Source organism: Perognathus longimembris, chromosome 12 (genome assembly GCF_023159225.1).
Source record: "Perognathus longimembris pacificus isolate PPM17 chromosome 12, ASM2315922v1, whole genome shotgun sequence".
NCBI classification, from domain to species: domain Eukaryota; kingdom Metazoa; phylum Chordata; class Mammalia; order Rodentia; family Heteromyidae; genus Perognathus; species Perognathus longimembris.
In genome coordinates, this window is record NC_063172.1 from 55,924,890 (window position 1) to 56,069,068 (window position 144,179).

The 144,179-nt window shown below is 40.4% G+C and overlaps 3 protein-coding genes and 1 long non-coding RNA gene across 5 annotated transcripts; 2 read left to right on the forward strand and 2 right to left on the reverse strand.

Annotated features, from left to right (window-relative positions):
- Positions 1 to 1,939: 1,939 nt before the first annotated feature.
- On the reverse strand, positions 1,940 to 33,143 carry Tcea1 (transcription elongation factor A1). 2 transcript variants are annotated; one of them, XM_048358431.1, is made up of 10 exons: positions 32,872 to 33,143; positions 25,531 to 25,593; positions 21,358 to 21,463; positions 18,256 to 18,343; positions 14,789 to 14,931; positions 13,687 to 13,743; positions 12,338 to 12,492; positions 9,717 to 9,863; positions 5,403 to 5,474; positions 1,940 to 3,392 (listed from the first exon to the last, which is right to left on the reverse strand). In XM_048358431.1, the coding sequence occupies exons 1-10, from the start codon at positions 32,932 to 32,934 to the stop codon at positions 3,384 to 3,386; spliced, it is 903 nt and encodes a 300-aa protein (XP_048214388.1). In that variant the 5' UTR covers positions 32,935 to 33,143; the 3' UTR covers positions 1,940 to 3,383. The 2 variants fall into 2 exon arrangements, with proteins under 2 accessions (XP_048214388.1, XP_048214387.1); XM_048358430.1 differs by having other exon boundaries at positions 14,789 to 14,934; positions 32,872 to 33,138.
- Positions 33,144 to 40,062: 6,919 nt separating this feature from the next.
- Positions 40,063 to 63,750, forward strand: LOC125360652. The gene is made up of 3 exons (XR_007212781.1): positions 40,063 to 40,310; positions 54,328 to 54,335; positions 62,917 to 63,750. It is a non-coding gene; the product is annotated as an uncharacterized LOC125360652 (long non-coding RNA).
- Positions 48,927 to 77,026, reverse strand: Lypla1 (lysophospholipase 1). The gene is made up of 9 exons (XM_048358681.1): positions 76,842 to 77,026; positions 75,859 to 75,890; positions 63,763 to 63,828; positions 61,343 to 61,390; positions 60,439 to 60,509; positions 58,468 to 58,541; positions 56,707 to 56,808; positions 53,458 to 53,634; positions 48,927 to 49,851 (listed from the first exon to the last, which is right to left on the reverse strand). The coding sequence occupies exons 1-9, from the start codon at positions 76,908 to 76,910 to the stop codon at positions 49,798 to 49,800; spliced, it is 693 nt and encodes a 230-aa protein (XP_048214638.1). The 5' UTR covers positions 76,911 to 77,026; the 3' UTR covers positions 48,927 to 49,797.
- A 23,097-nt stretch (positions 77,027 to 100,123) lies between these two features.
- On the forward strand, positions 100,124 to 112,781 carry Mrpl15 (mitochondrial ribosomal protein L15). Its single transcript, XM_048358786.1, has 5 exons — positions 100,124 to 100,289; positions 101,157 to 101,311; positions 102,098 to 102,263; positions 108,484 to 108,607; positions 111,368 to 112,781. Exons 1-5 carry the CDS (start codon positions 100,182 to 100,184, stop codon positions 111,703 to 111,705), a joined length of 891 nt encoding a protein of 296 aa, XP_048214743.1. The 5' UTR covers positions 100,124 to 100,181; the 3' UTR covers positions 111,706 to 112,781.
- Positions 112,782 to 144,179: the final 31,398 nt, after the last annotated feature.

Sequence of the window (144,179 nt, forward strand, 5' to 3'; positions counted from 1 at the left end):
GCCTGTCTGAACACCAAGTCAGTCGTCACCACTTACAACAGGCCAATAAAGAGAAGGGACAGCCAGACAATGAGAGAAATGCTAAAAGTACAAGTGGAGAATAACAAATATGAAGGGCTTAACATGTGTGTAGAAAATGGAGCAAATACTAGAGGACAGTCATTTACTCATTGAAAGGGGTTAAAGCATGCTTTTTAAACCAAGTATTGGAGCTACAGACAACCTGGACAGAATTCAGGAAACAAATGGAGTACCCACCACCATAGCCCCCAGCAGGGCCATCAGAGGCACCTGCAAGGTTATACTACTACAGCAACTGTGGACTGGATCCTGGGCTTCTCTTCAGCTTAAAAAAAAAAAAAAAAATCCCCTAGTGAGACATCACCTTCAAAACAAAACAAAACTACAAGACTGAGGTTTTGAAGATTTGGAGAAAAGAGCCAACCCAATGGCACAAACAGTAGCAGCCATTTTCAGGGGACCAGAAAAGCATTAAACAAAGCAACTCCTCACTGGCCACATAAGCTGCTCCATGTGTGGAATCCAAGAAAGGGATCATGCTGAAACCCATAATGGGTAACTAGCTTGCAAGTTCCACATGAGCAAGAAAGGCTACTGATTGTTCCTCTAGTGTGCCCCATGCCTAAGTCACAGGAACTCATGGACTCAGCAATTCCAGTGCCTACCATCACAATTCATGGATATAACCCACCTCCCAGGCACCAGTGCATACAAGGCAGCAGTACAATTGGTGATCATAGCCCAGGGCAACTAGAACCCACCTCCTAGGACTCCTGCCCACACTAACCAAGTGGTCCCAGTGTGCAAATTTAGAAGGGAATTCTAGCCAGTGGCAAAGGACCATACGCAAAGCCCCAAGGGGCAGGGGTGGCAGAAAAGGGCAATTGGGGGAACAAGAACAAAAATAAAAATTTAAAGAGCAGTTTCTTCTGAACACAAACATCAACTTTGGGGTCTTCCCTTACTTCAGTTTATCAAAGATAGCTTCCAGGACACACATCCTGAAAGAAATCTCAAGACAGTGTTCCTTCTCCCACTCGAGGGACTGGCAATGCATTCAAACCAAATTACTGAGGGGGATCAAGAGAGAACTCAGTGGACAACAAACTATATAACCTCCACAAAGACAGAACACTGACTCTTTGGGGGCTCTTTTTCTATGTGGGCATCATGTTTTGGATTGGTCTGTAGAGTGGTTTTCAGTTTGTCTTGAAGTTGAAGGTTACAACTTTTTAGTTTGAGTTGATACTTAATTTTTGTTTTCCCTCCCTCTTTTTCTTTTTTACTTTCATTATTTTTCCCTAGCTCTTTCTGGTAACCTACTCCACCTCATCCTTCCTTTACCCTAGAGCCCTCATCTTTTCTATTTATATTTATTCTACCGCCACTTCTCTGAACTGTGGTCATCATTGGTCAGATTTGCTATGATCTTATCAAGTGTATTAATAAAGAACCAATTTTTTTGTTCTTTGTATAATTCTAGTGTAATTCCTTGGTTCTAGTCTTAATTTCATTCCATTTATTGGTTTTGGCTTCTCCTTGTTTTCTAGGCTCTTGAGGTACTTTTAGTTACTTTAGAAATGGCCGATCACTTCTAGTATTGAGACTTACTATTCCATTATGTGCACATAGGAATTCACTCCTGTGTCCGCTGGGGAGCCACTGCTTCCCTCCCATCACCAGGGCTCCAAGCACAGAGGAAAGGAAAAAAAAAAAAGCTCTGAACTACTGCTCAATCCCAATTTATACTCAAGTATAACTTCTACTCAAGTAGTACTTCCCTTAAAACTATACTTTAAAAGTGTAGTAGGAAGAGAAAGAAACAGAGGCTATTTTACACAGATGATCAAACAAGATTCAATGTCTTAAGAAAATGACAAAATTGTGATACATGCATAACAACAACAAAAAGCTTTATTGAGTTACAAATTTTAAATGGATCACTTAATTTAAAAATGGGATTATTTTAACTTTATTATTGTACTCATTCTTTCAAAAATGTATTTTAAAATGATAGACCAACACTAACAAAGTAGATGTGTGGTACCATGGACCCAATCAACAACATGGACATTTCAGTGTTGTTTTCTGTATCTGTTAAAATGATGTGCAGTAGAAACAGAGGAAGGTAGTATGTGGGTACAAGGATCTCTCCACAGTTGTCTGAGAGGAAGTCTCAGCATGATAAATGGAGACTTTGCCTTTAAGAGAGCAACTATCCCAAGGAAGCATGTAAAACCATCATTTCTTATTCCTAACTGAGAACAAATGGTACAAACTTAAAAGCAAAACTTCATTGTAAGATCTATACTGTAAAACTACTTTCTATAGCCCATGTTTTCTGTTCATTCAACAATCTCATTCATCATATGACAGGAAAGTCAGCATGTAAAACTACCTTCTATCAATCTCCACTAGGAGACTACAGCTTTAATGACTTATATGGTCCTTATGCTTAATTTTTGGTCAGTATAGATTTCCAAGTCAAAATCAAGTCAAGAACTGTTTACAAAAGCTACATTATACTAAAATGTAACAGTTTCTTCCCAGTATTCTTCCTATGAGGAGAAAAAAAATCCATCAGAAGTTTTTGCCTGTGAGGAAATTCATGAAAAAGCCTACCAAACATGAACCCTTCTACAAAACTAAATATACTGCAAAGCCAGACAGGTAAATAAACAATAAAAACAAAATGATTTCAACAAAGTCGTTCTGAGAATAAAATCTATAAAGAACAGTTAATAAACATGTATGAGAGATATAAGAAATGATGATCATGGTTAGTTACAGATGCAAAATAATATTCAAGGATTGTGAACATTAAGTTCAAAAATCATATACTGGTTCAAATATGTACAGTTTTGATAAGCTGGTCAAGTACTATTTGAATACATACCATATTTGGTAAATCTAATATTATATTACCTTTTCTCCTCATAGGTATATACCAGTTATGAAAAACAATGTTCTTTCTATTTAAGTATTAACAATAACAGAATTTCTACTGTACATGTGTGCATGTTTTAGACTGTAAAAAAGTTAACATTTACTTTAGGAAGAAAAAAATAATATAATTGCCAAAAGTTTAGTTGATAAAAGTTTAATATCAATCTACTTACAAAAATGAAAAAAGAAGTTTGAAACCAACATACCAGTATTGGGACCTCCCTACTGATCTGAAATTACAGAAGGCATTTGAGGAAGGGAAGTTAGGTCACAAACAAAGACTAACCCAAGGGATGTAGGAAGTATGCTGCTTTAAAAATCCAACTTGCAGGAAAACTAGTTACTTGGTTTAGTTTTAAAGCTAATTACAAAATCCATTTTCTTAATGGTCCAGATATTTTGCCAATCCATCCAACTCAACAGAACTGTGGGGGGAAAAAAAATTTTTGTGAGACTTTTAAATACAAACAATAGAGCATGACTTCCCATTTAGCATTTTTTTGTTGTTGTTGTTCTCTGTTTACCAGTACTGGGAACTGGATTCAAGACCTTTGCTTGTTTGGCAGCCGTGTATCACCAAGCCATAGCACCAGCCCTTTTCTAATCTTGGTAGATGAGTACCTGGGCTGCAATCCACCTATCTGGTGTGTACCACTGTACCAATTCTCCATTGGGGTCTTGTAAACTTTTCTTTTTGTTGGCATCAAACTACAATCCTCACAACCTTAGCCTTCCAAATAGTTAAGATTACAGGTGTGAGCCACTAGTACCTGGCTTTTTAATCCATTTTATAAAAAGGTATTTTTGTAAGGAAGACTGGGGCCAAGTCTGGTGATACAAACCTGTAATTCTAACTACTTGGGAAGTAGAGACTGATCTGGAAGAGAAAGGTCTGAGGGCAAACCTAGAAAAAAACCAAAACCCTATCTGAAAAATAGCTAAAGCAAAAAAGTACCAGAATGAGGCTAAGTAGTAGAGTGCCTATCTAGCAATGGTGAGGCCCAGATTCCAGATCCCACCAAAAAAAAAAGCTACTGTAATTTTCACATACAATTTTCCCATCTTAAGTGTCTTACTTTTCAATTTAGAATTAGTAGTAAACTTAATACATGAGAACATTACAGTGCTGATGAGTAGCAAGTGAATTAAAATCAGGATGCACAACTTCAAAGACTTGCTGCTACCATAGCTGCTTCCCAACCCTGCACCCTTCTATGATTATAGTTGAGTGTTCTTGCAACTGATGTGTACTCCTTCTCCTAATGTTAAATTTCTTCTTCTTTTGGTGAGGAGGCAGTGTAAAATATAGTCACCAGGGATAACAGGCACACAATAGGTCCAACCATGTGTTTCCCTGCAACTTGGTTAACAGTTGTGTATAGTCATGTGAGATGGAGTCTCACAAATTTTTCTGCCCCAGCAGGCCTCAAATCATGATCTCCTGAACTTTGTTCCCCAAGTAGCTAGGCTTACAGGCTTCAGCCTCTATGGACAGTTTATTTTTTTTTGTAACTCTAAGCAATTATTAAAGAATAAATTAAATAACCTAGATATGTCTATGAGCCAAATTTAATAATACACAGGCAATGTAAATGCTTACTAAAAAAAAGTCTACCAAAGAATGGCAATATTCATCTGTAATTCCTAAAATCAACTTTAAGATTATTGGGTCCACTTCAATAAAGAAAATTCTCAAGAATCAAAATCTATTAAAACAAGTAATAAAATTTTCAGGAGGTACAACAGGAAAAACCAACTTATCAACACTAGTACAAATAGGGTTGCTATGGTAACTGTCCATTTAAGATTCTTGCTAGCAGGGTAGAATAACTGACACCACAATCCCAGTTACTGTGGAAGCGAAGATCAAGAGGACTGAAGCTCCCAGCCAGTCCAGGCAAAAAAATCAGAAACATTCCCATCTCAACTAATAAACCTGGGAATGATGGCATATACCTATTATCAAACTAAATGGAAGGCATAAGTAGAAGCATCACCAACTTGGGCAAAATTTTAGGAAAAAATAAACAGAAAATATCTATTAGAAAAAGAAAGCACAAAGGGTTTGAGGGTATGGTTCATATGGTAGAACTCCAAGTGTTCAGACCCTAGTACCATCAAAATATACATACAAGGAGGTAAAATCAAACTCACTATTTCTAGTAGATAATATATATATATATATACACACACACACACACAAGTGGTTATTCAGTCACTTGACATTGTTAAGACAATGTGAGCATGTGTCTAATTCATGTATGTGGAAAACAAGGTTAAATTAATATATTCCATACAGGTAGTTAAGTAGTCACTTGACAGTGCTGGGTGTTGTGAGTATATGTGTGTAATTCATATATAAAGAGAAACAAAAAGATCAGAGGAAATCATTCTATTATACATGAATACACTATGACTCCATGAGAATACTATACCTTCCATCGATTTCCACATTCGTTACAGACAACAAATGTTGTCATTGGTTCATCTGCACTACGAGTTTGCACCTGCAGCAAAACCAAGTGAAAATATTACTTTATAAAGCACCATAAAAAAACTAAATAAAAACAAACATCATAAAGGCATATAATCACAATGGTACCACAATAAAATGTATAAAAACCTAAAAAGTTCAGAAATACTAAATGTCAAAAAAAATTTACTGCTAGGTGCTTGCTTGTGGCTCATGTCTGTAATACTACCTAAGAGAGTGAGTTTCGAGGATTCTGGTTCAAAGCCAATCAGGGAAGGAAAGAAGGCCCATGAGATTCTAATTTCCAATTAACCAACAAAAAGCCAGAAGTGAAGCTGTGGCCTCAGTGGCAGAACTCCATTCTTTTTGTTGTTGGTGGTGGTGGTAGGGCTCAAACTCAGGAACTGGGCCCTGTCCTTGAGCTCTTTTTTTTTTTTTTGGGGGGGGGGGGCCAGTCCTGGGCCTTGGACTCAGGACCTGAGCACTGTCCCTGGCTTCTTTTTGCTCAAGGCTAGCACTCTGCCACTTGAGCCACAGTGCCACTTCTGGCCATTTTCTATACATCTGTGGTGCTGAGGAATTGAACCTAGGGCTTCATGTATACAAGGCAAGCATTCTTGGCACTAGGCCATATTCCCAGCCCTCCTTGAGCTCTTTCACTCAAGACTAGTGCTCTACCACTTTGAGCCACAGCACCACTTCCAGTTTGCTGCTGGTTAGAGATGCGTCTCATGGACTTTCCTGCCCAGACTAGCCTTGAACCAGGATCCTCAGGATTGCAGCTGCCTGCATAGCTAGGGTTACAGGCATGAGCCACCAATGCCTAGCAGAACTCCATCTTGGAGAGGAAAAAGTTAAAGGATAGCACACAGGCCCTGAGTTCAAGACCCAGCATCAATACATGCACACTAAAATTTATTTAGAAGCTTCAGTTCTCTAAATCTCTCCTTGTTTGTCATACTGAATTTATCTCAGGCAAGTAGGAAAATCATCTAGTCACCCATTATACTTTTTATGCTGGCTTTAATAAATAGGAAAAACATTAAGAAACAAATATACAAATACAACAGGTTAATATTCATTTACAAATTGTAATTCTACAAGGTAACAAATCAAATTCAGAGACAGAAAACAATGGTGGTTGCACAGGCAGAGGGAAAAGAACTATTATTTAATGAATAATTTTTCATTATGAGAAAAAGTGATCTGGAGGAAAAATGTACAATGCTATAAATATTTGAGACACTGTCTCAAAACACATATTATAAAAACAACTAAATAATAAAAACGAGTAACATAATTTTTATAAGTACAAACAGAACTATAGGTTTCTGAAGCTCTTCACTAAAGAAAATTAATAAAACAAAATGTCTCAAAGTCAGAAAAATTACTCCTCTAAACTATATATGTTCCTGAATAAGAAGAGTCTTAATGAAGTTAAGTTTTTCTTAAAAAGTCAACCATGGTGAAGTTCTCCTGAAATCCCAACACTTAAAAATCAAGCAAGAAGATGAGTTCAAGGCTGGCCTGGGATACTTATACTTAGCATGATCCAATCTTAAAAAATAAATAAAAGAGGCCTTCAGATAACAGTCCTTCTACTATTATTTTCAACAATTTAACAAACACTATTGGGAGCCCCAAAAGTAGGTAAAAGAACTTTATGCTCTCTGGGGAAAACTTTAACAACCTGGTAGCCAGAAGATAAATCAAGAATAACGTTTAATTCATTCGCTATTGTTTTTTAGTGGCAGCACTGGGGTTTGAATACTGGCCTCAGAGTCACTCTCTCTAGACTTCCTTGTTCAGTTGGTGCTCTACTACTTTATGTATGTATTTGTTTGTATGTTGATTATTTTAAAGATGGAATCTCATAGACTATTCTGCCCTGGCTGGGTTTTTATTGTAACCTTCTAGATCTCAGGCTCCTAAGCAGCTAGGATTACAGGTTCCCAACTACATTTAATTATTTTATGCTACATTCATGAGAACTTTGGAAGGTTTCTAAAGGAGTGTTTTATGGTTATTAAAAAAATCATTCCACAGGCCTGGGAATATGGCCTAGTGGTAAAGTGCTTGTCTCGTATACATGAAGCCCTGGGTTCGATTCCTCAGCACCACATATATAGAAAAGGCTGGAAGTGGCACTGTTACTCAAGTGGTAGAGGGCTAGCCTTGAGCAAAAAGAAGCCAGGAACAGTGCTCAGGCCCTGAGTCCAAGCCCCAGGACTGGGGGAAAAAAAAATCATTTCACTTCTAGACTAAATTCCATTAAAAGTAACAAATCTGAAGTTGGGTGACTTGACTCACACTCACAATTTTAGGAGGCCATCCTAGGCAAAAAGTTTGTGAGACTATCTCAACCAATAAAAAAGTTGGGCATGATGATGTACGTAATGCCTGCCATTCAAGCTATGTGGAAAACCCAAATAGAAGGATTGCCACCTAGGACAGCCCTGGAAAAAAGCAATATCCTATTTTAAAAGTAAAAAAAGTAAAAAGGGCTCGCTGTATGGCTCCAGTGCCAAGCAACCATGAGGCCCTAAATTAAAACCCAATATTAGCCAGGCACTGGTGGCTCATGCCTGTAATCCTAGCTGGTTCGAAGCCAGCCCAGGCAGAAAAGTCCCGGAGACTCTTATGTCCAATAAACTACTTTGCACAAGCTTGAAGTGGTGCTGTGGCTCAAGTGATAGAGCACTAGCCTTGAACACAAAGAGGCTCAAGGATATCATATCGTGCAGGCCATGAGTTCAAGCCCTAGGACCAGCAAAAAAAAAACTTAAAATTTTAAAAAGACAAGACACAAATTGGATATCTATGATTTTTTCTAGTTGTTAATATTAACTCTTTGTAATCTGATTTTATAAATATATCAGTTCTACTTTGCTAAAATTTCCCTAAATAAACCGAGTAATTCTGTATACAGGTTGTAGAAGCTAAATTATTTTTTCTAATGATATTCTGGCTTGAACTTAGTGCCTGGCTGCTGTTTTTTAATTGTTGTTGTTTTGAAATAAAGGTTAGTGCTCTACTACTTGAGTCACAGCTCCACTTCTGGCTTTCTGGTGGTTAACTGGAGGTAAGAGTCTCACAAACTTCTTGTGTGAGCTGGCCTCAAACCACAATCCTCAGATCTCAGCTTCCTCAGTTGCTACAAATACAGATGTAAACCACTGGCACCCAGCTAATTTCTTAGTGCTTAATTTTGTTAGAGAGAAATACTCTAAATCTATAACCTGAAACATAATAAGACCTTTAAGAGAGAATTCTGAAATTTGGCAAATTATAGCTATAGTATAAAACAAAGACAAATAAAAACCCTACCTGGAAAATCACTGAAATAGTGATAATCTATTTTCACATAGATACATATAACCACAAAAAAAAAAACATAGTCAAGAACAAAAAAGTCTGCTGGGAACCGGGGGCTTATGCAGGAGGCTGAGATTTGAGGATTGCAGTTTGAAGCCAGCCTGGGCAGGAAAATCCCTGAGACTTTCCAATTAACTACCAATAAGCAAAAGTAGAGCTGTGACTTAAGTGGTAGAGCACTAGCTTTGAGCACAAAAGCTCAGGAAAAGTACCCTGGCCCAGAGTTCAACCCCTAGGACTGGCAGACAGGCATACACACACATAAGTCATCAATATGTTTAAAAAAAAAAAGATATCCAGAAAGCAGTTATACCTGGCACATGAGAGTGAAGAACTTTCCTTACATTGATTGCACTTCCTTCTATTACATTTGCTGTTCTGCAAACTACAATTCTGACTTGTTTAAAATTTTTTATGAACTGTAAGAAATATGGTCAAAAGGTGACAATTGTCCAAAAACAAATGTACTCATTACCTGACTTATGTAACTATAACCCCTCTATATATAACCATTATAACAATAAAAAATAAAAATAAAAGAAAATAATGGCTGCTTTATTAAATCCTGCATTTCAACAATTTCATTTAATTGATAAAATTCTCACACTATGTCCATGAAGATATAAGTATACCAACTTAACTGTCAATTAAAATCAGTATTGAGAAAGTATTCTTTCACCAACATCTCCTTGTGAAAATGTCAAAGTAATAGTAAGCATCTTTGCTACCTGTATAAAGCAGGAGTTGAAAGCACTTTTTAAAAAAAGTTTTAGCCAAGATTTTAGTATAACAGCGTAAAAGGAGAAACAGAAAAAGAGAGACATTTCCTGTTCCCTGTTCAGGAAATGAGAATTAAAGATTATAGTGCAAACATTTTCAATAATAATCTAGAATCACAAACCTGTGTGTAAGTACAATTCTTCTTTTTACATTTGCCACATGTGAATAAGTCAGTCTGAGTTCCGCCTGTCTTGGCCATCTGATGCTCTCTGATGGCTTCTTTGGTCAAGTTTTTCCTCATCTCTTTTAGCTCATCACTAGCCATTTCCTATGAGTGAAGTGGAAATATCACACAGTTACACACACACATACTATATACATTTTATAGACTGAATGCTTTTATATCCAGTTAGCTTTATATTAATAAAATAAAATTAGCTTGTAAAGTTGTGGTGTTTTTTTGAAAGGGAAGTTTTACTAGAAAGCTAGTTTCTGCAGGTGGGCTCAAGTCCTAAAGAATCTGCCTTGCTTGTAAAGTTTTTTAAAAATATAATTCATATTTTTCCTTAGATAACTTTGCCTACTTTAAAAATACTCCTTTTAAATACTCCTAAATTTGTATATGAAAATTGGATTCAAGTTCTGTTTTCGAAGGTTATGTTTAAAAAAAAATCTATAAAAATGAGTACCTCTATAGTATGCAGATTGTGCTACCATTACCACACACACCCTCACCAATGACCTTTGTACATGTCTAGATTTGTTATTTTGTGCCAGAAAGCCCAGAAGTGACCAGAGAATCATTATTAAGGCAAAGGGACATAAGGATCAACATGAAGGAGTATCTAGTGGACAAAAACAGAACAGTATCTTCAGCTACTAAAATAAATTACTATGAGGAACCAATCACCACAAGATAAAAAGCTACAAGTCCATGGCAATATTTAGGAGGGCACCCATAGGCAAAAACTAGAAAAGGCTATCAGAGAGCCAATTCACTGCTCTGGTAATTGGTAACTAAGGAGAAAAAAATTACAAATTTATTCTGCCTTTAAGTTTTAACTAACAGCTTGAGTTAGTAAGAGAAAATGTTACATTATCCAAAAAAAAAATCAAGCTGCATGGGGGCTGGGGATATGGCCTAGTGGCAAGAGAGCTTGCCTCGCATACATGAGGCCCTGGGTTCGATTCCCCAGCACCACATATACAGAAAATGGCCAGAAGTGGCGCTGTGGCTCAAGTGGCAGAGTGCTAGCCTTGAGCAAAAGGAAGCCAGGGACAGTGCTCAGGCCCTGAGTCCAAGGCCCAGGACTGGCCAAAAAAAAAAAAAAAAATCAAGCTGCAAAAGGAATGACAAAATTACTCTCTTGAGTGGTTAAGCCTACTACACAGTCAACTAAAAATCATCAGTGAGTGAACTCACTGCAGAAGAGATCAATGGAAAAGTTTACAATGGAGAAACTTTGTTACTGTGTGAATCCTGATGAATCCCAGAAGACTATGAGGAGTTTTTATGTCTCCTGATGTAATGCAATGGAAGCGAAAAGCATAACCTATGAAGTATTTATGCAGAAATAAGGTTGAACTTGAATGTAATCAAGCCTACAGAATTAGTAGCTTTTAGGATACAGACAACAGAGTAGACAGAAAAATAATGTCCCTAGCAAGAAGCAGATAAAAATCACAATGTGAAATACTGAGCTAGTTTCTTCAAATAGGAAAACATCATAAAGGACAATAATCAAGAATAAGACATTGCTCTAGACTTAAACAAGACAATACATCAACCTTAATACACCAAACTATAGGTAGTGGGTAGACTTTAGATCCTGATAAAAAGTAAAGTGAGCCAACATTACATAATACTGAACACACGTTAAGCTTTGTTGGACATGAGGACAGGTAGTTTATCAGAAAAAATATTTTTAAGGATTCTTCCTAAGTATACAGAGAGAGGTGAGAGAATACAATGCCTGAATTTTCTTGAAAATTCATGAGAAAAGAAAAAAAAAGTTAGAAATGAAAAGGATGATAAATTCTCAATACGTAAAGCTTAAGTGATGAATTATATACACTATATTCTCTTCATTGTGAAGGTTTAAATTATTTAATAAGATTAAAAAATAATTATAAACACAGTAATTTTATTAGCTAAGTAGAAAGATATATCCATTTTAAGATATTTAACAGAGCTTAGTGCCACACTGTATATCTTTTTTTTTTTTTTTTTTTTTTTGGCCAGTCCTGGGGCTTGAACTCAGGGCCTGGGCACTGTCCCTGTGCTTCTTTTTGCTCAAGGCTAGTAGTCTACCTTGAGTCACACAGAGCCACTTCGGGCTTTTTCTGTTTATGTGGTATTGAGGAGTCAAACCCAGGGCTTCGTGCATGCTAGGTTAGTACTCCACCTCTAAGCCACATTCCCAGCCCTGTATCTATATCTATAAATAGCAAGTTTATCATTTTTTCCATAACTTCCCTACATAAATTTAAGAACAATAAACAAGATATAACCAATTACAGTATACTTGACCAGTATTTGCAAGTAAAGATTTCACTATTTTACATGAATTCATAGACAGTTTCAGAGTAACTGTTTATCACCCAAACAATATCACATAGCAATAATAAAAGGGGCAAAGCATTAACGTCAATACATTCAATAACCACAAGTATTTATATATCAGAATGGCTAACACCAATTTGTTATATATGCAATATTAACATAATACTTCAACATTTAAATAGGCTTTTCACTTGTTACCAGGGAATCATATCAAAGAAACTTTATATAGTTATGCTTACCTCTGCTGTCATTCTAGCAAATGAATCAGGAGAAATATTGCCACACAGTACGTTTTTCCTTAAATTTGGATTCTTTGCATCTTTCAGATTTGATATCCTACTTCGTACTCTATTCTTGTATTTCATGTCTGTATTCCTTATTTCTTGATATATAGGTATTTGGCCGTTAAGGAAAAATATATTAATTATATAAAAAGAAAAGAAAAAAATTACAAAGGTAAGAATACTGTTTTCTATTCTGCCATAATAAGAATTTTTGAAATTTCTAAGCAGTTCATAAAACTGCTTCCTAAATTTAAATAAAAATAAGGCTCTGGGTCTACCTAGTTCCTTGAGATCTAATTGGCCAACAAGATTGTTAGTACTTTTACACTTTAGATGAGTAATTTCTTTTTAATGCTTAATGTCAACAGCATGTAATAACAAAGTTTCAAAAAGTAACTCAGATACACTCAATTTAAGTGCGCAAATTTTTGGAAAGGAGCTAGAACTTATGCAAACTTTAACTTGCCCAAATATGAATCTCACTAAACACACTAAGTCTTAATGACCATGGCCACAGTAGTCTTCTGAGAAGAGACCATTCAAGGTGGCTCAGCAGGTTAATCTCTTCTTCTGAGCTCAAAGCCACTTAGTAAGTTCTTCAGCACAGAAGGCCAGGCCACAGCAGAAACTGGGCCATAGAAGAGCTCTCCCCAAACAAGGCCAAGATAGTCACTGCTCCCTTCACCAAATGGTATCCAGCATAAATATATTTCCTTTCATGATGGGAATTATGTATGCTTTGCTGAGGTCTCCAGCTTTACGTACACCTGTATATGTGTGCTTTCCCTAATGTTCTGCACAAGTAAAATTCAGATGCTACGTTTCCAACTCTCTAAGGCCGAAAACCAAAAATGCCTTCAATACTATGAGATTTACTTTGGGGGGGGTAGGGGAGGAAAAGAGGTTCTGGTCTTAGGGCTTGAACTCACGGCTTGGGTGCTCTCCCTGAACTTCTTGTTTTGTTTCTTTTTGCTCAAGGTTAGTGCTCTATGACTTGAGCCACACCTCCACTTCTGGCTTTTTGGTAGTTAATTGAGTATGACAGTCTCAGACTTTCCTGCTTTGCCTGGCTTCCAACTGTGATCCTCAGATTTGAAGCCTCCTGGCTTGAGGCTTACTTCTGAACAAGAGGGAAAGCAAATGGAATAACTTTCTTGGCAAAATAGAAAAAAAGATTCTTACCTTTATAATTTAATTTTTAACATTCTCTCCAGCCAAAATAATACAACCAGGAAATTGAATAAACTTTTAAAATTAACATAGCAGTTGCATAAAACAAGGATAAATGTACATGCAAAGGATATCTTCCTCAATCTGAGATCCTAGTTCTTCTTCATCAGCTCCAATAGCAACATAGTCATCTAAAACAGGTACAAAGAACTGTCAAGGTATTTTAACTTACATGCTAAAGAAAAAAACATTCCAGACCAGTAAGTACATATTTCCTTATTTCTTCAACCCCATTTGCCTCATATAAAGTCCTTTTAATTTAGTCTTGTTAGAATCTGCTTCTTACTACCCACTAGGCTCCTCCTCTGGGATTCACCTAATATCCATAGTGCTCCTGAATTAATGACTCCTTTTCCCTCAGGAGTGAGGAAGTAATTCATCTAGCAGGCAATTCCTCATTTCACAAATCCATAAATTCTGGTTGCTCCAGTAGAGCGTTATAGAAAGAACTGTCTTGTCTCCTGTGACTCAGGCTTCAAGGCAAAGAAACCATTTGTTTCATCTGCCAATCACATATACAGACACACTCAGAAGACTCCTATACAGATATTCAAAAGAATAGAAGGAAATAAAAAGAAAATAGGAAAGAAAAGGGAATATTTATATAGACGGTAAGAAAATCAAAGTTGGTGAAACAGCTATGGTTCAATATAATAAAAATAAGAAAAAGGATGAATTTGTAAAAGATGACAATTATACATTTCTATACTTAGGGAACATATTTCCACTGTATATGAAACTTAAAGGACAAAATTGTACATGTTAGGTCTAGAGATTACTTAAGTTCCTATATAAATGTCAAGATTGTTCTTCTAGTTTGAAAAGGGTAAACAGAATTATTAATACTTAAATTTATACATTATACTAATATTTTAGTATTGTTAAATCACAATCTAAGGGCAGTGTAATCAGGGAAATGAAAAAGGAGGGAGTTTAAATTGCTATGAAAAATCTATATAGTAACAAGAATGTATTTCTTGGAATTGTATAGTAAGTAGCAAAAAAATTACTATAAGGAATTACTTACAGTAATAAGTAGCAAAAAGCTTCTTTCTGAGCTAAACAGAGTGGACGACTATGCACAGGACAGCTTGTAAAACATCACTTATGGAGAGAGAGCCCACAGTAGTGGTATGCTAAAAGGCAGAGAAGCAAAACAACATACACTAAACTTACCTCCTGTTCGAAGAGCTGCAGCAAGCATCTCCCTACACTTTAATCGTACAGAATCAGAAGTGCTTGGTGCCCGAGGAAAAGATGAAACGTAAGTATCTCGAGCATTTGCCTCATCCTTTCTGCTGCTTATGTTGCCACTGGAACTACTAAAATACACATACATGCATACATACATATGCAAAAAAATCAAGAAAACTCTTAAATAACATTACCATCACTCTCAGAAAAACAAAAACTTTTAGCCTACATATAAATGAGATAGTATTTCAGTGATTTTTACATGAGGAAAAATGTTGCCTGTATATAGACTAAAGGAAATTAAAGAAACAAATCACATGTCTAATATTTAAAAGGGGGACACAGTGTTTACTATATGGTTTCTATACTATACCAGTTTCCATTCAGTACATAAAAAGCAAGGATCATGGTGTAATGGAAGAGATAATGGGATGAGAATATGGGGAAGAGAAGGAAAGCTTACACTGCAATAGAATGTCTATATGGCAGCTTGCCATTTAGAGGGAGAAAAAGAAACCATTTGAAAAATCCTATTCTAGTTATACACATAGTGATCCAATGAGTCAATATTCTCTTTACACATGTATACTGTGAAGTCTTAAAGGCTATATATAAAAAACAGGCTGGGCACCAGTGGCCGACTGTAATCCTAGCTACTTAGAATGCTGAGATCTGAGGGTTGAGGTTCAAAGCCAGCCCGGGCAGGAAAGTCCATGAGACTCTTATCCCAATTAACCCACAGAAAACCAGAGGTGGTGCTGTGACTCAGGTGGCAGAGCGCTAGCCTTGTGCTGAAGAGCTCAGGGACAGCGCCCAGGCCCAGAGAGTTCAAGCCTCACAACCTACTAGAAAAAAAAAGACTATAAAACAGCCTTGTAATTTTTTCCAAGAAACACTGACAACAGGAGTTACTTTCTAAGGCAACCCAATCACTGTAACTGCTTCTCATTAACTTCTTGTACTTCACTTTCAACAAAAAACAGGTTATTTCTGATTAGTTCCAACTGTATTGCACCAAGCTGAAGAATCTTGTGTTAAATATTTTAACAATCATAATACTCCTTTATTAGTGCCATCTCTTTTAAGTTGTGTTTTTTAACATGCTAAACAATTTAATATAAAAATGCCATTTTCATAAAATATTTATTTTTTAAAACTATGGTTAGTTTTGTAATAATCTGCTCTTAGCTGGAGATCCTGTTCTATTACATACCTATGAATGTAACAAGTGAAATTAAGAACAGTATAAGTAAGTCTTGTAGTACCTACACTTAGACAAAAACTATGTCTTAAGAAATTAACGTCAGTAGCTTAGCGGCAGAGTGCTTGCCTAGCATGCATGAATCCCTGGGTTCTTAGCACCACATAAACAGAAAAAGCCAGAAGTGGCGTCATGGCTCAGGAGGTAGAATGCTAGTCTTGAGCAAAAAGAAGCCAGGGATACTGCTCAGGCCCTGAGTTCAAGCCTCAGGACTGGCAAATAAATGAATGAATGAATGAATGAAATTAACTTCCCTGTTAAACTGAAACTATTGATTCAACATACTGATTCTTTAAAAGTTTCATATTTTCTACATTAGTTAAGGCTACTTTGCATAGAATTGCTTTGTAAAGTATGTTTCTGTATTTCACAGCACAGGAGGTTTTAGTGTAACAGTACAAAAAAAAAAAAAAACCAGAAAATTCACTAGCTCAGAAAAGATGGATCCAAGCCTAATTTTTTTTTTTTTTTTTAACATCTGGCTTCTGGGCGAGAAAGGCAATCTGGACTTTCTCTCCCGCTCCTATGAGCTGGGTTTTCTAGGACCTGGCTTTCCAGGCGGGATCGCACCCACCAGTTATGGGGCACAGAGGCGCCCTCAGAAGGCCGGACTGGGTGCAGGAGACCTCAGCTTCCCAAGAGCAGCCCCTTGTGTTAAATATTTTCAAACACTGATTAAAGTGTTCTTCCTCAATAGATGAAACTTGTTGCATTTTCTTTAAGGATACAACCCCTTTTGACTTTTCTCCAAAACAATGACTTTTAAAGCTCAAAGACAGACTACAATGGACAAAACAATCACTTGTGTCTAGTAACTATAGCCAAGACACTCTGAAGCCTTCTCTTATGACCCTGTGCATTCAAATCACAATTACTATCTACATATATATGGCTTTTCAAGTAAGTCTTCCCTAACAGATCTGAGTTTCTTAAGAGCAAAAGCTAGGATTTAAGACTCTTTTATGTTTTCAATATGCACAACATGTGACAGTGGTAAATAAATGAACAAATTAATATATTTAATTTAAAAAAAACTATCCATCCATCCTTCCATTCTGGTCCTGGGGCTTGAACTCAGGGCTTGCGCTCTGTCCCTGAGCCTCTCTGGGCTCAAGGCTAGCACTCTCCACTTAAGCCACAGCACCACTTCCGGCTTCTACTTACGTGGTACTGAGAAATCGAACCCAGGGTTTCATGCATGTTAGGCAAGCACTCTACCACTAAACTACATTCCCAGTCCTAGTTTCTTAAGTCTTTTAATTCAATGCTTTTGCTTTTCTTCCCAGCGCTGTCAATGAAAACTGCCTGAGTACACTGACAGCCTTTCCTCATTAGCATCACTATTACTGGCTTCAATCTGTACATTCTGCTGCTTCTTTCTAATCATTTAAGCACATGACTTCCTCAAACTCTTGCATCCCAAATGGACCCTCCCCCTCCCAGCTACTAACAAATATCACCTGCTTTGGATACTGTATAGTTCATGGTATATGACAGCAAAGAAAGAAATGTAAAGACCTCAAAGGAGCTGAGGAACAATTTGAGCCCATCATGGCTGAATTTCACATTTTAACCTTCTATGATAAAATGGCTAAATTTGGGAGGGGAAAAAAGTGGGGGGGGGGGGGGGAGCTGGGAATGTAGCTTAGTGGTAGGGTGCTTGCCTAGCATGCATGAAGCCCTGGATTACACTCCTCAGTACCACATGACCAGAAGTGGCACTGTGGCTCAAGAGGTAAAGTGCTAGCCTGGAGCAAAAGAAGCTCAGGACAGTGCCTAAACCCTGAGTTCAAGCCCCAGGTCTGGCAAAAAAAAAAAAAAAAAAAAAGAGAAAGAGAGAGAGAATTAGATTCAGAGCAAAATAAATCTAAAACAAGAAATATGGTCAACAGAGGAAGAAGCCATTTGAATCCCCTATCTGTACTTTCATTATCAGTCCTATCAGTACCTATCACACCAATGCTGAGCAATCAAATTGATGAGTATAATGTATATCATTTCTTTTATTATATAATCTTCTCTCTTCAAAACTTCTAGGAAATCTTGCTCAAAACCTTAGACTTACTGGCTATATAAATCTTCTAGTTACATTTGACTGGAAGGCAGAGAGAAGAGTGTAGGTCATGAATGAGTAATGGAGCAGGTAACACTATAAAACCACTAACATAAATTAATTTCCATGAAGTACCTTTCCTCTCTTGCTTCAGGGCTGTTCTGGGATGGAATCGCAGGTTCTTTTTTCTTTTCCTCGGAGTCTTTATCGGTGGGCGGTCCATCTGAAAAATATATGAAATCCCTAGCTTGCAATTATTAAAAATAAACACAACTGAAATACTGCATGTTAACATACTATATATAGAACCAAAGGAAGGAAAGAATATGGAAAACACATGAATACTAACATTTTTTAAATGATACTACAAACAATAGGTGGTGTTTTAGCAATTTTCCATGAAGTCATAAATTTATAGTAGTACTCAAAGTATAAATAAATAATCTCTAGGATAGTGAACAAAACATTTTCACACAACTGGAGGTATAGCTCAAGTGGTAGGAGCACAAGGTCAAGTTCAAGTCCCAGTTCCAGCACACATATACCAAATAAATAAGTAAATAAATCACAGAAAATACTGGAGTATTTAGTAAAACTTTTTTTCTTTTTCTGACAGTCCTGGGGCTTGAACTCAGGGCCTGGGCTCTGTCCCTGACAGTTGACAGCTCAAGGCTAGCACTCTACCACTTGAGCCACAGAGCAACTTCTGGCTGTGTGGTACTGAGGAATATAACCCAGGACTTCACACATACACATGCTCGGCAAGCACTCTACCACTAAGCAACCTTCCCAGGCCAGACTTCTTTTATTTTAAAGCAACAGAGCACATATCCTGTAAGACTGTAAATGGTAAGCAATTAAGACATTGTGAATAGACAGGATTTTAGCACTGATAAGGAGCATTTATGTCTAAATCATAACTATCTTAAAGTGAGATTTAGAATATGTTTGGATATACTGTAGCAATGACTTTACTTATCTACATTTTGCTCCTATGTAATGTAGAGCTACAAAAAACAAATTCAGTTTTCACCCCTCTCTGGACAGAAAGAATACAGAAGAATGAATGTTCAACTAGATTTGAAGATTAATAAGGAACTTTTAAACATCTTGGCCAAGCTTGAATCCAGACTCATTTTGTCCAAAGCTCTAGCAGGGGCATAATTTTTTTAAGTTCTTCAGACATTTTAATAAGTCATCTGAAAGAGAAACATTGCTGCAGAAAGGTACCTATCACAACTGCACAACTTATATAATTTAGCTTTATCAATTTGAAATTTCAATTCAGGTTCCCTTTGAATACACAAGTTTTACATAGTAATTTTATTACTCCCTGTAATAACCTACCAATACCTTAAAAGGCTCAAAACCTAAAGAAGCCATAGTATTGTGAGCAGAAAATAATAATAATAATAATAATAATAATAATAATAATAATGGCAAGGACTAAGGAATAGCCCAAAAGTAACAGGGTAGAAAGTACTTAAAAAGGAAAGGTGATAAAACAAAGTACAATCTAGCAAGAATCCAATGCTACCAAAAAGTACAGGAAAAAAAAAAAAAACTCATCTCCAACACCAATATTCACTGGTAACAGTGCAATCCTTTTTGAAGACAGAGCAGGAAAAGCCTTAGAACCATTTCTACTAGGATAGAGATGTAATTCAGTGGTACTGTGCTTACTTGCCTAGCATTTGCCCACCAACACCATATAAAAAAAATTCTACGATATAATACATTGCTGTAGGCAATACAGCACAGCTGGTGGGGATGGAAATGCTCCAACTCTGGATGTGGATTATCTGCTATCAGTCCAAGCTCAGCTATTCACCATGGTCTCAAGTGTATAAGACACTGAACTACTCAGTACCTTGGTTTACTCATTAAAAATGGGATTTTAACACCATCTTCCATAGTAGATTGTAGTGAGAATTAAAAACACTAATACAGGTCAATGATCAACACACCTTAAATATTCAAAATGTGCTACCTACAAGTAGTAGTAATCTTCTAGAAATTGAGCTAAAGATATAAAGGAAAAAGCTCATCAAGACATTAGCTATAAGAGCCATAAAAGTAAAAACAAATAATTTAGCAATAACAAATCTAGCAACAGGCAAGTAAGTGATCAGCTAAATCATGACAGTCATGGTTGTTTACTCTCAAGTTATGATGGAAAAAAACAAAATATTTTCACAAAAAGGTCATAAGTAAGTACACACACAGTATAGTAAAATTACAGTTGGAGTAAGATCTATAGAACTGAGGGGGAAAGAAACAAGTGTAAGCAAGGAATTAACTAATGGTTATATTGGAAGATTTTCACTTTTCCTACTTTAATTTTCCTAATTCTAGTTAACATGCAAATCTTTTATTTAACTTTTTTTTTTTTTGGCCTACTTGGGTTTGAACTTGGGATCTCTTCTTTGCTAGACAAGAGTGCATACCACTTGAACCACACCTCCATCCCTAACTTGCAAAATATCATTTTTACCTCTTGGCTGGATACCAATTGTTCAAGCCTATAATCCTAGCCATTCAGGAGGTTGAGATCTAAGGATGAAGGTTCAAAGCCTGCCCCAGAAGACAAATCTGAGAGTCTTACCTCTTACCAATTAACAAGAAAAAAAGCTGAAAATGGAAGCTTGTCTTAAGTGATAGAATACCAGTAGTAAGCAAAAAGGCCATGCAAGAGCCCAAGGGCCTGAGTATATGAGTTCAAGCCCCAGTACCATCACACAGAGTAAGTTTTCTAAAGAAGAACATAAACTCTAATAAATTTAAGGTCAAAACTTCTTTAAGTTCAAGATGAAATAGGCACAGCTGTAATGTTCATTCTTTTTTGCTCACAAAAAATCTTCTCTTCTTTCTCTTTTGAGACAACTTTCAAGGAAGTTAAACATCCCTCCCACATAAACGTATTCTGGGGGCTGGGGATATGGCCTAGTGGCAAGAGTGCTTGTCTCGTATACATGAGGCCCTGGGTTCAATTCCCCAGCACCACATATATAGAAAATGGCCAGAAGTGGCGCTGTGGCTCAAGTGGTAGGGTGCTAGCCTTGAGCAAAAAGAAGCCAGGGACGGTGCTCAGGCCCTGAGTCCAAGCCCCAGGACTGGCCAAAAACAAAAAACAAAAAACAAAAAAACGTATTCTGAGGCTTTGCTTTTAATACATCATACAGGAACAAACACAACAACCATTTTAACAAGCCAGAATAACATAAAGACCAACTATACCTAATAACTTTTTCCAGGATTTGATGAGCGACTTTGCTAAAGATGTAACTTCTTCATCTGTACTCTGCTTGCGAATAGCATTAACTGACATTCCAATTCTAGTGGACTGTAAGGAAAAAACCAAAAAAAATTGTACAGCAATTTTATTTCAAACCAATTAGTACATCATTCACACGTTCTTTTTCTGATTCCCATTTCTACTGTGAAATTCCCGGGCACCAACTGGACTCAAGAGGCTAAGATCTGAGTTTCATGTTTTGAAGACTGCCGGGGGCAGAGAAGTCTGTGAGACTCTTATCTCCAACTAACCACCAAAAAGCCAGAAGTGGAGCTGTGGCTCACTCATGTGGCAAAGCACTAGCCTTCAACAACAACAACAAGTTAGGGACAGAGTCTAGGCCTTGAATTCAAGCCCCAGGGCAGTGGCAGGCAGAGACACACACACACACACACACACACACACACACACACACACACACACACACTATATGATTTATCCTAGTGACTTAAGGTACATACACCTTCAGATCAAACACGTTATACACACACACACACACACACACACGTTATATCGCCAATGTCTGCAAACATACAATGTGTCATCACAGTAAAACTGGTTAGATGCAATCAGTATTTCCAGAGAGAAGGATAAAATATAAAATGTACTTGCATACAACTAATTATGCACATCTGTGTTCCATTTCATTTTTCTACATGCAAGATGTCACAGAGAGCTCAACTTAAAATGAAGGAATCCAAACAAAAACTACTATCTGCAGAGGTTTACATCCACTTTCAGGGAAATTAGGGAGTGTAACCTTGTAACTAGCATATAATCACAGATACTAAAACAGATTTCACAACATAAGGCAACCATATACTACCAAATTTGACATATGGCAGTAATAAACAAGTGGCCAGGACATCCCATTCATTTGTTCCTAATAACACTTCAAAGTTGAGACCATTATCCTATTTTTAAAGATGAAGAGATTGAAAGTACCAATATTAACCTGTCCAGCTTTACACTATTACTAATTTGCAAAGCTCAGGATTTTAATATAGATCTGTCTACCTCCAAACGCCATGCTCTTTCAATTCATCAATGATTTTCAAGCTGCACTGAAATAACACAAAAGCTCAACTATGGATGAGAAATAAAAAATGATAAATTACTTAGTAAATTCAGGTTATTAGCAGAGAATCTTTCAAAGCATACAGTTTAAGGAAGAAAAAAAATCAACACAAGAAATCCTTAGTGGTTAAAGAGAGAATTCCTGCTGTAAGCTTTAAGGTAGAAAAATAAATTGGTAGTTAAAGGTTTCCTTCTAAATTATTTAGTTCTCTGCAAAAAGACAGATCCAAGAAAGATTTTTTTTTTGTTGTTCAAGAACTGAATATATAATTGGCTGGAATATTCTATGATACATCTTGGAAAGCTGAGCAAAGCACAGATTCAATAGCAGAAAGATAAAGAGGACAACATAATTTTAAAGACTCCAAATGGTTTGGGCTTAACAGCAAGTTTTCTAGAAGAAACCCAATTTTTCTAGTGAGTGGAGAAAATAACTTCTTCTGAGCATAAGGGTAAGATACAAATTAACAAAGAAAATAGCATTTTAGGAGAAGCTTTCAGGAGATCAAAGATATAAGATGAATAAACTATTTTTGGAGGATTGCTTTTTAATTACAACACTTTAATTACAAAAGTCAATGGTTATCTTGCTTTACACCTAAAATATCCATTCTGAGCATAAAGTTGTCTATAATAAACATGTTTCAGGAAGATATTGTCCAATCACAAGAAGAAATGATGCTGTTGAGGTAGACTAAAAAGTAAAATTAGGGTATATACTTTTTTTGTCTTTAGAAAATATTCTGAGTAGAGTGGAATTAAGAGAGAGGGTTACTATGTTTATATTTGTCTTTAAAAATTCTTTAAACTAGCCGGGCTAGCTAACTAAGGAGGCTGACATCTGAGGATCACAGTTCAAAGCCAGCCTGGGCAGGAAAGTCCATGAGACTCTCAGAAAACCAGAAGTGGAGCTGTGGCTAAAAGTAGTAGAGTGCTAGCCTTGAGGAAAAAGAGCCAAGAGACAATGCTTAGGCCCTGAATTCAAGTTACACTACTGACAACAAAAAATAAAACAAAAATCTGAAAACTCTAGGGCCTGTTTCCAAAAAGATATAATAGGTGGACTATTAAAAACTATTCAGTGTGCAAAGCTGTTTGCACACTGGAGACTAGGTGGTTAAACAGTCGACCATATAAGCAATAAAAGTTTTTAAGATAAGCTATACACTATTGACACTATTGATGTACTAAACGAGAAGTCATGATCCTTGGCACAAAGTTTCTATGGAGCAACAGATGTTCAATTAGAAAGGCAATATACAATATACTTTGGCAAAGACAGAGAGCTATACCTGAGTCAAACTAAGGGAATCTGCTCCATACTGATATGGAAGCAAAAAAGAATGAGGACTAAACTTAATAGACACCTTAACATCACAGCAAACAATTTTCCAGAAGAAAAACCTCTTTCATGACCACTCAATTAGTTTTTGCCAAGGTGATTGAAAGGTTGCCACTTCATCAAGCAAAACTACCCCCTACTCAGTGCAGAGGACTGTCCCACTTGATCAGCAAGCACTCTACCCAATGGACTATGCTTCTAGTCAAGTCACTAAACCTTTAGTAGAAGTCTATACAGTATTTTTACTATACAGCTACTATAAAGCATATATAATATGCACACACATAAGAAACATATAGCTACTAAAAATATTGGGAGAAAAAAATCAAAGATGACCTAAATAAATAAAAAGACATCTATGTTGTACGATTGGAAGACTTAAATGTTAAGAGTAAATACTGGGCTGGGGATATAGCCTAGTGGCAAGAGTGCCTGCCTCGGATACACGAGGCCCTAGGTTCGATTCCCCAGCACCACATATACAGAAAACGGCCAGAAGCGGCGCTGTGGCTCAAGTGGCAGAGTGCTAGCCTTGAGCGGGAAGAAGCCAGGGACAGTGCTCAGGCCCTGAGTCCAAGGCCCAGGACTGGCCAAAAAAAAAAAAAAAAGAGTAAATACTAATGAAGTTCAAGGCAATGCCTATAGCAAAACTGCCTTTTGTGCATAAAAGCTTTTCCCCTAAAGTACAGAAATTCAAGGGACCCGAAGCAGCCAAAACAACCCTGGGAACAACATTGGACATTTCAAAATGCAATATACTAACATACTTGCTCCCTTATTAAAGTATGAAGTAAGAGCTAGTAAAGGTGTAATAGCCATACGAGCAAAAATGGACTTAATACATTTCCAACAACTATAAGTTAACTGGAGCAAAGTGTTTGCGATTTCTTCTAGTTACACCCATAAATGCTACTAATATAATTGCATTTTAGTGTCTTCAAAATTGAAATGTGTTCAATTTCAGTTAGACAATAGTGAAAATAAATAACCTACCATATCATACATTCCTGTGATTCCTAAATTCTGACTTAATGAAATAAGAAATATCAAGGAAGACACTCATTTATAATAAGACATGTATAACGGACAAATAGCAGAGTTGAGTTACTGACCAATTTATTGCTAGTGGTTTGGCTTTATGTTTTTAGTTTTAATAGAACATTAAAATAATTCAGGGGGCTGGAGGTATGGCATAGTTGGTAGAGCACTAGCCAATGAGCAAAAGCATTAAGTACTGAGATCAAGTCCTGGTCTCAGCCAAAAAAAAAAAAAAGAAGATGAAGAATTCAGTAATAAATCTATGTAATGTCTACTAAACATTCAAATGTCTTACATACTTGGCTGTGATACAAAGGGAAAAGACTAATAACCAACCATCCCACCCTGAGGCTAATGTCAGGCTGGCAGCAACTATTGAGGACAGACCAAGGAATCAAAATGTTGAAAGATCAAATCAAGGCCACAAGTACAACGCCATCTCATATTGAGATTTCCCTGTCAACCTTGGAGATTTACATTTTATTCTTCTTGAGAAAGTATTTTTTTATAATGGCAGTTTAGGAGTTCATTGATGTATGATGCCATCTTCAGAAAAAAATAGAAGTTAATGATCTACATCATAATAGAACTTGTACTAAAGATGTTTCAGTATTTTACAATTACCAACTTAAAAACTATTATTCATAGAAATACATACCTGTAGTAATTCCAGAGTCATGGGAATATTCTTAAGCTCTTTGAGCAAATCCAATGCTCCAGCCTATAAAACAAAATAAGTCCATATTGAATTCCTATGGCTCCGAAGATATTAGGAAGGCAAATAACTCATGTAAAAACAAAGATGAATATATGTACATACACACATACATAGTCTTTCAAACAGGGTTGATCACTAAGGATCATAAAAATCAACTTAATGAGTTATGACTAGCACTTGTTAATTAAATGGTGTATATTGTTCTGTGAAAGTTTCTTTTCAGTAGTGGTTTAATATGTATATTGAGAAGAAATGTAAGACTCCTCCTGGAGTGGTATAACATACTCAGGTTCCCATAGAGAATACCTGCCTAAGGAAGGAGTCAACTCTGAGAAAGTGGATCCCATAGATGTTGCAGTTCCTCTAGCATTCACTCAAGTAGAAGGAGAATGGAAAAGGGCATCTTTTTCTGAGAGGGGATGCAGAATTGACATTTGGTCTCTGTATCTTCCAGTCTATATTTTACAGTCTCACAAGAACACTGCTATCTACCTGGTTCTTGCATAGAAGTAAAGAACAAGTTCTGAAAGAAAATTCTTAATTAAGATCTGTGTTAAGCTCATATGCCTGTCTATTTCCAGTTCTTATTGGGATCAAAAGCTCCCATGTAATGATCAAGATAGAAGTACCAAGACCCATGGAAAAATTGTAGAAAGCACCTCGTTAAAAAAAAAAAAAAAAAGTTAGGTAAGAAGTAATAGCGCCACCTACACTTTTTGATCAAGCATTTCAATTTGATATTCATTTAATCTCATATTTCAACTAACACAATGTGCACTTAATGTACTATATTTGAACATATATTATTACAGATACCAAAAATAAAGAAAAACCTTAAATTATGACAATTTTTATTTTATCTTTTCAAACTGCAGGCCTTGTTTTCATTCACAGTTGGTGCTTTACCACTTAAGCTACACCTCCAGTTCTTGACAATGTTTTCTTGCAACTTTTTAAAAATATTGCTTATCAAAAAGACTCTTTTAGAATTGAAGTTATGTATCACCTTTTGCATATGCAAAATAGAAAGTATCAATAAAAAAGCTTAAGTGTTGCTGAAACTATTTCACATTCAGACAGAGGCTTATTTATGAAACATTTTGACTCAGATTCTACATTCTCTCTATTTACCCCACGATGCAAAACTGTTCTAAGAGAATTAGTGATAGACCAGGCATGGTGGTGCACAATAATCCTAGCACTTGGGAGGCTAAGCCAAGAAGATGGCAAGCTGGAGGCCAGCCTAAGCTACAAAGTAAGACTTTGACACGAAAAGGAAAAAATAAAAAACATAAGCACACACAAAAGAATCCATTAAAAAAGAGCTAACATGCTGCTTTGTGTTATGAGGAGCCATTCTTCACTGCACTCTGTTATTCAGTCATTCCTTGGGGTGAGTACTTCACTAATGTCTTTTAGATGTTCTTCTGAACCAAAGACATCAACTGCAAATTTGATGCTAGATCTGATGTTGTTTGTGAAAATACACCACTTACAAGCATTTGGCCAATGTATAAACTCATCTTCCTTTCCAAAAGACTAAAATATGAAAATCACACAAATCAATGAAACACTATGTATCCTAAAGAGCAAGGGAAGCAAGAACTTGCATGGTATTACATTTCATCAATGTAAAACCAAGAAAAATTTCCAGTTATGTGATTTTTTTTCTCATCTGAAGGCCTTCCAGATAGTATTAACTTTTCTTCTCCCAATAGTGTATCCCAGTACTTCATAAATAAAAATTTAAGTTCAAGAAGAATTATAAAACAGGTGGTAAGGGATTGTATTAATTCATAGCTTTTTGATCCTTCCTGATGTGAAATTCTATAAATTCTTCCTATTTAGAAGGAACTAAAAAACCATAAAATATTGTTATAGAAGAAAATGATGTTGACTTAGAAGTTATTAGTTAACAAAAATTTCCATTGCACTTTTTGTATGAGCAAATACAAACACATGTATATCCCCAAACCAAAATCTTCCCAAAAAAACCCAAAACCCAAGATAAATAGGCACATTTCTTACAGCTTTTTTGGTTTGCTTTTTTGGAGGTAGAGGCAGTACTAGGGTTGAACTCAGGGTCTCACTCTTGCTAGGCAAGTGTTCTATCACTTGAGCCGCATCTCCATCCTCTCTTAGATGTTTTAGTTTTGTTTTGTTCTGGTGATTTGTTGTTTGAACTCAAAGCCATAAGCTTGCTAAGCAGGTACTCTAGAACTTTAGTCATGCTTCCAGCTCTTTCATAGGTTTTTAATGAACTCACTGGGAAGCAAAACAACTTCAAGAGATGTAACTACTTATGTTCTACTTGTTCTACTATTTATCCCACCTAGAGTACAGTATTTCACTACAGAAACATTAATGTCTGTTTACAAGGAACTGCCTACATTCCAACCATGAGATTTACACAATATATGATAACATACTGCATCTTCTCGATAAAACCTGAAAATTTTGAAATACCAAATATATCAGACCCCCAAGGGTTTTGATTGACTACTTTGGTATCCTCTATCTACTAGGAACATTTTTTTCCTATCCACATCTCCATAGACTCTCAGATCTACTTCAAATCAGAAGACAAAGACCTAGATTTAAAGATGAACACAGGAAGGAAAAAATCAACACTTAAAGGCGTTCCTTAAAAAACAGGGTCTCTCCAAAGCGTATATAAATAATGCTGTCTGCCATATATGAAGTAGATTATTTTAAGACATGAAAAATGTGACATACAGCTTAAGTTACTAAGAGGAAATAGATTTGCAATATTTTTGTTACTTTCCCTGTTTACTCAAACATCTTTAATGAGATAGTGTTTAGAAATATAGGCTATATATAACAGGAAGGAAAAGCTATCAATCATAGGATAAAGCTACTATAACCTTCCCTCATAGTCATCATGTACTCTAGCCAGTTAAGATAAATATTTTACTCAAAGTTCTTTAAAAAAAAAAACAACTATGATTATCTGAGTGAGTAAAATTAGCAAAAAGCAGATGACTATACACTGATTTAGGGACAATCTATCTTTGAGTAGTGCTACTGTGCACACTTGGTTATGTTAAATACTTTACATGTATTCTCTCTTTCCAACCCTCAAAATAGACCCCAGAGACACAGGTTTGCAGGTAGAAAATCAAAACCAAGGTATGTCAGGAAACTTGAATATGATCACATGATTACTAACTAGAAAAGGTAAGGTCTACCCCCATTTCTATCAAATTACTGCGTCTCAACAACCATTCTTAATGCTACATACTAAGCTCTGTTCTGTGCTGAGGACAGAGCACAGACTAAGAAAGAAACCCTTCTGGCTTTAGGGAATTTAACTTAATTTTGGGGCTGGGGATATGGCCTAGTGGCAAGAGTGCTTGCCTTGTATACATGAGGCCCTGGGTTCGATTCCCCAGCACCACATATACAGAAAATGGCCAGAGGGGGCGCTGTGGCTCAGGTAGCAGAGTGCTAGCCTTGAGCAGAAGCCAGGGACAGTGCTCAGGCCCTGAGTCCAAGCCCCAGGACTGGCCAAAAAAAAAAATATATATTATATGTCAAATCATCAAGTATCCAAAGAAAGGAACTTCAACCAAGAAATTGCAACTGACCTGCACAAGTCATACCAGGAAGTATTAACAGCAAGGACAAGAAATATAGGGGTCAGGGATATGGCTTACTGGTACAATACTTTTCTAGCAAAGCCTGATGTCCAATTACCAGCACTATAAAAGAAAACAACCAAAAAACCTAACCCCAAACAAAATACTATAAGCCCCTGATTTTACACCATTGCCCTTTTTATCCAGTAGCTAACCAATGTCAGTCTGCTCTATGAACTCAAGCAAACAGCATTACCAAACAAGAAGCTGTATTCTATCTTCCCAATCACCTACCTCCAAATGTCAAGTCTACTAGATTGCAGCATTGACTATGGATAATGATGCAAGAGAAAGAAAAACTCAACTTCCAAAGCCATATTCCATTCACAGCACTGGCTGAAAAATGAACGACAGCTATCTTACAATTTTTATTACATTGTTGGTTGGTATCCATTAACAGATATAAGTGCTTTTATAAAATATAGTATTCAAACTTTTACTGAGAGCCCAGTATACACAAGACCAGCAGACAAACACTCCCATCTCAAGGAGATTTTTTTTTTTAAAGAGGAATAGAGGACTTACAATTGAGAGCTATATACATATAACAGATTGAGATTTAAATCCATGTTCTTGTCAATTCCTAATTATATATAAGAGCTTGTCAGTGTTCCTTGACCTTTTCAAGTTTCAGCTTCTTGTATACAGATAGGTAAGCATAAGAAATACACTGACTCAGAGGAGTAAGTGAAATGGTCAAACTCTGTAACACAAAGGAAAATCAAAACAGAGAAAGGAGCCAGGAATGGTACCTATAACCCTAACCCTAAGGAGTGTGAGGCAAGAGGATCTTAAGTTTGAAGCTGGCAAAGATAACATTAGACACTAGCTCAAAAACAAAATACGAAAAAAAATGGAGGGGGGTATGGCTCAAATGGTAGAACACTGCTTAACATTAGTGAGACACTACTTCAATCCTTAGTACTTAAATAAACAAAACAGAAGGCCTGCACAAGAGACAGGTGAAGTTTATTACAAGTATTTACTTCTACTGTAACAACATTCTCAAATACCCTTGAGAAAACATTTTAAGTAAGTGTATTTACATTCAATTCTTGGGGGAGTTTTCAGTTTCTCAATTCTCAGTTTTAGGGTAGGGATAATACTTACCTTGTAATGTTGTGAGCAACAAATGAGATAAAGTAGATAAGTACTATCCTTAGCAAAATACCTGGATCAGAGTAACAGCCCAATAGGTGGTAGCAGGTTTTGTTTGTGATATCTACAGCTTTATTAAAAACAAAACGACATCCTGTAACTGCATTCAAACTTGACAACCATTTCTGAATAGCAAATTTCATTTGTAATGTGTAAAAATACAAAAACATTTTTATAGCTCATGGCAACAGTGGCTCATACTTGTAACCCTAGCTACTTAGGAGGCTGAGATCTAAGCAGTGAGATTGTGAAGCAGTGCAGACAAATCTGAGACTCATCTCCAACTAACCAGGAAAAAAAAAAGGTTCATTTGTTTGGCAAGATGATTTACACAATCTCAGTTGAGCCAAGAGTATTCCACATGAGCTTTGGAGATCCTTGTACTACACCTAACTAGACACTGTATCACACACATACACACACACACACACACACAACTAGAAAGAAGAAAAAAGAACAAACCACAACACACCAACTCAAGAAAGAAAATCAGAAACCACAGATTTAAAAAGGGGACAGGACAAATCAATCTACCTACCTACCTATCTTCCCACACTAAAACAGCTTTTGTCAAATTACTCAACATTTAGAAGGGTTATGTACTTTGCGGAAGGGAAAAGAGAGTCATCCTGACCTTTCTCTATATTTCATCAGCCTGTCTGAGTTTGAAATATAAATGGGGGAGGGGAGGCGCGTCAATTTTACCTTTTTTTTTTTTTTTTAGCAAGTTTTCATATTGAAGTTTTGAACTATGAGAAAAACTTGGACTTGAGATGAAAAATAGAATTTGAGGATTACCTGGAGTTTATGCACTCCTTCTTTCCCACGCTGATTACAGGAAAAATCAAATACCCTTCTTTTCCCCTACAAACTTTATCTGTGGAAGTCTAAAGACCTTCAGGCAGAGAAGAAAACATTCCCAATTGAATCAAAGTAACAGCAAATCATTTAAAGTGGGGAATGAAAGGGCCAAATCAGTAAGAAAAAAATAAACAGCCTAGGTTCATATAAGGAACAGAAAACAAGCAGGAACTACTTTAAATGGCTAAAATTGCAAATACCGATTATAAGGGCATAAAATTAAATCCTGGGCAATGCACCTGTTGAAGGAAGAGGAACAGAGTACATGAGAAGCCCTAAGGATTTAGTATTAACACTAATTCCTAGTCTGGCAGTGACGATGTCCACTAGAAACCCTGGCTACTCCCTTAATGCACACTACACAGTACTTGTCATATACAAGGGAACTTAACCTCTGAATCAGTCTCAATCTGGAAAAGGGACACATTTTATATGTCCATGTCTGTGTTGTGAGTTACAAAAGCATTTTGCACAGATGGCTTAACTCTAAAGCGCTATGCCAACCAGAACAATTCTTTCACCTTTTTTCATATAGCATGGTATGGAACCATTTCATAGATGAGAGAATTATTTCAAATATTTGTGAGATGTGTTGGACGCAGAGGAGCAAGTTCAGGTGAAATTGTGCAAATTTAAACTGAAAACAAATTATTTTGGAGCAAGGGGCTTGCAAATGGCATTCACAGGTAGCCCCCCACCCCCCAAAAAAGTAGAAACTGGTGGTATGCGGATCGCGTATAAATCACAAAAGAACATGGTCACATAAGCACACACCCAGGGCAAGATGCCAGTACCCAGAAATGAAACTTGTCTGCATCTCGTTTACCGGCAGCATTACCGTGGTTAAACTACGCTCTTAATCAGAGGTCTTTGTAGTCTATCCCTGAAAGAGGCAAACAAACCAAAGTAACCAAAAAAAACTAACAAACAAAAAAACCGTTTAGCCACTTTCCAAGACCCTGCCAAATTTTATTTTTTATTTTCTTAAGTGATGAATGTGCCTGTGGCACAGCTGAGATAACCACGCGCAAGTTCAGCCTTTTTTCCACGAAGAAGACCCCGTGGATCCACACGTTAGCAATCTGCTGTCGGGTCGCAAATCCCCGGCGAAGGCGGCGCGCCTCCCCCCGACAGGCCTCCGGGCTCTCCCGTCTACCGGGCAGATGACATTGGCTAGCTTTTACTACGCTGCAAGTTAAGCTCGGAGGGGAACCGGCCCAATTCCTGACTCGAGGAAGCTCGGACGGGGAAGAGGAGGGCACCGGTCCGCGGGCCGACCCGGGAGCGCGGGGGCCGACCCGACGCCCCTCCACGGACGGCGGGGAAGAGGGCACCGGTCCGCGGGCCGACCCGGGAGCGCGAGGCCCGGCGGCCGGCGGCCGGCCCGACGCCCCCTCCGCGGACGGCAGCGAGGAGAGCACCGGTCCGCGGGCCGACCCGGGAGCGCGGGGCCCGGCCCGACGCCCCTCCGTTGACGCGGGCGCGGCCGGGGCGGGCTCGCGGTGAGAACCCGGGCCGGCGTCGTGGGGCCGACGCCGGGAAGATTCCGCAAGCGGCGGCCCGGCCCGCGCGGCCTCGCTCCCGGCCCGCCCGCCGCACTCACCGCGTTCTTCTTCTGCACCATCTTGTCCATCTTCTTGGCAATGCGAACCACCTCATCCTCCATGGCTCCGGCAGGCCTTCCCCGAGCCCTTCCAGGTGCAGACGGGAAGGAGGCGACACTGGCACAGAGGAGAGCGGGAAGCGGGCCTCAGCGGTGCGGTCCGGTCCGGTCGGCGACCCCGGCACCTCGGGCTCGGGCCTAGGCCCTTCCTCCCACAAACCAGCCCGCGGCCGCTGGGACCGAGACGAAGGCTCTGGCCGCAGGCACCGCCAGTCGCGCGCCGCGCGCCTCGAAAAGGAGCGACCAATCTACCGCCGATGGCTGGGAGAGGCGGGGCGAGCAGACTCCCGCCTGGCGCGCGACGCTCTCTGCTCCCGCCCACTGGACTGACGCGCGGCTCCCGCCCGCGGGAAGGGCGTGGGGCGGGGGAGGCTGCGTGCTCCCCTCGGCGCCCCGCGAGATTTCTCCTTCAGGTCTCTACCCCGCCGGCCGGAGAGGTGGAACCCGCCGCCACCCGCAACAGGCGTCACGTGGGCGCCTCGCGGGGCGAAGCTTTGGCGCGTTTTGAAACCCGTGGGAACCGAGCGCCTTCGCAGGGACGGACGCTATGGGAGCGCCCAGGGGAACCCCGTTCCCCATGGTGTCCCCACTGTGCCGCAGACTTGACCCTCAGCGCTCCCACGGAGGCAGAGACCGGAAAGAGCGTTTTGAATGTGGTCGGGTAATTCTCGAGAGAAACCTGATTCGACGCGGAGCGCGACGCCGCGCCTGCTCATGGACTGCGCGTGCGCGGAGGGCGGGCTCTCTCCCCCCTCCCCCCCCCCCCCAGGCCTGGGCTCTCACTGCGCGTGCGCGGAGAGTGCTTCCCTGGCCTCACTGCGAACGCTGGCGATGCACAGCAGCGACCCCACTCCAGACAATTCCCTTCGAGGACATTGACCTCCGAGTAAGATTCTTTGCACCCCCACCCCACCCAGTTCTCACTCTTTGGGTTGAAAGGATCATTTAGGCTGTTGCTCTTTTTCTTCATTTCTTTCGTTTCCAAATTACATTTTATTATTTTGAACTCATGTTGAGGTAAGACTATGGAAAATAAGAGATCCTAAGAGTTTTTTTCTTTGAAATTTGTCTTCTCCGTTTGCAGAAATACACTTCCTTCGGCCAAAAACCAAATTTAGCGTTTGTATAGGCCAGAAATTGTATTGTTCCAATATTCATTCTGGTTCTGGCTTACTCTCCTCTTGAGCATTAGTTAGCATTAATTAGTGAATACTAGAATTATACAATTGTGTCACTTTTGTGTTTTCTCCTACATAATCTTTTTTTTGGGGTCCATCTTGAGGCTTGAACTCCAGGACTGGACACCATCCATGAGCTCTTTGGCCCAAGGCTAGCACTCCACGGCTTTGAGCCACAGCACGAATTCCAATTTTCTGGTAGTTAAGTGAAGTTAAGAGTCTCAGGGACTTTTCTACCCAAGCTGGCCTTGAACCATGATTCTCATATCTCAGCCTCAGGAGGAGCAAGGATTACAGGTATGACCCACTGGTGCCCAGCACATCATATATATAATTTTTTTTTACTGTGGAACATACACCTAACATAAAACAGTTTTCACTGTTTTAAAGTACACAATTCAATGATATTTCGAATAACAGTGTTCGTACAACCATCACCATTAGATAATTCCCAAATTTTGCATCACCTCGAAAAGAAACTGGACCAAGTAAGGGCACACTCTTGATTCTCTCCTCCTAACCTTGGAACTTGAATACTCAACATTTTATATAAATGGAATCATACACTGCACCACCATTCATGAGGATGGCCTTTTTTCAGTTGGTGTAATGCGGTTTTCAAGGTTTACCTACACTGCAGCAAGCATCAGTATTTCAGTACTTCCTTTATTGCTAAATAATACCATGTTGCATCTACTGTAAGGTCCATCCCCAGGAGGGCTCCTTGCTTTCCCCCAGTAAACTCTTTTTCTGCCTGAACATTATGGTGGGTTTCCTTTCTGGCGAACCTTACATCTACTGTATTTTGTTTATTATTTCATCAACTGATAGACCTGTGAGTTGCTGCCACTCCCTTTCTCATCATATTTTTCACTCCTGTGAATAGTGCTGCTACCATTTCACATCTTTTGTAAGTACCTTGGAATGAAATTTCTGGACCATAGAGTAGTTTTGTATTTAAATTTGAAGAGTTCTTAAATCTATTTTCCGCATCTGCTTCATTACTTCATACTTTCTACCAGCAATATATTTGAGTACTACTCCACATCATTCTACAATGGTTTGTCCATTAAAATTCTATTCATTGTAGTTAGTGGTATTTCACTGAACATGCTTTTATGTAATGTGCTTTGAGAGCCCGAAAAGTTAAGCTTTGAGACCTGAAAGGATTGGGGGTTTGGAAGGCCTTCTCCCAGTGTACGCTTTGAACACCGAGTTTCCTGGAAAGGCCAGTCACTTCTGACTTAACAGGAGTTCAGTTCTGTCCTGAGTGTGGGCTAATTGTACCCTACTTTGGGGTAGACTAAGGTTTATGCAAATTGTAAGCTGTTTATTGTTTAGCTCTCATTTCCAAGAAAAGGAAGTTATCTACCACTTGTATACAAACTATTGTCTCATGTTGATGTTTATACCTTACTTTCTGCACATACTTCCCTATACAATAAACCAATAAAAATGTTGGTGAATGGAACCTTGGGATCTGACAGGTCCCATGGCACCCCAAACCTAAATTTCTGGGCACTATATTCTTAGATATATGATTTGTAAGCATTATTTCTTATTCTATGGATTGTCTTGTCATTGTCTTTATTGTGAGCTTTGATGCACAAATCTTTGAAGTTTTACTAAAGTCCAATTTATCTATTTTCTCTTGTTACCTGCCCTTTTAATATTAAATCTCAAAAACAATTGCCAAGTGAAGACTATGAAGATTAACCATTACCATTTTAACAATATTGTCTTCTAGCCAATCACAATGGCATGTCGTTCCATTACTGTAAATCTACTTTGATTTTTAATTTTGTAGTACATGAATTATTTATCTTAATTTACTTGAGTATCACGCATACATGACATATATATTGTTAGCTGTTATAGCACTTTTGTACCTTACAGAAATATAAATATGTAAGTACACACATTTATGAAGAAATTTAAAGTGCTAATGCTATTAAATTGTAAATGATTTTCCATCTCAAAGATGAATCCTTATTAAGAATGGCAACCAGTTCAGACTAAAATGCATTTTATCTACTTTAAATTCTTTTGGTAATATTTTATCCTTCAAATTTGTTGAATTAATTTATTAGCTTTAGTAGAGCCTTTTTTAATGGGGTCTGTTGATTTTTCTATATAAGGTTGCTTTATTTGTAAAACAGCTTATTTTTTTTTTCTTTTGTTTGCCAGTCCTGAGGCTTGAACTCAGGGCCTGGACATTCTCTCTGAGCTTCTAGTGCTCAGGGCTAGAATGCTGTCATTTGAATCACAACGCCATTTCTGGCTTTGTCTGTTGATGTGGTACTAGGAATCAAACCCAGGGCTTCATGCATGCCAGGCAAGCGCTCTACCACTAAGCTACATTCCCAGCCCTAAACAGCTTTTCTTAATTCTTTGCAGTTCCTTTTGCTTCTTCTTTCTTGCCAAATTTCTCTGTCAAGAATTTTCAGTATACTGTTGAATGAAATAAGTAAAAATAACTGGGGCTGGGGATATGGCCTAGTGGCAGGAGTGCCTGCCTCATATACATGAGGCCCTGGGTTCGATTCCCCAGTGCCACATATACAGAAAATGGCCAGAAGTGGCGCTGTGGCTCAAGTGGCAGAGTGCTGGCCTTGAGCAAAAAGAAGCCAGGGACAGTGCTCAGGCCCAGAGTCCAAGCCCCAGGACTGGCCAAGAAAAAAAAAAAAAAAAAGTAAAAATAACTATTTTTAGGAAGAAAGCCTTCTGTCTGTTACCATGAAGTATGATGTAGCTGTGAGTTTTCAGAGCCTTCATCATGTTAAGGAAGTTTTCTTCTCAGCATTTCTATAAGGACTGGGTATTGGATTTTGTCAAATGCTTTATGTGGATCAGTTGATATGATTAGATATCCATTCTTCTAGTAATGTATTATAAGAATTTTTATATATTAAACTATTTCATTCTTGATATTTTATCATGGTCTATAATCTGCAAGACTTTTACTAGAATGTCTCTGAAGAGTTTTATATCTATATGGATAAAAGACAGTGGTCTGGAGTTCTTTGGACGGTTTTCTAACAGGTGGTACTGGTCTCATGGAATGCATAAGGAGATAGTCTTTCCTTTTATTTTAAAATGGTTGAAAAATAGTGTCAAAAGACAAAATAACCATTTAGTTAAAATATCTCAATCTTCCTTATTTTCTACTATATTTTACTGTTATTTTTTATGAAGTAGAGTGTTATAATAGGTTGAGCAGGAGAGGTGACTTTTACAAGACCAAAAAGAAAAGAAAAGCTATAAGCTGGGCATCACTGGCTTATACCTGTAATGCTAGCTAGCTACTCAGAAGGCAGAGACTATGATTTGAAGCCTGCACAAGTAAAGAAATGAAAGCAGATTTTTCATTGAAAAGTTACTTCCTGGGGCTGGGAATGTGGCTTAGCAGTAGAGTGCTTACCTAGCAATGCATGGAGCCCTGGGTTCAATTCCTCAGCACCACATATATAGAAAAGGCCAGAAGTGGTGCTGTGCCTCAAGTGGTAGAGTGCTAGCCTTGAGCAAAAAGAAGCCAGGGCCAGTGCTCAAGACCCTGAGTTCAAGCCTCAGGACTAGCCAAAAAAAAACAGTTACTTTCTTATATGATGGAATGGAGTGACAGATTAATAAGTAAAAAATAAGTGGTTAATATGGATAACTTTTTGGTATAAGGATTAGGACAGAGAACTTCATTCTCATGCTAATTGAACTGGTCTATTTGGGAAATTTGGCTGATTTCTCCCTAGTCCCTATGTTTAGCAATGTGAAATAAACACTTTGATTTGGTAGCTAGAACTTTAGCATGAGCAAATCCATTTTGATTTTTGGCCTGGTCTGTTGGGGTCTAATGTTACGGTTTAATACAAAACAATGGTCTCCTGTAATTTTTTTTTGCCAATCCTGAAGCTTGAACTCAGGGCCTGAGCATTGTCTCTAGCTTCTTTTTGCTCAAAGCTAGCACTCTACCACTTGAGCCACAGCACCACTTCTAGCTTTCTTTTTCTGTTTATGTGGTTCTGAGGAATCGAACTCAGGGCTTCATGCATGCTAGGCAAGCACTCCACTGCTAAGCCATATTCCCATCCCCTCCTATAATTTTTATTAACTATTAATTATTCTTTATTTGATAGAATTCACCACTGAAACCCTTTGACTCTAGGCTTTTCTTTGTTGGAGGTTTTTATGGAGAATCCCCATTTAGGGAGACATGACAGAAATACCAGGGTCCAGGTGAAGTGCAAAAATAAATCCAGCCTTTGAAATAGGTCAGATGAAATACACATGTAAAAACTGAGCTCTCAAGATTATTATGAATGTGCCAAATTCAAACCATGGTCTGAATTCTGCCATGGAAATGTAGTTAGCCAATCAGCAAAGTCCCAGCTGTCCCCATAAAACATGCTCCCAAACCATAATGGCACTGCAACAGTAACAGCAATAACGGTGCTACCCTTCTTTATCTAGTTGTCCAGCATTTTTCTCTAATAGTGTCTTTTTTTTTGGGGGGGGGGGTTGTTTTTTGGCCAGTCCTGGGACTTGGACTCAGGGCCTGAGCACTGTCCCTGGCTTCTTCTTGCTCAAGGCTAGCACTCTGCCACTTGAGTCACAGCGCCACTTCTGGCTGTTTTTCTGTATATGTGGTGCTGGGGAATTGAACCCAGGGCCTCATGTATACGAGGCAAGCACTCTTGCCACTAGGCCATATCCCCAGCCCTCTAAAAGTGTCTTAATAAACCTTTCGTGTGCGTGTGTGTGGTTGTGCATGATCTTGGAGGAAGACTTGGAGGATTTTTTTTTGTATCAGGACCTTTGGTAATATCACACTTAGATGTGGAGGAAGCTTCAGGTCTCTGGACAGGATGATTCCATGGTGAGACCCAGACTTCCTCCTTTAAGGTTTTTGGAGCTAAATGCTCCTAGGAGTGAAGGACCTAAAATTTCTATAGACTCCTTGGTAGAATGACCTACTTCTGCAAATGCAGGTCTTTCGCTAGGGTCACTCTGGTGAAACAAAAACAATTAGCGCAAAAGGAGTTTCCCTGCCTGCAGTCTGTAAGAGTGAAGAGCCTGTCTGCCATCTCCTTTTCAAGTCCTCACTGCCAGCTCAAAAGCTGTTTTTACCTCTTTCATACTTTTACTTCCATATTCTGTCAACTCCAAGGACTTTAGCTCTGCCTTGCAGAAGGATGTTGCTGCCTTGTGTAAGAAATGTTGGTGCCAGAGGTGAGTAGTGGTTGTCCATTGTCCCTCCTCTCCTCTGGTCAGGGCTAGTTTAGACCCAGCACTATGACTTCAAATATTGGAGTCCTTCCAACCTTGAGAGTGACACTACAGGGGTCCACTCATCCTAGAGAATTTTCTCCTAATTTGGGGGTCCCTCTGATTAGAGGGGATACCCAATTGGAGGTAAAACCAAATTGTGTCCCCCATGTGCATCTATCTGGGCCTTTTCTACTGGTGGAATGCCCACTGACAATCCCTCTTCCAAAGTAGAATAAGCCACTTCCGCCCACTTAGACTCATCTTGGGGTACAATCTCCAAGAGCTAAATTTGATGCTTTTTTTTTTTTTTTGTACTTTGGCGTGGCTGACTTACACACTGCCAGATTGAGATGTCTGGCTTCAGAACTGCATTCTTAACTGTAGCACCATTTGACAGCTTGTCTGCCATAATTCCTGTGAGTGTTCTGAGATTCCTTCTGTCAAGGCCTCATTCTCTCAGGATCAGTACCTCCAGAGAGGATGTTAAATGTATCTGGGCAGAGTACCCCAAAGTGAAGAATCCCTTGATGTTCTAAATGATCCTAGCTCTCTTCTGCCCCATTTGTGTGATCCAAACTGTTTTGAACCCTCCCCCATCTTCTAATTCCTAAGATGCATCCACTCTTTAAAACTTTAACCTTTTTTTCAAATCCTTTGAGGCTTATGCAGGCTCTCTAAGCTCTGCCTTATGCAGGCTACTGAGCTTCTGTCCCCTTTACATACTAAGTCAGGACAACCATTCAATGCCCAAGTTTTCAAACTCCACAAAATCCAGTGGATCCTCTTTCAACTCTCTGATGTGTTCCCCATGGCCCCCAAAATTAAACATCTTTTTTTTTCCCCCTCTAGAAACTTTTCACTATTGCTCTAACCTTCTGGACAGACTTTGCATTTTGCCCTCTGCCCAATGGAGTCTTCTGCTCTCCTCAGATATTTTTTGTGTTGCTGGTTAAAATCCACATGAAAAAAGTTCCTTTTCGTCTTATCATGTTACCCAGGCTATCAGAAGTTAAATGAAATCAGACTGGAAGTGTGGCTTAAATGGTAGAGAGCCAGCAGGTAAAAAAGCAGAGCAAGAACACAAAGTCCTAAGTTCAAGCCCTAGTACTGGCACTAGAATACATAATATACAAATTTCATTTGAAAATATTAAAGGAAGTACTCTAGTTCAGAAGGAGAACTTGAATTGTTTTTTCACTTTTTCTTCTTGGAATTCCCCCCTCCCCAAATTCCCATTTGTATGTTCCACGCTTGATTTGGACTTTGCGGATAACATGGCTTATATTTCATCTGAAAGTCCTTTGGAAAAATCTTGTGGTTGCCTTCCCCAGTGGCCACCTTCCATAGAGACCATCTCTTCCATGATGACACTAGGATGCCATCTTATTGCCCCCTAGGGAGAACTGTAATTAACCTATGGCCAAAAGATCTGAGGATACACTAAATTAATATACTTGTTTATAGGTATTATTTTTGTGCAGTAGTCTATCATACATCAGGCAAAACTTCATTTGTCTCTGGAAATGCACAAACTATCTGGCTTGGTCTTGTGGCTGATTTTCATCTTTGAGGGCTTTTTCTAATGCATAGGTCACTCCTTGTGTGTGGTATGTATGTATGTGCAAATACCTTTAGAAATAATTCTTAAAGTACTATTATAAAGTTAATATATAAAATTTTTCTATGAAAAGTTGGGTATCTTATCTCACTCAGGTCTAGCTAAAATTTAGGCATTCAGAACGAAAAAAAAGTTGATCTTTTTAAGTGTCAAGTGGAAGCCGTGGCTATCTGCCATTAGGAATTAAATTTTAGCATATTGTTTGGAGAACACACAAAAATCATGTTCAAACTACAGCATGATCCATGAACATCAGTGATTGAGATAATGATTTCTTTACTATCTTGGTGTTTTTGTTTTTTCCTGTATTGAGGTTTAACCTAAGGTCTTCCTGCTCTACCACTTGAGCCATGCTTCCAGCCTTTAACTCTTCTGTGTTGGACTTTTGCTAGGGTCACCATCAGACCATAGAGGTTCTATCTTCACCTGCTGAGAATCTGGGGTTATAAGTAGTACCTCACCAGGTCCTAAGTATTTTTGTATATTGTTTTGCTTTTTACTAAATCTCAGAGATTTTGTTTATTCTGTTAGTAGTATCTTACTTCTGTTCTTCAAATGTTTTCTTACCTTTCAAGTCTAGAAATTTTTCAGGCATTTTACCATTATTGCTTTTCTTGTTTTCTCCTGCAATTTCCATTCCACTTTATATTGAATCTTTTATTTTTGTAGTCTGTTACCTTCCCTTCCCTTTGTTAGACTTGCTTTTGAGTAAATTCCTCAGAAATATCTCAGTTCTCCTGGATTTAATATAGTTTGTATCAATTTTTTTTTTGACGTAGGCACACATGGCTATCACTGTCCCTCTTAGAATTGCCTTTGTTGTATAGTATCTGTTCTGGTATGTTATGTTTTCATTTTGATTTGGTAGTTTTAAATTGCCGCCAATATCTAGTAACTTGCTGATTATTTACAAACCTGTGATAGGGGCTGAGAATGTGGCTCAGTGGTAGAGTGCTTGCCTAGCATGCATGAAGCCCTGGGTTTGATTCCTCAGTACCACATAAGCAGAAAAGGCTGGAAGTGGTGCTTTGGCTCAAGTGGTATAGTGCTAGCCTTGAGCAAAAGCAGCTCAGGGCAATGCCCAGTTCAAACCTCAGGACTGGCAAAAAAAAAAAAAAAAATCCTGTGTCCATGTAGCTTCTTTTAATTTTTGTTTTTTAATTATATTCTATTACAATCTGATAAAATACATGTTTTTTTTTGTTTTGTTTTGTTTTTTTGCCAGTCCTGGGCCTTGGACTCAGGGCCTGCGCACCATCCCTGGCTTCTTCCCGCTCAAGGCTAGCACTCTGCCACCTGAGCTACAGCGCCCCTTCTGGCCGTTTTCCATATATGTGGTGCTTCATGTGTAGGAGGCAAGCGCTCTTGCCACTAGGCCATATTCCCAGCCCCAATATTTGTTAAGACTTACTTAATGGCCAAAATGTGATCTATGTTGAGTTTCATGGGCTACTGTGAACATATATACCACCCCAGTTAGATGAATATTCTGTTAGTATCTGTGAAGTCAATTTGATCTCTCTGGTTTGTTGGGGTTTTTTTTTTGGATGACCATATGTTGATAAGACTAGGATAGGAAGGTTACCCACAACTGTCTTATCTGTATGCACTTGTCTGTGTCCAGTAGTAGTAGTGTTTATATCTCATGAATTGAATGTACCAACATTTTGTGTATATAAATTTCTAACTGGCATTTCATGATGGAAATACAATTCCTTCTACAACTACATAGTAACCCTGTTTATCATTTTCTCTTGGGTCTCTTTGGTATAGCTATTCCTGCTTCCTTTTAGCTTCCACTTACTTGGTATATTATTTCCCATTCTTTTCACATTCTGACTCTTAAGTGTCTTTGCTATTGAAGCATCTCTCTTGTAGACAGCAAATATTGAGATCTTGGTTTTTAATCCAATCAGCCAATCTGCATATTTTGATTAGTTAAGGCTATTTGTATTTAGGTTATATCGAGAAGTGTTTGCTAATTTCTATAATTTTGTTGGAATATTTTCCCTTGGTTGATATTATTGTTCACTTCTTTCATCCTTATTTGAGGTTGCTGGTTTACTGAGTTGAAAATAATTCTTCCTAATTCTCATGTGTCCACCTATTTCTGAAATTCCTTCCTGAGCTCCGATGTTTATGACTGTCTTCTTCACTCCTGTTTGAAAGATTCTTTAAATACCTTCTGCAATACTGGCTTAGTGGTTATGAGTAGCTTATTGTGCTCATCATGGAAGCCCTTATTTCTCCTTTGATGTTAAAGGATAACTAAGCTGGACATAAGATTCTTAGTGTTCTTTACTCTCAATCCAAGCTCAGAGAGAGAAACAACATATGTTTAATATGTGGAAGCTAGATCTAAAAATACAACTGGACATAAAAATGTATAGGGGGCCTTATTTATACACAAACTAAGAAGGACCACTTAAGGGTAGTAACCAAAAGGCAAAACTCCTCTGAAGATCTAAAGTACTATGTATCAAAACAAATTCCAGGAAATAAAAACATATTTTTTGTTTCTGGGGGCGGGGGGGCAAAAGGTAGGCACAGGAATGGAGGGAGGAAGGGTGAACAAATGTAGTCACTGCATTCAGTATACTCTATGAACTATACCGACACTGATGTCTCATGCCTGTAATCCTAGCTACTCAGGAGGCTGAGATCTGAGGATCATGGTTCAGAGCCAGCCTGGGCAGGAAAGTCCATGAGACTCTTATCTCCGAGTAAATACTGGAAAACTGGAAGTAGCGTTCTGGCTAAAAGTGGTAGAGTACTAGCCTTGAGCAGAAGAGCTCAGGGCCAGCAACACAAAAATTAACATCAAGAACCCCTGGGCCAGCTAGTGTTTAGTGCACATGGAAGAAACAATAGTTTATACTGTCTAGGCCCTGAGTTTCAAGCCTCATGGCCAGCAAAAATTAAAAAAAATATATGCAACTTGTAGGCAAGGATGGGAAAGGGGGAATGAGGGAAAGCTAAGAGGTGATGCTGTCCAAGAAACATTGTACTCATTATCTGATTATGGAATTGTAACTCCTTTGCTCCTCAACAGTTGTTTTTTTTAAGTTCTGAAGAGGTCTTAGGTAATTGTGATGATTTTGCCTTTGTAAGTTGGCACTTTTTTCTGATGGTTTTCAGTAACTTTTCCTTGGTTTCTAGGTTTGACATTTCAAGTGTAATGTGTAGTTTCTTTTCCAGTCCAGTCCATATGCTTCCTGTATCTGGAGGTACTTATTTTTCCCTAGATTTGGGCAGTTTTGTACAATATTGTCATGAATTGCTTTTGTATGCTTTGTGTATATCTCAGCTCCTTCTTTTTTTTGGCCAGTCCTGGGCCTTGGACTCAGGGCCTGAGCACTGTCCCTGGCTTCTTTTTTGCTCAAGGCTAGCACTCTGCCACTTGAGCCACAGTGCCGCTTCTGGCCGTTTTCTGTATATGTGGTGCTGGGGAATCGAACCTAGGGCCTCGTGTATCCGAGGCAGGCACTCTTGCCACTAGGCTATATTCCCCAGCCCCCTCTCAGCTCCTTCTTATCCCACAGATTAAGTTTGATCTCTTGATCATGCCCAGAATTCTTTTTTTTTAATCTTTTTTTTAATTGTCAAACTGATATACAGAGCGGTTACAATTTCATACTTTAGGCATTGGATACATTTCTTGTACTATTTGTTACCTCCTCCCTCATCCCCCCTCCCCCTTTTCCTTTCCCCCTATGAGTTGTTCAGTAGATTTACACTAAACAGTTTTGCAAGTATTGCTTTTGTAATCGTGTCTCTCGATTTTGGTGTTCCCTTACAGTTTCCTAGTTCTAATACCTGTATACACGGTTTCCAATGTACTCAGATAAGATACAGAGATAGTGAAGGTGCAACCACAGGAAGATGCCCAGAATTCTTACATTTTGGCAGTATTGTTTGAATTTAGGGCCTTGTGCTTACTAGGCAAGCATTCTACCACTTGAGCCATTTTGTTTGTCTCTTTCGGACTACCTGTTTTCAAGATAGGTCTTGATTTATATTCATACCAACCAATTGCAGTTCTCCTATTTGTACTTACCTTTGTAGCTGGGATGACAGGCATGTACCACTGGATCTGGCTATTAATTTCCCCATAGCTTGGTTAAAATGGTAAACGTTTAATACAATAAAAGTATCTAAAAAATGTATACCAAGGGCAGCTCTGCTCACTCCTCCTCTCATTTTCACCCTCATTACTTCCAGGCATATTAGTTGCCTTAGAGTTTCTTCTTAAATATGAATTCTAAGTCAGGTGTGGTCTTATTTCCTTCCACTCCTTTAACCTCTTTACACTATTTTCTTTCATCTGAGAATGTATCATGAATTCTTTACAAATGAAAACATGCATCATTCCTTTCTCATAATTGCACACCATTCCATTATATTTTGTATTTATTTAGCTGGCCCATTCTTATGTGATATGAGTTTTCCTCAAGATTTTTGTAGCTTCTCCACTAAAATTTTTCCATTGGAATAGGCAAATTTCATTTCTAGACCTCTATTTTTTCTATCCTCATTTTCATATTCTTTTTAGCCCTTCCTTTTATATTCTTACATCTAAGAATTATATTATTTAAAAGTTCTTAGGAGTCTAAGAAACCTTTCCTCTTTTGTCATCTGCTATTCATTTGTGGTGACAATTTCATTTGGCTTGCAATTTGGGGAGTGAAGCTCACTTTCAACTGGGATAATTTTTTTTGCCAGTCCTGGGACTTGAACTCAGGGCCTGAGCACTGTCCCTGGCACCTTTTTACTCAGGGCTAGTACTCTACCACTTGAGCCACAGCACCACTTCCGGCTTCTTCTACTTATGTGGTACTGAGAAATCAAACCCAGAGCTTGATGCATGCTGGGCAAGCACTCTACCACTAAGCCACATTCACAGCCCCAGGGATAATTATACAGCCCTTGAATGCAAACTCTTGACTCTCTATTGTGTCTTCCATGTGCACTAAGCAACGGGTCTAGTTCTTAATGTTAATTTTTGTGTTGCTAGCCCAGAGAAACAGTATATTCAAAATCTAAAGACATGTACATGCCTAACTAAAAACATTTCAGGAGGAAGATCCCTTTTCCTAATCCAGCACCCAGGCCAATACATAAACAAGCTGCTGGACACACGCGTGTGTGCGTGCGTGCGTGTGTGTGTGTGTGTGTGTGTGTATTGGTCTTAGGGCTTTAGGGCCTACATGCTGTCCTTGAGCTTTTGTGTTCAGCTTTTTTAGTGTTTAACTAGAGAAGAGTCTCATGAAAGCGGAGCTATGGCTCAAAGTGGTGGAGTGCTACATTTGAGTAAAAAAGTTCAAGGACAGCACCCAGGCTCAGAATTCAAGCCCCAACAACAACAAAGTCACATGGACTTTTCTGCCCAGAACTTGTGTTCCTCAGATCTCAGCCTCCTAGGTAGCCAGGATTACAAGGCACCTAGTAAACAAGCTTCCTTTTATTTTCCTGGGCTAGGGCCCAGACATTTTCCCTTGTTTACTTTGTATGCAACTCTTGGCTTTATCATGGTGAATTATTTCCACACCTTACCTCATCTGAGCCCAAAGCACACACCATGTAAATGTGTTTCATTTGTCTCTAGCCACTAGAGATTACAATTTCTCTGTGGTGTGATGACTTGCATCATAACATTACACAGCATTTCTAAGTGTTTTACATTATATCAAATAAATTTTGTGCAAAAACCTCTGATATTAGCCCAACTATGCACAGAACAAGGTTGTAAGGCACATTTGAATCTTAACAGCTATGTTATCATAGGCAAATTGTTTATATCCATTCTGTTTCCTATCCTATGAAACATCAAATTAACTAGAGGATCATATGAGTAAAGGATAAAATGTTTAGTACAGTATCTGGCATGTACTTACCTAATTTAATTTTAGTCTTCTGGGGTCTACAAAGTAAAAAGTGCTTCTTAGGAGGGTGGTAAATATGTCATATATCTAGTTTTAACAGTGGCAATAAGACTGACTACAAAAGTAGGGAAATTTCTCAATCATGTATATGTGTTTGTGCATATCCGTGAGCTCAGTAATCATTTATTAGGCAGTAATAACAACAAGCTCTGATAATTGTAACACAAAGTATTTTTCATAGTGATGAAAAAGAAACAAATGCATCAAATAAGATACTAATGTGGAAAGTAAATCTACAGAAAATACTAAACACAACATTTTTGGAATAGAACTCTCTTGCCATTAGGATTATACTAAAAGTAAACAAGCAAACTCACCTAAAGCTGGTCACTTTAAGTATTCAAAAACAAACTGAAAGACTGACAAAACAAATTTCTCCTATACTAGGAAAAGGCAGAAGTTAATACATGGAGAAAAACTTCTAGGATAACTGACTTTAGGACACTAATTAAAAAATTCCAGTGAATTTTATACTAAAAGAAGACAGAAGGAAAACACAAAATAAGATTCTTAAATAGGTTAAGGACACTGAAAACTAAAACTTTTTAAGCAGACTAACACTGAATAACATGAGATTCTCTCATGCTTTGTTCTATTCTAAGCTTATCACACCATCATCAAAACTCCTTTCCCAGGATTTGGGGATGTGGCTTAGTGGTAGAGTGCTCACCTAGAATGCATGAAACCCTGGATTTGATTCGTTAGTACCACATCAAGAGAAAAAGCTAGAAGTGGTGCTGTGGCTCAAGTAATAGAAATCTCCCAATGTATTTTCTCACGCTTACATTGTTTTTCTTTCTTTCATTGATGACACCCATTCAAAGTTAAACTCAAATGTTAAAACAGTTCAGCATGGTGGTGCATATCAGTACCTGAAGAATAGGTAGGAGGACCAAAGACTTTTAATGTAGCCTGGGCTATAGCAATACTCTGAAAACAAAGCAAAACAAAAATACTTGAAATTACAGCCACAGAAAAGTCAGAATTCAATTTTATTTCACATTGATAGAAACTGTGAAAAACATTTAAATATTCCCACATCACAACACATTTCACTGGAATATTTCTTGCCATAGAGACCTTACTGATTTGTGTAACTGAAATAACTATGTTCTTCAAGGCAAATGACTTAGTAAATGATTGTTTAAAATTTTCAAATCCAGACACAAACATATGGCTTCATTATTAACATCCTATGTAGTCCATTACTAAATTCCATGATCAACTAGCACCCATTTACAAAGATGCATTCTTAACATTGTTTTGGTCAGTTGGAATACAGAAGAAAAATTAACACTTCAGAAATATCAAGCATACACCTTTGCTACATATTAAATTGTGTGATAACTACACAGTAGTATAAGGTTCCGATCTTTATTACCCATAATTTGTTCTTAAATAATTTTTACTGGTAATCCAGACATTTTGACTACTTAAAAATCAAATGATTACTATTTGTATTGTTCAAAAGATCTTTTTATTGTGCTGGTACTAGGGATTGAATTTAGGGCCTGCATGCTGTCCTTTAGCTTTTCGGCAAAGCTGGCATTCTACCACTTAAGTTACAACTCCACTTATGACTTTGGGGTGTTTTTTTTTGGGGGGGGGGGTTAATTAAAGATAAGAATCTCAGGCTTTCCTACTCAGGCTGGCATCAAACAGTGATCCTCAGCTCAGCCTCCTGAGTAGCTAGGATTACAGGTATAAGCCATCAGTGCCCGGCTCAAAAGAAGTAATTTTTAAAACTCATTTGACTAAAGTGAACATTTCAAGTAAGTCTATTGGCAGATAAAAATAATGTAACATTTTCTAATGAAACACTCATTTTGTACAGTAATTGGTTTCAAAAAAAGAAAAAGTAAACTTAAACTCTATGCTACAGACACCTAGTCGTTTTACTAATTCGATTTTAAGATCCATCTTACATATCTGAATATACCAGAATATAATGTATCCCTTTTTTAACAAGAAAATAAAACCACAGAATTATTATTATTACCTAAAGATTCTAGTAATTAGGTCTAAATTTGGACTAAGGTGTAATTATTTGAAATATGTAGTACAGGAAGTTTAATGTTTGACTTCTTTTATAATGTACATAGATTTTAAATACCATGTATCTGCAATTCAGAATATAAAATTACAGCATGTCTTGAGAGTAGGTGTCTATGGCAGGGAGGCAATATTTGGTCTACTATGAAAGTCAAGAAAGAATCTATTTTTTGAGAGTACAGAAGAATATTAAATAGAAATGATATCTGGGAAAAAGCATAGTCCCTCAAATAAAAGGGCCATTCATTCAAGATAGCAGTATTACTCTTTTCTGACATTTAAAAGTATTATCCCTAGTATTAGGAATAACATAAAATACCATCTAATTCTTATGTATGACAATCATTACATATCTATGAATAAGATATAAAAATACAGACATTGCATGATGACTAAGCAATTGTGGAACAACTCCCTAGACTAAGCCCCATAGCACTAATACATCATTTATACCTTAACTGCTTATTAATATCTGAACAAATTTTCTCTAAGAATACTAGTTATTTTTAGTGATGTAATAAAAACTCTGATTGCAGTCTTTTATTTTGCTGAATTACATTTGAGAAAAAGAAGCTAATGGCTTCACTTATTTTAATACTAGTATATTCTGGATTATCTTATACAAATACATGTATAGAAACTTAAAAGATCATAAATTTCCCATGGGGAGACATTATTGAGTCTGAATCATTGTGTGTATTTGCAAAACATTTACCACTGCAAACATTATAAGTTTTAAGATCAGGCATGGGAGAAGGTTTATAATCAACTACAGTGATGCTGGTGTACTTCCATCCAAGGCCTCTTAGTGACATCAATCAATTGGAGGTAGGAGTTTATCAATGAATTGCTTGACATCCATCATTTCCTGTTTGGAAAAAGTAAATAAATAATGAGGTATAAGTCACAAATTAGGTCCTGAAAATGTCATTAAGTAAACCCATGTGGTGTGCGTAGGTAAGATGAAGCTGTAATTTTTTCAAATTACAATGAAAAGACCAAAGAAAAATAGAGGCCCAGGGTGTGGCTTAGTGGCCTGGCATATGCTAGGGCCTGGGTTTCACACCGAGCCAACAACAAGGTGGGAAGGGGATGGGGGTAGGGGGGGCGCACCTCTGATAGAAATTTTTTTGGGGGGGGGCTGGGGATATGGCCTAGTGGCAAGAGTGCTTGCCTTGTATACATGAGTCCCTGGGTTCGATTCCCCAGCACCACATATACAGAAAATGGCCAGAAGTGGCGCTGTGGCTCAAGTGGCAGAGTGCTAGCCTTGAGCAAGAAGAAGCCAGGGATAGTGCTCAGGCCCTGAGTCCAAGCCCCAGGACTGGCCAAAAAATAAAAATAAAAATAAAATAAAGCACTTGAGATTAGGAATAAAGCTTAAAAAATTTTTTTTTTTTTTTTTTTTTTTTTAGTCTCATGGAGTTTGAACTCAGGGACTTGCACTTACTAGGCAGGCACTCTACCCAAGCCATGTACCTTCAATAGAAATTTCAGAGCAGTCACTATAATGCTCATTTACACTGAAATGACAAGTCTCCCTATTATCTAATTATAGTTCCATCAAAATGGCATCTTCTGATTCCTAAAAGCAAACTAGGAGTAAGAAGTTTAAGAGACAATCTTTATACCAGAAATGTTAGTAACTATATAATTAGTAACAACTTGGATGAATAGAGAAGACTAGCTTTTACCATTTTTCTCATTAGAATGCAATGCTAAATCTATAACATGAACTATTTGTGCCTTTCATAAAGTATTGCATAGAATTACTAAACATTTAAAAGAAAGCATGTACCTATGATAGCCTGGAAAGATAGGAACATGAACATACCAAGGATTTATTAGAAAAGAAGCTCCAGGAAACCTCCAGTAGTCTGGTTTTTTTCTCCCACCTCCCTCAAACCCACTTCAAAGGCATCCATCTTACCAGATCAGAAAGTAGCTATGCAGAGAACTTGCAACTTTGTAGTTACTCCAATAGTGTTTTCACCATATCCTGAAGCCTCTGACACCTCATTTCATTCAATGTCCTCAAATGTGTTAACACAAGCACCTTGCTGGCCCATAGGTTATATAAGGTCCATTATGTAATGAAACATATATTCTCCCCTTTAAGTGATGTTATAAATATCCAAATGGCCACTGGTAGGCATGGGAGAAGCTTCCCTAACCCCCGTCCTAAATGAGTACTCAAGGTGCCAGCTCCTTACCCACTCCCTTTTATGGATGGAATACTTCATTTTGGTGGGAGAGCACTGAAGGATTCTCTTATCATTCTGTCCCTGAAGCAACTGACTTAGCCAAGGTGAGTGGTTTTGTTAGCTTGGACTACTTTACTCTTAGCAGCTAACCACTTTTTATTACAAGACTTCACAAGTTCCACACCTGTCCCGGTTTCCTTTATTCTTATCAAGTTATCTTACTTTACTGAAAAAGAGCATCTAGTGAAAGCTTGTCTGTTATACATCATCTGTCTCAATTCAAAAGTGTTTTCTTCTCGGGGCTGGGGATATGGCCTAGTGGCAAGAGCGCTAGCCTCGTATGCTTGAAGCCCTGGGTTCAATTCCCCAGCACCACATATACAGAAAATGGCCAGAAGTGGCGCTGTGGCTCAAGTGGCAGAGTGCTAGCCTTGAGCAAAAGGAAGCCAGGGACAGTGCTCAGGCCCTGAGTCCAAGGCTCAGGACTGGCAAAAAAAAAAACCAAAAACCAAAAGTGTTTTCTTCTCTTTGAAGGTAAGACAATCCATCTATGGTTTTAATTCTATCATATGATCTCTTAAGATTTCCTCCTTCCCTTCCTTCTCCTTTCAACTCCTTGCCCTTTCCCTTTTTCCTTTTCCTTTTGGACTGGGGATTGAGCCCAGAGACTCACACTTGCCACTTAAGTACTCTCTCTTCTTCAACCATGCTTTTCCTTTGTTTTTTTTTTTGCTAGCATAAATTAGTTGTACAAGGAGTAATGGTGGTTCACTGTAACATTTCCATACACATATACAATGTATGCCAATCAACCTTAGCCCCTCTGTCACTCCCTTACCCCATCTCCTCACTTCTAAAATATTTTGACAGATTTCATTGTTCTATTTTCTTTTTTGTTGGTTTTTGGGCTTGAACTCAGGGTCTGTGCACTGTCCCTGAGCTCTTTTGCTTAGGGCTAGTACTCTACTACTTTGAGACAAAGTGCCACTTCCAGTTTTCTGGTGGTTAATTGGAGAGAAGAGTTTCCTGGACTTTCCTGCCTAGGGTGGCTTTAACAATCCTCAGATCTCAGGCTCCTAGTTAGGATTACAGGTGTGAGCTACTGGTATCTAGGCCATTGTTCTATTTTCATGTATGCAAATAAATTACTTCAACCCATGTTCATCAAGTAGGTCTTGTTCCTTTTTGCCCAAGATGATCTCAGGCCTAGATCCTTCCACCTCTGCCTTATGAGTAGCTAAATTATGGGCATGTACCAAAAGGCCAGGCAATATCTCCATTCTGATAGTATTTTCCTACAATAATTGTTCAAAAACAGTGACACTTAATCCAAATCTCCATTGGTAGGCTTGAATTTCAGACAAGTATGTTCACCATTTCCTTTGATATCACAAGGTGTGTCAATCTCAATACAGTTACTAAACTTAATCTTAAGTGTCTAATACTTCCTTCTTTCCTAGCAATAGAATTAGCCTGTAAATCCTATTGGATTCTGCCTTACCTGGTTGTTCCAGAATGTAGATTAGATCAGAACTCACTTCAGTCAGAAACAGATGGTTTCTTGCTGACTAGAGAATAAGACTATCCTCAGTACAACATAAAAGCTTCTACAATAGAGCCCCTGCTTCTTCTCTCCTGCCTTAACATCTAGCTTTTCATTAAGACTCCAACCTAACTAGACAGTTCAATTTCCCTGCCCTGTAGTCCCTCCCTTACCTGCATAATTGCTATATACAGTCTAACTACTTATTCTTCCAAATCTAGCTCTCCTACTATAATCTCAGTGCTCCTAAAATTAATCTTACTCCTCTGTTTTCCAGGTCACTTGTCAAAAACAGCTAATCTATAGAACTCCAACCTGGCAAGCCATAAGTTCAAACCCCAGTACCACCAAAACAAAGCCTGCTAATATAATACACACGTATCACATTCTGCTTTCTATAAGGTTACTTAGATATACATCTTTCTCTCCTACTAAAAAACATTTCCCCCCCTGGTGCTGATGCTAGCTAGGACTTGAATTTAGGGTGTGGGTACTGTCTCTGAGCTGGTTTGTTTGTTCATTTTGCTCAAGGATAGCACTCTACCACTTGTGCCACAGTTCCACTTCCAGCTTTTTGGGGATTAACTGGAGATAAGTTTCATAGATTTTCCTACCTGGGCTGGCTTTGAACCACAATTCTCAGATCTCAATCTCCTAAGTAGCTAAGATTAAACTATTTTAAATGTTATGAATAAAATCATGTACAAAGCTAACTTCAGGCACCTACCTCTTGACATGAACTGTGCATCATGCCTTCATATGTTTTGAAAGTCACATTGGCTGGATTGACCAATGTTTTCAGTTTTTCAACAGTCAGAGAACCAAACATTAGGGGAACTAAAGGATCACAATCCCCATGGCACTGGAGAATAGAAATATCTCTATTAGCGCCACTTATAGGACCCTGCAAAAAAAACAAACATAAAATAGTGTTATTGACGCAAATATAAAAAGCATTATACATTTAAAACTGTAGATATGCCCATTATCAAAATTCCTTCTATTCCCTCATGTCTTTACTTAAACTTCTAAAAGATGCGTGATTATTTTGCCTTGGAAGCTAATTACATCTTAATTCACCTTTATATTCTCAGTGTCTTAATATGTCAGGTAGTCAATAATTACTAGCATACATAAAGCAAATAAATACATTAATAAACTATAGCTTATGTTTAATGCACCAGCAATGTTAAAACTCTAGATTTAAAAATGAACTGGTCAGGGGCTGGGGATATAGCCTAGTGGCAAGAGCGCTTGCCTTGTATACATGAAGCCCTGGGTTCAATTCCCCAGCACCACATATACAGAAAATGGCCAGAAGGGGCTCTGTGACTCAAGTGGCAGAGTGCTAGCCTTGAGCAAAAAGAAGCCAGGGACAGTGCTCAGGCCCTAAGTCCAAGGCCCAGGACTGGCAAAAAAAAAATGAACTGGTCATTGCTGCACTATTCACAATAGCCAAAGTATGGAAACAACCCTGATGCCCCACAATAGATGTGTGGATCCAAAAAATGTGGTACCTATATACAAAAGAATTTTATACAATCATTAGAAAGAATAAAATAATATATCATTTGCAGGAAAAAGGATGGAACTAGAGCAAATCATGTTAAGTGAGGAAAGCCCCTATCAGAGATACAACGCATGTTCTCTTTTTTTTTGGGGCCAGTCCTGGGGCTTGGACTCAGGGCCTCAGCACTGTCCCTGGCTTCCTTTTGCTCAAGGCTAGCACTCTGCCACTTGAGCCACAGCGCCACTTCTGGTCATTTTCTATATATGTGGTACTGGGGAATCGAACCCAGGGCTTCATGTATAGGAGGCAAGCAGTCTTGCCACTAGGCCATATTCCCAGCCCCGCATGTTGTCTCTGATGTGCAGGAAGATAGATCTAAAATACACTGGTATATGACAAATTACACAGGATCCTTGACACATACAGTGAGACCAAAAGATGATAGTCTTAGGAGAGAATCACAAAGGTACAATACCAAGCATGTCTTCCTATGTATATAAAATAATATACATACTGAAACAAACTCAAAAGATACAGAAACAAGACTTTTTTGTTTTTTTTTCTCATGAGTCTGTTTTCTTTACCACACACACACACACACACAGAGTATTCATATGCCTATCTGGGGGAGGGCACATATGAGGAAAAAGGATGAAAAAAGTACATCAGTGGAGCACATTGGACATTGATGAAAGTGAACCACACAACATGTAGGTGGAGATGGGGAGGGAGGGGGGATGGGAGAGAATGAGGAACAGATGACACTGTACAAAAGGAAATGTACTTATTACCAAATGCATGTAAATGTAAGCCCTCTATATTACCTCTATAATAACAAAATGAATTACAAAAAAAAACTGGAAGCTAGATTCTAGGGGCTCACACCTATAATCCTAGCTATTGGGCTGAAACCAAAAGGATCATCATTCAAAACCAGCCCAGGCAGAAAAATCCAAAAGACTCCATCCCAAATTAGCCAGCCAAAAAAAAAAAAAAAACCCATACAAAAATACAAAAAATCTCAACTAGAAGCACAGCTTAAGTGATAGGGCATTAACTACAAGCTGAGCAAGCCTTCCTCTGAGTTCAACCCCCAGTACTGGGATGCTTGTAATCTAATATTCAGGAAACTGAAGCAGGAGGATCTCCTAAGTTTGAGGACAGCCTAAGGTAAATAAGACTGGACTGGGGCGGGGGGGGGGGGGGGGGGGGAGGGGGAGACAGGCTTCAAGTAGAAATGAATGACTGGGGAGTAGCACACTCACCTAGCATGTGTAAGAGAAAAGGCCATAAGTTTAATCCCCAGTGCTGCAAGAAGAAAGGAATTCAAAAATAATGTCCACACCTGCCATATGTTCTATATATTGCTCCACTGTTTGAATATTTAGAAATTATATCTGACTGGGCACTGGTAGCTCACACCTATAATCCTAGTTATTCAGGAGGCAAAGATCTGAAGATCATGGTTCAAAGCCAGTGTAGGCAGGAAAGTCTATGTGATTCTTAATCATCAAAAATCTGGAAATGGAGGGGCTTGGAATATGGCCTGGTGGTAGAGTGCTCGCCTCATATACATGAAGCCCTAGGTTCAATTCTTCAGCACCACATATATAGAAAAAAGCCAGAAGTGTCGCTGTGGCTCAAGAGGTAGAGTTCTAGCCTTGAGCAAAAAGAAACCAGGGACAGTGCTCAGGCCCTGAGTCCAAGCCCCAGGACTGGCAAAAAATAATAATAATAATAAAATAAAATAAATAAAAAAGCTGGAAATGGAGACGTGCTTCAAGTAGTAGAGTGCTAGGCTTGAGCACAAAAGCTCAGGAACAGTGTCCAGGCCCTGAGTTCAAGCCTTAGGACAAACACACACACACACACAAGCACACACACACAGAAGAGAGGGAAAGGTAGGGAGAAAGAAGAGGAAAAGGGACAAAGGAAGGAAAGCAGGAAGGAAGGAAATTATATCTGATAGCAAACTCCTGCTACCAAATACTGAATATATTAAACATTAAAAATGTTCTATGTATTAAAAACAGCCCTATTTTATCATACTCTAAAATGTACCAAATCTTCTAACTTAAGATTTATAACAATAGTTATTTCTTACTGCATTTCATGTAATCCACAGTACAGACAGTATAGTATATAGATATAAAACCCAGTAATACAACAAAAAAATTTTAGGAAAATTTTCTTAAATGATAATGATTTATGTAACCCATGATGTGATGAGATTGGTGCGGGGTCACCAACTGTAACCAAAGTACTGCTGTGGTGTAGGATGTGGACAGTGGGAGAGGCTGTATTCCCAGGGTTGAAGGAACTCTGTACTTTCCACTCAATTTTTCTATAAGCATAAAACTACTCTTTAAAAACAATAGTTTATTAATTGAAAATAAAAGGATGAACTCCCCAACATTATTATCTCATAACTCTGCACTTGTATTTTATGCACATCAAACAAGCTACCTGTGGAAAGGAAGTCCGAAGTGGAAGCCAGCAACTCAGTGCAGTGACGCCTGCCAGTTTCTGCTGCATGGTGAGAGCAGTGTATAAAGATAAAGCTCCTCCCTGAAAAAAAGCAGGGAGTCACTGGAACGTGCATTCTGTCAGCAGCAGGAATAAATTTCTTTTTCTTAACGATGGTCATAACTAAACTGAGCCAGCACTGGTGCTCACACCTATAATCCTAGCTACACAAGAGGTTGAGATGTGAAGACAGAAGTTTTAAGCCACCCTGGGCAGAAAAGTCTGAGGCTCCATCTCCAATAAACCAGGGGGGAAAAAAAGCTACACTTGGGGTCTGGCCTAAGCATGAGTGCACCAGCCATGAATGAATGAAAATGCAGAGACTAAGAGTGTGAGGAGAGAAGGAGAGAGCATGAGTTCAAACATTCCAAGTAAGATATTCCTTATGAATATTCTGGATTTGTAGTCACCATTTTGTTCTCTGAAAATTCCTAGGCATAAAATCTAATGTACAAGGAAATTGGTATTGTTTTCTAAAACAGGAATTCAAGGTAATGAAGACTGTGTAGCAGTCCTATCTGCTACTCTTTAGCAGTTATGTGTGCCCACACCCTGTTTTGGGAACTACATTCTTACAGCCATCTTCAGTCCTTGTCATTCTGTCCATGCCCATGAGAGTCTTTCTCCCAGGACTGTAGACTACCAACCAGTCTCTGTGTGGCTGGAATGGTAACATGAAGAGGCTGGAAATGCTATGGGCTGCAGATGCTTAGATGGCCAACCAATGATGGAAAGGCAGAAGAAACAGTTGAGCTGAGAGACAGAGGAAGATAAGAAAGGAGAGTCCTCACAGCTTGCTGAAACCGAGCCACTTCCTGAAGCCTTGCTTTATTTTTATCTACAGTTCCCTTGATATGATGCCACAGACTCCTAACTTATTCTTTCTTCCTAACTATATAGGAAATGGTTTTCTGTAGGCTATAATCGATGAATCATAGTAATAAGATTCATAGGTCTCCATTTTAATCAAACATCACTAATCTCTGTCCCCATGTTTTGTCAAGATGTGTGATCATATTTTCACCACAAACACTAAATCAAAACCTTCTAACTATATTGTATCAACAGCATACTTTTCTACTGAATTTTATTCTTAAGTGATTTTAGAACTTTGAAATTTCCCTAAGTTATTGATTAAGGAGATTTATAGCATAGAAGCTACAGTATTTGGGGGATGAGTTACATGAGCAGAAGTACTGACATATTATTCTCAAGATAAAGGAATTGGCAGTGGAGAAAATATAAAAGGTTGGAGAAGTACAAGGAGTAAGACACCAAAGTAAACATCATATACTTTTATCTATACCTATTTTATAGACCAAAGAGGGAAAAAGGTTCTCTCTCACCTTCTTTCTTATGGTTGCCACTAGTAGCCTTCTCTAAGGACTATGCAATTAAAAGGGCACATGATATCAATTTAGAAACCTAACTACAATGTATTTTGATTATCTTTAAAAAGTACATTCCAGGTTCCAACCTATTATTTAATGAATAGATTTTGCAAGCAATCTGAAAGATATAAGACACTGTGAAACTAGGAAACTAGAAAAGCAAAAAGTATACTAGCAGAAGTTATTTCCACTCTAATCAAACTTAATTCCCACTAACAGAGTCTATAACAGCTAATTTTAAAAGGCTCTTCTATAGAAAAAAGAAACCATAGGTTTCTAGATAAATATACTGAAAGTACTGACATCTTACCTGAGAAAATCCTCCTAAAATAATTCTGTTAGAAGGAATGCCATTCTTTACCTCTTGCTCTATCAAAGCTTTTACTAAAAAAAACAAAAACAAGAAAGTTACCAAAATACTTGTCTACTTATACAATTTAAAGTAGGAAAAAAATAACAAGAACAACGTACATTCAATATGGAAATGGGAATATGGTCCTCACTCTAATTCACTTTGGGGAAGAAATAAATAAAAAGTCTTTTGTAGGCCAACTCTACTGTGAGGACAAACCTTTTCATTCTAGAATTCACTAGATATAGAAGGGCCAGGCGTCTTCCTGTCTTCACAGAGAAGACATTCCATCCTCCCACACTTGAGGTCATACTTTTACCATCTTTTATTTTTAGGCAAAATCTTAGCTCTAAGATTCTGTCTTTGAGAGCTGGTTGCTGGTGGCTCATGCCTGTAATGGTAGCTACTACTCAGGAAGCTGAGATTAGTTTGAGGCCAGCTGTGATTGTGTTGGCTGTGATTCTATTATCTCCAAGTAACCAACAAAAACCTAGAAGAGGAGGAGGACTCAAGTGATAGAATGCCAGCCATTCTAAGCAAAGCAAGAATATAAGGTCCAGAGTTCAAGTCCCAATACTGGCACCAAAAAAACCCACTAGCTTTAGTCTATGTTTTGATGAGTCTGAAAGTCATTCTTCATGGTATGACATTCCCAATTACCCAATGTCTCTTGAATGTAGTTTCTTTATCTCAAAGATCTCTAAATTCTGTTTTTCTCTCATTTTGTGCCAGTACTAGGGCTTGAACTCAGGGCCTGGCGCTGGCCCTGAGCTTTTGTGCCCAAGGCTACCATTCTACCACTTGAGCTATAGCTCCACTTATGACTTTTTGATGGTTAACTGTAGATAAGAGTCTTATTGACTTTCCTGCCTAGGCTGGCTTTGAACTAAGATCCCCTTAGTAGCTGGAATTATATAAGGGTGAGCCACTGACACCTAGCTTTCTAAATTCTTCTTAAAGATATTTTAAAAAAAGGCTTTCACTGAGTTTTGGATTTTAATCTATTTCAGAAAATTTCAAACATTCAAAAGTAAAAACAGCAGTGTTATGATCCTCCATCTACACAGCATGTGGGTCAATTCCCAGCCAAGTTCTTTCACCAATGCTGCCCACACTCAGGAATCACTACCCACAACATTTCCAATTCTGGTCATCACAGTGTTTTAGTTGTAAACATTTGGGTACATTAAAAAAAAAAAAAAAAAAAAAAGGAAGGGTTGGGAATGTGGCCTAGTGGTAGAGTGCTTGCCTTGTATACATGAAGCCCTGGGTTCGATTCCCCAGCACCACATATATAGAAAATGGCCAGAAGTGGCGCTGTGGCTCAAGTGGCAGAGTGCTAGCCTTGAGCAAAAAGAAGCCAGGGACAGTGCCCAGGCCCTGAGTTCCAGACCCAGGACTGGCAAAAAACAAAACAAAACAACAATAAAAAGAAAAGGAAGCTTCTGTGCATTTTTTTAAACTACATTATCTCACAGAAAGTTAATGTACTTTTTGTTTTCACACCCCAATAAGCCAAGTTATTTAAAGGAGAATGGAATACTAACCAGAAAACAGGCTTTGGAGATTCTATAAAGCATAGCCTATACTGTGTAAATCAAAGTAAGTTTTGTATATATTTGACAGAGCTGAAACTTGATAAATGCTATTTTTCTCTACCTACCTTACCTCTACTGCCATAAACATGTGGATATGGTAGAAAATGGAATGAGAAAAGCAACAAACAGCTAGGATGTGACTCAGTGGTAGAGCATTTATGAAGTTCCTGGCTCCCACCACTACCAACAAAACAAAATCCACATTTACAAAAGAAACAACACTACCTCTTGAGTTCACATAACTGTGAATGGTCAATATTGAATTTCAATACTGAGTTTCCTAAGAATAGTTATGAATGATTTTGTCTTTATAAAATTTTTCTGTACTTACCATTTTCTGATGCCTGCTTAATTCCATATTCATCTTCCTGGGATTCTGGTGAAAGCCCAATGATATCAAACCTAGAAAATAAGGCCAAATCTAAAAAGACCCATTCAATTTTAAGAAAATCTATTCTTGGTGAGTATGTCTTACTAAAGAAGTGTCAAAGGTGCCATCGGCTCTATCTAGAGCAGATGGCAGGTGTCTTGGAAAGCAGTGAGGAGAAATCACAACCTGTGGCTGGGGATATGGCCTAGTGGCAAGAGTGCTTGCCTCTAATACATGAAGCCCTGGGTTCAATTCCCCAGCACCACATATACAGAAAACTGCCAGAAGTGGCGCTGTGGCTCAAGTGGCAGAGTGCTAGCCTTGAGCAAAAAGAAGCCAGGGACAGTGCTCAGGCCCTGAGTCCAAGGCCCAGGACTGGCAAAAAAAAAAAGAAAAAAGAAAAAAAGAAATCACAACCTGTAAGCAGCATCGAGGAATGAGAACCCAGTCCTGCTTCCTGATCATGAAGTGCAAAAGGAATAGGAGAATTTGAGGGCAGAAAAAGAAGTGATTGCCTTGAAAACTAGCTAGCTCTTAGGGAAAATAACAAGTGGGAAAAATTAAGAAGCTCTAACTTAACTGAAGTATATGTATACCACATGTGATCATTCAAATGTCTGATTACTGAAATCAACAAAGGCTTATTAAAGCAATAAGAGATGTTTTGCTACAGTATTTCTATTTCCTCAGTTTCTCATCTCCCTACATGTTTAGATAGCTTAAATTTACCCATAATCTAAAGCATGAAAATTTAAGTGAGCATAAATTTAATTATGTAATTTTGCAAGCTTAAATAAACTGTGTATACACAAGACTACTTCTGACAAAAGACTAAAGGGTTCTTAATGAATAAACTCTTACTTACCATGAAGGCATAGCCATATTCATATTTAATGTAACAGGCATAATTGGCCTACATGAGAATATAAAAACAGAAAAGTCAGAGTAAAGCCAAACCTGATAAATTCCATCAATCAAAAATTGATAATTACTTGAAACTCATATAAAATTGCATGCTATGATATTTATTAACATGAGCTGTTTTGCGTATCCATGCCTGAACAAGTTGCTCTTTAAGCCCTCAATTATTTTCTAAAGACAGAGAAGCAGCTGCAGAGTAAGCTCCGGCTGGGGGGGTGAGGGGGGGGAATTCTTTCTCAAATCCTTACTTCACACTTTTAACTTTTCAGGACATGAGAAGGCAAAACCAGAAACCAAGACAGTTGGAAATACATACACTAGAAGAGCAATTTACAGTTCAGACAATGTAGCATTAATTCCTATATGTTCAGATTACATTATGCTTATTGTCCATTTCATAGCTCTGTACCTGGTAAATAAATTAATGCTATGCCTAAGTACCCCTACATCCAAAGTAAGGCTCACATAAAAAATAAGGGTGAATAATCTGAAGTTATCCAGGCAAAAAATTAAAACATACTAAAAACCAGATACTCCGTGTTTCCTGCAATAAGTCTACTTTAGAAGTTACAAAACCTAAGTTGGGCACCAGTGATTCATGCTTGGTTCTAGCTATTCAGGAGGGTGAGTTCTAGAGGATCGTGGTCAGAGGAAATCCCAGAGAGAATGTGTACCAGACCACATCTCCATAACCAGCAAAAAGCAAGCTGGAAGTATGGCTCAAGTGTTCAAACCAGCAGACAAGTGAGAGACGCTAAATTCAAGCACCAGTAATGCCAGAAAAAGTTACAAAATTTTATCAATATTACTTTTTTAATGCCGATCCTGGAGCTTGAACTCAAGGACTGGCTGCTGTCCCTTAGCTTTTCTGCCCGAGGCTAGTGTTCTGCCAGTTGAACCACAGCTCTACTTCAGCTTTTTTGGTGCTTAATTGGAGATAAAAGTCTCACAAATTTTCCTGCCTGGGATGGCTTTGAACCCCAATCCTCAGATCTCAGCCTTCTGAGTAGATAGGTTGTGAGCCATGGGTGCCCAGCTTTTTAAAAGGTTACTTCTTTTCTTTTTTTTGAACCAAAACTGGGACTTGAACTCAGTACCTGACACTTTTGCTCATTGATTAATGTTCTACCAACTGAGCCATGCCTCCTCCAACCCCACAAAATTTGAGAATACAAAGTTCCCTAAATTAGGAAAAAGACTGAAAGCAATTCAGACCAAATAACAAGACAGCAGAAGTTCCAAGACAGTAAAGCTACAATATTCAGTTGTAGCATATACACACACATACTCCCTTCTTTCCTTCCTTCCTGCCTTCAGATTCTCTGAACTTCCTACTCTCCTTCCCTCCTTCTCTTTTCTCTCTCTTTTTCAGGGTAAAAGGAGGAAGGCCAGAAGTAGAGGTGACTCAAGTTATAAAGCACCAACCTTGGGTGTGAAAAAGCTAAGCAAGAGCATAAAGCCTTCAGTTCAAGCCTCACTAATGGCAAAAATGAGGGGGACGGGATTCGCTAATCTCAGATATTTTCTGTCTCAATCTTGCTACCACTTCTAGGGATGAATTACTCATCTCCCTAATTCCTTCCTTCCTTGTAGCTATTGTTTCTCAGCAAGCTTTTGACCTAAGATTAGCCAAATTTATTGGTTTTCTGAGTTTTGCTGAAAATTTCATACTTTCTCCTGTTTTATGATGGTACCAGGGTTTGAATCCAAGGCCTTGCACTTGTTAGGCAGGTGTTCTACCACTTAAGTCTTGTCCTTGGTCCTTTTTGCTTTACTTTTACTTATTTTTCAGGTAAGGTCTCATGTTTTTTGCCAAATCTGATCTCTGACTGTGTCTTCCTACCTCCATCTCTTACAGCTGGGATTGTGGATATGCATTACTAGGATCCCCATCCTGCCCAGCCCAAAACTTAATAATTTCCATTAAACACACCTACAAACATTTTCAGAGCCAAAATGGAAACCAATTCAGACTCCAAATGTGAATTCTATTCACAGTACATCCCACTGTCTAACTGATAACATTTGAGTTCTCAACATACCAACATTATTCACAATTCTACAGGTAATTCCCCAGCTACAGAGACCCTATTGGTATCCTATAACATTACATGTATTTATATATCTAAAAGAATTTCTCTGGCTTTTAAGTTCAACAGCAATACTTTAAATTTCTCAAATAAAGAATGAGAAAAAAAAAACTTAAATTTAACCAAGAGACTAATTAATCAGTCTTAAAGAATTCTATCTTTATTTTTGTTAAATATTTAAAAAAAGATATCAGTAATATTCAACTGCTTTTCTGGAAAAGTAAAGCTCTCACAACTGTTCTGAATTACAAATCTAAAGATGAGAAATACTCACGCATGTGGGCAGATATATTTGATATGTGAACTTCTGATACCTGCAAAGGCTTCTGCCCATCCGTGCCTGGTGGAAAAAATTGTTTGAAATTGCTATTAGATTAGATACCTTTTAAAGTGACAACAACTAATAACAACAGTATTTAAAATTTATTGTGAGGATGCTAGCTCTTATACTATCTCAAAAGTATGGACTACCAGTGTTATTAAACAATACCATGGACCTGGAATCAACCCAACAGATTTTGCTCATGCTCTCTGGACAGTATGTTTCTGCTTCTCCTATTTTCCACTGTACTTCAGAGTTTTAAAAATATATTTTCATATTTACATCACTTTATAACCAAGTACCTATAATAGAGGCAAGATAGCAAAGATAATTTAGATTTTGTATGAAAAAGGCCTCAAAAGAATAAACTAGCTTTATCCTATCTTCTCATTATTAGAAACTTGAGTTAATATTTTTCCCTTGTGCATATTTGCAAAAATATGCATACACTCAAAATGAAACATTGGAAAAATACTTATAGCAAGAAATAGTCTTTTTGACATATCTTTGATGTATTTTCTGACTTTTTTCCATGATTACCAGTTGAGAAATATGACTAGAGATGTCAGTGGTAGATCACTAGCCTAAAAGCACACAAAGCACACAGATAATATGCACTCAAATGTTCCTAACAGTACTATTCCAACCACTAAAAGATGAAAATACTGTTAAAGGTCCATCAGTGGACAGATGGATACATGGTTAAAATACTTAAGGCAGGCCATTACTCCACTATAATAAACACATTAAACTATGACATGCTGCCAAAGTGGATAATCCTGAAAACAGTTTTAAAGACACAAATGTCAAAATTGTACAATTCCATTCCTGTGAATGAACATTTATTCCATGACAGAAAGCAGGTAAGACACTAAGAGATGGTCAAGGAAAAAGGAAATGGAGTGATTACTTAATGTGTGAGATATTTACAAGCTGCTGAAAATATTTTTGAACTAGGTAATAGTGATGATTACACAACACTGAGTTTTCTAAATGCTACTGGATTTTTCATGTTAGTGATTGATTTTGTTATATGAACCTTATGTTAAAAAAAAAAAAAGACCCGGGCTGGGGATATAGCCTAGTGGCAAGAGTGCCTGCCTCAGATACACGAGGCCCTAGGTTCGATTCCCCAGCACCACATATACAGAAAACGGCCAGAAGCGGCGCTGTGGCTCAGGTGGCGGAGTGCTAGCCTTGAGCGGGAAGAAGCCAGGGACAGTGCTCAGGCCCTGAGTCCAAGGCCCAGGACTGGCCAAAAAAAAAAAAAAAAAGACCCTACAAATAAGCCAGTCTTAAAGAGACATTCTTCCAAAGGTATGAAAATGGCTGATTAACATTATAAAGCATTAGGAAATGCACATGTAATTAGGGAGCTGGACAGGGTAGCTCATGCTTATTATGTTAACAAGCCTGAAATTCTAGCACCAGCAAGAACTGAGACAAGAGGATCAAGAGCCAGCATGAGGGCTGGGGATATAGCCTAGTGGCAAGAGTGCCTGCCTCGGATACACGAGGCCCTAGGTTCGATTCCCCAGCACCACATATACAGAAAACGGCCAGAAGCGGCGCTGTGGCTCAAGTGGCAGAGTGCTAGCCTTGAGTGGGAAGAAGCCAGGGACAGTGCTCAGGCCCTGAGTCCAAGGCCCAGGACTGGCCAAAAAAAAAAAAAAACAAAACAAAAAGAGCCAGCATGAGCTAAAAAAAAAAAAAAAAAAACACAAAAAAACAAGACCCCATCTCAAAACAAACCAACAAAACTGACTACAAGATATAACATCATGGGCTGGGAATATGGCCTAGTGGTAGAGTGCTTCCCTTGCATGCATGAAGCCCTGGGTTGGATTCCTCAGCACCACATATATAGAATAAAGCCAGAAGTGGTGCTGTGGCTCAAGTGGCAAGTGCTAGCCTTGAGCAAAAAGAAGCCAGGGACAGTGCTCAGGCCCTGAGTCCAAGCCCCAGGACTGGCAAAAAAACAGAAACAAAAACACAAGATATAACATCATGCCCACCATGATGACTATAATAAAAAAAAGTGTTGAAGAGCATGGAGAGAAACAGAACTCTTATACACTACTGAAGAAATATAAATGGTGCACCCACTTTTGAAAACAATCTGACAAGTTGTTCAAATGTTAAACATGAAGTTACCATATGATCCAGTACTTCTACTCCTAGGTTTATCCACCAGTAAGGAAAACATGATCACACCCCAAAACACATAAATGCTCTTAGCAGCATTACTCTTCTCCAAAGTGGAAATAATTCAAATGTCCACTAAAGGAGAAAAAGGGAGACAGCATACACAAAGGTACCTCTAACTGCAAGCAAAGGATGAATGAATAAACAAAATATGGCATATCTACACAATGGAGTATGATTAAACAATGAAAAAGAACAAAGTACTTAATTGTACTGACACATGGATCATTGTTCATTTTTCCTAGTTTGAGATGTTGCATGCTAGTTATGTTCAGCTGTCTTTGTGATTGACAAACACAGGCTGGGGTTTTGAAAGGTGACAGAAGATCTTATTTGCAAATGTTACAACATAAAATCATGTATGTGTGTGTCTGTGTATGTGTAGAGAAAGGAAAGGGAAGGAAAATGAAAAATGAGATGGGGACAGAGCATACACAAAGGTACCGCCAACTGTATGCAAAGAACTGAGTGGAACATATGCAGTAAAAAAGTAACAACTGGGAAAGCTCTAGGTTAGTGATATGGCATTTCACTGTACACACATATGGCAGTGTAGTGATGCAAGCCTTTGACCCCAGAACTAAGCAGACTGAAACAGACAGATTTCCAAAACAAGCCCTGCTTAAGGTTACACAGAAAGGTAATCTCAAAACAAAAATACACACCTATTTTAAAAGCTTGAGTGATGCAATGTGTGCAAAAATATTATTTTCCAGCTGGTGTTCAAACCTATAATCCTAGCTACTGAGGCCAGGATGGGTAAGTTTGAGGCTAGCCTAGACCAAAACATTTGTGCAAGTGCCTGTTATTCCAGGTATGGGGGAAGAATAAATGGGTGGGTGTGCATGTACAACAAATACTCCTAGTCAATGCTAGTCTGGACATAAAGAGAGACAAGATCTAAAAAATAACGACTACAAAAAGGGCTGAAGTGGCTCAAGTGATACAGCACCTGCCTAGCAAGTGCAAGGCCCTAAGAGTGTGTGTGTGTGTGTGTGTGTGTGTGTGTGTGTGTGTTTCAAAGCATAAACCTCATAAAATAATGAGCAAAAGGAGTTGGATAAAGGAAAGGATATGCCAACGATTCAAATTCCATAGATATGAAAACAGACAAAATTTATCTGTAGAAACAAAGAATAACAGTTCCCATTAGAGATGAGAGGATACTAGCTAGAAAGGGAATGATGGAACCTTTAGTGGGGCTTTATCTCTATCTTGGTTGAAGATTACATGGGTGTATGTATGTAAAGGTTAATCCAGCTAGATATTCAAGACTTGAATACTTGACTACATTATACACCAATAAAATTTTCAAAAAACTTTAAAATAATATCGCAACCAAATCAATTAGGCTGCTAGTCAGAAACAATTTAAACTAAGAACCGTATAACAGTTGCAAACCAACTGATAAATTCTCTTCTACCTGCTACATTTAACCACTAAGTGGTGAAGTATTTGGCTAATGCTCACTGGAGTTGGCTAAGTACAGTCTGGGCTCTCAATTACTCATTGCTCATAGATGCTACTGACATTAGGATAAACAGTCTGAAAAAGTTAAGCTGAGGGAAATAGGCAGCTGTCCTGAGATTAGTCTGAAAAGACTTGAGAACTCATTTTAAGCCAAGGTTAGAGATACTGGGAGTTGGGATGTAGCTTCAGTAGTAGAGTACTTGCTTAGTGAGGCCGTAGGTTGCTTCCCCAGCACCACAAAAACCATACAAAACCCCACAGAGTCTACAAATAAAAATCAGGTTCTTCCATCTGCTGAGAGAGATGTAAAGGTATTAACTGACTCAAGTCAATTAATAAATCTATGCTAAATAACCCATTCATGAGGTAACAAACAGTACAAGAAATGTATCCAATGTCTAACATATGAAACTGTAATCTCTCTGTACATCAGCTTGATAATAAAAATTTGAATAAATAAATAACCCATTCAATAAACCTTTTATTTTACATTTAAATTTACTAGCCCTTTTATGTGACTGTGACCTATTATACAATGTAGTTATATTTTGGCATTCATAATTAGCAAGTTTTCTAACATTTTCAATAAAATTAAGAGTAATGTTTCACAGTATGAGTATAGTTGGCACTGCAAGTAGTATACTTACATTGTGTACAATAACATTACACAATGTTTATAAATATTTAACTTACTACTACTGGCAAATAAAAATGGACCTATTTGTTACTCCCAGAAATGATCAAGCAGTCAAGCTATTCTTTGCTTCCAAGTACAGACTGTAATAGGTATTAGAATCTGCTTTTGCTAAATTAGTCACTCTTCACCTGGGCCTGCAAATGCCCAAAGACTAAGAAAAAGAATTAAAACTGGGCATCTGTAACTTCCCTTTGTATCTGGTTCCTTTTCTCTGAGCCATTATCCACTAAGGCCACTCCTAAAGGCCTGAACATGATTGATGGATAAACATCTTGTGACAAGAGTTAAAACTACCACCAAAACAACTACTCTCTTACTATAACCAGGCTCTCACTGTCCAACCCTGAGATGACCACCCAAATCATATCTTTGACCATGGGACCATACCTGTGACTGGTCTGTCTAAACAATGATGCATACCTCTGGCTCCCTGCCCCAATCTTCCTGTTTAAAACTAAATCTCACGTACCCTGGAAGATGTCTCTTCCTGAAGAATGCCCATACTACAAAATAACATGCCACCACCCCCACTTTTTGGTCAGTCATGGGGCTTGAACTCAGGACCTGGGTGCTGTCCATGAGCTCTTTTGCTCAAGGCTAGTGCTCCACCACTTTGAGCAGCAGCTCCACTTCCTGTTTTTTGGCGGTTAATTGGAGATAAGATTCTCATAGGTTCAAACAGCAATCCTCAGATCTCAGCCTCTTGAGTAGCTAGAATTACAGGTATGAGCTCAGCACCTGGCCAAACTAAACCTTTCTGTGCCCTTCACCACTCTTTCTCTTATTTTGCATGTTGGAACACGTGACTAGACCTGATGGGTGAAATCCTGGAGTGAGGTCTTTAGCCCAGAACTTCAGTTACAAGACCTTTTCAACAAAGACATCTACAAAGCACTGCTGGGTACAGTGGCTAACACCTGTAAACCCATAAGTTGGGAAGCTAAGGCAGGGAGATTATGAGTTCAAGACCAGACAGGGTTACATACATCTTAAGACTCTGTCTCACAAAATTAATTAATTAAATACAAAGCCTATTTGTTATTCCTACAAAGGTAATCATATAGTCAATTATAAAAGGTTATTTCCATGGCCACTGCCAATGCTGATTTTATGTATGCCATTTTAGTTTCCTTTTCAATTTCTAATAGTATCACTAGTGTATTTTCCATTTCAGGATTGGTGCTAATGACCCCAGGGATAACTAAATAAGCCCTAAACATCATGGTATTAGTTCAGCTAATTATAGCTTAGGGACCGCACAGCTACTTAAAGAAAAAAACAATTGTCCACCTATTTATTAGACTCTGAATAGAATGTGGTTTCAATTACATCCCTTAAAACATTAATACATATAAGACCTTGACTTAGCATGGTTGGCTAGGTAGATGACAATCTTATTTCCTTCTGTTTTACAAAGTAAAACCATTTTATGTAGTTCATTGAGAAGTAATGACTTAAATCTTTGGTGGCTATATGAAACAGAACAAGATATAATTTAAATTTAATTTCCAAATTTTTCTTAACATATGAAACATTTGGCCATTTCTCCATATAAATGGGTTTCACATATCACACTGCTTGATTTTAAATTCTTATGACCTTTTGTAGCTCATATATATGTGCATAGCCTTTAGATGGAAAATTAAAAAAAAAAAAAAAAAAAAAGCTTGAGTCTACTGTGGTAAAATCCACAGCCTAATGCAAGACTGGGGAATCTTTTCTGTCAAGAACAGAAAAGGCTATACAAAAGTATCTCTATAGAGGCTCAGGCCCCAAGAAGTCAATGAAAAGCATATATCTCACCTCTGTTCCTGTACTGTCAAGTAACTTCAACAAGCTGACAGGACTAAGGAAAGAAAAGCTTCCCCTCATGGCCTAAGGATAGACTATAGGTCCTCAGAGGTCTTTTGGCTTACTCACTAGCTCTTGACCCCTTGGCTTAGTAAAATCGGATCCAGGAATTAATTTATCAGTAAAATATTCTTTCCCATTTACACTCTCCTCAAAATGAAAAGCAGACTGGTCACAAATTCCTAGGCTGTATCTAGAAGTAGAACATCAAACAACTAAGCTTTCCATGTGGCCTTTCCTCTTTTCTCATCCCCTTTAACTGGACCTGCTTTCAGAAGCTTTCTGTATGAGCAGCTGGGAAGGAGGCATACCAGAGCCACACTATTGACCAGGACCACAGATTAGGAACCAAAGTCCTCATGAAACTACAAAAATGGAAGGCAGAAAGGGTATAATAAACCCTATATAATGCACTCTAATTGTAGGAATCAGTATTAACACAATGTATTTTTTTGGGTGCCAGTACTAGGGAATGAAATCAGGGCCTTAAACTCTTCCTAAGCTTTTTTCTTTTTTTTTTGGCCTGTTCTGGGGCCTGTACTCAGGGCCTGAGCACTTTCCTTGAGCTTCTTTTTGAGCCACAGCACCACTTCTGGCTTTTTCTGTTTATGTGGTACCAAGAATTTTGATTCCGGGGCTTCATGCATACTAAGCAAGCACTCTTCTATTAATCCACATCCCCAGCCTTGTTAAGATTTTTCTATCACAGCTGATGCTCTATCACTTCAGCTGTGCTGCCACTTCCAGCTTTCTGCTAGTAAATTAGAAGTCTCTCCTCAGATCTCAACCTAGGATTATACATACAAGCCACTCATACCTACCAAAACTCAAAATTATGAGTCATTTTTCCTCCCTCTTCTTCCCTCTTTCCCAAAGGATCTTTAACATGCATAAAGATCAAAACTGATAAAGATGCATGTGTGTACATATGACATATGTGGACATATATACTTTGTTCTGTCCTTTGACAGCCCACAAAAAACAACTGAAACAATGAGCATATGCAATACCCAACCCCTTGGTTCCTACAGACTGCTCTCTATCTAAAGAAATCAAGGCTCCTGCAAAAAATAAATAAATAAATAAATAAAGGTTGGGCCCAGGACTGAAACCCTGGAAAAGCTCTTAACTGCACCAGAAAGTAAAGACATGCTCAAGTAATTGGGGGTAGGCACAGTAACATCCAAAGAGAACAGCCTGAACATGTTCCCACTGAGAACAAGTATGAGATAATTTGAAAATAAAAAATAAATAAGCAATATTGTAATCCTCAGAGTAAAACAAGAATCTGAAAGCCTGTGCTGATTTAAAACCTTTAAATGAGGGCTGGGAATATGGCCTAGTAATACAGTGCTTGTCTTGTATACATAAAGCTCTGGGTTGGATTCGTCAGCACCACATATATAGAAAAGGCCAGAAGTGGCGCTGTGGCTCAAGAGCTAGAGTGCTAGCCGTGAGCAAAAAGAAGCCAGGGGCAGTACTCAAGCCCTGAGTTCAAGCCGCACAACTGCCAAAAAAAATTTTTTTTAAACCTTTGACTATATATATATATATATATATGCACACAGAGAGAGAAAAATAGGCTCAATCCCACTGTAGACTCCAAAATTATAGTCAAGAATAACATTTTAAAAATTAAATCATTTTTTCTGTGTATGCCACCAGTATTGGGGCTTGAACCCAGGACCTCAAGTTTGGGTTCAGCTTTTTTGTTCATGGGTGTTCAACTACTTGAGCCACACCCCTAGATCAGCTTTTTGCTGGTTAACTGGAGATACGAGTCTCTTGGACTTTCTATACTGGCTGGCTTCAAATAATGATCCTCAGATCTCAGCCTCCTGAATAGGTAGGATTATATAGGTGTGACCTGACTCAAAGGTCATAATCTTATCTTGCTACATTGAAATATGGTAAGATATTGGGCAACTATCACAATAAGATTCAACCATTAGTATATGCTAAGTCCATGGGTAAAAATATAGTGAGGAAATAATTATCTTCATTAATATCAAGGTATCTTCAGAAAGTACACCTCTGGGGATGTTTGTGATGGCATTCCAGTTACATCCAGAGGGCTCCGACTTAATGAATGGATTAATCACATGATAGAGTCATACTACAGAGGCATTACTAGAAGTGGTAAAAGGTAGGAGGTAGGACCTACTTAAAGTAGGTCACAGGGGTGTGTCCTTAAGAAGCAGATCCTTCTCCAGCCCCTTTCTAGATTTCCTTTCTCTGCTTCCTATCTACTAAGAAGTGAAGATCAGCCTCACACATGGTGTTCTATCCAAACACACAAGGAAAGGTAACCATGGACTGACCACGAGTTCAAATAAATCTTCCCTCCTTTATTTTGTTCCCTCAGGTACCCTGGTCACAGCTACAATAATACAACTATCTTAACCAAGAGAGAAAACACATAAAGTCACCAATAATAAAACAAAAATCAGGGCTGGGGGGCTGGGGATATGGCCTAGTGGCAAGAGTGCCTGCCTCGGATACACGAGGCCCTAGGTTCGATTCCCCAGCACCACATATACAGAAAACGGCCAGAAGCGGCGCTGTGGCTCAAGTGGCAGAGTGCTAGCCTTGAGCGGGAAGAAGCCAGGGACAGTGCTCAGGCCCTGAGTCCAAGGCCCAGGACTGGCAAAAAAAAAAAAAAAAATCAGGGCTGGGAATATGGCCTAGTGGTAGAGTGCTTGCCTCGCATACATGAAACCCTGGGTTCCATTCCTCAGCACCATATACATAGAAAAAGCCAGAATTGGCACTGTGGCTCAAGAGCTAGAGTGCTAGCCTTGAGCAAAAAGAAGCCAGGGACAGTGCTCAGGCCCTGAGTTCCCAAACCCCAGGACTGGCAAAAAATAAAAATAAAACAGAACAAAAACCACCACACTCTGTGTGATATGATACCGTGCCTCAAGCATAACAACATTTATGTGCTGTTCCTAAGAAAGGCATAAATCCTAAGATAAAACCCAAACTAAGGGACATTCTACAAGTGACTAGCTTGTATGCTTGAAAAATACCATCTGTCAGAAAAGGCAACTTGCAAGCTGAAGGAAGGTAAGGAAATATGATAACTGATTGTAACACCTGATGGCAGGTTAGATTCAGGACAGATAAAGAACATTATTGAGTCAAATGAAAAAAAAGTGAAGAGTAGTATTGGATTCGATGGTAGAATTAGATCATACTAAGTTCTAGATTGATGGTCATACTGTGCTTATGCAGGAATATTTGTCCTTATATGTAAAACTATATACTTCAGTAACGAGTAAGGAGGCAACATGTCTGCAACTCATTTGTAAATAGTTCAAAATGTTAAATAATCTGAAAGAAATGTATATGGTACTATAAATGCTATTTCTATAACTTTCATATAAATTTGAAGTTATTTTAAAAGGTAAAAGAAATTAAAACATAACCATAATGGAATATAATCCACTAAGGCCAAGTCTGTACAAAATACTGAGCAAACAACAAATTAGTTTTTCTATCCAATAAAAGTTAGAAAATCTCATTACAATAAGTCATCAAGCAATAATCAGTGATAGTTACTAAGAATACTGCAAGTCCAATGAAGAACTATTTATATAATCTCAAAGTATCTCCCCACAACTTGCTCTATTACAAAGGAAAAATAACTGCAATAGAAAACTCTGAAAGAGGGGCTGGGGATATAGCCTAGTGGCAAGAGTGCCTGCCTCGGATACACGAGGCCCTAGGTTCGATTCCCCAGCACCACATATACAGAAAACGGCCAGAAGCGGCGCTGTGGCTCAAGTGGCAGAGTGCTAGCCTTGAGCAGGAAGAAGCCAGGGACAGTGCTCAGGCCCTGAGTCCAAGGCCCAGGACTGGCCAAAAAAAAAGAAAACTCTGAAAGATACTACCTTCATCAAGCAACTCAAGTTAACACCAGTAATAAGAAAATCAACATCATTCATCTCTTCATATGGTACAATGAAGAAGGCCCATCACTTATATAACATCCATAACAAAAAATGGATAAATTCATCTAGTCATAAGTCAATATCAAATATATCTAAATTTAAAGACAAGAACAGTCTCTGAAAAATGCCAGTGTCGTGAACATCATTTCAGGCTGGTAAATTCTGCCACATCAAAAGACATCAAAGAGTTGTGATAACTAAATTCAGTGTGTGATGGGGAATTGGATAACAAGAGGTAAAGGGATGTCTATAAAGAATATTACTGACACACCAGGAAAGTTTGCATATGCAGTGTATGAGATAATATTACATGTTCTGAATTTGAAAACTGTAGTTATATAAGAGACTGTGTTTATATAATCATACAACATGACTTACATAGCATACAGGAAATACATACTAAAGTGTTCATAAAGTAAGCAGTCACATATGCAACTTACCCTCAAAGGGTACAGCAAACATAGATTATATTCAATAAGTACAGAGAATAGTAAATCTAGGTAAAGGATACTAAGAATCTATTTTTTTTACAGCTCAATAGCTAGGGCAGAAAAGTCTATAAGACTCTTTTATCTCCAATCAATCACAGACAAAGCTGCAAGTGGCGCAATTGCTCAAGTGGTAGGTTCAAGTGATCCTCCTGCCTGCACCCCATTGAATGCTTCATTTTAAATAATCTTCAGTAACGTTTTGACTACTTCATCGAAATTTATCTTGTGTTTCTTCCAACTGCAACTTACAGAACATTCACACTTGACCTAAGTCTCAAAGATAATCATGAATTTAAATACAAAAGTAAAAGCCTCGCAATAAGGAAAAGTTTTAGGTAAAAAATAAATAACAAGCCAAGCACCAATGGCCCATGCCTGTAATCCTAGCTACTCAGAAGGCTGAGATCTGAAGATCACAGTTTGAAGCCAGCAAGGGCAAAGTCTCCATGAGACTCTTATCTCCAATTACCCACTCAAAAACCAGAAGTAAGAGTTGTGGCTCAAGGTGGTAGCATGCTAGCCTTGAGTAAAAGAGCTCATGAACAGTGCCCAGGCCCTGAGTTCATGTCCCACAACCAACAGAAAAATAAAATTACAATCAAAAGTCAGTACACCAAATTTGTTTGATAAGAGGTTGAAGTGGTGCTCAGTTTGTCCAGAACACATAAGATTCTGTGTTTCATGAGCCCCTTCCTCTGACTTTCAGCTGATCTTCTCTGTTTAGGTATCACCTAATCCAGAACTCTGCATGTCTTAAATTGCCACCATTTCTCTTAAGAAATCAACTAATGGCCAATCCTATCTATTCAGGAGGCACAAATCTGAAGATTAGGGTTCAAAGCTAGCCAGGGCAGGAAAGTCTATGAGACTTTTTTTAAATCTCCAATCAGTCACACAAAAGACTGGAAGTTGCACAATGGCTCAAGTGGCAGAGTGCTAGCCCTGAGCAAAACAGAACCCAGGGACAGCACCCAGGCCCAGAGTGCAAGCCCCAAAACAGGAAGAAAGGAAAGAAGGGAGGGAGGGAGAGAACGGAAGGGGGAGGGAGGGAAAGAGTTCCTCTCAAACTGCTCTGAAATTCTAACTCCTCTGGAAAGCCCTCTACAAACATTACACTCTTCTCTGGCATCTAATACCCCAAGTAACCAAGCAGTTTACAATTTTAAAATGTTCCAGAAAGAGGAATTGAAAAACTATAAATTCAAGATAAGGGGATAAATTCTGAGAGTTTCTCAAGCAGAAAAGATTGTTATCTTAACATTGAAAGAAATACCACTAGCAATCTTTGTTTATGCATTTTCAGCATTCTTAAACATAAACCTTTGACCAGTAAGCAGAGTTACATGACCCTATTTCATGAGTTATTAATAATGGCACCTACCCAGTATCTCCCAGTCCATGAAGGAAAATAACCTAAAAGAGAAGGGAGAAAAAAAAAATAAAAAGCAATGCCTCAAAAAATCCACACTAAACAATTACTTGCTGTAGCTTTGGGTAAAGTGGAATAAAAATTGTTTGCTAAGACAGAATTCCATAAGCTCCATAGTGAACAGGCAAAGTGATCTGTACACTTTCTATAAGAGGGTAAAAATACGAATCAACCTTTGGGGTTTGTCCTTTCCTTTTCTTTAAGGCAATGTCTTGTTATGTAGCCCAGCTGGTCTGGAACTCAGGTCCACTAGCCTCAACCTCCCCAGTGCGAGGATCCCAGACAGGAGCTACCAGGCAAGATAATTAAGATAATTAATGTGGGATTTTAGCACTCAGAGGTCCCACTGAGACATCTTCAAACGCAAATGGCCATGTTTCTAAGAAAACTAGCTTGTCTCTTGCAAATCACCCAAGTTTCACATTTTTTTTTTTTCCATCACAATAAGGAGTTGTCGGGAGCAAAAGTTCGAGATTCTCACAGCAAAGTTTCCTGTAAGGCCAGTGCCTCCTTATGTTTTTTGGACACTAAATCTTAACACTTCTTTCATTGAGGACAAGAGTGCAAAGCAGGACACTACAATCCGCGCACAGCCCGGCCGCGCTCCTTCCTCCCACCTCCCCGTCCAGCCGCCGTCCGGCCGCGCTGCGGTCCGCAGCCCGGCGTCCCGGCCGCACACGACCCCCGGCCGGCCGCGCCGGGGTCCGCAGCCCGGCGTCCTGGCCTCGCGGCGGCCGCAATGCGCAGGCCCCGGGGCGGGAAGCGCGTGGTCCCGCCGCGCCGCGTCCACCCGGGGCCTCCGCGCCGAGGCCCGCCCGCCGACCACCCGCACGCTCCCGCCCTCCGGCCGCCCCCATCCCGGGCCTAGACCGCGACGCGGCGCGACGCGGCGCTGGGCCCGCAGGGCCCTCCGAGCCCCGGCGGCCGCCACTCACCGCGGCGGTAGCCTTGCGGGCGGCGGGCACGACGGCGGGCAGCGGGGCAGACATGTTATTGCCGCACATCCACCGGCTGAGCAGACGGCGCGTCGGAAGCGGAAGGGAGAAGCGGGCGCCGGCCGCGGCCCAAGGGCGTGCGAGCGGCGAGTCCCGGCCCCCGAGTCCCTGCCCGCCCCGCCGGGCGCGCGCTCAGGCGCGTGCGCGCCGACACGGCGCCGTACCGCGATCCGCCAGCTCCGCGCGCTCCCGAGGCCCGCCCCTCCCCCGCCGCCACCTTCACGCGTCACAATGTCGTGGCGGCTCGCGCGGCGAGCCCGAGCGCGGCCCGAGCTGACCTGCGCGCCCCCCCCCCCCCACCGCTCTCACGCACAGCGCATGCTCGGGCGACGGCCCCGCGGCGCGCGTCCACTACACCCAGCCCCGAGGGGTGCCTTGTCGCCCTCCAGCGCCGGCCCACTGGACCGCCCGGGCGCGAACAGCCGAGCTCCACGCTCCCACTCGGGCCACGTCCGTGTGCGTAGATAGGGCATGACTCCCTCCCCCGGCAAGCTTCCTTCGGAAACGAAAACGCCCCGGCGCGACCGGGAACCCACTGTTTACGGATGGGGTAGCGGTGCCTGCAGCACGGATTTAATCGCGAGTCTGCACGGGTGGCTCAACAGTCTGGAAATGCGGTTTATTGAATAAACATTGCATGCGTGGTGTGGGGATGGGCCGGACGGAGGAACCGCACAGCCAGCCCCGCGCTCCTGGGAAGGCGCCCGCGACCCTCCCTCGGCGTGGCAGCCAGCGCGGTGGCGCCACGCACCGCGCCCGCCTCCCGGGGCTCGGCGTCCGTCCCCCCACCCCCCCCCCCCACACACACCCCGGCTGCTCTCTTCATTCCCGTCCTGGATTCCAACAGCAAGGGTTTCCGCATGCTCAAAAAAATGTTGCCCAAATCGATGTTACTTTACTCAACGTAAGAATAGTGAAATTTGCTTTTCAAAATGAGCTGCAGGAAATGGAAACGATGGGTGTTTTGTTTTTCTTTGTTGTTTATTTCTTTTGATCTGGTTTGCTCCCGTATCTGTCTTTGGGAGGGTAAGGGGGCACAGAAATGGAAGGACAAAGGGTAGGAAAAGGCAGCCGTGGTACTCACTAGACACTGTTGAAAATGAACTGTACAATTTGTGGCTGGGCATCAACGGGAAAACTGGGAGAAAGTGAGGGAAGGAGTGACATTGTACAAAAAGAAGTGTACTCACTCCTCGACGCCTCACTAACCGCCCCGTACACCACTCTCAGTAACAATAAAGTAAGGAAACCCGTAACTTGTACCAGTACATTTATATCAGGTTTTAAGTCATTGTCTTGTAATGGTGTAAGAGAAAATAAGTCTTTAGCTCTTACTAAAAACATAACATCGTAGAAAATTTTTATGTGAAATGTTTTTTTCATACATTTTAAAATTATCTTTAGGAAGTTGTATAGAGAAGGTTCCATTTAACAAAGCACTTCATGAATACAGTGCACTTTGATCAATGTCACTGCTTTCTACAGTCTCGACTATGTGAATTTTTTAAATGATTTAATATGTAGAATTCCAGATGCTAGCAATGCTTGTAGTCAATTTACTCCATTTAGGGAAGTACGAAAGGGGAATAAATAGAAGGTAGGTTGCCCACCCCTTCTTTCCAACCCAGTATCACTTGTCTTGGAGTGTTTGCCTAAATCCTACATTTTCTTTCCTTCCTTCCTTCCTTCCTTCCTTCCTTCCTTCCTTCCTTCCTTCCTTCCTTCCTTCCTTCCTTCCTTCCTTCCTTCCTTCCTTCTTTCCTTCCTTCCTTCTCCCCTCCCTCCCTCCCTCCCTTCTTTCCTTTTTTTTTGTTGTTGTTGTTGTTGTTGTGAAAAGACACAAAAGACACAGTGACTCCATCATAAAACTTGCTCTCCCCTAAATCGGGAAGTCACACAGAAAGCCTGCATAAACCTTTTTTTTTTTTTTTTTAGAAAAACTGCTGAATGTCCCAAACACAGGGTATATGTGCTAAATGTGAACAGAGATTGAGACAGACAAAGGACAAGAGGAAGGACTGTGGTTTAGCCCTCTGCTAACAAAGTTAACTATAGATAAGATTAGTCAATTCCTCTTTGCTTGCTTAGTATGATGTAACTGTTAAACATATGCCTGCCTGTATGGAAGTGTCTCCAAATTGCTTAAGAGTTGTTTGTTTTATGAAATAAAAAGACTGCTATTGGGGCTGGGGATATGGCCTAGTGGCCAGAGGGCTTGCCTCGTATACATGAGGCCCTGGGTTCAATTCCCCAGCACCACATATACAGAAAATGGCCAGAAGTGGCGCTGTGGCTCAAGTGGCAGAGTGCTAGCCTTGAGCAAAAGGAAGCCAGGGACAGTGCTCAGGCCCTGAGTTCAAGGCCCAGGACTGGCCAAAAAAAAAAAAAAAAAAGACTGCTAGACTTCGACTGGGGCCTCTCAGTGTCACCATTGCTGCTGTGTGCGCTGTGCGCGGAGGATCGAGCTAGCTCGCAATAAACGCCTCCTTGCTGCTTACATCCATCTTGGTCTCTGGTGGTCTTTCCCTGGGATCCTGAACTGGAGCAAATCAGTTGTTTTTCTCTGTCCTGGGGCTTGGACTCAGGGCCTAGGCACTGTCCCTGAGCTTCTTTTGCTCAAGGGTAGTAGCACTTTACCATTTGAGCCACAGCGACACTGCCAGGTTTTTCTGTGTATGAGGTACTGAGGAATTGAACCCAGGGCTTCATGCATGCAAGGCAAGCAACTCAACCACTAAGCCACATTCTCAGCCCAAGTCCGACAGTTTCTAAGGAGTCTACTGTTCTAAACCACCTCTGTCTTCCACAAGGGAATACAGTAACTATAAAAACTGGAAAGAAAGGCCAAATTATTCTTCAGACAATATGATTGTACCTTTTAACTCAATAAGAAAATTCAACAATAGAAATAGTTACTACTAAATAAATACAAAAAAAGAATGGTTTCTCTAGATACAAACCATCTTAGTTTATCTAACAGAGGAAAAAATACAACATATTTATTTATATATATATATAGGCAACGGGTTAAAAAAGCATTATGGTATGATTGTCATATAAGTGCATGTTTAGTAAATATATTTCAATCAGTTTGGGGCCAAATAAATACCTGTGAACTCAGTCATAAATATATCCACCACCTCCCCCAAATTTTCTCCACCCACGTTTTATTGTAGGTTTTGTTTCTGGGTTTTGTTTGTTTTTGTAAGAACACAACAGAAAGTCAATTTTGAGTATTTTAAGTCTTCCATACAGTACTGTTAGAGGCACTATGCCATATAGGATATCTCCAGAATTTACGAATCTTGCATAAGTGAAACTTTGTACCTTTTAATCATCACTCCCCATTTCTCCTTTCCCTCAGCTTCTGGCAAGCACCATTCTACTCTCTGCTTGAGCTTGACTTTTTTTTCAAATTCTACATCTAATTTAAATTATATCTTTCTAGGTCTGGCTTTTGTCTCAAATAGCGAGAAGCCCTTCTTTTTATAAGGCTACACAAACCCAGAGCCAGTGGCTCATATCTGTAATCCTAACTACCCAGGAGGCTGAGTTCCTCATTGAAAGCTAGCTCAGGTAGACAAGTCCAATTAACCAGAAAAAAAAACCTAAAAATGGAGCTGTGACTCATATAGTAAAGTGCCAGCCTTTAGCTAAATAGCTAAAGTATGAAGGTTCCTCAAAAAGCTCAGCATAGACCTACCCTATGACCCAGCCATTCCACTCCTAGGCATCTATCCTGAACAACAGGTCTCAAGATATCAAAAAGACATCTGCACTTCCATGTTTATCGCTGCACAATTCACAATAGCCAAAATATGGAAACAACCCAGATGCCCCTCCACAGATGAATGGATCAAAAAAATATGGTACCTATACACAATGGAATACTACATAGCGATTAGGAATGGTGAAATATTGGTATTCGCACGGAAATGGTCAGAACTTGAACAAATAAAGTTCAGCGAGACTAGCCTAGAACAGAAAACAAAGGGGCATGGTCTCCTTGATATATGACTGTTAAGGTGGGGGAAGGAGGAGACAGTAGAGACCAGGTCTGTGAAACCAAAAACTTCTTGTCAAATGGTATTTCCCATAGGTTTGGCTCAGCGACCCTACATTATGTAACTAAAACCAAACAATTACTCAACATATAAAGGTCAAAAATAGACCTCTCTGGATCACAATAGCTCAAAAGCTATGTATGTATGTTCATATAAGACAAGGATAAGCAAATTTTATTGTTGACATTACATTTAAAGTCCTAGGTGAATTTCCTTTGGCGTAGGCCACGTGGCTACTGTATATGTTTTTGGTACACTGTATAATGTATATATGTCTACCTGATCTAGGAAAGGGAAAGAAAAACAGGGTGTAAGATATCACAAGAAATGTACACACTGCCCTATTATGTAACTGTACCCCTTTTGCACAACACCTTGTCAAAAAAAATTTAATAAATTAAAAAAAGCCTTGAGTTCAGTCTCTAGTACTAGCACACACGCATGATCATGCGCACATATGCGCATGCACACACACATACATGAAGACTGAATAATATTCCATAGAGTATATGTGCCATAGTTTATCTGTCAGTGAACATTTAGTTTACGTCCTTATTTTGGCTATTGTGAATAATACTATAATATGATAGTGCAGACACTCTTTAAGTTTCTGATTTTAATTCCTTTAGAATTTTTATGATAGTTGTTGTTTTTTAAAAGATTTTTTTAGGAACTGTTTTCCAAAATGAAAAGGCAACACCAATTTTCATTGCTATGTCAATGCCCAAAGGTTCCCTTTTCCCTACCTTCTGCCAAGATTTGTTACCTTTTGCTTTTTTTGGGGGTGGGGGGGCAGTCCTGGGGCTTGAACTCAGCCTGGGCACTGTCCCTGGCTTCTTTTTGCTCAAGGCTAGCATTCTACCACTTGAGCCACAGCACCACTTCCTGCTTTTTCTGTGTTATGTGGTACCGAAGAATCGAACCCAGGGCTTCCTGTATGCTAGGCAAGCACTCTACCATGAAGCTACATTCCCAGCCATCTTTTCCTTTTTTTTTCAGTAACTTATCTTTTTAATTTATCAAAAAAAATCTTCAAATGCTACTTTCACTTGTTTTTAATTATCCTACATGTTACAAATTTACGTAAATTGATAATATTGTTTTCTATCTCCAGTTCTTTCCCATGCTTGGGTTTAAAATCAAATGAAGAATGATAAAAGTCTTAAAATAACTTAGAACAAAAGGGTCTGCCATGCTTTAGAATCAGCATTTGACATGTATAATGAAATATGAAACTCTTGTGACAGAGTTGGGAGGACGCCCTTGACCAGAATCTCCAAGCACAGGAAATCATGACAGAAATGTCAAGGTGAGACAATAGGGGAACACACAGATTGTTAAGGTACTAAGCGTTGTAAGAGGTATGTATACTCTTAGATGGAATACAGGAATTAGTGTACATGGCAGGAGCTTGTATCCCTTTGATCATGTTACTTCCTTTGCACTGATTCCCCAGGACCCTGTCCTAGGCTTACTCCCAGCTTTGGCTTCCCAGACCCAGGTCATTTTGCCCCACACCATTGTGGCAAAGGACACTCAGTCGTTACCTAATAAAATGCCTCAAATAAATTGATGAATGACAAGAGAGCCTTTACTCTATGGATGTAATAAGAGAAAAGACTTTAGACCGTTTTTTGGGGGGAGGGGGTTGCCAGTGCTGGGGCTTGAACTCAGGGCCTGAGCATGTCTCTGGCTTCTTTTTGCTCAAGGCTAGCACTCAGCCAACTTGAACCACAGCACCACTCACTTCTGGCCTTTTTTATATATGTGGTGCTGAGGAATCGAACCTAGGGCTTCATGTATATGAGGCAAACACTCTTGCCACTAGGCCATATGCCCAGCCCCCTTTAGACCATTTTTAACATTGACTCCATGTTGGGGTTCAGCTTTGGCCTTGAGGGGGAAGGGCAATGGAGAGCGCTCCCCAGACGCCGCCCTTCCCCCAGCCCTGGGTGAATGCGGAAGCAGGCCACAATTCTCTGGGTCCAGAACCAGAAGAACTGGCTTTGCGAACAGCCCCCCAACTTTCTCGCCAGCCCATGTGCCCCCCATTCTCGTGGGCTTTTCGCCCCTGGGGTGGTGCTAAGCAAGTGACGTTAGCTCATGAGGGGGTCCTATGACAAGCTCGCCAGCCTATCGCCAGCTCTCTGGTTGATCACCCCTTTTCTCGTCGCCCTCTACTATATCAACTGCTAGCCACTCCCTTATTAAATCAGATTTGCTCTTGAAGCGTCTCCGAGATCCGCATACGCCCGGCTTTCTTCACGGGTAAGGAGGGAGGTAAAGCGATCTCGTACGGCCGCGTGCACCTGAGGTCTTTCCTAAGCCCCCCACTCCACTCTGGCCTTACCTGCGGGTCGGGTGACCAGGGGAGAGGGTGAGAAAGGGAGCGATTAGAGTAGAGCCTGAACCCCCGCGCCAGGGGAGGCGACTCCAGCCCAGCAACTCCAAACTCCAGAATATTTGTAGTTGCCTGTTGGGCATGGTCATGACCTGCACTTGATATAGAATGTTTCACATACATTAGGCCATTTCTTCCTGACATTACCCTAGAACCATGTGCTGTCTCCATCCCAGCCTTCATTGGATAAAGATTAGTGCCCAGAATATTGAAAGAGTTCCAAAGTTAGATAACAAAGAATAATAAACTTAATAAATGGGCAAATAATAGACTATTCTCAAGAGAAGAAATCCAAATGACATAAATTTTCCACTCCCCTAGTAAGAAAGGAAATGCAAGTCAACATTATACTGAGATTCTATCTCACCTAAGTCATAAAGACAACCAAGTGCAGGACTCAGGAAAGAAAGGAAACATTATATGCTGTTAGTGGGAATTTAAAGAAATTAATTCAGTGACTTTGGAGTTCCTTAAAAATGAGGATCTTCAGGGGGTAATCAAGAGCCTCCCCCCCCAAAAAAAAAGAAGATCTTGCCATACCATTCCTGGCTATATATCTTAGGGAATATAAATCAGCATACACTAGAGATACTACATGTCCATGTTTATGGCAGCACTGCCCACAATGGACAGACTGTAGAGTCAACCTAGGTGCTTAATAAATAATGAATAAAGATAATTTGGCTTATATATACAATGAAGTATTATTTAGCCATGAAAAATAATGAAATCATATTGTTCATAGGAAAATGGGTGAAATCAGAGATTATCATGTTCAGCAAAATAAGCCTGATTGAGAAAGATAAATATCACATATTTTCTCTCATATGCAGAATTTAGATTGGAGGTAGAGTAGTCATGGGCCACCAGATGTAAGCCTGCCCCAAGGCCTTGGCATCTGTCCAGGGACTATTCTTCATCTTGAGCACCATGGCTGTGGTCTTTCTGTGCTTGCTATACAAATAGACCCCCAGTACGTTGGAAGTGCAAAGACACACTGTATGTTCCACACAGCCTTTAGCCTCCTCGATGCTGCATTCAGTCCCAAATGCCATGACTCCTGCTTCTTACGATAATGGTCATTTTAACTGGAATGTAATGGTGATGGTAGTCCATTGTTGTATTGCTTTACATACCCTTGGCAGTAGTGAGCATCTTTTTCATTTTTCCTTTAATCGTTTAATGACATTATTTTAATTCTGGGGATCCAACTCAGTGCTGTTATGCATCCCAAATGAGGACTCTAGTGCTCAGCAGTACTTCCAGTTCTTTCAAGAAATGTCTATGCAGATCCTTTGCACATTTTTCGTTAAGTTGTTCTTTGTTCTTTTTAGCTTGATGTGATCGCACTTGTTTATTTTTTGTTGGTTGTGCCTTAATGTTACATCTAAAATATCATTGACAAGACTAATGTCAACGGACATCTTCTAGATATTTCTTATTTTTAAGTTTACATTTAGGATTTGGTATTTTCAGTCAAATTTGTGTCCAGTGTAAGGGCTCAACTTGATTGTTTTGTGTGTGGATGTCCAGTTTCTCCAATACCCTTTATCAAGGAGAGTGCCCTTTCACCACTGTGCATTTGTAGGGCCCTTTGTCAAAAATTGGTTGACTTAGAGCCAAAGACATAATCATCTCAATAGATGCAAAAAGAAGCATTTGACAAAATACAACATACAGTCATGTTAAAAGCTTTGGAGAAGCTAGGAATAGAAGGAATATTCTTTAAAACAATAAAGGCTATACACGACAGATCAAAAGCCAACATCATACTGAATAGGGAAAAACTAAAACCATTTCTCCTAAAATCAGGAACAAGGCAAGGATGTTCACGCTCTATTCCTCTTCAATATAGTTCTGGAATTCCTAGGCAGAGAAATAAGGCAAGAAAAAAGACACAAGAGGAATTCACATAGGGAAAGAACTTAGACTACCCCTATTTGCAGATGACATGATATTATACCTAAAGGACAAAAACAAAAGAAACAAAAAACCCTCCATCCCCCAAACTCCTAAAACTGACCAATTACTTTGGCAAAGTAGCAGGATACAAAATTAATACACAAAAATCACTACCGTTTCTGTATGCCAATAACGCACAACCAGAAAGGGAAATCATGAAAAAATTCCATTTGCAATAGCCTCAAAAAAATTCCTAAGAATTAACCTAGCCAAAGACTTAAAAGATATGGAAACAGCCCATAGGGACCACAATAGATGAGTGGATCCAAAAAATGTGGTACCTATGTACAATGGAATGTGACACAGCCATTAGAAAGAATAAAATAATGTCATGTGCAGGGAAATGGATGGAATTAGAACATATTATGTTAAGTGAGGTAAGCCAAGATTAGAGAGACAAATTGTGCATGTTCTCTGCTATGCAGAAATTAAACCTAAAACACACTGGGATATGACAAATTACACAGGATTCTAGATACTCACATATAGAGAGGCCTAAAGAGGATATTCTTAGGAGAGAATCACAAAAGCATATGCCTAAGCACCTCTTCATTATATAAAATAATACATACACTGAAATGAACTCCCAAGATATGGAAACAAAATACTTTTTTCTTTTTTAGTTTTTGATGATTCTGTCTTCTTTACCCTATGTATAGCATATTTATGTGTATATCTTTAGGAGGGGGGAGGGCACAGAACTCGAGGGAAAAAGGGTGAAAAAAAGTGCAGCAGTGGAACTCACTGGACATTGATAAAAAGTGAACTATACAACTGATGGATGGAGACAGAAGAGAGGGACTGGGAGAGAATGAGGGAACAGAAGATGTATGAAATGAAATGTACTCATTGCCAGAATCATGTAAATGTAATCCCTCCGTACATCACCTCTATAATAACAATAAAGTAATTTTTAATTGGTTGACTTTATATGTGTGAGTTTATTTCTTGGGTCTCTATTAAGCATTGCTGGCTTGTCTATTTTTATTCTACTACTGTACGACAGTTTACAATACAATTTGAAATCAGGTTGTTAACTATCTTTTGTGGTTGTATATGAATCTTAGGATAATTTTTTTCTATTTCTATACAAAAAATTGAATTGGCATTTTAATAGGCATTGCATTAAATCTGTAGATTGTTTTAGATAGTATAGACATTTTAACAATAGTTCTTCCAGTTCATGAATATAGGACTTCTTTCCATTTGTTTGTGTTTGCCAGATTTCAGTAAACAGATCTTTCATCTCTTTGGTTAAATTTTCTCCTGTTTTCTTTTTTGATGCTATTTTAAATTGTATTACTCTCTTCTTTCCTATATAGTTTGTTGTTAGTGTGTATCAGTTCAGTGATTTTTCTATGTTAATTTAATATCTTGCAAATTAGTATTTACAAGTTCTAATTTTTTTAACTTTTTTATTGACAAAGTAATGTAAAGAGGGGTTACAGTTACATATATAAGGCAGTGAGTACATTTCTTATCAAACTTGTTATCTCAGGCTGGGAATATGGCCTAGTGGCAGGAGTGTTTGCCTTGTATACATGAAGCCCTGGGTTCAATTCCTCAGCACCACATATATAGAAAACGGCCAGAAGTGGCGCTGTGGCTCAAGTGGCAGAGTGCGAGCCTTCAGCAAAAAGAAGCCAGGGACAGTGCTCAGGCCCTGAGTTCCAGGCCCAGGACTGGCAAAAAACCAAACAAACAAACAAACTTGTTATCTCCTCTTTCATTTTCTCCCACTTTCTCCCTTCCCTGGCTCCCTCCGCCTTTCCTGGGTCCCTCCTCCCTCCCGGTTCCCTCCCCACCCTCCCCTGAGATGTACAGTTGGTCTACAGCATATTGCCTTGTAAATTATAGAAACTTTGTGTAAGATTGTGGCATTTGCAAACAGATGCTTGTGCTTTACACAAGTAAAGCTTGAATGTATTATACTTACATGAAGAAAAATACCAAGCTAGTAAGGAAAAGACAACTGGATCAGAAGATTCAATATTATTAGATTATCAATTTTTTCAGAATTAATCTAATGCAATGCAACCCTCATTACAATCCCAATAGATTATTTCAATAAAAATTATATTTGGGCACTGGTACACATGTCTCTAAGCCTATCTACAAGGGAGAGTGAGATCAGAAGGATTTGTTTATGAAGTCAAATTTCTCTGTATTTTTAATAGTTTATCCTTTCTGTATTTAGGAAATTTTTGCTTATCACAATTATCACTAAAATTGCTTTAAGATTCATTCTAGAAGGTTTTGAATTTTATCTTTTATAATTGGTATATATTACAATACACTTAGAAGTAATAAATCCATAGTAGGAAATAATGTGTTAGTTTTGTTCCTTTTTTTTTTTTTGCATACAGCTATCTAAAATCCCAAAGATTTGCCCTGACCTACAAGATCAGCTTCCAGAGTATGTCTCCAAATATGGTTGGTGATGGCAGCAGGCAGAGGAGGAAGGATTATGTTCCCGGGCCTGACCAGGCAAAAGCCTGAGACCCTATTTGGAAAGCAAACTAAAGGCAAAAGGATTGGAGGTTTGTCTCATTTAGTGGAGCATACAAGCATGAGACCAATTGCTCAATCTCCCCCATGGCCAAAATAAAAAAGATTGGTGCTGACAACTCCATCTCTATAGATACAGAAAGAGCAGAGGAATGGAAAGGATTTAGGAGGAACTAGGGAGTGATTACTGATGTGTAGCGGGGTACAGCCAAACAAGCAAGTGGAGTTTAAACCCCAGGCACACAAAAAAACTCAATTAAACTATGAATATTAAACAATTACTTTTCATCCAATATCTCTTAAGTCTTGGTAACTGCTACGAGTTCTTCTAATCTACTTCTGCAAGTTTGTTTTATCTAGATATTTCATATAAATAGCAACAGTTTATATGCTGTTACTGGGGTTTGATCTTAGGGCTTCATCGTTACTCTGCTGGCATTCTACCAATTGAGTCACGCTTCCAGCCCAGCCTTTTCTGGATATTTGGACATGCAGTCTCATGGGCTTTCTGAACCAGGTTAGCTTTGAACCATAATCCTGTAGACCATAGTTTCCTTAGTAGTTAGGATCAAAGAGGTAAGTCACCAACACTACGCCAAAAAACATTTTTAAAATCTGTCTTGTTTCAATTAGCATATGTCTTAAAAGTTGATTCACATTGTAGCACAAACCCAAATTTATTCATTTTTATGACTTGATAATATTCTACTGTATACATGTATCTACCCATGTTTTTCTGTATTCATTTAACATAAAAAGTCATAGCTGCTTTAATCACTGCTATAAATTTTTTGGGTATTTAATATTTGTCTATGATGTTTTAAAGTTTTATTTATTTATTTATTGTCAGTGATGTAAAGAGAGGTTACAGTTTCATATATAAGGCAGTGAGCACATTTGTTATCAAACTTCTTACCTCCTCACTCATTTTTCTCCCACCTTCCCTCCCTTCTCACTCCCTTCCAGTTGTACAGTTGATTTACAGCATATCATTTACAGTTGGTTTACAGCAACGCTGTTGCATTGGTTCACCTTTTACCCTTTGTCTCTCTATTTTGATGTTCCCTTCCTTTCCCTAGTTCCGATAAACATATATACAATACCCAGGGTACCAAAATCAAATACTGTGACATTAGGGGTAAAACCATGGGGAAGAAAAACAAAAAACAAAAAGGCATAATTTCACATGATACACTGAAAAAAATTATAAACCCCTTATTTCCATAACTTGGAGTTCATTTTGCTTAGCATCATCTTAAATGCTCATATGTACATAGCTATTGAGCTATTGTGATCTTCTGCTAGGACTATCTTAGACATGTACTAATTATTACCATGAGGGAAACCATAGAGTCTATGTTTCTTTGGGTCTGGCTCACTTCACTTGGTATGATTCTTTTTTTTGTTTGATTGTTTCACTTACTCTTAGAATTAATTCATTTTCCTGGTTACAAACAACAATGTTTTCCATCAAGTTTGGAGAATTTTCAGTAGCCAATATTTTTTTCTCCTCCCCTTTCACTACTTCCATGTTGCTGTGTTTAGTGGGGCCTATGCTTCTCATGGCTCTGTTCACTGTTCTTCATTTCTTTTTTTTTTCCTCATACTGTAATATCTCTACCAATTTATATTAAAGTCTGATCATTTATTCATCTGCCAGCTAAACTTACTGCTAAGATTTCCTAGAGATTCTCTAAACTCTTTCTAGTGAATTCTTCTAGAGAATGATTTTTTTTCAGCCACACATTTAATGTTTTTTTTTTTCCAGGAACATGCTCTCTCTCTCTCTCGCTCTCGCTCTCTCTCTCTCTCTCTCTCTCTCTCTCTCTCTCTCTCTCTCTCTCTCTCTCTCGCTCTCTCTCTTAAATATGGATAGTCTAAGATTTTTCCAAATCAAATTTTGCTTCTTTCTTCTATTATACACTTCAAAAATCTGTAGCTTCCACCCATTTCCAAAGCCACTGCATAGTTTAAGATTTATTATAGCAATATTATACTTTTGGGAGGCAAAGTCTGTATTCATTTGCTAAGGCTCTCATAACAAAGTATCACAGATCTAAACAACAGAAATTATTTTCTCACAATTCTGCAGTTGGGTGGTTTGAGATCAGGTGCTAGCAAAGATTGGTTGCTTCTGAACTAAGTGCCTCCATTGGCTTGTAAATTGCTGTTCTCTTCCTGTGTCTTCTCATTGTCTTCCCTCTATACAACTCCTGTTCAAATAATCTATTTTCTTTTTCTTGTTATTATAAAGGTGATATACAGAGGAGTTACAGTTTCATAAGTCATGTAATGAGTATATTTCTTTTTGTACAATGTCACCCCTTCTTTCTCTCCTAGTTTTTCCCCTTGTCCACCCATAAGTTATATAATTCATTTTTAACATACTGTCTAGTGAGTACCACTGTTGAATCTATTCTTTGTTTTTATTTTATTTATTTATTTTTCCAGGCCTGAGGTTTGGACTCAGGGCCTGAGCACTGTCCCTGGCTTCTTTTTACTTAAGGCTAGTACTCTCCACTTGAGCCACAGCACTTCTGGCTTTTTCTCTTTATGTGGTGTTGAGGAATGAACCCAGGGCTTCATGCATACAAGGCGAGCGCTCTACCACTAAGACATATTCCAGCCCTGAATCTATTCTTATAAGGTCCATAGGGACTGAGAATATGACTCTCAAGTGTAGCACAATGAATGCAAGGTCCGAAATTCAAACACCAGTATCTAAAATAATAAACAATAATTATTTTGCACTATAGCCTATCCTAATGATCTCATTTTTAACTACCTCATTAAAGATCCTATCTCAAAATGCAGTCATATTCTAAAGTATTGGAGCTTAGGATTTCAACATAAGGATTTTGAGATAAGCACAATTCAGTTTATAAGAGGAACACATAGCCCTTGTCCAAAGTGGGGAGAATGTTATCATGGCCCAGTTCTTTCAGTCAAACACCAATAGGAATACAGCATTTTCCTACAAATAGAGACTAAATGATTAAGAGAACCCAGTCCTCTTAGCTGTGTTTGCCACACTACAGTTTCTGAAACACAGAGTTGGGGTATTAGATATACCAGAAGCCAAGTCATTCAAGGAGAAGCCATCACTGTAAATTAAGATCTAAGAGGCAAAATAGAATTCTTGATGACTTCTTTTTAGTAGATGTCTGGAGTAGGCAATGCTACTTTAAGTTGAGGAAGGGGATGTTGATAGAAGCGTGTGGATTAGCTCACCAGATACAGATCATTACTGTTCTTACTATGTTTTATTAAGAGTTTTTTAAATTAATGTTTCTTTGTATGCTCTATACCCTTGAGATGTCAAGAGACTTTAAATTTGAAAAATGGTTTCCATGCTATCGATAGTTGTTTCACTGCAGAGATTTTCTCTCGAACCCCTTACATTGTCATTCTAGAAGTCCTGGTACCTCTTAAGTTGCTTCTTAAATTAGTGTGGGTTCTGTGTGTATTTGAAGGAACTTGATTTCAAGTAACTTAAACTATTCACTTTATTGGAATAAAGTAGCCCACAAAATTCATATCTCATTATTTTAATGAAAAACATAGTGATCTCTCCTCCATCCCCAACTCTGTTTGTCTCTCTTTAGGGCCAGTCATAAGGCTTGAACTCATGGCCTGGGCAGTGACCCTGAGCTTTTTTGCTCAAGGTTAGAACTCTACTACTTGAGTCACATCTCCACTTTCAACTTTTTGGTGGTTAATTGGAGATAAAAATCTCATGGAGCTGGTGCTGGTGGCTCACGCCTATAATCCTACCTACCCAGGAGGCTGAGATCTGAGGATCGTGGTTTGAAGCCAGCCTAGGCAGAAAAGTCCCCAGGAGACTCTTATCTCCAACAAACTACTGGAAACCTGGAAACAGTGCCCAAGCAGTCGAGCACTAGCCTTGAACACAAAAGAGGCTCGGGGACAGTGCCCAGGCTATGAGTTCAAGCCCCAGAGCAAATAATAATAATAATAATCATCATCATCATCATCATCATCTCATGGACTTTCCTACCTGAGCTGGCTTCCAACCATAATTGTCAGATCTCAGCGTCATGAGTAGCTACATGCATGAGCCACCAGTATCCACCTCAGTTCTCATTGCTAATGTAGATACTTTGCATTTCCCCCATTTAGAATACCAAAATGCTTTGGCTGATTGCTCCATATGTATCTCCAGAAAATTCTTTCTAGGATATAAGTGGGGGCAATAATAGGGCTCCTGTCTTTTATTTCATTTCTCTCAGACATTTCTGTATTTATGGAATATATCTGATATTGGAAATTATTATGCCAGACTTTCCCCCCTGGTATCTTAATTGTGTAGGGTAAAAAGAAAAAATTTATTTAAAATGTAAATGTAAAAAGTTTCCATTTGGTGGGAAATTTTCATTTAAAATGGAGATGTTAAAAATGTTCATTTAAATGAGAGACTTAATTCATTTAAAATTGGTTGTTTTTAATTTATCATCTGGAAGAAAAATGTGAAAAATGCTATAGTTATCATTTGGTATTATAGGACCCCTTTTCAGACATCAAAATTTGCAAATGCTCAAGTTCCTCATACAAAATGATGTGGTAATCACATATAACCTATACATACAGTCTCATATACTAAAAACCAGCTCTAGATTACTGAGAATACCAAATGTCTGTTGTAATTTCTAAGTAAATAGACATTTTAAATAGCTGTATTAGTCAAAGGATAATGACAAGAAAAATATTTATAAATTATTAGTAAACATTCTATTTTTTTCCAGTGCTGGTGATAGAACCCTGGGTTTTTTTTTTTTGTTTGTTTTGTTTTTTTGGCCAGGACCTGGGGCTTGAACTCTGGGCCTATCTGCTGTCCCTGAGCTTTTCTTTTTTTTTTTTTTGGCCAGTCCTGGGCCTTGTACTCCGGGCCTGAGCACTGTCCCTGGCTTCTTCCCGCTCAAGGCTAGCACTCTGCCACTTGAGCCACAGTGCCGCTTCTGGCCGTTTTCTGTATATGTGGTGCTGGGGAATCGAACCCAGGGCCTCGTGTATCCGAGGCAGGCACTCTTGCCACTAGGCTATATCCCCAGCCCCTCTGAGCTTTTCTTGCTTAAGGCTAGCACCCTACCGTTTGAACCACAAAGCCACTTCCAGCTTTTTCTGTGATTAACTGGAGATAAGATTCTCACAGACATTTCCTGTCCAGGCTGGCTTCAAACTGTGATCCTTAGATCTCAGCTTCGTGAGTAGCCAGGATCGCAGCCATGAGCCACTGGCACTCGACTCAACCCTGGGCTTTATACATGTTAAGGTGAGCTTGTTACCACTGAGCCACATCCTCAGTACTTGAAATATTTTAGACTTGTCATTTTGTGAATTCACGGATACAGAACACAGAGATATGGAAAGCCACCTGTGCATTGCTGGTGGACACACACACACATTTTTTTTTAAGTACAAAGAAATGTATAGGGGGCTGGGGATATGGCCAAGTGGCAAGAGTGCTTGCCTCATATACATGAGGCCCTGGGTTCAATTCCCCAGCACCACATATACAGAAAATGGCCAGAAGTGGTGCTGTGGCTCAAGTGGCAGAGTGCTAGCCTTGTGCAAAAAGAAGCCAGGATAGGGGGCTGGGAATATGGCCTAGTGGCAAGAGCGCTTGCCTCCTACACATGAAGCTCTTGGTTCGATTCCCCAGCACCACATATATGGAAAACGGCCAGAAGAGGCGCTGTGGCTCAGGTGGCAGAGTGCTAGCCTTGAGCGGGAAGAAGCCAGGGACAGTGCTCATGCCCTGAGTCCAAGGCCCAGGACTAGCCAAAAAAAAAAAAAAAAAAAGAAGCCAGGACAGTGCTCAGGCCCTGAGTCCAAGCCCCAGGACTGGCAAAAAAAAAAAAAAAAGAAATGCGTAGGTAAGATAATTTCTCCAAATGGAGAATGGTAATTACTTCTGGAGAAGAAAGGAGTATGCTAGGAGTACAAGAAGGTCTGTAACTATATATGCAATGTTTTGTTTCATAAGCTGGGCAGTAGACATACAGCTTATGAAATAAAAATATTACATATATTTCATCTAAATGTATCAATTTAAATATGATATATTTAAATGTCGTATTTAAATACAGCCATTATTATTTTCTTAATGGGTAAAGAAAAGGTCTTACTTAGCTCACAGTTTTGGAGACTCCAGAGCATTGTACTGGTTCAGTTCCAGAGAGGGCAGCACGCTGGGTTGTATTATAACGGTGAAGCATTAGTGAAGAAGGAGAGATCACAGTAACACAGGAAGCTGAGGGAGGTATTATTATACTTAATATTATCAGACACACCCCAAATGTTTCCTAACAATTGTTCAAATGGTACTCATTCATCTCTGAAATGGTTTTACTTCTACTTATTTTTGTGTGTTGTGTGCAAACCAATTTTAAGACAATAAACTCCAAAGTAACATAAAACATGCTAATTTCATTCATTGCGGTGCCCCCAGCATCTTGAGGATAAAGAGATAAGCAGGAATTGGATCAACCTGACACTTAGAGGTCGTACTAAGAAGCTTGTGTTTTATTCTAAGGTCGATACAAAGTCACTGAAGAAGGATAATGAGGCTCTGACCACTTTAATGGAATGAGCTGGGAATGGGCAACAGTGAATGTGAAAACAGAGACACTGGCTTACACAGACCTTGACATTTTCCAGGTAAGATGATAGTAGGTTGAGTTATGGTGGGGTTTGTTGGTGTGGGAAACAGGGACAGAGAGGAACCAAGAATGACTCTTAGAGACCAGGGAGAGCTCATTCCTGAAATTCCAGCTACATGAGAGATAGAAATGGGAATATTGCAGTTTGAAACCAGCTTGAGCAAAATCAAACCCTACTATCACAACAAAGAAGCTAAGCAGTATGCACCTGTAATCCCAGCTAGATGGAAGGCAAGACCTACTTTGAGCTAGGTCCTGGCCAAAAAAGAAAAAAAAAAATGAGACAGTACTTGAAAAATAAAACTAAAATGAAAAAGTCTAGGTTTGTGGTTCAAGTAATAAAGTGCTTACCTAGAATGATTTTTGAATTTTTCTAGCTTTAATTAGCAATCACTTCAAGAAGCAAAACCACGTTGTTAAAAGTGATTGCTTTATGGGAAGTGAGAATTTAAATTGGATAGGATCTACTGCTTCTCATGATAAGCCCTGCTACGTCAATAAAATTGGAACAAAACCTGTTTAAGAGAAAATGAATACTCTATCTTGGGACCAGTTCTTGATAAAACTATCAAGGTAATTTTTTTCAGCTCCTTCCTTTTTCTTTTCTTTTCTTTTTTTCTGCCAGTCCTGGGCCTTGGACTCAGGGCCTGAGCACCATCCCTGGCTTCTTCCTGCTCAAGGCTAGCACTCTGCCACCTGAGCCACAGCGCCCCTTCTGGCCACTTTCCACATATATGGTGCTGGGGAATTGAACCGAGAGCTTCATGTGTAGGAGGCAAGCGCTCTTGCCACTAGGCCATATTCCCAGCCCAGCTCCTTCCTTTTTCAAAATTAATTTTGGGGACTGGAGGTATGGTTCAAATGGTACAATACTAGTTGTGAACAAACAAAATTTATTTTTGATAGTGTTAGAGGTCAAACTCAGGTCCTCACACATGCTAGGCAAGAGCTGAATCATTGAGCTAGACTTGTATGAGTTACACTGGCTCCTTTGTATGCCCTCATTAAGTCCCTGTCTCAATATATGCTTTATCCTAATAACAAAGAGCTTTACTGTTACTTTGTTTCTGGCTTCCTCATTTTAAGAATTACCAGCTGTTTTCTTCTCCTCGGTATTTATCCTTATAAACCTCCTCTGTTCTTGGCCTAATCCTAAACTTACAGTAAATTTCTGTAATAATCTAAAAACAAAAAAATCCTTTTTTGCCAGGTGCCAGTGGCTCACACCTGTAATCCCAGCTATTCTGCCATCCTGGGCAGAAGCGTCCCTGTGAGACTTTTATCTGCAATTAGCCACTCAAAAACTGGAAGTAGAGCTGTAGCTCAAACTGGTAGAGCACTAGTCTTAAGCAAAAGAGTTCAAAGACAGCACCCAGGCCTTGAGTTCAAATTCCACAACTGACAGGGGAAAAAAACCAACAGAAAACCTCCCCAAACCCTTTTCTGCAGTGGTGGCTAATGCCTGTAATCCTAGTTATTCAGGAGGCTGAGATCTGAGGATGGTGGTTCAGAGCCAGCCCTGGCAGGAAAGTCCATGAGACTCTTCTCTCCAATTAACTATCAAAAAGCTACAAGTTTGACAATGTCTCAAGTGGTAGCCTTGAGAGAAAATACAATAAAACAAGTCCAGGGCCAGCTTGGCACCAGCATCCAAGCCCTGTTCAAGCGCGCGCACGCGCGCACACACACACACACACACACACACACACACACACACACACACACACACCTCTCTTATTCTCTGACAAAATATTAATGAGTTATCTTATTTTCTCTCTGGAGGAGATAAGATGAAATGGTTTCTGGTTTTTGGATCTGTTTTGTTTTGTTTGTTGTTACCAAGGCTTGCGCTCAGAGAACTAACTGTAACTCCTGGGCTTTCTTAATCATAGCTGGTACTCTATCATATGAGCCATGCCTCCAGCATAGCTTTTTGCTGGTATCTGGATTTGATGTCTTTCTTTTTCTTCCTGGGCTGGCTTTGAAATGTCATCCTCTTTGTCTCAGCCTCCCGAGTAGCTAGGATTTCAGCGGTGAGACACTGGTAACTCATTGTTTTGTTTTTAAGACAAAGACTTGCTTCAACGCCCAGAGTAGCCTCAAACTCAACAATCCGTTTGTCTCAGCCTCCTATGTGATGGGTTTACAGGCTTGTATACTCAGTGCTGTTTTGCTGATCTCATCACAATAGCAGATAATTACATAGATCAAATGCTACATTTTGTAGTGTGCTATTTTCATGGTTCAAGCAGTAGGTCTTGTGAGTAATTTAGTCCCTTTTATTTTCAGTTCCTTTCTCCTATTGCTCACTTGAGCTTTTTTTTTTTTTTTCTTACCAGTCCTGGAGCTTGAACTCAAGGCCTGGGCACTATCTCTGAGCCTTTCTGTGCTCAAGGCTAGTGCTCTACCACTTAAGCCACAGCACCAATACCAGATTTTTCTGTCTTTGTGGTACTGGGGAATCAAACCCAGGGCTTCATAAATGCTAGGCAAGTACTCCACCACATAAGCCACACTCCCAGGCCCTTAATTTACATTTGTAAGGCACAAATGAACGTCTTCAAATTATTCTGACACTTTTATAGGCTTAGTCAACAGGTTGAATATGGGAAAACAAAGTTTATAATTAGGTGCAAACTCATGCTCACCTACGATATTGCATAACTTATACAACAAAGATTATTCTTACTTCCAATAAGGGCAGTGCATTTGATTTCTTGTATTGCATTTACTCAATATAAACTCATACCACAATTAAAGAGTTATGGATTTCCAAGATCTGCTGGTTCATGCCTCTAATCCTAGCTATTCAGAAGACCAAGAACTGAGGATTGTGATTTGAAGCCAGCCTGGGGAAGGAAAATCTATGAGACTCTCATCTCCAATTAACCCCAAAACACCAGAGGCAGAACTGTAGTGCAAATGGTGGAGTGCTAGCATTAAGTTAAAGTTAAGGGACAGCACCCCGGTCCTGAGTTCAAGCCCTAGTACTGGCACAAAACTTTTTTTCTTTTACTTTCAACTAGAAGTTTTAATTTTATTTTATGTATTTTGTTTATTTCATGCAAGCAAAAATCTTTGCATGCCAGTTGCTCCCCAAATCATTTATTCAAATAGTTCTCACTACCCCTGAAGACACAAGAGAGGCAATACAATAAGTTATGAATGCTTGCTACTCTCTCAATTAAGTAGCAGAAGCAGGGCTGTCCACATACTCCTGACAATTATACTGTCTTAAAGGAGATGCTGGGAAGTGTCTGACTAGGACTGATGGTTCTTCAAGGACTCTTCAAGTTGTTTGATCTTAGCTGGAAGACAAGTAATTGATATCAACCATCTACAAGGAAAAATGTTCCATGATTGGAAAGATGAGGGAGAAGAGATATTGTTTTTAAGACTGGACCTGAGCTACAGCCCTGGTGGCTCTTGTAATCCTACCTACTCAGGAGGCTAAGATATGAGGACTGAAGGTCACAGGGAATTCTATGAGCCTCTTCTCTCCAATTAGCAACCAATAAAATGGAAGTGGAGCTGTGGCTCGAGTGGTAGTCTCACCTCTTTGAACATTTCAGTTTTTTATGCCACTATGCTAGGTTCAATAGAATGCTCCTCACATGATTCTGGGCATGGGACTACCTTCCCAGAGGCCACCTTGACTATACCCACCAAGGCCTGGCTCATCCCTTCCATTTGGTAGAATATGGCTTGGTTTAGACAAAGATCTCATCTGCCAGCCAATCCTCCAGGTAGAACACCCAAGGATGGTTCAGTTCCTACGTGAGAAAACACCAGGGGCAGAAGTGAACGTGGGATGGTGGAAGTGGAGCTCTGAACACCATCTCCAGTATGGAGGCAGATCAGTCTGAGCAGACAGTGTGGTTAGCCATGCTGGACCCCAAGGCCTAGAGGTCACTCCGCAAAAACTCTCCAGAAATTTAATATTTAATGCAAAGAATGATTCTATAAGTAGGAGGAAAAGACTGTATGTCTTTCTTTAGATCGGAGTACATTTTGTAATATTTTGCAACTTTTTCCCCAAAGGAATTAAAATTCCAAGTAAAAGATGACTGAAGTATAAAATTCAAGATCCAGAAGTACAGACTTTACCATCTAGGCTTTGTGGTCATGCTTATGAGCTCAAGCCTGCTGTCATTACAGTTTTGCTGTGTAAGGTCCACCCCAGGGAGGGCTCCAGGCAGATGTTCCTGCCTGTTTAAGTCACTGCCCAAGTAACTGGCACACCTGGAGGCAGTTACCTTCCCCTTCTAAGGTCACATCCTAATCCACCTGGCCACATCTCCCCACCTCTGCCCTAGATAAGGCATGGTGTGTGGGAGGAACTCCCTCTCTTGCCCACTGCATGTGCCTTGGACTTGGCAGCAGGCCAGGAGTTCTGCAAAATAAAGTTCTCTCTTCTGCCTGAATATGGTGTGATGTTCTCCATCATTGGCTGCCTACTTTAATAACTCTTACACTCTGGATCTTCAAAACCATTCTGGAGCCATACAGATACTCTCTCTTGTCCCTTTTTCTTGGTCATATATGGTCTAGAAAGACTGTAGAAGAACCCATTGATTAAAAATGAAAACAAAAAAAGATAAAGAAAAAAAATGAAAACAAAGTAGGCTGCAAGGGTGCAGACACCAGTGAATTGCCAACAAAAGAATCAACAATCTCTGATAAAAGTTTATATTAATGTGACTCTCCACCAAAGAACTCGTTTTTCTTTCTTTCGCCCTGGTGGCTTCTTTTTTGCTCAAGGCTGGCACTCCACCACTTACCACTTGAGCCACAGTTCTCTCGTTCTGTGTGTGTGTGTGTGTGTGATTAATTGGAGGAAAGAATCTCACCAACTTTCCTGCCCCGGCTGGCTTCGAAACCGCAATCCTCAGATCTCAGCCTCCAGAGTAGCTAAGATGACAGGCATGAGCCGCTGGGGCCCCGACTAGGAAGCACTTGACTTTTAGTCATCCCCGAGCGTTTTTTCTGAAACAAACATTCTGGATAGACGTGACAATAATCTGAAGATACCTGGCATCTGTATTTAAGAATGCATTGTTTTGTTTAATAAGTTTGCTCATTCCTGAGTTTCTTCCTAAAAGTAGTTCTCATTTGTATCGGAGTGTGTGCGTGCGAGCTGGTTCTGGGGCTTGAACTCAGGACCCAGACACTGTCCCGGAGCTTCCCAGCTCAAGGCTGGCGCTCTACCACTTGAGCCACAGCTCCCTTTCTGGCTATACCGTAGTAAAGTGGAGTCTCATGGACTTTCCTTCCCACGCTGACTTCGAACTGCTAGCCACAGGAGCCCCGCTCTCAGATTATCGGGCTCCGGTTTTCGCTCAGAACATCGCACCGGGATGAGACCCGAGGACCATGAGGAGACTACGCCGCCAGCGGCTCTCACCAGCTCCCCGGCAAGCCTCTACCGCACGCCGAGTCCACGCACGCGGCGGCGGTGCGACAGGGGCGGGCCGCGGCCGTAAAGCGCAAAAGCAGCGCGCCGCGACCAGTGCCCACGTGACTTTGCGGGTGCCGCGCCGGGCGCCCTTGGTAGTCCTGACGCCGGAAGGGCCGTAAAGCACAAAGCAGCGCGCGCGACCAGTGACCACGTGACCTCGCGGGTGCCACTCCGGGTGCCCTTACAAATCCTGACGCCGGTAGGGTCATGGCCGGGCCGGCGCAGGGCGGTGGGGCCCGCTCTCTCGATCTGCTCCGGGCCCTGCCTCGTGTGTCCCTGTCCAACTTGAAGCCCAATCCCGGCTCCAAGAAACCGGTAAGCGGGCTGGTGGCGGCGCGGGTTGGCGGCGGGTGTCACCACGGCGGTGCGGCGCGGCCCGGCGGGCCTGGCCCGTCACGTCGGCCCGTGGTTGGGAAGCGCTGTCCGGGAAGGGCGCTGGGCCCACCGCGGGCTCGGGACCCCGCTCCCCTCGCTGCCCCGCGGGCACACGTCCGCAGGCGCACGGGGTGTGTGTTTGGAAGCCTAATTCCGCGGAGAAGCAAACTCGCGGCGACTCAAAATGTTACTCGGAACCGGTTTTCCAAGGAATTGCTTTCTCAGGAAAAAAGTATCTCGGTCGTCACAATAAAGGTCTGAATCGATGTATTATGTCTGCTGTCTTCTGAAACGCACCGAATGCAGGTTAGAAAGGCTGTTCGTTGTGAGCGCCCCGTCCTGGTATCGCTGCTTTCTTGAAGTAGGAAGAAGGAAAGGCTTTCTTTGTAAATTCTAATTTCAGTAGAATACAGCGGATAAAATTACATATTTACGATTAATCCCAAAGCAAAATACTTTCTTGAATATCAAAGTTTTGTTTATGTTTATTCCTACAATTTTAGGATCATTTCCCCCAGCTCTTGCTTATTACAGAACCCTTATTCCCATCCCATCCATTGAACTTTCCTTTTGAAACACATCTTGTATTTATTTTAGTTGCACAAGTTGTAGTCAGGTTTTCAGAGACAGATTGCAATAGAGTGTGAGGATGTTTGAGCAGATAGAATAGTGCTTGACACACAGCACTTTAAACCAATGTTGGTTGGATGAAGGGGGAAATAACAACAGTAAAACATAGTAAAGTGGTGAAATACACTTTTGTAGAAATGTAGCAGAGCATCCTTAAACTCTCTTCTCTCCTTTTAGGAAAGAAGACCAAGAGGTCGGAGAAGAGGTAGGAAATGTGGCAGAGGCCATAAAGGAGAACGGCAGAGAGGAACTCGGCCCAGGCTGGGCTTTGAGGGAGGCCAGACACCATTTTACATTCGAATCCCCAAATATGGATTTAATGAAGGACATAGGTAAGGTTGCTGCTTTTTGAAATACATATTCCAAATTTCTACACAGAACCGCCTACAAATTTGGTAGAAGTTTAAATACACTTTGAAGCAAACTTTTAATGCTGTTGTGTGCTTGAGGATCTTGAGGTCAGGTCCTTGTACTCTCCCTCAGCTTTCCTGTTCATAGCTGGAACTCTACAGCTTCAGCCACACCTCCAGCCCTCTTTGGTTTGGTTTTGCTAATTGGAAATGGAGTATAGCAGACTTTCCTGCCTAGACTTGCTTTGAACTACCATCCTCAGGGTCTAAGTACTTAAGATCTCTAATGTGAGCCACTATTACCTAGCCCTTTGAATTATTTTTGATAATAAAACTTAGCCTGGATTAGTGAAGTTAAGGAGGAAGCCAAGATATATTCAGTCCTTAAAAGATGGACATAATGCTTAATCTTATATTTCTTTAGAGGATTAATAGTTAAGAAAAATCTCTCCCCTTGTAGCCATCCAGTGAGTAATAGCTATTATTACTTTGTTTCTTTAGTATGTAAGTCAGATAGTTGGTTAAATTTACCATAAATCTGTTTGCTTATTTGTGTAGGTGAGTAAAGTAAGTAGAGAGGCAAATTAATGTTACTGGAACAAAGGAAATACTCGTTTTATTACATGTTCGTATTGTACTCAGGAGGGTCTTATTTTAATAAGCCATAAAAGTGCTGGAGGAAAAGATAAAACAAAGCTCTAAGGTGATTTGGAGAACTTACAGGAAGATTAATTTGTATTTTGTCACTATTACATTCTTATTCCATAGCTTCAGACGCCAGTATCAGCCTTTGAGTCTAAAGAGACTGCAGTATCTTATTGATTTGGGTCGAGTTGATCCAACACAACCCATTGACCTAACCCAGCTTGTCAGTGGAAGAGGTGTGACCATCCAGCCATTTAAGAGGGATTATGGGGTCCAACTGGTTGAGGAGGTAAGTATCTCTCTAGTTGATTGCTTGGTGTTACATAGATATCTTAAAATTTTTTATGTAAAGCAGTTTGCCCATTATCTATGGGGGATAGATTCCAACTGTATGCCTGAGTCTGTAGCTGTTACTGAAGGTTGTATGACACTGTCCTTTCCTTTTACATTCATACCTATAATACAGATTATTTTACAAATTAGGCATGGTATGAAGTTAATATCAATTACTTGACAAAGATCTTAGCAACCTCAAAAAAGAATTTTTTTTTCTTCTCATAGGTTTCACTACTCTTAGCTTTGGGGTCATTATTAAATAAAATGAGGGTTACTTAAAACCAAGCACTGTTAACACTGTAACAGACAAGTAGGTGGGAAACGTGTTAGGAAAATAATGATAGGACAAAGGATGATTATTGTTCTAGGCAGGACTGCATAAGATTTCATCATACTACTCAGAAAGCAGTTTAAAATTTCTGAAAGGCTGAGGATTAGCTCAGAGGTCTCGCATTTTTCTAGCTGTATCAGGTTCAGTCCCTAGTATTGAAAAAAAGATTGTTAGAAATTATTTCTGCAATTTTCCATTTGATATTTTTGGACTATAATGGGTCTTGGATACTGCAAGTATAAAAAGCATTCTGGAGAGTAAAGAGAGATTATTGTAAACGATACTAATTTTATTTTTATGCAGTAGGAACTGTGAACTATGTTCTCTTCCTTTCTTTTTTGCCTTCTTTCTTCCTTCCTTGCTTGCTTTAGTTATATAGAAGGGGATTTCATTGTTACATTTTCACATGTTTACAATATATTCCAGTCAAGCTCCCCCTCTCTTTCACTTCCCTTCCCAGAATAATGTCAACAGGTTTCCTTGTCTTGTTTTTATAGTCTCAAACAACTGTGGAACTGTATTAGGTATTGCATACTTGTGATTATTATACCTATGTATTTGGAAAGTTTGCACTCTTAGGGTAGGGCTCTGAGCCTTGGTCCTGGAATATGCTTCTGTATATCTTTCTAGCTTGCTCCTTTACTTCCTTTGGTTCTCTTCTCAATACCAATATTTCAGGAAGGGTTTTTTTTGACAGCTTTTTATGAAAGGACACCTTCCTGGCTTTTCACATTCTGTGCTTGCCTTACTCACCCCAAACATTTTTCTTTGAATAATGAACACCTGACATTTATTACCAGATTAAGTTCCTGTGAGAACAGGTACTTTTATTATTATATTTCAAAATATTGGAAATATTAGCTTATATGATAGTCACTCAGTTAATATTTGTGAGAATGAATCTACTCCCATTCTAGCACCAGCAAAGAGTGTCCACTAGAGGGAAGCATATGTTTATGGAAAAACCTTTTGGATTCCTTTGAAAAAAGAAGAAACCTATGGATAAAAGCTTTCCAGATAAGATTATTTGAAGAGACCACTAAACTTTATAGAACATTAATATTTTATCTCAAGTGTACAGTACACTTTTTTAAAAATTAAATTTTATTGACAAGGTGATGTACAGTGGGGGTACAGTTACATAATAAGGTAGCGGGTACATTTCTTGTCATATTTGTTATACCCTCCCTCATTTTTCTTTCCCTTCCCTAGTTCAGGTAAGCATATATATAATGTCCAGTGTACCAAAATCATACACAGTAACCACATAAAGTACGCCATAGGAAATTTACCTAGTACATTAAACATAATGACAATAAAATCCTCCTGTTTCCTTCTTTTGGAGTTCATTTTGCTTAGCCTCATCTTATATAATCATATGTACATGGCTGTTGAGTTATTGTGATCCTCTGATAGGTCTATCCTAGACCTTTTTATGTTTATTTAGTAATTGTTTGGTTTTAGAGACATACTGTAAAGTTGCTGAACCAAACATGTGGAAATACCATTTGAAAAGAAGTTTGTGGGCTGGGATGTAGCTCAGTGGCAAAGCACTTGTCTAGCAAGTGCAACCTCCTGGGTTCGATCCCCAGTACCAAAAAAAAAAAAAAAAGACCCAAAAAAAAGCTTGTTATTTTACAGACACTGTTCTCCCCCCCCCCCAACATCCACATATCAGGGAGGCCATGCGCCTTTGTTCTCTGTGTTCTAGGCTTGTCTCGCTCAACATTATTTGTTCAAGATCTGACCATTTTCCTGCGAATGCCATTATTTTATCATTTCTAGTCGCTATGTAGAATTCCATTGTGTATAGGTACTACATTTTTTGGATCCATTCATCTGTAGAGGGGCATCTGGGTTGTTTCCATATTTTGGCTATTGTGAATTGTGCATCGATAAACATGGATGTGCATATGTCGTTAGGGTACCCTGGGATCTGTTGTTCAGGATAGATGCCTAGGAGTGGTATGGCTGGGCCATAGGGTATGTCTGTGCTGAGCTTTTTGAGAAACCTCCTTACTGTTCTCTAGAGTGGTTGTACTAGTTTGCACTCCCACCAGCAGTGGAGAAGGGTTCCTCTTTCCTCGCATCCTCTCCAACATTTGTTGTTGCCTGAGTTCAGAGTATAGGCCATTCTAACTGGAGTGAGGTGGTATCTCAGGGTTGTTTTTATTTGCATTTCCTTTACTGCCAGGGATGTTGAACATTTCCTCATATATTTCTTTGCCATTTTTATTTCTTCTCCTGTGAAATCTCTCTTTAGCTCCTTTTCCCATTTAATAATTGGTTTACTGGGTTTGGAGGGGGTTAGTTTCTTGAGTTCTCTGTAGATTATGGATATTAGGCCATTGTTGCTGTGCTGATTAAGATCCTTTCCCATATGGTTGGCTGTCTTTCTAGTTTAGTGGCTATGTCTTTAGCTGTGCAGAAACCTTTTATTTTGTAGTAGTCCCATTTGTCGAGTTTCTCCCCCTATCTGTTGTTCCCCTGGGACTCTGTTCAGGAAGTTCCTGCCTATGCCTGTAAGTTCTAGTGTCTTTTGTACTCTATCCTTCAGTAGTTTCAGGGTTTCAGGTCTGATGTTGAGATCCTTAATCCATTTTGAGTTGATCTTGGTGCATGGTGATAGGCTAGGGTCCACTTTGAGTTTCCTACATATGGCTACCCAGTTTTCCCAGCACCAGTAGTTGAAGAGGCTATGTTTTTTCCATAAGTATACAGTAGACTCTTGATATCGTGGGCAGATGGTTCTAAAGAGCCTGCTGCTGAAAAACGGACTGCCCAGGACACAGTTCACTACTATACTGCAGATGCACGACACTTAAAAAATATATATATATAACACCACTAAAGATTTACTATCATCAAATCTCAAATTTCACTTTATGTACATTAACTTTTAGCTGCTTTTTGGGTCACATTTGCTTTTTGCAAGGTATATATTTACAAAATTAACGATCTGAGAAACACTTGGCAGATCATACAATAACTTAAACACAACTTAGGACAATAAAGACTGGGACAGCTCTTCTGCATCTATAATGCTGTGCCTGGGAATTTAAATTTTTGGTTTTGATTTTTCTTTTGATCTCATGTCATTTACTTACTGTGCTGGTAGTAGCCTTGAACTCATGACTTCGAGCTTTTGATGGGCTTTTTCACTCCGAGCTGGTGCTTTACCACTTCCATTTCTGGCTTTCATTTCCTGTTTAATTGAAGATAAGAATCTCATGGATTTGTATTCCCTTGGCTGACTCCCCAGTAGCTAGGATTGTAGGTGTGAGCCACTGATGTTCAGCATATATATATCTTAATTTTGTTGAAAAGGTGATGTACAGAGGGGTTACAGTTATGTAAGGTAGTGAATACATTTCTTGTCTAACATTGTTACCCCCTCTCTCGTTTTTCTCCCACTTTCCCTCCCCCTCACTCTCCCTGCCCCCAAGTTCCAAAGTTCATTTCTAACCTAGCATTTTCTGACTATTCTTGTTGTATTGTTTTACCTTTTGTCCTTTGCCTCACCATTTTATTTCCCGTCCCTTCCCCAAATCAGATAAAACATATATACAAGACACAGATGCCAGAATCAAAAACAGTGACTACACTTAGTTAAAACAATGTATACTAAGTCTGAAAATAAGGCAATAGACGTGTTTTATGTGCCTGTGCTTGCTAGGCAGGTGTTTTTCCATTTGAGCAGTGCTTCAGCTTTTGTATCCTAATGTGGAAGAACCTTTGAGTTCGTCATCCCTTAAACTATAACATCCTATTATACTTTAGATGTTGATTTATTACATTGGTAAAAATTATTCTGAAAAGTCTACTGGGGTAATGATTGAGTAAATGTAGTCATATTATTTATAGCTTTGAACCTTTTTTATCTTTTCTGAATTTCAGATTTGCAATTAAATAGTGAATATCAAGACTGTTTTGATCAGCCAGTACAAGATAAATTTGGGAAATTTGGGAAAAATAAAAGAAACCTTCCTAAGAATGCTACTTACAATGCTGCAAATAATGGAATGCTCAAGAATAGGGTAACGGTTAAGCAGTCTATGGAGCAGTAATTAACAATCACAATATGCTGGACACTGGGGGCTCACATCTGTAATCCTAGCTACTCAGGAGGTTGAGATTTGAGGATCATGGTTTGACTCCAGCCCGGGGGAGATAGTTTTTAAGACTTATCTTCAGGGGCTGGGGATATGGCCTAGTGGCTAGAGTGCCTGCCTCGTATTCATGAGGCCCTGGGTTCAATTCCCCTAGCACCACATATACAGAAAATGGCCAGAAGTGGCACTGTGTCTCAAGTGGCAGAGTGCTAGCCTTGAGTAAAAAGAAGCCAGGGACAGTGCTCAGGCCCTGAGTCCAAAAAAAAAGACTTATCTTCAGTTAACAACCCTTCCCCCCCCCCCCCCCCCAGTGCTGAAAATAAAGCTGTGTGGCTTAAGTGGTAAAATGTTAGCCTTGAGCAAAAGATGCATGGAGATAATCCCCATGTCCTGAGGACCAGAACAACAAAATAAATAAAAATCACAGTATGTCAGTGTTCTAATTTTTTAATCAAAGATGTCATTGATTTTAAATATATAAAATACTATATATAAAAATGTGATAAAATACATCTTAGATCTAATGGGATATTTTGAAATGCATGAGAAATTCATGAAGGAACCAAAATGGAAACTAGTTTATTTCAAATATACTAAAATAGCAAGAAATGTCTTTGGCCAAAACAAAAAGAAAAAGTGGAAATGCTGCTGTCTTCCTATTTTGAAATAAAAGAAATCTGTTTTGAAATTAGAGAAAAATTAGCCTCTCCTGGCTGATGTGACTAAGATCCTAACTTTGAATTTGTCAGTACTATGTTTTTTGGTATTGAATGTTCTAAGAAAAAGCATTGTTAATATTTTCCAATCTCAGAGCTCATATAGAATGAGTACTGTTTTCTGCCTTTTTTCTTTCAGAGAGGGCTAACCCCTCCAAAGTTCAGATAGATACTTTGTTCTTCTACCTGCTCAGTGTTCCTTAGCCCCTCTTGGACATAAGGAAGATTAGTTTTTAATCTGTATTGTGTTGTATAATGTTGTGGCTAAGAACATGGATGCTACTAGCCGTCTAGCTCAGTTGTAGAGCACTGGCTTTGCATGTTTGAGATTGTGTTTGATCCCCTCCCCCCAGCATTGTAAACAAAGCAAGACAACCTACCCCATATGTTGTGACTGCCACTAAACCTCCTGGGTTAGAATCCTGTGACCTTAGGCACATTACTTCTCTGTGTTTGAGTGTTTATCTCTGTAGTGGCTATAAGGATTAACGAGTCTACTATTAAATAACCTAAGTATGTTAAATGGTTCTGGAATAAATATGGGAATAGTTATCCTACTTACACAGGTTGAAACAGGGTAAAACAGGGTGACCTAAAAAATACAGGAAAAAAAATTGATAGACCTCTAAAGCAGAGGTATTTAAAAATAGGGATTGCTAGTCAAGTGTCTGTGGCTCATGCCTATAATCCTAGCTTCAAAGCAGGCTGAGATTGAGTATGGTGGTTCAAAGCCAGCCTGGCCAGGGAAATCCATGAAACTCATTTCCAATTAATCACCCAAAACCCAGAAGTAGAGCTATGGCCTCAAGTGGTACTAGCCATGAAGGGGGGGGGGGGGGGGGGAAGCTCAGGGATAGCACTGAGACCTTGAGTTCAAGCCCCAGGACTGGTACCAAAAAAAGGGATTGTTATATTGCAGATAGTTTGGAGAGGAAAATAATTTAAAAGAAAGCTTGCTGTAATTTATTTTTAGCCAATCTCCTTACTAATCCATTTTTTTCTGATCTGTGACAGGGTGCTGACACATTTCAGGCAAAAGTGAACATTGAAGTACAGATGGCTTCAGAGCTAGCCATTGCTGCAATTGAAAAAAATGGTGGTGTTGTTACTACAGCCTTCTATGATCCAAGAAGTCTAGGTAAGCTTATTTGTTGTCATTTCTTTCTGGCTGTTGCCTTTTTTTTTTTTTTTTTTTTTGCCAGGTTTGCATTTTGTTGCTGCCCTGGTTCTCAGACTTTTCATAGCCTTGGGCTTCTCCTTATGCTGTTGCACTGGTGGTACCTGGCTTGAGTTTTCATATGTCACAGGTCCAGGGGTTGCAAGACTTACTGTGTTTGTATAGTTTCCGGAGGTTTTCTCTTAGTCTTGATGATGGGAACAGGGGTGAATTCCTGACAGCTTGGGTCTTGGAGAGCTTGGACACCATGTAGCCTATCACTTTGGTGCCTCAGGTCTGGAACAGCTCCAGGTGCAGGTACTATATATAGCCCAGTTGCTATATAAGCTGTCATTCCTGCCTTTTTTCTCCCTAAAAGTTTGAATTCAAACCACTTATTTTCCTGTTTATCTGTTAATTGTGGTGCTGGGGATCATACCCAGCAACTTGGCATGCTAGACAAACATTCTTTACTATTAGTCTAGTTAATAAATAGCAAATGTTGCATGCTTGATTGACTGTGTGGATTATTGTAATGCGAAGAATAAAGAATGTTGTTAACTGATAATCCAAAGGTTGAAAAAGTTTCTCAGCCTCCTCCCAGAACTCCATTCCCACATCTACTGTTTTCCCTTGACAATCTAAGAGTGATTTGCAGTTTAGTAGGTGAGAAACATCTTTCTTTTCTTTTTCTAAGCTTGGTCCTGCAATTTTCCCTAAGTAAATGACAATTCTATCACACTGGCTTTTAGTCCAAAATTTAGAGCCCTTTATACTTCATACTCTTTCTTTATACCCCTAGTAAGCCCTGTGAGGTCTGTCTTTGAACTATGTTTATAATGTAGCTCATGTAGCTCTTTGTCCAACTGTTGTTCTTGCTGTCCTGGATGCTTGTCTCTAGCTGGCTTCTCTGTACCTAAAGGGTGGAGCTACAAGGATTCTTTATAAAGCATAGGGTACTGCCTCACTTGCACAAAAACTCCTGTGGTATCCCTCTGAAGCTGGGGGTGGTCTGTACTACCTCTCCTACCCTTCCATGGTCCTGCTCTGCTCTGTTCCTCCTCTGCTGGAACTACTTAGCAGCCTCTTTCCTGTCCCTGCCTGGAAACTGCTCTAGCTAGAATCTTTCTGGTTACTATTCTTCAGGCCTCTGCTTATTAGGGAAATCCTGCCTGCCTGTTGCAAAAAGAACACACACACACAAATGCACAAAGAAACATCCTGTCGTCTTTGTTGTTTGCCTTTGGCAGTATTGCAAACTGACATGTATAATTTTATTTTCCTTTCTCTTTCATTCTCTTTCTCTTTTCACCTTTGGTTCACAATTCTATCTCCAGCACAGAGAGTCCCTAATGCTGAGCTGGAGGCTCACTGACAATTTATTGAATGAATGAACTATATTTTTTAATTTGCAGAGTCTTCTCAGTGTTGGGATTACAAATGTGTATCAATACACCCAGCTCTATTTGGTATTTGAATTGGAGTTAAATATTTTCTGATTAATTGCTGAATTTGAAAAACATTCTTTTTTTGTTATTGTTGGCTTGAACTCAGGGTCTGGGTTCTGTCCCTGAGCTCCTTTGCTCAGGGCTAGCACTCTGCCACACTGAGCCACAATTCCACTTATGTTTTTTTTTTTTTTTTGGCCAGTCCTGGGCCTTGGACTCAGGGCCCGAGCACCGTCCCTGGCTTCTTCCCGCTCAAGGCTAGCACTCTGCCATTTGAGCCACAGCGCCGCTTCTGGCCGTTTTCTGTATATGTGGTGCTGGGGAATCGAACCTAGGGCCTCGTGTATCCGAGGCAGGCACTCTTGCCACTAGGCTATATCCCCAGCCCCACAATTCCACTTCTGGTTTTCTGGTGGTTAATTGGAGATACAAGTCTGAGTTTCATGGACTTGCCTGTCTAGGCTGGCTTCAAACAATGGTTCTCAGAAATCTGCCTCTCCTGCATAGCTAGGATTATAGGTGAGCTACCAACACCCAGCTGTCGGGATCTGAACGATCCCTTTCTCCCTGATCTCCCGGGGAGAATGCTTGAACCCTAAAATCTATGAAAGAGCACTCGGCCTTGCCTTCCGCCGGCAGAAGGCCAAGGCGTACTCTCGTGGACTTGCGCTAAGTTGAGGAAAGGTTGCTGAGGCCACCCCTCCCCCCAGTCCCCTCACATGTTACCAGGAGGGGGGGGAAGAAGGCATCAGGGACACACTGCGATGGTGGGATGCATCTCAGCCCTCCGAGGGCGGGCCAGAGAAATTTATTATGATGACAAAGGCGGAAGGGGAAGGACTTGGGGTGACTGACTGTTTGGCTGACTGTGCTGCCACTCAAGTGATCCTGGAACTTCCTTTCTGGGCTGGGCAACTATCATGGTGGCATGCACATGTTCGCCTCCCAAGGAGGGGGGGGGGGCTTTTCTGGTTGAGGCTGAAAGGTGGGAGGGGCTCCCTCCCCCATTGTCCCAGGGCTGGGAGAAGGGCAGCGTCTCGCTCTTGGCGCCCTTCTTCCACCAAGGCCAAAACAGTCCCCAACACCCAGCTACCACATTCCTTTTATATCCATATACAGAATGAAAAAAGAAACATTCATGTCCTCAATATGTAGTTTGTAACAAATAACTTCCATTCATTTCTTTCATGACTAAAAACTTAGTAAATATATTCACTAGTATAATTCTCATCTCCTTATTTGTGGTAGTCTTTAGATGTAGAGCCAATATTTATAGTTATTTATTTATTTTTAGGAATTCTGTGCAAGCCTATTCCATTCTTTCTGCGTGGACAACCCATTCCCAAACGAATGCTTCCACCTGAAGAGCTGGTACTATATTACACTGATGCCAAGAACCGGGGTTACCTGGCAGACCCTGCCAAGTTTCCCGAAGCAAGACTTGAACTTGCCAAGAAGTACGGTTATGTTCTCCCTGATATCACTAAAGATGAACTCTTCAAAATGCTCAGTACACGGAAGGATCCAAGGCAGATTTTCTTTGGTCTTGCTCCAGGATGGGTGGTGAATATGGCAGATAAGAAAATTCTCAAACCTACAGATGAGAATCTCCTTAAGTATTACAGCTCGTGAATTCCAGGAAGACAGTCATGGAAGAGTACCAGGAAAAGGACTGAAACATGGTTTATCATTGTACTCTCTACATGTATAATCCTCTAGATACTAGTGGTGTATGCGGCCACTGTAATCATAGCTCTTTTTCATTTTATCCTAAAAAGTGTAGGAAGCAAGGACTGCACATAGGAACCAAATCTGTGTGGGTTGTGTATCAGAGAATCAACTTTTGGTTGTTTATTGCAGAATGATTCTATTTTAGAATATTTCTAGACTTTTGTCATGATCTTTTCCTCCAAGCTTTGTCTTGTTGTGAAGCAGAAAGAACAGCAATGGAGAGTTAGATTGACTAACAAGCTGCTGCTCGAGCAAAGATAGAGAGAGCAGCTGCTGGTAAGCTGTGTTCCTTTAATCAGCAGCCTAAGGAAGCTCTGCCACCCGGAACCCTCTCGTGGGATGGAAATGATTAGGAATGTGACTGAAGGCTGATGAGTGGCTTCTAAGTAGCATATTTTCCAGCAACATTGGAGGTTAGAGGAAAAAACCTTAAAAACAATTGGTTGTGAGAAAATTAAATTCAGTCTTATTCGCTTGTTTTTGAGATGGCATCTTGAACTCTTGCCTCAGCCTCCCAGGGAGCTGGGAATACAGGTGAACTTCACCATACCAGACTTAAAGTCACTTGATACAAAAGACACAGGAACTAGTAAGCTTACTTAACTTTTGGGGGGGTATGTTGTGTTCACAGTGTAGGAAAGTTTAATTTAACCATACTCAGTTAAAATTCACCTTATATAATTCATGGCAGTCCTTCACAGTTGAAATAAAATGACTCCTGGCTAATTTTCTTGAAATAAAATGAAAAACCTAAACTATGTAACATTTTAACTTTTCTCCATATGTTGCTGACTTAGGGGTTTATAATTTATTTTTCTGCCTAGAATATGTTTCATTTCTTGTCCAGGTTGTGTGATTTGGCTTGTTATAAACCATTACTTGACCTAGAATTTAGCAAAAATCATTAGGATCATCTTTGACTATAGAATATCAAGTCTCAGAGGTTCCGAATTAAAAGACATTTTCAGAGACCTCAAGTGACAGAGTGGTTGCATTAGGGTTAGTTTTGGCTCCCCTGGTGGGAACAAGTCTCAGTGTTTAGATAAGCTATCATTCATTTTCTCTCATAAGCAAGCTCCACCTGCAGGGCTGGCTTCTGCTTCTGCCTGGTGGCCACGGTCTGCTCCCCTGAGGACGCCTTTCTGAGCAGCGGGAGGTCCTAATTTTCATGATATAAAAAAGGAACAGCAGAAGCAAGCCAGCTTTTTCTAAAAGGCTTCATACATGCCGCCACACACAATTTCTGTTTATAGCCCATGGGTCACCTTGAAAACAGTCACATTATGGAGGGGCCTAAGTTATTTTGATAACTCATCTCAGCCAAAAAATCCTTTTATGATAAATGAGTAAAAGAATATTAAAATGAGCAAGGGTCTTGGTACTGAATGATACTAAAATGATACAGGTGTTGGTACTGAATCTTCAACTTGGATGAATTGAGTCACATCAGGCAAACACAGGAAAAGTGCAGAATTCCTTAGTCCTGTGTCTGCCATTGTGGAATGCTGTTTGGTAAGTCATATAATCATGAATTGGTTAATTCATCTCAGGACAAGAGTGGAAAAAGGATTGGAAACCTAAGACATTTTTTCTTTATGTTTTAAAACATTTTGGCAAATCATAATGTATTTCCAGTGCTGGCATTTGGAAACTTACATTAAATATAACATAAGGAGGAAATTTGCAAAGATTGCAAATAAAAATGCTAAGAAAGTACAAAGAGGGGGCTGGGGATATGGCCTAGTGGCAAGAGAGCTTGCCTCATATACATGAGGCCCTGGGTTCGATTCCCCAGCACCACATATACAGAAAACGGCCAGAAGGGGCGCTGTGGCTCAAGTGGCAGAGTGCTAGCCTTGAGCAAAAGGAAGCCAGGGACAGTGCTCAGGCCCTGAATCCAAGCCCCAGGACTGGCCAAAACAAAAAACAGAAAGTACAAAGAAAAAAATATGTACATATTTGTTCATCATGGTTTGAAGTCAGTCCATGGGAGCTGTCTATACTTTTTTTGCTCAACGTTAGCACTCTACTATTTTGAGCCATAGCTTCACTTCCAGTTTTCTGGTGGTTAACTGTTGATAAAACTCTCATGGACTTTACTGCAGGGGCTGGCATTGAACTTCAATCCTTAGATCTTAGTCTCCTGTGTAGATAGAATTACAGGTGTGAGCTACCAGTGCCTACCTAGGAAGTGCATTTTTATTGGCTGTTAACAGTGAGTTCCTAGTAGTTGATTACAATTTTTTAAAAAAATTATTGGGAAAAAAATCCTCAAAATCTTTTTAGTAGCAGGGCTTGAATTCAGAACCTTGCACTCTGTGGGCTTTTTAGCTCCTGGCTAGAGCTCTACCATTTAGACTATGCCTCTATCCTTTTGGCTAATTAATTTGGAGATGGGCTTTCAAATTTTTTTTCCCCTGTCAAACATCTTTTTTTTTTAAATTAAATTTTGTTGACAAGGTGTTGTGCAAAAGGGGTACAGTTACATAATAGGGCAGTGAGTACATTTCTTGTGATATCTTACACCTTTGTTTTTCCCTTCCCTAGATCAGGTAAATACCCAGTATACCAAAATCATATACAGTAGCCATGTGGTATACACCAAAGGAAATTCACCTAGAACTTTAAATATGACGTCAACAATACAGTTTGCTTATCCTTGTCTCATATGATCATATATACATAGCTGTTGGGGCTCTCTCAAATTCTACACCCCTCACTCCCCCTCTCAAAGCCTGACTCAAACTACTATCCTCTAGATCTCAGCATCCTAGTACTACAGGAGTGAACCACTGGCATCCAGCTCCAAGAAACTTCAAATCAGAACAAAAACAGTTCATGTTTATTTTGAAACTTAGGGTGAGGTTTTAAAAGGAACAAAAGCGGAAATGCAAATAAAAACAACCCTGAGATACCACCTCACCCCAGTTAGAATGGCCTATACTCTGAACTCAGGAAACAACAAATGCTGGAGGGGCTGTGGGGAAAGAGGAACCCTTCTCCATTGTTGGTGGGAGTGCAAATTAGTACAACCACTTTGGAGAACAGTATGGAGGTTTCTCAAAAAGCTCAATATAGACCTACCCTATGACCCAGCCATACCACTCCTAGGCATCTATCCTAAACAGCAAAATCCAAGATATCAAAAAGGCATTTGTACTTCCATGTTTATCGCGGCACAATTCACAATAGCTAAAATATGGAAACAACCCAGATGCCCCTCCACAGACGAATGGATCCAAAAATTATGGTACTTATACACAATGGAATACTACATAGCGATTAGGAATGGTGAAATATTGTTATTTGCAGGGAAATGGTCGGAACTCGAACAAATAATGTTGAGTGAGACAAGCCTAGAACACAGAAAACAAAGGGGCATGATCTCCCTGATATATGACTGTTAACAAAGGGAGACGGAGAGACAGTAGAGACCAAGTCTGTGAATACTGTATATGTTCTTGATACATTGTATATTGCATATATGTCAAACTGACCTAGACAAGGGATAGAAAAACAGGTTGTAAGATATCATAAGAAATGTACACACTGCCCTACTATGTAACTGCACCCTCTTTGCACAACACCTTGTAAAAAAAATTTATGTCCAATTAATAAAAAAAAAAAAAAAAAAAAAGGAACAAAAGCCCCATTTCACTGTTGCCCATTCTTGACTAAACCACTTAAATTTGTTATTTGTCTAAATCAAAAGTATGGATGATAACTGGGTACTGGTCGCTGATGCCACTTGAACCACAGTGCCACTTCTGCCTTTTTCTGTTTATGTGGTATTGAGAAATTGAACCTGGGGATTCATGCATGCTAGGCAAGAACTCTACCACTAAGCCACATTCCCAGCCTACATCTATTTAAAGACACTTCCTGAATATTTGAAGAGTACTTCAACTGTTGATTCTGAGACGATTTATAATGGAATGCATTAGATAAGTAAGTTACTTCACTTCAATTAAGCTGTGTGAAATATAGTAACTATGTAAAGGTTGTGCAAAAGAATTCTAGTCTCAGTTACATGTTTTACTTTTGCTGTGCTGGGGATAGAACCCAGGGCCCTAGGCATACCAGGCAATGCTCTAGCACTGTCCAAGCCACCAGCTACAATAGCTCAGTCATAAAAGATTTTTTGCCTTGGGCCAAGGAAAACTTTGGCCTCAGTAGTTTGCCTAGAAATGAACTCCCTTGTGGACGGACGCTTATAATTCTAGCTGCTCAGGAGACTGAGATCTAGAGGATCATGGTTCAAAGTCAATGGGATCAGAAAAGTCCATTTTCAAAAATAACCAGCAAAAACCAAGGCTGGAGTCAAGGCTTAAGTGGTAGGGCACCAACCTAGCAAGTAAGCTGAGCAAAAGTAAAGCCCCGAGTTCACACCGTAGTACTGTCCCTCTCTCCTACAGACACTGGAACTCCTTTAAGTGTAAACATCCTGCTCTATATAAATTGGAAGTAAGGCCAGAAGATATAATTTCTTGTGCCCTGGCCCTAGATGAGTTATGGCCTCACCTTATTTGGGCTGTAGGTTTTCCTTTTGTGAAGCCGTGTACAATTGTACTTAAGTGGGCTGTTCTACCTCCCCAGGAAAAGTAGTTTATGGGAAGTGAGGAGGAAGTTAAGTCACCTTAAAGGCTGACTGCTCTCTTCCTCCAATACCCTTACAGTTACAAATGTACTTGAGGGCCCTTGGGTTTCCCTCCCCCATCCTCCTGAGTAGAATGACTAAGCTCCCCTGACAACAGTCTTTGAAGGGAAAGGAGAGAGTCCAACAAGGCTTCTTAATTGTGGTTGTCTTCGGTGGCCTCCAGGTGGAAGGAAATCGGGATTGAATGAGAAAGGGAAGAATGAAAACAGGAAACAGATGTCTGGTGATGTATAATGCTGGCTGGTTCTTATTTGGTGAGCAGGGACTGAGTCACCAACACCTGTATCCTGGTTGTAATGTTATAATCCTATAGATCATTCTCAGCCCAAACAGGCATGTTCCACAAAATCTGTCCATTTTGTGTAAAACAGCTCATGTTTATTTAAACTGTATAACAATGCTGGGCTCAGACATATTCATATTGGATTCTGCCCTTTGCAAGGTTACTGGGGGCGAGGGGATTGGCACATGGTAACTTCATCTTAAAAGTTCACATTAGATGGAAATCTTAACTATAAGGCAAGAAGGCCCCAGTCTAGACCTTAATAGTTTCCTGGTATGGAGCTTCAGCCATTTTAGACTGTCCAAGACCAAAACAAAACAAAACAAAGACCCTTGAATGAATGTACAGTTTGAAAGATTCTAGAGAAGTAATTGCTATTGATTTTCTATAATTGGGTCCCCAGATTTTGTTTTTTCCAATGTCAATATGCTCTATTCTTTGAAAAATGAAGTGGTTCTGCTTTAAGAGGGAAAGTGTTGTATAGCAGGTGTCACTCAGTTTAGTGTGTGTCAGAGAACAAAGTGTGCTCTCAGGTGCTAACACCAGTCACGGAAGGCCTGTTTCCCTACATGCTTTGCTGGAGAGGCAGAGCAGGGGACAAGTAGCACAGCCTTCCCCAACACCACACCTGGGCTTGCAGAGTCACTACGGGCCATTTACTTGGGCTCAAAGCAGTGCCAGCTGGGTGCTGCTGATTTGTCATCTCTCTGCCTCAGTCTCACTGGAAAAATGCTCAGCGATACTAACATACTTGGTTCTGATGAACTGAAAGAAGTCAGTACAAAGCCTCTAGCACAAGCTCCTGGCACATTAATAAAGTGCCTGTGTAAACATCTGGGAATTATGGGTCTTGCATAGTTCTTATGTAATTGCTATTCTATACATACTACTTCCTTTCTCCTCAAGAGTTTCATATACAGTGGGTGCCAGCAGCTCACACCTGTAACCCTAGCTACTTAGAAGGCTGAGACCTAGAGGATCAGAGACAAAAGCTGGTCTAGGTCTTTGAGACTCCATCTTTAACTAACCAGCAAAATACCAGACAGTAGACATAAGTGGTACAGTGCCAGCTGTGAGAAAAAAAAAAAGGTCAAGTAAGAGCAAGAGGCCCTGAGTTCAAGCCCTGGTACTGGCACAAAAAACAAGGAAGAGATTTTCACAATCTGTAGTCACCCTTTTATAAATTTTGCTAATATCTCACTAGTGAGAAGAAATGGGTTTTAAGTTCGCATGTTTTATTTACTGGGAGCTACAGAGAGCATTTGGAAGAGGCATCATGGTGGAAGTTGGACCCAGACCCAGGAGAATGAAGTTGAATTTCTGTTAGTCACTGGATTTACTATGCAAATCCTTCAGATTGCATTAATTGATATAAAGAACCTACCTATTTGGAGAACATACTGAGTCAGAGAAGTTTGAGTTAATGTTATTTATTCCAGAAGTTCTGTGGAAGACTTTGAAAAGGCAGGGCTCTGATCTTTGTTCCTCTCTAAAGGAATGCTTGATTTTTTTATTCTGCAAGTCTGGTGCCAGTCCTGTCCTTTCACTACTTTTGCTCAACTACTTGAGCCACAGAATCACTTACTGGTTTTTCTGAGTATTTTATTGGAGATCAGCATCTCTCAGACTTCTGCTTTGACCTGCGATCCTCAGATTTTAGTCTCCTGAGTAGCTGGAATTAGAGGCATGAGCCATAGACACTAGGCTTAAAGGTTTATACACATAAAAGTGGTTTAGGAAGTGGAGCTGTAGCTCAAGTGGTAGAGCACTAGCCCTGAGCGAAGAGCTCAGGGACGGCGCCCACACCAAGTTTAAGCCCCATGACTGACAAAACTAAAACAAGGTTTAAATGGATATATAGATTTTAAATAGTTATGGTTTACTAGCATCTAAGCATCGCACAGTGAGAACGTAGGAGGCTATTCCTAGGAGAGGATCTCAAGAGCTATGTGCATATGACCATAGAAAATCATGCTTACTGAAATAACTCCAAGAAATTGGAAATGAGGGTGTTTTTTTTTTATTGTACTGTTTGCAGTTATTTCTTTTTCCCCTCTTTGGTTTATTCCCTGTTGTCACTGTTTTTGATTTTTGTACCCTTTTATATAAGTTTATCTGCTTTATATATTTTTTTATATCTGATTTTTATCTAGTTATCTTTTATATGTTTATCTGATTTGGGGAAAGGAAGGGGAAGCACAGAAACAGTAGGACAATGGGTGAATCAATTCAGCAGCGATACTCTCTAGACACTATGTTGGAAATGAACTCTACAACTTGTAGGGAGGGGAGTGGTGGGGGAAATGGGAGAAAATGAGGGAGGAGATAACACTTCAAAAAGAAATGTACTCATTACCTTATGTAACTGTAACCCCTCTGTATATCACCTTTACAATAAACTGTAAGTGAAAAAATAGTTATAGTTTAAAAGAATTAAATGGAAATCAGGTCTAGAGTGCGCTAATATGAGCATAGAAACTTTTTTCTTTTTAAAATAAACTTTCTAATTTTCCCTCCTCCTTTTCCTCCCCCTCCCTCCGCTCCTCCCCCTCCCTCCTCTCCTCCCCCTCCTTCTCCCTCTCCCTTTCCCCTTCTGGCTTCTTCCTCCTCCCCTTCTCTCCTACTGGTGTTTGAGCTGCCTTACTAGGCAAGAGCTCTACTATAAGCTATCCTTTTGACCCTGTTTTTCATTTTTAATAGTGGAAATAACTATGTTTTTAAAAGACAGTATTATAAGACCTAGACTAGTAGAATTAAAGTTTGTAAAATAAGTGAGAAGGTAAAACTTAAAATTTCTTGATTTTCTTTGTACCAAGATTATTTTGATAATTCATTATCATCTTAAATTCAGAGCTGGAATTGCGCTCAACTGCTCTGTGAGAGAGAAACGTATTCCATTTTAATCTCCTGTAGCAATGAGATAGGTGTCTGGTGGTGACTAGTGCAGAGTGGACAGTGGATGGAAGGTTTAGCACAGTATAACTTGTGCCTTTCAGGGAGATAAGAGTATAAGATGCCATCTGGCTAAGGGAACGTTTCAGTGTGCGTTGGGCAGAGAACCTGGGAGCCTGCATTGCTCTAAATCAGTTGTGAAAGTAGTCATGATTTTGCTAGTTCTAAGTACAGATTCAAAATAAAACCTGTAAGTATGAATTGTTGCTTCCTACCAGAAGAAATCAGGAGGGGGCTATTATGGGTTGTATCATTGTCTCCGTGTCTCTCCCTTGCCTGCCTGAGCTTGGTTCTTCAGTCTGCCCTTCCTCTGTGCTTCCTGTCTGTACTATTTCAGACTTCCAGAGAAACATTCCCTCAGAGCCTGCTTTTGTTATTTAGACAGTTCTCACCTTTTCCTCTTGGACTGGCTAATGCCTGTGTCTACTCAACACGGATACATCCCTTTTCAATACATACAGGTATATTGCAGTGCACTTAAGTTGTACTTTAGATCTTAAGTGTTTCCAAAGGCTAAAGGATGAAACCCAGACTATGGCAATATTTGGAGGTGGCGGAACATTTAGGAGGTATGGCCTTGTGGGAGGAAGTTAGATCTTTGAGGGGTGTCCGTGAAGAGAATATTGAGAACAAACACATCCCTCACCCTCTTTTTAAAACTAGATAGTCTAGGTTGGCTTACAATTTACTGCATAACTCAGGTTGGCTTTGAATTCGTGATGTTCCTGCCTCAGCCTCCTGAGTGCTGAGATTACGAGTGTGTACACTGAGTCCAGCTTCTCTTCCTGTCTTTGTTTTCTGGCCATCAGGAGGCAAACAGTTTTGCTCTACTGTACACTTTCCACGTTCTGTCTTGGCCTACAGATATGGAGCCAACTGACTGTGGTCTAAAACCTCTGAAATCATGACTCCAACGGACCAGTCCTCCTTTTAAGTTGGCCTTTTTGAGGTGTTTTGTCATAGCAAATGAAAGCTGACAGTTGACATCCAATAAAAATATTTAAGTGATCAGCTAAATTATAACAAACTTGCAATCATATAACCACTATTCCTACAAGAAACAACTTGTAGCATCAAAAGTTTCCTCTAGAGCTGGGTGCTGGTGCCTCACACCTATAATGGTAGCTACTCAGGAGGCTGAGATCTGAGGATTGAGGTCCCAAGCCAGGCCAGGTAGCAAAGTCTATGAAACGCCTATCTCCAATTAACCACCACCACCACCACCACCAAAAAAAAAAACAAGAACAGAAGGAAGTAGAGCTGTAGCTCAAGGGACAGAGTTCAAGTCCCAGGACCAACAGACCAACATATTCAAAAGAAGTTGCCAAGCACTGGTGGCTGAGTCCCGTAATCCTAGCAACAGAACAGACTGACATCTGACTATGAAGTTTGTGAGAGCAAAAAGCTAGAAGAGCTGTGGCTCAAGTGGTGAAGTGCCATCCTTCAGTGTAAAGCTAAGCAAAGCCACAAGGCCCTGGATTCAAGCCCTAGTACTGGCACCACATACAAAAAGTTGCTTTTAGGGCTATGAATATGGCCTAGTGGCAAGAGGGCTTGCCTGGTATACATGAAGGCCTGGGTTCGATTCCCCAGCACCACATATATAGAAAATGGCCAGAAGTGGTGCTGTGGCTCAAGTGGCAGAGTGCTAGCCTTGAGCAAAAAGAAGCCAGGGACAGTGCTCAGGCCCTGAGTCCAAGCCCCAGGATTGGCCAAAAAAAAAAAAAAAGAAAGAAGGATATTATGTCTAAACAACATGCCTTGTCCTCACAGCCAGCCTGAAGCCTAACTGGGTGTAGGAAGCTTTCACCCCACTTCAAAAGCCTAGAAGTGAAGCAAGCCATTCTTTGAATTGCAGATGCTTAGCTCCAGGAGAGCTAGGAGAGCTAAGCTAAAGAGAATATGCAGCTGTCACGCTACTTAGCCTTAGGGAAGTTTTGCTTATCTCTGAGTTATCCCATAGGAGGTCTGCTTCTGTTGGAATTGTGTCTCTACTCCAAACACGTGGTTTTGTCTTGAAAAGCTTTGTGCAAGCTCTGTGTGGGGCTGTAGGTCTTTGGGACTGGAGTCTACCTGCAGTCCCAGGCTCTCCAATAAAGACTCCCAATTTGACCTCTCAAAACGTGGCTTCTCTGTTTCTTGTGACTGAATTCCCAAACAACACTACGATTATACATAATTTTGATTTTATCTATTTGATATGTGTGCTCCATTAAATGATTTCTTTACTCTCCTGTGGATAGGTGTTTTCATTCTTGAGGACATTGGTCTACTATAAGGAAATCTGCTTGAATATCATATACAAATCTTTTAAAGTTTTATTTTATTTGTTTTGTGTGTGTGTGAGCCAGTTCTGGGTCTTAAACTCCGGGCTTTGGCACCATCTCTGAGCTTTTGTGCTCAAGGCTAGTATTCTGCTATTTTGAGCCACAGACCCACTTCAGCTTTTTTTTTTGTAGTTAGCTGGAGATAAGAGTCTCACAGGCTTTCCTGTCCAGGCTGGCTTTGAACTGTGATCCTCACATATCAACCTCTTGAGCAGCTAGGATTACAGGTATGTGCCACCAACACCTGGAAATGTATAAGTCTTTGTATGGACACACATTTTCCTTTCTTTTGGATAAAGGGCTAAGAGTGGAATGTCTGGGTCATATACCAATGACAAGGTGACAGCCATTCCCCCACATTTTTACAAGCCTATGGTGGCTGTCTTGTTCAATTTCAACTATTGTGTGCAGGGTTATTTTGTTGTATTTTTAATTTGCATGTCCCATGACTAATAATAGTCCAAACATTGTTTCATATGTTCATTTGCTATTCATGCATCTTTTTAGGTAATGTGTTTCAAAAATGTTTTTATTAGGGCTGGGGATATGGCCTAGTGGCAAGAGTGCTTGCCCCGTATACATGAGGCCCTGGGTTCAATTCCCCAGCACCACATATATAGAAAATGGCCAGAAGTGGCACTGTGACTCAAGTGGCAGAGTGCTAGCCTTGAGCAAAAAGAAGCCAGGGACGGTGCTCAGGCCCTGAGTCCAAGTCCCAGGACTGGCCAAAAAAAAACACCACAAACTTTTTATTATTGATATTTGAGTATTTTTGGTTGTCATTTTATTTTTATCTATTTAGTAACAGGGTCTCATTAATGTATATAGATCAGGACTGGGCTAGCTTCAAACTTACAATCCTCCTATGTCAGTTTCCCAAGTGCTGGGATTATATGCATGAGCCATCATGCTTGACTCTAGTATTTTAAAAACATACTGCATACAAGTCTCTTATGAGGTATGCATTGTATGAATATTTTATGCTTGTCTACTGTTTGTCTTTTTAATTTCTTCACATTGACTTTTGAAGAGGCATTTTTAATTTGACATAGTCCAATGTATCAATTCTCTCTTCTCCTCTTCCTTCTGATGTTGTTTTTGGGTATCTTTCTAGCCCTAAGTCAAACAAAGAATTTTTCCCCAGAAGTTTTCTTAGTTTTAGGTTTTACAGTTAGACCTTTGATGCTTTGGTTTAGAGTAGGCGGCCTGGGTCAAAGTTCATTTAAAATTATTTCTGGACAAAAGGATGTTCAATTGCTTCAACATCCTTTGTTGACTAGACAATGTCTTTAAGACACTTCAGCAAAAATCAGTTGATTAGATTTGTGTGCATCTATCTCGGTACTATTCTTCTGATTAAAAAAATTAACATTATATGTTGTGATTATAGGGATTTATAGTAAGCCTTTAAATAAGGTAGTATGAGTCAGATGAGAAGGGAGCTTTTTTTTTGCCGATGCTGACCATAATTCCCACATTTCAGACAGTTGCTGCTGGGGAGAGCAAGGATGAGACAAGAGCCAGTCCGATGGGACTGCTGCTCTTAAGCTTGCACCCAGAAAGAAACAGATTATCTATGAGGTCCCCCCCCAGGAGGGCTGCAGATATTCTCATCTGTTCACGTCTCCATCCAGTTACACCGGGAGGCACACCTCCTTTCTGAGGTCACACCCTAATCCATCTGGACACACTCTAATACACTAGGACACACCTTCCACCCCAGGCAGCACCTGGGGGTGACTCTCCAGCTTGCCACGTACGCTTTCCAATTTTCTGAATAGAGCGAGTCAACTCCAATCAACTCAGAGCAGTGGGAAGGTTGCCACAGAAAGAATGTCCCCCCAAAATCTTAGTTTCAGCAGATCCAAAGCGGCCTTCCAGCAGGAATCAGCTGCGTGTGATGGAGTCCCATCTGCTTGTACCACATTAGGGGTGCTCAGGGTGAAGACGTAGATTTTTCCAGATGACTGTCAGGCCGTCCTTGATCTTAACCCAAATGGGATGGTCAGGGGACATGGCGGCAGCAGGCAGCAGTGGCTTCCAGTGGCTCCAGTAGAAGGTCACGCCTTCTGATGGGTTGCCTGCAATTTCCTGCATAGACTGGTTAAAGAAACTTAACCCAGGCCTGACTTTAGTGAAACTTATTTTCCTGGTTGTCTTTTAAGTACACTGGCTTTGGCAGGCTGGCGCCCCACTGAATTTCAAGACTGCTTTAGGCAATTAATGGCCTTTGGGTAATTTTGCCAGGGCAATAACTTTAAATCATATATTTCCAATAAAGCTAGGATTTTTCTAGGCCAACATAGAAGGCTTGGCCTGTAACCATCTCTTACACGTGCAGCCTTCGCTCTTGTACACTTATTAGCACTGTTACTATACCCCTACTTTATCCTGCTTCATCTTCTCAAAATGACTCTGGTCCCTTGATCCGAAAGGGGAGCTGATGGGTAAGATCATCCATGTTCTGTAACTTCTTCAGGCTGACTCAGGGGCGTTGACCTTACCTAGACAGGAACCTATAACCTTAGTCTACTTTACCAAGGGGCTGCAGGATCAGATGTCCATTAGGAGGTTTACTCCAAACTGGAAATTACATTCAACATTTAAGTCTTAACTACTATACAGACTTCTTTTGGGGCTACAGCAGTGTAGCTTTTTAACATTTTGGTTTGCAAAAGCAGTTTCCTGCCTGGCTGGGGAAACTGGTCTCTGATGACCTGACAATGCCTACATTACCTTTGCAGGCCTTTAACAGGTCTCAATGAGGATACAATCTTAGGTTCACAAGCTTCTTTTCCTGAACAGATATGCCAGCTCAAAATTCACTGCCAGTTAGGGCTTTGGGCAGATGCAGAGGGTTGGGATTTTAAACTATCCCCCCATTTGACAAACTTAGCTTTACTACCCACTACCACAGACGACCGGCAAGTTCCTGTCAGTAACAGACATGGGCATTGGAAAGGCATGCTTACAAACTATTCTTCTAGGACCTCCCAGCTCTGATTAACTTTTGAAAGGCCAAACACACATGACTCTAAGATCTGACACCATCTCTGCCATCCAAGCAGTGGCTTACTGCCTCTGGATACTCCACTACTTCTGTCCCAGGAGTGACTTTTCCACTTTTATGGTCGCTGGACTTGGACGCAGGGCCTGAGTGCTGTCCCTCAGCTCTCCAGCTCAAAGCTAGCGTTCTGCCACTTTGAGCCTCAACACAGCTCACAACTCTGTTCCCAGCATTCTGCTGGCCAACTAGAGATGAAGACTCTCACAGGGAACTTTCTCTGCCCAGGCTGGCTTCAAACTGCAGATTTCAGATCAATGAGTCTTATAAAAGGCCACTTTACTCCAATTAAAGCAACAAGGTGGTCCACACAGAAGTAGTTTTTAAGCATGATCTTACCTTGAACTTATTAAGGGCCAATGTTACATCTGACAAACTTGTAGGAATCGTCTGCCCTTCCCTGTGGGCCTGTTGGAGACTTACAAAAAAACCTACAAACTGGAATAGCAATCAAACAATCATTTTGGTAGCCATAATGTTCCTTTTCTCACTTTGGAACAATCATTTAGGACAATTTCACTTTCAAATTTCTTATTTAGAAATGCATTCTTGATTTCCAAAGCTTTTTACCAGCCTCTGCCTTAACTTACACTTTAGCTTTTATCTACACTGGAAAAACTCAGAAGCTTACAGGCATTCTGAAAGCAGGCTCCACCCTTTGTCTCCAGGCTGCCTGTTTTAGAGAGCCATTTTTTCTTCAGTCCCAGTTACTGCATGAAAACCTTTGAACTCAAATGACAATTTTTCCTTTATGCAAGAGTTACAATTGCTATTACATCACAATATACACTTATAAAATTCAGTACCTGAACCATTAAACTGATACCCAAAACAATTGCAACAAAAGTACATTTAACACAGCGTTCACGAGAATTACAAACACAAGAAATCCAGACTCAACATCTTTGCCTTTTCAGTACATCCAAATTGCAAAAATAGCACAGGAATCAAATTCTATCAGGTAAGTAAACTTTTTAACTATTTTAAAAAACTTTTCCAATTCTTAGTACCTCTCAAGGGGCAGTTTTAGAAATACCAATCAACTCATTCATTTTTACCATCAGATTTCCAGGGTTCATCTGCAAGGAAAAGAGACAAGACAAAGAAAGGCGGCCTCCATTGGCCTGTCCTATAGAATGGGGCTATACCTGTCTGACTTCTTAGAGCTTGATGAACTGCCTTGGTGACAGCTTGCCCTCTTCCACTATGAATGGACTCTTGCTATGGCCTGTCCCACCATGCGTGGACTCTCCCCAGGGCCTGTGCCACCATGCAGACTCCCCATTAGGGCTTGTCCTACCATGTGGACTGGCTAAGCTGCACCTTTGCCAGATCACCCCTCACTCCTGAGGATAGGCTCACAGGCATGTCCTAAGGTTTCCTGTCCTTTTCTCTTGATATTTGACTGAGAAACCCAAGCAATTTTTTTCCAAGCATTTTTTTTAACAGTGATAAACAAACCTTTACATCCAAATTGCTGATATTTAGCCCCCAATTTTTTTTTTTTTTTTTGGCCAGTCCTGGGCCTTGGACTCAGGGCCTGAGCACTGTCCCTGGCTTCTTCCCGCTCAAGGCTAGCACTCTGCCACTTGAGCCACAGCGCCGCTTCTGGCCGTTTTCTGTATATGTGGTGCTGGGGAATCGAACCTAGGGCCTCGTGTATCCGAGGCAGGCACTCTTGCCACTAGGCTATATCCCCAGCCCTAGCCCCCAATTTTAAGCAAAGGAAAATAAATTTCAAGTTCCCAATGCCTTTTGCTAAATCAGATAACCTGATGACAGTGTAAACAGCCTTCAGCATTAAGATACCAAATCTTTTCAACTGCAAATCAACTATAGTTCCTCTTTAAAACAATGCACTGATCCTTTAAAACATTTGGTAAGGCCCAAACTTGATGACCTTTGAATTTAGACTTAAACTCGCCCATTTTTACATCCTCCAGTGGCAAGAGGTATTTATGCCAATCTTATTCTTGCAATAACCATCAAAGATTTAAGACAAAACTTTTAACAAATGACTTTAACATTCTCCAGCCTCATTTACCAGGGCTCGCTGGTTTTAGCAAGACATTTTAGTATACTAAATACTTTTCTGCTGAAGATAGTTGGAAGGGGGTTCCCTGGGGGAACTCAGCCCACCCAGTACTTGACTCTAGTCTCAGCCCAATTTTGACTACAGCATTTAGCAGATCAACTGACCTTTAAATACCTTCAGTTGGAAGAAAATGGTTACTTGAAGCCAATTTCTCTTCCCCTGGTCCTTCTAATCCTAGGGGACCTGGGGGGGGCTGTTTGGAACTCCATACCGGCTGAGGCCACGTGTCCCATGTCTTCCTGTAAAGCAAGTTAGATCACAACAAACATCCCTCCACTATGAGGACCTTCAGAAGGGGATCAAGGCATCACTTGACCACCCCGGCCTTAGAGAGCTCCGCGGCATTCAGCTTCTCTGTCTCAAGCCTACGGACAGTGCACCTTTCAGATTCACAGGGGCGCACTCACTGCTTTCCATTGCACTTTCACAGGCGGGCCAACCCAGTTGGGCCCCAGACAGTGCACTTTCCAGCACACCTTTGCAGGGGGCCTACCCAGTCGGGCCCCAGACAGTGCATGTCCCAGTGCACTCTTACAGAGGGGCCCACTCAGGTGGCCCCACAGATGGCCTTTATAGACGGTGCACTTTCCCGGCCCACTCAGGCACACACGGCTTTTACAGATGGTGCGCATTCCAGCGCACTCTTACAGACAGGTGTACCCAGTCAGGCCCCAGACAGTACACTTCCCAGCTTATTCTTACAGATGGGCCCACTCCCACTCAGTCGGCCTTTACAGACACAGACACAGAAACAAACAAACAGATTGGTCGACCAAGCTCAGATATACACCCCTACACCTCTGGAGGTTTCTTTTCTTCACCCAGGCGTCTTCCCCCCAAAAAGAAGGTGGTTAAGGACTCTTCCTGGCCAATGCACCAAAATGTAATGAGGTCCCCCCCAAGGGAGGGGACCACAATGGGTGTGAATTCCCCCATCCCTCCAAGAATCCACCACTCAGGACAGTCTCAAGTAAAAAGATGGATTTATTGGGGAAGTAAAAAGTATACTGACTGGCCAGGGTCAAGGCCCAGACTTGGGAGCTGAAACTGTGACCGTAAAAAGGAGGCTGGCTGGCCAGGGCTGTAGTTCAGACTTGGAAGCTGGGACTGCATGCTCTGGGCCACACTCTGGGTCGGGTTATAAAGGCAAATACCACATGGTCAAGCTTGCCACATGCAGGTGGCCAATGAGGTTACAACACTTATAGAGCACACCAGGTCACACGCAGGTGGCCAATGGAGTTACAATCTGCCTCATAGCAACTGTTTGAACCAACCTATCATTCTAGTTAGACTTGGCACATGGATTTGGCAGGGCTCACATGATGCAGGCGGATATGCCTACTCATGGGAGTGCACAGGTTTAACCTTGAATGTTCCACTACTCCGGTGGCCTAGCAGTTTATACAATCTTATCACAGGGAAGGGAAACACAGGGGAAGATCTTAGTGAAGATGGAGTTGGCTTCTGCTCTCTTTAATCTGAGATGGAGTCCATCTGACACCCCCTAGCAGCCAATGATGGCGCTGGCCAGATCTGATCTCCATATTACACTACCCTAATAAGATCTGCTCTTGTTGAGTTTGGGAGCTCCACCCAAATATGTGGTGTTTGTCTTTAAAAGCTTGGTTCAGGCTTTATTCTGGGCTGCAGGTCTTTGAGACAGGCGTGTTCCTGCAGACGCTGGCTCTCTCAACCTGTCTAAATTTGGCTTCTCTGTTTCTCACTGAGATACCTTATAACATACACGTTTTTATTTCACCTCTGTTTCTCATATGGTCAATTTATGCTTAGCTTTGAAAAGAAACTACTAAATTATTTTCCAAAGTGGTTGCATTGTGCACTGTATTCTATTGTACTAGCAATGAGTGTTTCTGTTTCTCTACATAAATAACAACATTTGTTTGTTATTTATGTTTCTTATTGTTATGGGGATCCCCAAGGGAAGGGATTCCTCATCAGAAATGTAATGGAGTCCGAGGTGGGTATCCTCCATCCCTTCACGAGTCCACCACTCAGAGACTGTAAAAAGCAGGCTGGCCAGCCAGGGACAAAGTGCAGACTTGGGAGCTAAAACTGTGACTGTAAAAAGGAGGCTGGCTGGCCAGGGCCACAGCTCAGACTTGGGAGCTGGGACTGCATGCTCAGGGCCACACTGGGGGTCAGGTTATAAAGGTAAACACCACATGGTCAAGCCTGCCACATGCTGGTGGCCAATGAGGTTACAACACTTACAGAGCACCCCAGGTCACACACAGGTGGCCAATGGAGTTACAATCTGCCGCATAGCAACTGTTTAACCAACCTATTATTTTAGTTAGACTTGGCAGGGCTCACATGATGCAGGTGGATATGCCTACTCATGGGAGGGCACAGGTTTACCTTGGACATTCCACTACTCAAGTGGTCAAGCAGTTTACACAATCTTATCACAGCAAAGAGGAACTTCCTGGATAGGGAGGGGAAGATCTTAGTGAAGATGGAGTTGGCTTCTGCTCTCTCTGACACCCCTCAACAGCCAATGATGGCGCTGGCCAGATCTTCCTATGGCTTCAGCATCAGGCTGTGGAGCTGCCATGTGTCCTCTGAGCCAACTCCTGGGCTGCCCGAGGCTGCACACGGAGCTTCTTGAGGCAGGGACTTGTGGAGGTCAGTTCAAAAATTTCTAATTGACAAGCTGTCAGTCTTTTTCCTCATTGGAGTAATAGTCCTATTTGCAGTAGCCATTGAAAATGAAATCGCACCCTCTGCTTCGATGAAATAGACAGGGACCCATGGGAGCTGTGAGCAATGACATCTGAAACACCAGCTCAAAAGCTCCCACCCCTTGTATTCACTCCAGAGAAGAACTCGAAAGTGAGTGTGGCCATGTTAATGTAGGTGAGAGTTCCACCCAGTGACCAAAGGCCAGCATTCCTCAGGGGACCCCGAGCTCTACGCAATTAGGATACTTAATTATTCACATGTGTGCACTCCGCAGTCCGGAAGCCCTCACACGATCCCAGGCTCAGCATGAGAGGCAGAGGAGTTAGAAAGGAAGTGTGCCCGCCTCATGGCAACAAAGCTGAGAGGACAATGTGTTCAAGCACAATGATAAGGGCTCCGAGCCCCGTTCCTACACTCTGGTTTGACTTTAATTTCAAAAGGGTAATTCAGAGTGTGGCTGCAATAAGCCTAAATTCTGCTCTGGTAGTAATTGATGAGCACAGAAGGATAGCAATGTAATATGATCACATAAGATGATCCTAAGCAAAATGAACTACAAGACTTGAAAATAAGTGGTTTGTCTTTGCTGTTGTTCTTTCCAATTCACCCTATGAAATTATGCCTTTTTCTTTTGTCTTTCTTCCCCATGGATTAACCCCTGATGTCACTGTAACTGACTTTGGTACACTGTGTATTGTATGTACATTTATTGGAACTAGGGGAGGGGGACACCAAAATGGAAAGACAAAGGGTAAAGGTGAAACAATGCAACAGCAATACTTACAAGAAATATGCTATAAACCAACTGTACATCTCAGGGGAGGGGAGGGAGAGAACTGGGGAGGGGGGAAGGTGGGAGAAAAATGAAGGAGGAGGTAACATGTTTGATAAGAAATGTACTCACTGCATTATGTATGTAATTGTAACCTCTCTGTACATCACTTTAACAATAAAAACAAGTTTTAAAAAAAGAATAGGGCAACTGAGTCCTAAGTAGCCACAATGCAGTTTGAATTGGTTTTCCCTGACTCTCTCAGAAACATTCAAAAGTTGGATTTCCTCATCTCTTATTTTAGATGCCAAGGTTTCCAAGTATCTTTCTTTTTCTCCTTCTCTTCCCCTCCCTCCCTCCCTCCCTCCCTCCCTCCCTCCCTCCCTCCCTCCCTTCCCTTCCTTCCTTCCTTCCTTCCTTCCTTCCTTCCTTCCTTCCTTCCTTCCTTCCTTCCTTCCTTCCTTCCTTCTTTTCTTCCTCAGAGTCTCAATATGTAGCCCAAGTGGCCTCAAACTAGCTTCAGCCTCCTAAGTGCTGGGATTATACATGTGTTCTACCAATCCTGTCCCAAGAACCTCAACTCATTTATAGTACTTCTCAACATCATAAGGGTACAGAACAAACTCTGGCTTGGTGTGTGTGTGTGTGTGTGTGTGTGTGTGTGTGTGTGTGTGTGTGTGTGTGTGTGTGTGTGCTTGCCCATGTGCTTTGGGTCTTGAATTTAGGGGCTTGTGCTTTCTCTCACTCAGTCTTCTTGCTCATGACTGGTGCTCTACCACTTGAGGCAGACCTTCAGTTCAGCATTTTACTGGTTAATTGGAGATGAGTCTCTTGAAATTTTCTGCCAGGGATGCCTTTGATCCCTAATCTTCCGGGTGTCAGACTCGTGAGTAGATGGAATTATTGGTGTGAGCCATCAACACGTTACAACCCTTACTTCATGAGGCTGCACTTTACACACACATACATACTTGAAAGCTACCAGCTGTATATAAGAAAGAAATATCACTCACAGGATCATGTTAAATGTGAGAGCAAAGGTTGTTAAAGCAAGACTTTTGGAGTGAATTTGTTCTTGGTGCATGCCCCAACATGGCAGCTTACCCCAGAAGCTACTGAAGCTAAGCCACAGAAGGCAGATGTGTAAAATGGCAACAGCAATGAATGACATCTATTTCGCATGTCTTTTGTGCTGAGCTTGCAAGAGAAGGAATATAAGTCATTGAGTAATTGTGGCTGAATGAACTCACGAAGCACAGAAACTCTTTATTTATTCTTTGAGACAAGGTCTCAATAAAGCCCATACTGACCTGGAACTTTTTATGTAGCTTGGGTTGGACACAAACTCTAAGTTCTACTGCCTCAGCTTCCTGAGTACTAGGACCGCAGGTGTGCAACAATAGGAATGGCCAATAAACAAAATTATGCAGCAGAATCTCAGTGAATACTAGCCGGGCTGAGTCTCCCTCCCATTGCTACAGCTAGAGTTGAGTCAGTGGCCACCTGCTCTTTGCTTTTTTCCACATGGAAAATCCAACTCATTTCCCCAGGCGAATAGGCTGGATGCCTACTATGATTTAGCCCATGCCAGCCACTAGAGGGACAGATGTGCACATGTTGCTAAGATTTTCATAAAAGAAGCCAATGGGCAAAGAATAGGGCACACACATTATTAGACTCTTAAAACAGTGAGGTTTAAGAGTTCAAGGAAATTGATTCAGGAAAACTGAGTTTTCATAACAGTTAACATCATCAGCTCATTTCCTTTTCTTTCTTTGTGTTTCTCCCTTCCTTCTTTGCTTTCCCTCCCTCCCTCCCTCCTTCCTTCCTTCCTCTTTCTCTCTCCCTTCCTTTCCTTCCTTTCTTCCTCCCCTCCCTCCCTCCCTTCCTTCCTTCCTCCCTCCCTCCCTCCCTCCCTCCCTCCCTCCCTCCCTCCCTTCTTCCCTCCCTTCCTTCCTTCCTTCCTCTCTTTCTTTTTCATATGTGAAATACTATAGAACAAACCCTTGATGTCATGCATGCTAGGTAAACTCTACCACTAAGCCACACCCAAAGATAATTTTTAACATCTAGGGGCTGGGGATATGGCCCAGTGGCAAGAGAGCTTGTCTCGTATACATGAGGCCCTGGGTTCGATTCCCCAGCACCACATATACAGAAAACGGCCAGAAGTGTCACTGTGGCTCAAGTAGCAGAGAGCTAGCCTTGAGCTAAAGGAAGCCAGGGACAGTGCTCAGGCCCTGAGTCCAAGGCCCAGGACTGGCCAAAAAAAAAAAAAAAAAAAAAAGACCAAAAAAAAAAAAGATAATTTTTAACATCTGATATTATAATTTATCTGCTGTGACAACTTACGAATTCTACAGGTAACCAAACTTACTGTCAACACTAAGGTTGCCGTATATTTATTTCTATTTAGAAATCACTGTGTGATTCTTTGAACCACTGGAAGCTAGTTAGATTGTTGGTAGACGTAGATTGTTGGTTCTCACTAAGATCCCTTACAAGTTAGTTACATTATTGCAGTGTTACACCAGGAGCACTAGGTGGAGCAATTTCCTCAAATTTCATACACTTAAGGTTGTGCAAAATTACTATCAAGGATTTTTTAAAAAAATATTATTTTAATTAACATAACATTTTGGTCTTTAAAAAGAATCAAAAGCAAAGATAATATAAAAATTTGTGGATGGCATGCAAGTTATATCTTATGAATGGTTGTAAAGAAAATGTTTTAAATTTTCTCTATTAAAGTCTACAGTCATTTTAGAAGAAATGAAATGATTGTTCCAAAATTCCAGAAAAAATATTTGAAAATAACAACCTACAATTTTTATTATGAGTTGAGTTTAGAAACTACACTAAAAACAAGCAAATTAAAAATTCTTTTGCTTTAAACTGTGGACATGTGTGCATGTGTAATTTATTTCAGGAAGTATACTCATTAAAGGAACCTGAAAAAACACAACAAGAAGGATGGCGTCATTTAATAATGACATAAATAAACTATGTTGAACCTTTAACCTACTAAACATCACCATCAAAGGCATCTAGTCAAGGGCATTGGTAAGAATGAACTTCCGGCGTCTTTCCTTTAGAGTCAACAAAGAAATCTATAAATTGAAACTTCAGCTCACAGCTACTAAGAGCTCCAAGGTCCAGCTGATCAACCCAGATTCTTTTTTTTTTTTTTTTTTTTGGCCAGTCCTGGGCCTTGGACTCAGGGCCTGAGCACTGTCCCTGGCTTCTTCCCGCTCAAGGCTAGCACTCTGCCACTTGAGCCACAGCGCTGCTTCTGGCCGTTTTCTGTATATGTGGTGCTGGGGAATCGAACCTAGGGCCTCGTGTATCCGAGGCAGGCACTCTTGCCACTAGGCTATATCCCCAGCCCCCAACCCAGATTCTTGTTGTAAGATACAGAGAACCATGGACGGATGGAGCAAATAGGAGAAATCCAGAAAAGGAACTGACAAAGGAAATGGGCATAGCTTGGCTAAGCATGATGTCACCACCACCATGCAAGGCATTGTGGGGGCAGAGTGCCCATGTTCAGTGCCCGCCTATACCATCCTCTGGACTAGATCTTGGCATAGATTTTGGTTTTTCCTTCCTTCCTTCTTTCCTTCCTTCCTTCCTTCCTTCCTTCCTTCCTTCCTTCCTTCCTTCCTTCCTTCCTTCCCACCTTCCTCCTCCTCCTCCTTCTCCTCCTCCTCCTCCTCCTCCTCCTCCTCCTCCTCCTCCTCCTTCTTCTTCTCTCTCTCTCTCTCTCTCTCTCTCTCTCTCTCTCTCTCTCTCTCTCTCTCTCTCTCTTTCATGTGTGACTCAGAGCCTGGGTACTATCCCTTAGCTTTTGCTCAAGATCGAAGCTCTACTAGTTGAGCCACAGTTCCACTTCTGGATTTTTGGTGGTTAATTGGAATGAGTCTCACAGACTTTCCTTCCCTGGGTCAGCTTGGAACTGTGATCTATCTAAACTTCTGGAGTAGCTAGGATTACAGGTGTGAGGCACTGGTGCTTGGAGTTGGTGTGAGGCACTTGGTGTTGATATAGATCTTTAGCACTCCTTGACAAAAGTTACCAAAATTTAAAATTAGTCACATCTTTGGCACAAAGCCATGCCGTAAGCTAGATATGGCGTTTGAATACGACACCTGACAAAGTAATCTGCAAATGTAGGGAGACAGCAAGTGTCCCAACCACTCTTGCTGTCCAGTGAGCTCACTGCTAGGCTTGAGGCTATTTACTTTCATGACCTAAAGAAACCCAAAGAGAATAGAATGGTAACTCCAGAATTTAATCAGTCCTAGGATAGGACTGACACCTATAATCCTAGCTACTTAGGAAGCTGAGATCTGAGGATCATGGTTTGAAACTAGCCCAGGTAGGAAAGTCTGTGAAACTCTTATGTTCAATTAACCACCAAAAGTGTGAAGTAGAGCTGCGGCTCAAGTGGTAGAGTGCCAGCCTTGAGCAAAATAGCTGAGGGACAGTGCGCAGGCTCTGAGTTCCAGCCCCAGTACTAGCACATAAAAAAGGAAGAAATTCCAAAGGATACCACCAGCAGATATACAGTGAAGAGACCTATACATTAAAGATCAAAATGTCTTGAATGAGCTGTGGGCAGGGATGGGAGGGAAAGAGAGAGAAAGAGAGAGAGAGGGGGGAAGAATAATTGTCCAAAAAGAAATATACTCATTACCTGATTTATGAAATAGTAGCCGTTCTGCACATCACCTTTATTATAACAAAAAAACATTTAATTAAAGAAAAGTTAACATGTCTTGTAGTTTTGAAGTGAGATTGTGAAAGGAAGGCTTTCCAGTTGGCCTGAGCCGCACCAGCAATCACCAGGCCTCACTGCCTGCCTTCTATGGCTTCCTGTGACTCAGGCATGGGTGAGGGAGAGAGAGGCACGCTAGTCTTTGTTCTCATTCTGTTTCCGGGGAAAGCCTCTTCCATCACCCTGAGTAAAGGTGTAACAGCTGTTAAGATCCGAAAGAGAACTCAGTGTTCCAAACGCAGTCACCACACAAAGAAAACCAATGAGGCTGTTTCTCTTTCTGGTTCTTAAACACACTATACAATAACAGAGTTAAGTTTAAGTCATCAGCGTTGGAAAAACGTAAACGAAATAAAAAAGTTCCACACTTGCACTGACCTGTGAGGAAAGTTTCCATGGGTAGTAACTTCTCTGAGTTGGTTTGAATCCTTGCTTGCTGGTTGTGGAAATCCACTGTCATCAAAAGGAGAGAAAGAGCTAGACCTGGGGGTCTGGGGTAATCATAGAGGAGGACAGTGGAGGTTGGGGGGCAAAGCCAGCTACTGACAAACAAGCAAAGGCGTTATCTTTGTTTTGTTTTGGTTTTTTGGCCAGTCCTAGTCCGTGAACTCAGGGCCTGAGCACTGTCCCTGGCTTCTTTTTTGCTCAAGGTTAGCACTCTGGCACTTGAGCCACAGCGCCACTTGTGGCCATTTTCTATATATGTGGTGCTGAGGAATCGAACCCAGGGCCTCATGTATACGAGGCAAGCACTCTTGCCACTAGGCCATATCCCCAGCCCCAAAGGGGTTATCTTAAGCAATGTCTGGGCTCAGTGAAGTGTGTGTGTGTCTCTCAAACTATGGAGAAAGCACTGTGACTCCTTTTGGTGGCTTATACTTATCATCCCAGAGACAAAGGGAAGCACAAATAAGAAGATCACAATCCAGGCTAGCTTGGGCATAAATGGAGGCCCTATTTGGAAAACAGGCAAATGAAAAAAGGGGCTGGTAGAATGGCTCAAGGGGAAAAGTACTTGCTTAGCGAATTCAGACTACAGTACTGCCAAAATTAGGTTAGTAAATAAAAGAAGCAGCTGGGCATATGCATGTAATCCCAGCATGTAGGAGGCAGAGGTTGTAGGATCAAGGGGTACATAGTGAGACTTTGTGGAGGAAGATTGTATATGGGGGTGTTTCAGTGATATCTGGCAGAACCAAAGCCCAAACTAAATCCTCACCATTTTGCTTTCCTACCCTTCTCCCTGCCCCAGCCTTCCCAAATCATCCTAAATCATGAATTACTTTTGAGAGCTTTATATGATGTACTCATTTTATGTTGTCTTCAGGAGTGCTTAGCTCTGCTCAATTTCTAAAATTTAGAACTGAAAGGTCAATTTTGTAAGACTGTCATCATTTGCTACATTCAAAAAAACCTTTTTTTTCTTTCTTGTATTGGGGTTTGAACTCAGGGCCCCACATTTGCTTGGCTTAGCTTGTGTGGCTGGTGCTCTTCCACCTGAGCCACATCCCAGTCCTGATTTTTGATGGTTATTTTGGAGATTGAGTCTCATGGGGTTTTTTTGTTTTTTTTGGCCCAGGCTGGCTTCAAACAAACCACCATCTTTTGTATTTCACATTTCACCCCCTGATGAACTAGGTTAATAGCTGATTTAGCAGAGCCCAGAAAAAACAATGGCCTTTTTTGTTTTGTTTTGTTTTGTTTTCGGTATTGGTACTGGCCTTGAACTCTGGACCCAGACACTGTCTCTGAGTTGTTTTGCTCAAGGCTAGTGCTCTTCCACTTGAGCCATGGCTCCAGTTCTAGTTGTTTGTTTGGGTTTTTTTTGGTTTAATTGGAGCTAAGAGTATCACGGACTTTCCAGTGCTGGCTGGCTTTAAACTGCAGTCCTCAGATCTCAGCCTCCTAAGTACTAGGATTACATTTGCCATGAGCGACCAGCACATGGCAAAAATAATGGGTGCTTAATGACTGCTTGTAATGTGTGTGGCCTAGGCCTGTGTTGTTGACAGAAATGCTCTTAGCCCTCAGGACAACCTCTGGGAACGAGTTGAATACCTGCTATCCTCAGCTCAGAGCATCTTGTCATGGGGCTCATGTCCTTTGCTGCCTGTTTCCTCTGTAATTCTCAGTGGCAGCATGTGCACGTGATTGTCACATAGATTCCCACACACCAAACCAAGAGCATTTGGCCAGGTTTTATAGTTGTGTGGTGCAATCTTGACATCTCAGGTTAAGTCAAGAAAGCAGCATATTAGCTGGGCATTGGATCACTCCTGGAATCCTACCTAGCCAGGAGTTTGAAGCCTAAAGAATCATGGATCAAAGCCAGCCTGGGCAGAAAAGTTTGAGAGAGTTCATCTCCAATGAATCAGCAAAATTCTGGACTGGAGGCTTGGCTTAAGTGGCACAACACCAGCAAAGCAGAAAACTGAGTGAGTGCAAAGCCCTAAATTCAAATCCTAGTTCCACAAAAATAAATAAATAAACAAACAAACATATGCCTATAGATAAATTTATAAATAGATAGATATAGGTAGGTAGGGCCAAAATATGAAGGCTTTTGAGTGCTGATTTAATACATGAGTGGGAAATGCGATAGCAGGAGATTTTGGCTTATATATTGACTGTTTTATAAGCTTGCTTCATCCTATAATTTGGAATTCTATCTATCTACAGACCTACTTCCCTACCTGCCTGCCTGCCTGCCTGCCTGCCTGCCTTCTCACTGGCCTGCTTGTCTGCCCACCTACCTACCTATCCACCGCTATCTACCAATATATCTTTGATCTGTCTGTCTGTCTTTCAATCTATGTAATCAGGCCCCTTGCTTTTCAAATTAGGCTAATCTTGATCTCTCTACATAGCTCAGGTTGGCCTGGAACCCCCCAATCCTCCTGCCTTAACCCCCAAGTGCTGGGATTACAGTCAGGGGTCACCATGCCCAGTTTAAGATAACATTAGCACATCTTACAAACAGCAGTGTTTTAGATGTGTTGAAGTCTGGCATTAAAATGTTCTTTAAATTGTCATTATAAAGGTGATGTACAGAGGGAAATCTGGCATTTTTAAGATTAATTTTATAGTTGGAGAAACAGGCACACAACTTGCTCAAAGTTGCCCAGCTAATAGGTACTAAAGCTAAGATGTAACCCGAGTGGGGGCCTGCCCTGGAAGCCCTGCATACGTGCTCCGTGCTTCAGTTGAGGCTGGGCTCCTTCCGCTTCACTTACCGCTCTATTCTGTGCTTAGCACCCCAGTCTTATAGCCTTTGTGAAATTCAGTGCACACTTTCCTGCTACAGTGGGCCAGGTTGTGCTTGTGTTGTAACCACCGGGACAGAGGGTGGGTTGGGGGTTCCGGAGAGGCGCTCCTGGAGTGAGAATGATGAGCACTGTGGCAGGGAGTAAGGCCTGCGACTCCTTGTGCTGCGACACATGGGACGCCATATTCCCACTGCAACTTCCTTCCTCCCATGTTTTTGGTACATTTTTTTCACATGTCCATGGGGCCATTTCCTTACCCAAGCAGGTGCCAGTGTAGTTGGGAAAGTTGACACCATTGTCATCTCCAGCTGGTGTTAATTGTCTTGGGGGCACTTTGAGTTTTCCTTTGTAATAATCAAGATACTTGTAAGTGTAGTGTTAGGATGATTTGTTTAGGGTCTGCCTTTCCCACTCAGCCAAGTACACAAGGACATGAAGTGGGCTATGTGTGCTGGCCAATAGGTAAGTGGTCAGAAACCATGGAATTAACCTGAAACTTGGAGCCCGAGGGCCTCAAAGGTCCTCTGACTGTATATGACGATGATTATGTAAATAATGCCTTTCAGGCTGGCCCTGTGCCTTGTTCTCTGTTCCACAGGAAGGGGCTGTCGTGATGAATCCATTCCTGGTTCCTGGTTCCATCAAGTCCCAGGCCCCCATCTGGGCTCTATCAATCTAATGTGTGCCTCCTGAATATTCTAGTGAAAAAATAGTGGTGTCAGTTTCTTACACCTAAGGGCATTCATTTGTCAAGGTCAATTTCAGTTGCCCAGGGCTGGAGAATGACTGGGAGGACTCTGATCTAAGGGCCAAAGTCAAGGTTGAACCCCAGGGTCCCAGGAAAAGAGAAGCAGTAAATGAAAGAAACTAGGGTGGCAGCTCAGGAGTGGGGTCCCCGAAGCAGTAGAGGAAGGGTGAATTTCCCTCTGGGACAGATCACCCAGCCACCAGAGAGCTGCTGTCTCTGTTGTGGAGTCAGCACTGGGTATGACACTGCACCCCATGCCCTGATCCTCTGACCTGCACTTGGTGCCTTCACCAGAGAAGGTTCTGCGTGGGTTGGGGTCCTGAGTGGGTTGGGGTCCTGAGTGGAAGAATCCCAAACCAAGACATCTCTGAAGATGTGGCTTCAATTGGGATAGGGAGGGAAGGTCGAGTTACGCTGTGTGGGTGTCAGTTCTATCTTCATCATCACCATGGCCACAGCAATGGCGCCCGGGACTCGTGCCTGTGGTTGGGAGGGAGCCACTGCACATCTTTGGACAGAAGCAATGGGAGTGCTGTGAAAGGCACATTGCCTGCGACCGGCATGATGCCAGTTCTTCCAAAAGCAATATCAGGATATCACACTTGGAAACCTCCAGAAGAGTGGGATTGCCCAGCGTGGGAAAATAAAGGGGCTGTAATGGCTCTGGGTTCACAGTGGTCACACAGGCTCCCTCCTTCACAGCTGGAGTGTGTGTGTGTGTGTGTGTGTGTGTGTGTGTGTGTGGTAGCGATCGGCCTGGGCAGGATAGGGCAGGACCTGGCTTCAAGGACACAGTGTGGCTCTTGCAACTCTGCCTTGATGTTGTGACCTTTTCACTGATGGTGTGACATAAAGACTCTAGATACCAGAGTGTGTGCGCATGTGTGTACAGACAAGGGCAAAACATATACACACACGTGTGTGTGTGTGCCCAGAACACAAGATCCAGCTAAAGCCATTAGATCCTATTTGACACAAAAGAGAGAGATTTATTAGTTATTCAAAAGAGTAATTACATAAGGGAGAAAAACTGACCAATGAGGACAGGCAAAGGTCATAAGGTCAAAGTTAGAAAGTAGGTAGGAGAGGCAGCTAGGTGCACAGGCAAGCGCTCCTGCTAAGACTATAGGTTAGAAGACCACCTTCAGCTTTGAACAGATTCACCCTGTGTCATTCAAGCAAGCAACTGACAACACTAGCACTAGCAGAAGTATGTGCGTGTGTGTGTGTGTGTATGTGTGTTGGTACTAAAGCTTGAACTCAGAGCCTTGCCTTCTTCCAAGTCTAACACTCTACTACTAGAGCCATATCTCAACTTCCAGCTTTTTGACTGTTAATTGGAGCTAAGAGTCTTATGGACTTTCCTGCCCAGGCTGTCTTCAAACTGTGATCCTCCGATCTCAGCCTCCTGAGAAGCTAGGATTACAGGTGTTAGCTGAGGGTACAAGGTTAATCCTCCATCTTCTCATCACCCCCAAAAGAAAAAATGAATTAGTATATTGGCTTCTTTGTTTGCTTCATAAAAAAATCTTTGTTGCCAGGAGCCAGTAGCTCACGCTTATAATCCTGGCTACTTACGAGATGAAGATCTGGGGATTGCGGTTTGAAGCCAACACAAGCAGAAAAGTCAAAAGACCCTCATCTCCAGTTAAACACCAAAAAGCTGGAAGTGAAGCTATAGCTCAAGTGGTACGGTGCTAATCCTGAGCACAAAAGTTGAGGGAGCAGCACCCAGGCCCTGAGTTCAAGTCCCAGGACCACCACAAAAAAGTCTTATGTTCTCTTAAAATTATTTTCAGGTAAGCTTTTTCTCCTTTTGTTTTCAGATGATATTAACTTGTCCAGAAGCTACAAGTGAGTTCCCTTATTTACCAAGATAATCTCTTCCAGATGATTCTCTTTCTTGTGCTGGTGATTTGGTGTCAAGATGACAAGTGGCTGGTAGGTGTGGGGTCTGTGGAGGAAGCCTCCTGCATGGCCACACTGGGAATGTTTATTGTAGACAGGGAACTTTTGCCCTCTGAAGTCACCTCCTCCAAGTCATCGGTAGCTTTCTGATATTCTATCACAGGAAATTCCTGGTGGTCCACAAAAGCAGTCTCCCGAGTGCAGCTGCGGGGAGAGAGAGAAAAAACTTGCCAGAGGCGACAGTGAGGTCTGGAGGTGGAGGGAGGTTTTGCTCAGCACCTGGCTGGTGGGGTGGGGGTGGGGAGATGCAAACTTGGAGATTCTAAACAATGTCAAAATAATCCAAGGGACAAAGGTCAACTGACTTTTCATTGCAGAGAAAAAGGTGCTAGGGATGTCTTGGTTCTCCAGGGGTAGAGAATTACCTTCATATTTACATGTGGTTTCTTTCTTTCTTTTTTTTTTTTTTGCCAGTCCTGGGGCTTGAACTCAGGGCCTGAGCACTGTCCCTGGCTTCTTTTTGCTCAAGGCTAGCACTCTACCACCTGAGCCACAGCGCAACTTCCAGCTTTTTCTATATATATGGTGCTGAGGAATCAAACCCGGGGCTTCATGTATACAAGGCGAGCACTCTACCACTAGGCCATATTCCCAGCCCTACATGTGGTTTCTTAGAGCTGTAGTAATGGGACACCTCCTACCACCACCATCTTATCCAGCACTTCATGTTAATTGTTAAGATCCCAGCTTCAAAGTTTTCATATGACAGATTTATTGGTAGTACTGGGGATCAAACTCAGGGTGTAGCCTGGGCCAGGCAAACACTCTATCACTGACTTGCACCCCCAACCCATAGTGTTAGATTTTTTGTGTGTGTGTGTGTCTGTTTTTCAACTTGAATTTAGAGCCTTACATTCCCACTTGGTTTGCTTACTTATGCCTGGCACTTTACCATTTGGGCCACACCGCAGCTCATCGTTTTGCTGATTGTCGTGGAGATGAAGTCTCCTGGCGTTTTCTGCCAGCTGGCTTCCAACTGTGATCCTCCCAGTTTCAGCCTCCTAAGTAGCTGGGATAATGTATGGCAGCTACTGGCACTCAGCTATCTTAGATAGCTTTCTGCCAACATTTTTCTGCTTCAAATGCTTCACAGATCAAGTGCAAATACTTCATTGTATCAAGCTCAGTTCCTGACAGTTACGTGGTACAGGCCAAATCCCTTAATTCTCTGGGCTTTGGTTGTCTCATTTATAAAGAAGGGATTGCCCTGAATCTTTACTCTCCCAGGCTTAAGATCCTGGGACTCCAAGTCTTTTCAGGCCCTTCCATGTCTCCACTAGGTAGGATCAGACAGCATCTGTTACATTGACTAAACAAGCCTGGGATGTGTGGACATCATAGTTCACATGTCCTGTTTGCTGCTGTGCTTTGTCGCATAAGAATTAGAAGGCCCAATGGCAGTCTGAAGCTTTGGATGGGTTGAATTGAAGTTAACTTTTCTAAAATAATTGTGGTTTTTTTTTGGGGGGGGGGGCGGGGGGGCAATCCTGGGCCTTGGACTCAGGGCCTGAGCACTGTCCCTGGCTTCTTTTTGCTCAAGGCTAGCACTCTGCCACTTGAGCCACAGCGCCACTTCTGGCCATCTTCTGTATATGTGGTGCTGGGGAAGTGAACCCAGGGCCTCATGTATACGGGGCAAGCACTCTTGCCACTAGGCCATATCCCCAGCCCCATTCTAAAATAATTGTAACCCTTCATTTGAGATCATTTCTGGGCTTTTTGAAACCACGTCAACAACGACTTTTTTTTTCTGGAATTTAATATACCCAATCTAGACTTTTCATGAAGTTGTCAGTTTTTAAAAAATCATTATATTTAGGTGTTATATTTGTGTGTGTGGATGTGTGTGTATTTGTGTGCTCAATAGGTGTGTTCATTTGGGTTGGTCTACTGACTAAGGATCTCTTTTTATTCAAATTCTATTCAGGTTGCTCTTTCTCTTTTTTCAAACTATACTTTGACTTTCTGACTTGGTGTCCATCTATAAATCACTCGATTTCAGAAAGAATCCAGAGAGGGTGGTTTGGCTACAATTGCTCACCTTCGTTAGCCAACTACCTGCCACCTTTTTTCTTTTGGCCAGTCCTGGGGCTTGGACTCAAGGCCTGAGCACTGTCCCTGGCTTATTCTTGCTCAGGGCTAGCGCTCTGCCACTTGAGCCACAGCGCCACTTCTGGCCATTTTCTGTATATGTGGTGCTGGGGAATTGAACCCAGGGCCTCATGTATGCAAGGCCATATCCTCAGCCCCACCTGCCTCCTTTTGTATGAGCATCAGGTAACGGCCTGTCTTTAACAAGACTCTGGTTATATCATTGAAGTCAGCATCTCTCTTGACTCTGATATTTCCTCTCAGTAAGTTTTCTTCTGCTGATGCCTATTTCTCTCTGTGGACACATATCACTTCTTTTTCAGGTGTTCAGTCCAGCTTGGTATTTTCCTCTATTGCAACTGTGCTGGACTTAACTCTGTGTGTGTGTGTGTGTGTGTGTGTGTGTGTGTGTGTTGGTACTGGGGCTTGAACTCAGGACTTTACACTCTTGCTTGGCTTTTTCCCTTATGGCTGGCATTCTCCTCTTGAGGCACACCTCCATTTCTGGCTTTTTGTTGGTTAATCAGAGACAAGAGTCTTATGGATGTTTCTGCTCTGTCTGGCTTTAAGCTAGGATCCTCAGATCTCAGCCTCCTGAGTTGCTAGGATTACAGGTGTGAGTCACCAGTACCTGGCCTTTAACTCTCTTTCTATCTACTTTCACTGAAC

Excerpts from the sequence above, each read along its gene's own strand:
- Tcea1 (XM_048358430.1), bottom strand. The coding sequence starts at position 32,934 with ATGGAGGATGAGGTGGTTCGCATTGCCAAGAAGATGGACAAGATGGTG. Across the intron at positions 14,935-18,255 it reads CCTGAAGCAAGAGAGGAAAG|TAGTTCCAGTGGCAACATAA; the intron begins GTACTTCATGGA and ends TGTGTATTTTAG. Across the intron at positions 5,475-9,716 it reads AGAATTGTACTTACACACAG|GTGCAAACTCGTAGTGCAGA; the intron begins GTTTGTGATTCT and ends GTTTTGCTGCAG.
- Lypla1 (XM_048358681.1), bottom strand. The coding sequence starts at position 76,910 with ATGTGCGGCAATAACATGTCTGCCCCGCTGCCCGCCGTCGTGCCCGCC. Across the intron at positions 75,891-76,841 it reads CCCGCAAGGCTACCGCCGCG|GTTATTTTCCTTCATGGACT; the intron begins GTGAGTGGCGGC and ends CTTCTCTTTTAG. Across the intron at positions 61,391-63,762 it reads AAATATATCTGCCCACATGC|GCCAATTATGCCTGTTACAT; the intron begins GTGAGTATTTCT and ends ATTCTCATGTAG.
- Mrpl15 (XM_048358786.1), top strand. The coding sequence starts at position 100,182 with ATGGCCGGGCCGGCGCAGGGCGGTGGGGCCCGCTCTCTCGATCTGCTC. Across the intron at positions 102,264-108,483 it reads GGGTCCAACTGGTTGAGGAG|GGTGCTGACACATTTCAGGC; the intron begins GTAAGTATCTCT and ends GATCTGTGACAG. Across the intron at positions 108,608-111,367 it reads CTATGATCCAAGAAGTCTAG|GAATTCTGTGCAAGCCTATT; the intron begins GTAAGCTTATTT and ends ATTTATTTTTAG.